This window comes from Carassius auratus, chromosome 49, assembly GCF_003368295.1.
Source record: "Carassius auratus strain Wakin chromosome 49, ASM336829v1, whole genome shotgun sequence".
NCBI classification, from domain to species: Eukaryota; Metazoa; Chordata; class Actinopteri; order Cypriniformes; family Cyprinidae; genus Carassius; species Carassius auratus.
In genome coordinates, this window is record NC_039291.1 from 9321812 (window position 1) to 9465990 (window position 144179).

General features: G+C 36.7%; 2 protein-coding genes and 1 pseudogene across 7 annotated transcripts in view; 2 read left to right on the forward strand and 1 right to left on the reverse strand.

Annotated features, from left to right (window-relative positions):
- Positions 1-22705: 22705 nt before the first annotated feature.
- On the reverse strand, positions 22706-33805 carry LOC113066132 (RNA-binding protein 40-like; annotated as a pseudogene).
- A 16666-nt stretch (positions 33806-50471) lies between these two features.
- LOC113066134 (collagen alpha-1(XI) chain-like) lies at positions 50472-111858 on the forward strand. Of its 5 annotated transcripts, XM_026237805.1 has the most exons (67): positions 50472-50969; positions 54808-54972; positions 56068-56281; positions 58459-58621; positions 65388-65513; positions 67743-67829; positions 68807-68899; positions 70557-70856; positions 71952-72014; positions 72140-72181; positions 72263-72325; positions 72853-72927; positions 73875-73958; positions 74340-74396; positions 75417-75470; positions 75552-75605; positions 75757-75810; positions 75901-75954; positions 76804-76857; positions 76965-77009; positions 77157-77210; positions 77281-77325; positions 77943-77996; positions 79094-79138; positions 80033-80086; positions 80421-80465; positions 80880-80933; positions 81022-81066; positions 82019-82072; positions 82149-82256; positions 82421-82474; positions 84485-84538; positions 85180-85224; positions 85319-85372; positions 85450-85494; positions 86003-86056; positions 86139-86192; positions 86557-86610; positions 86822-86929; positions 88383-88472; positions 90505-90558; positions 92667-92774; positions 92937-93044; positions 94013-94066; positions 94449-94502; positions 94606-94713; positions 97073-97126; positions 97394-97447; positions 97581-97634; positions 98281-98334; positions 99143-99250; positions 99953-100006; positions 100158-100211; positions 100902-100955; positions 103357-103410; positions 104313-104420; positions 105076-105129; positions 105270-105323; positions 105922-106029; positions 106832-106885; positions 107135-107170; positions 107261-107314; positions 107405-107651; positions 108122-108234; positions 108705-108773; positions 110213-110446; positions 110529-111858. In XM_026237805.1, the coding sequence occupies exons 1-67, from the start codon at positions 50849-50851 to the stop codon at positions 110673-110675; spliced, it is 5442 nt and encodes a 1813-aa protein (XP_026093590.1). In that variant the 5' UTR covers positions 50472-50848; the 3' UTR covers positions 110676-111858. The 5 variants fall into 5 exon arrangements, with proteins under 5 accessions (XP_026093590.1, XP_026093592.1, XP_026093593.1 ...); XM_026237807.1 differs by lacking the exons at positions 68807-68899; positions 70557-70856 and adding an exon at positions 68434-68592; XM_026237808.1 differs by lacking the exon at positions 70557-70856.
- A 16172-nt stretch (positions 111859-128030) lies between these two features.
- Positions 128031-144179, forward strand: part of LOC113066135 (noelin-3-like) — an 18322-nt gene continuing 2173 nt past the window's right edge. The window contains exons 1-5 of one of the 2 annotated variants that reach the window (XM_026237811.1): positions 128031-128608; positions 133641-133691; positions 137568-137711; positions 140370-140525; positions 140735-140954. In XM_026237811.1, the coding sequence (XP_026093596.1) occupies positions 128540-128608; positions 133641-133691; positions 137568-137711; positions 140370-140525; positions 140735-140954 (640 nt within the window). In that variant the 5' untranslated portion in view covers positions 128031-128539. The remainder of the gene's footprint in view (positions 128609-133640; positions 133692-137567; positions 137712-140369; positions 140526-140734; positions 140955-144179) is intronic. The other variant, XM_026237812.1, reaches the window with a different exon arrangement.

Consider the following 144179-nt stretch of genomic DNA (forward strand, 5'->3'; position numbering starts at 1 on the left):
CTTTTTGCAAAGATTTTACGTTACACATCAAGTGATTACCCAGCACAATAAAATGTTTTATCAAACAAAATATAATTTGGTCATGGTTCACGAAGCTAAACACATTGTGATTGGCACAAAATATGACTTTTTTTCTGCGGAACCCACATTTAAAATAATCTGGGATGTATTGTTAGTGGATTTTGAGGAAGAGGGCATTTCATACAAACTGTCCACATTGGCACGTATATAATTTGGACCAAAAAAAAAAAAAAATAGTCATATTTTGGAATAGTATTTCGATTTAAAATAATTGTTTTCTATTTAAATATATTTTAAATATTATTTATTCCTGTGATGGTAAAGGTGAAGTTTTAGCATCATTACTCCAGTCTTCACTGTCACATCGTCCTTCAGAAATAATTCTAATAAACTGATTTTGACATTTCAAAACTGTGATGCATTTTCTCTTTTTCTTGAGGCAGATGCCAACATGGACAGGTCATATGGTCATAATGCCTAAAACCTGACTGCTGAGAGCCTGAAATGCTAAAAATTCAAGAGACCAAACAAACATATCTCCCAATCCTATTACCCCTCATCTCAGCACCATGTCCTGTCTTGTCTCTCATTATAAATATGAAGTTGCTAAACAAAAACACCAATATAACAACAAAGAATACAGAACACTGATTTTCTGCTAATTAACAACTGCATATGAATGCTCATGACAAAAAAAGATATGGAGATGTTTCTCAGACTTTGTGCGCCCATCTCCGAACCATTTATCAGAAGGGAGGTGTCTCACAGTAGTTAGTGACTGCACTTGACTGAACAAAGGGAATCCTTCATGCTTTCTCAGCTGTCAAGGACAAACAAAAGACAAGCCGTGGGGAATGAAGAGACAAAAAGCATCTGTTGTTGTCATGCTTGCACGCTCAAACTAGTAGAGGACCGCACGGCACGCAAATCACCACGGCCCCAGTCTGCGAAACACCTGACAGACTTGATTTTCCACTGATTTATTATTTCACGAGTCAGGATTCACAACCAGCCACGGACAGATGCTGTCTTGCTGGGACTGATGCTGATGGATTTTTACATTGTGCTATGCATTTATCTTTCTGATGGGTCATTTAACCATCTAATTGTCTCTTTCAATCTTTGACTATGACTATATTCGAAGGCCAAAGGGTTTGCTGGATTATATCATTCCACTGATCAAGCTTACACGGGGCCACGTACACAGAAAAGATCGCTCTCAGTATTCACAAACTGTGCAGTTAACAAATTAAGAATGTGATCGATTAAACGAGAAACAAATTAAGCATTTAAACCACAAAAAAAAAAAAAACATTTGGGCCGGTCAGCTAACTGTCATGAAATGCAGGCCTGACTTTGCGGCTTTCCATGCTGATGTTGTTAACATGCCAATCAGCTTGCCTAAGAGGGCAGAGAGAACCAATCAATCAAGCTGATTGGTTGTGTCACAAACCGCCCACAATCAGCAGCAAGTCTAGACCTGTTACTGTAATGTAATCGACAAAAGTCTTTAGTTAACATTACCATAAGCCTTGTGTCTTTGTATGGTAAAACAACCCTGCAAAGCGAAGCACGACTAGGGTGGATTTTAACAGCCCATTAGCGGTGAAAGAATCTATATTTGGATACAGGGGCATCATGCACTCATGATTTTTGAGGGGGCACATGTGTGTGTGTGTGTGAGTGAGTGTTTGACACAGCAGCCACAATAGCACTGTATAACTGATATAAGCTTATGATTTTTTATTTTTTTATTAAAAAAATTATTTTCAGGAAATATTTTACTTAAGTACCAGTGTCATGCCATAAAATAGTTTTACTGTAATATGACCGACTTTGTATTTAATGTGAATTTAATAACAATATTGTAAGTTACTAACATTTGTATTTCACAAAGAGCAAAGAACATTTACATTATCAAATAACTTTTTCACTTCAGTCTTGCCAGAGTTCGGGCACTCTCAAAAACTCCCATTTAAATCACTGAAACTGTTTACACTGCAAAATGAATATCTTACATTCGTAAGCTTATCTGCACTTTGTTGTTTATAATTCAGTCAGAAAGCAAGTGAATAAAATGCGTTTCAGAGATGACTCATCTGAACTTTTCTGATTGGCCATTGCATTCACAAACTCAACAGAATCGTGTGTGGTTGGTTATAATGCAGCGCTGAATAAAAGCTGAATATATATATATATATATATATATATATATATATATATATATATATATATGTATTTTTTTTTTTGGAAGCTGCTTTTATAATCCACTTGGCTAAGAAATTGAGGGCGCACGTACCCCCTCACTTTGAATGGGCATGACGCCTTTGCTTGGATATATACTGCTCAGCGGAGTATTCTCACAAAAAAAAAGAAGATTTTATTTTATTTTTTATAGTCCAAGCCAAGTGTTTGCCATTCCAAAAGGGAAGTAAAATGGCCTTTCTCCTTCTCAGGGCCATCCCAGGAGAGAACAGGATTGCTTTGGCCCAAATAGTAGTCTCATGAGAACAGACGGAGCCATCTTCAGACATACGCACACACACACACTTATGCAACACGAAACAATAAATCGGTTTTCATATGCCATACACACACACAACCACTCTATTTGAAATCAGCAATGGAACTATGTAGAAAAGTGCTAACAAAGGTTTACCTGAACATAAATGGAAATATCTCAGCACACCAGCTGTTCCACTGACCATGCCTCTCAGTTTATCTGTTTAGGACTGAGGAGTAAATGGAGCCATATAGACTGCATAAAATATTTAATGAATAAAACATGCCATAGCATGTGTGTTTGTGTTTAGTTCTAGCAGTGTATGAGGTAATTCCTTCACATGTTTCCTGTAGGTGCAATGCAGAGAGAAGATAACAGTATGAAAAAAACACACAAACCTCGAGCCCTGCTGCCTACTGCCTACAAGGTATAATTCTAAGATGGAACCTGACTAGTGATCCTTTTAGATGGCTTACATAGTGACATGAAATTGATCAATTTGGATTTTAAGTCCCTAGTATGATATTTAGTATGCAATCGCTGCATGATTTCAGGGATAGAACAACATGTTATAATATATATGTTGTCAGATTCTATCTTGATTTAAAACGTTAATTGGCCCCATTCAAAATGTGTGCTCGCATGACTGGTAAAAAGCTGCTAAACTAAAAGCTCACTATGTACATCAGAGTGATCTTGACTGTGACGGCAAAGCTGCTAATGAGCTTGTCAGCTTTACACATTCGCGTGCATGAAAACTGTGCTTGCTGGATGAAAGAATGAGAGTTTCTTTTTCTCTAACCCTAACCCTAACCCTAACACCAAAATACAGCTCCCATTGATCTAGCATTTAGCCCACCACTGCTATAAGAAACGTGAACTGTGCCTGTGGCAGCCATCCCATCACCCTGGCTGTGCCTCTTCCCATGAAGCGCCTTTTAAACACATTAATAATTAAGGGGCCTCTTTCATTGACTCAGCAATTGTGCCTTAATTAATATGTGGTTGATAACCATCAGACATCAGCAGCTATTCTGAGCACCGATTTCTCAAAATAAGTGATTTTCTTGGCGTGAATGTATGTGCAGGAATATTAGTAATTAATCTGTTTGGTTGGGGGTGGGGTCATAAATGAGTCATAAAAGTGAATTTTTACATAATGACTGAGTCAGCAAATACTCACTTTTTAATGCAGCATAACAAATATGGAGAATGTGCATATTTCCCCTGAGCTTATGTATATTTACAAGAGAGAAAAAATGTGTGAAACAAAACAGGAATATTTTTAGGAATATACAGTGTCACAATCACTTGAAATGTCAAGATAGTTTCTAAACGGGAGCTAGTGAGAAAGATGAGACTGAAAAATAGTGTCAAACAGTGAGAAAGTATCAGTCACACACACACACACACACACGCACACACACCCGCATGTTTGTTATTGTAAAAAGTGGGGACATCCCATAGGCGTAATGGTTTTTATACTGTACAAACCCAACCCTACACCTGTGCATTTTTACTTTTTCACAAAAAAACTCATTCTGTATGGTTTATTAGCATTTTGAAAAATGGGTACATGGGTTATGTCCTCATAAGTCACCATCTCCTTGTAATACCTATTGTCATTATACATAGTTGTGTCCTGATATGTCAGAAAAACATGTGCACACACATACACACATGCTGATCCATCCAGCTCAGCCAATCCAAGCTACTGATTCTCCGTTTCAACACAAAGGCCAGCCTCCAGAGGCAAAGTTCTTCTAGATGGGCAGTTTGACACATCAATCAAACAGAAACTGTGGCCTCAATGTTCCTGTGATTTTTCCTCCTTAGAGCTCAAGGGAAGAAAAAAACACAGTGCTGTCACATAGCTCAGGATGTTAAAGATTTTTTCCACATTACGATGTTTGCCAGCATCCTTCTGGGCGAAGCTGCAGGATTCGTGTTCATCCACAGGCAAGCATAAAGATGCTGCATTCTGTGAAACGGTTCTAGAGGACAATTTTTGATGTATGGGTATCTTTTAGACGATTCTGCAAAAAAAGACTTACACAGCTCTTAGACAGCTGCAAACAAAAACTAAAAACAGAACATGGAGTTAATTGAGAGACCCTGTACCCACAGCACATGCAATTTCGAAATATATGATGTCATAATGAGAGAAGGGGTCAGTGGGGTCAAATGCATCATGACTATACTTTTTCAGCAGCCATGGTTCTGAAAGGATTTTTTCCATTCATTTTTACCATGGGTATTTTATAAAAAAAAAAAAAAAGTATTTGTGTAAAGAGTTATAAGTCTTAAACCAAATCAACCAAAAACAAGATGGCTCACAGCATTCAATTTTTTTTTTTTTTTTTTTTTCGGAAGCAAATTACATAATAGCCTAATGATAACTACTCATATACTTACTATATGAATACATGTGTATTTATATATACATATAAATATAAACAGTACACACACACAAACTTATATACTTGGTCAGTCCACTTTTAAGCATGATTGCTTTAAATAAATAGGCCATGGCTGTGTGGACAGTGGCAAAACATTTATCCTCCAAAAATACCCATGGCTTAATATGTTTCTGAAGTGATTATGACTTTGCTACTGGCTAATTAGGAACTCTCATTAAAATCTCCTACAACTGCTTGTAATGCATTAAGCCACACTGATTGAATATGAGATCCTTGATGACAGCTCGCAGCAGTCGTAATGCATCTAAAACTAACCTTACCATCAGCATGCAAATTCAGCCGCTGGTGCTCCGCAGTACGAAGCGGAACTGAATGAATGTGCTTTTATGTCTCAGTTACAGTCCAGAGAGCTTGCACTGTAGACCTCTTTGAGGCCAGACTAAATGGTTTGTGCATTGTTTGAATAACTGTATAGCTTAACGCCAATAAGCCTGCATAACAAAATATGCATATACAGTGATGTTCATTCAATGTCTGAGATCACATTAAAAATCTGGGTTTCAAAATAAAATGTAAACCTGAAAATAAACAAAGTAAAAAAAAAAAAAAAAAAAAATATATATATATATATATACATGTATTTTTTTTTTTTATGGACTGCAAATTTTTGTGCAAATTTTCAGGTGCAATAGTTTAAATCATAGATAAGCCCAGAGCATACAGAAGCCTAAGGAAGAGCACAGAGTGAACATAATTAGCATGCTGTTAACTGGTGCATTGCCCTTATGTGGGTGAATAAAGCAATTTCCAGTAGCTGTCCATGACTGAAGCAAGCCAATGAGATGATGCTGGGAGCAGATATGGAGAACATCCCTTCCTTCATGAACGCCATCACCATCTACACCCAGAGAACTGACTCAACAGCAATGCACTTGGGCTTAATGCTACTATAATGCTAGAAACTACAACTGAAACTCAACATGATTGAAACATTTGTCATGAGTCATGATCTTAATCAAGTCAAAAGGTTCCTTCTTCAATGGAATTCTATGGGATTTTTTAAATTGTATTATCCTCAATGTTATAATAATGCATCACCTTAATAATACATGTATATTTAGCAGTGGAGTCTCTTTTAAACTGGTTTGAATCAGACTAATGGATTCTTCACTAATAAGTTAACTCTATGTCAACATTAAGATACAGTATCATGTAAGATTTGAATAAATGAAAAAAAAAGGAATATATGTAAAAGAAAAATGTGTTTTGGGTCATTGTTCTGATCCAATATGAAGTGCTTTCTAATGAGTTTGGTGGCATTTTCTTGAATATTGGTATTTAAGATGATTTTGTACCCTTCTAAATTCATTCTGTTACTGTCATCATACATTAAGTCATCATTAAAATTAAGAGGTCCTTTTCTACAGACAGCCTATGCCATGACACCACCTCCACCAAGCTTTAAAGATGAGGTTGTATGCCTAGGATCATTTGCAGTTCCCTTTCTTCTCCACACTTTTGCTTTCCAATCACTTAGATAAAGGTTAATCTTTGTCTCATCGGTCCATCAACTCCAAAACTCTACTGGCTCACATTTGTGAAGAATATTGCCTTTCTATTTTTGGTGCTGATCAGAGGTTTGCATCTTGCTGTGTAGTTTCTGTAATTCTGTGTCAAACTCCCCTGTGGACTGTAGATTGACAGAGCATCACCCCAGCTTTCCGGAGGTTGTTGTTTTTCCAATAGTTCTAATTGACTTGCTCTTTTCTTTTAGCATCCAAATTGCTTGCTTTTCTTTCAGAGTCGACTTCCTCGTCTTCATCCTGGTTGTGTGTGTCATCATTGAATGCAAGAATGCAGAAGCAATGGATATAACTCATAAGACACATGCTCTTTTAATATCTGAAGAATGAATGCAACAGGACACAGCTGAACACTTAGAAAGACCTGTGAGGCAACTGTTCCAATACTTCTGCTCACATCAGACAGGGAGATCAAACTCTAAAAGTGCTGATCTTCTTAGCTGGTAAAACATCTTTGTGTTGAATCACCCAATAATAAAATGTGACATTCTGTAGTTTTGTCTCATATTCATCTTTTAATCATATTTATAGATTTCTCGACTCCACAGAAAACAGAACAATTTTATCTTTACTGTCCCAATACTTTTGGAGGGCACTGTTGATGTATTGTTGCTGGTAAGTAATCAGTTGTAAAACAAAAAACAAACAAACGGTTACTGTGTAAGCAGAGCAGAGAGAGAGATGTGTGCACACTCCAGAGAGAGAGAGACTCAAAAAAGCAGACGGTTTGTCTGATTCAGCTTGGCTGGAGAATGGGCTCTCTTGCTCCGTGTATCTCATCTACAACAGACTAATTCCAGAGATGTACCTCTTTCTCACCTCAGAAAAAGAGGAGTCAATCTTTCCTGGCCTTCTGTTCATCTCTAAAAAAACATTTATTTGGGTCTCATCAGGGAATCTTGAATCTTGTTATGATGGGGACTGTCGTAAAGATCCAGATCCAGAGCCTTCTAAATGTATTCTAACATCAATTTGTAAGGTCCCAAAGCACAAGACAACTGCTTATGGTTCCATGGTACATTGACAAGGGTTCAATGAGGAGCACTGGAGAGGGACGGAATGTAATCATGTTCAGTTTGTCAAAGAGTACTCTTAGTGTCTCCATATAACTAAATCTGACGATCGGGATGTGTGTTTTGATCCACAAAACAAAAAATGTTTTGGCTTCATAAACAGAAAAGAAGCTCATTCAAATATATGTGTAGCCTATGCTGTCCATATGCTTCTATGAACAGCAAACCTCTGGTTAATAAATAGTCAGTTTAAATGGCTTCAAGTTTCGTAACACGTTTCGTAGTTTGGCAATGTTTCTAAGATGGAAGAATGCAGTTTTTTGTAACAAAGGAAATATGGTTTTCAAAAGACAAGTTGCTGTCTAATATATGTTAACTGCTGGGTTTCTCTTTATAATTATCTTGGACTCACCATGTTTCCTACCCAGCATTTAAAACCACTTCTAAGGATCTATACAAACTTTTGCTTAAGTATTCTGCTTCCAAGATCTGAACATGTCAATCTGTACCCAAATATGCAAAGCTACCTATTTGCATTCAAAAGTCAAAGACCTTAAAAATGATCAAAACTCCAAGACTTTAAAATAACCTGAAACATTTCTCATGAGATTTTTCTAAGGCCAAATGATCTGAGCTATGCCATCCACATTCATTTTATAGTTTTCTATCCTCTGTCAATAAATTACTCATTTGCTTCCAGTTCATCTCATGAATTTTGACACTTAAACGAAACATAAAAGAAATGTTCATTAATTCTCCTGAGCTATAAGAAAGCAACCTCTGAGCAATAAAAACATCCTCCAGTCCAAATCTCAACACCCTTCGAGAGACAGACTGTCAGACTTGAGAAGCTAAAGACCTTTGCACATTAATGTTTCATGGGGGCAAACAGCAGTTTAGGAAACTCCAAAGCATTAACATTTCTTCACACGAGAGTTGAGAAAAGGACGTGCTTGTTTCACCACTGCCCCCAAGTGGTGTTTTCAATGACCAGACCTGCTACAAAAAAGAAAGCACATGAAGGTAATTACCCATTCTGATCAGATATCACAGCCATAAACATGATTTGAACACTAAGATTGTCTATTAATAACTGAAGTTTGACTGAAGGTTATAAATCCTCTGAGGAAAGTTTTAAGTGCTGTGAGTCATGATCCCCATCACCTATATGTCTTCTCTCGCTCAGGTAAAGTATATCTCGAAAGGTGAAAGAACCGAGGTGGTATTAAAGGATCTGCTCACAGTGTTTATCACAGGCAGCGTTTATCTTGTGTCAAGTGCGATAAAGGAAAGCTTGACGACTGAGCGGGAGCTATACTAGCTTAAAAATCACATAGTAGAGAAGCTGGAGCCTGACCTTTTGGTGAGAGTCGCAGATAAGAGTTTGTTTTCACCCCAACATCTGACCCTTCACAGTAAATGTGCTTTGACGGTGTTTAAACAGCTTTTTTTCTGGTGTAAATGTGAGACAATGGGATGCCAATGAATGTGATGGTATTACTCTGTAAGTGAAAGACGACGGAGGTTGACCTGCTACGGTGACATGTGGAATTTAATTGGTAGCTACAACGTTCAGTGTGCTACAGAGCCAAGCCACATACTGGGGTTAAATAATTTAACAGGTGCAATATGTTCAGGCCGGAAAATACTCTAAAATGGCTTCCTTGTCCCCAAGTTGTTAAGATTCATCAGCTGTCAGTGAAACGCTGATCTATCGCTCTTGTTTTATCTGCTGTATCCTCCGGAGTCATTTTGTGCATTTGTTATCCATCGTATTAAAATTCTTTACAAATTTTTATTTGATTTATTTATTTTTAAGATGTTTTGTTTTTTTCCAGACCCATCCCCCAACCCCCGTCAACGTATCAAGGTTGGGTTTCCATGACAACAAAGTGCAAAAGTGGAATGTCATGCTGAATTTCACCTTTCCTGTCTCACCTCATATGGCGTTCTTAACCGACTGCCATACAGATGCCTGATTTCGCCTGATTGGCTGCTAGGAGCTGACCTTGAGAGGGTGGCCCTCCAAGTTTTTTTTAAGCAGCTCCTTAATTCACAATCTGGTCAATCCCCAAATGGTGGTTGCCACAGCTTCACTCAGGTGAAACCAGTACAGCCATGGTGTGAGGTAGTTGGGCAAATTGAAAGGCCATAAAGTCTGCCCTTAGTAATAAACTTGTCATGTAGTTGCATCAAAAGGGTGGTCAGGAGAAAAAAAAATGACAAGAATGGAGTCAGGTGTCAGGTTCAAACTGAGGGAGCTGAGGAGAGTAAATTCCTCCAACTTTACCGGTTATTCATCTGTGACTCAAAAAGTAACCATTGCATGCATTTCTAAAGAGCTGCCGCCATAGTTCACCAAAAGACAACCTCTCCTTGTCACTGTAAAGTGGCAGAAAGGATGACAAATGTCCTCTAGTGGAAAATATGTTGATTCTCTGCTTTCACCGTGAGGCATTTCGTAAAGAAACCTGTCAGTCCTCCAGACAATGCTACTTAGGGCAGTCACAGAGCAAGTAAGTGACAACATAGGGTGAGGCTGTCAGAGCTGACAGCTGTATTATTCACCTTGACTAATGTGTTTGAATAGGAAGAGGATAGGAAGTCAGGGATCAAACTACCCATAATCCAACTCGGCCCCTATAATCCTCATCATCTCAAAAAGTGATGGACAAGTCCATTATGGCACTGCAGAGGCAGGGTCCCTTCTCAGCCTAAATTTGGCAGATGAGCTGGAACACGCAGACTCATGCATAAGAGGGGAAGAGCTGCTCTTGACATGTCTGACATCAATTGTTAGAGGCAAAGGGGGGAAAAAAATCTGATGGTTGTAGAAATCATGAGGACAGGGCAGTATTAAACCATTTTACTTCTGTTGCACTGCAGTTTGAATGTGGGATCATTATATGGGATCTGTCATGAAACTCTAGATGGCACACAGGCTGATGGATCCTTACCATAATCGATGATATTCTTAGCAGTAAACAACTTGTCACAAGCAGATTGGTTCATGCAGCATACGCAGCCAATGAGCTTTCTGCTTTACATTTAAATGGCAGATTAGGAATAGCCTGAGCATTGCAGCATGCTTTCAGAGTTTCTCTGAAACTCTCCACCTTCCCCAGCTCCACCTGTATAGATCTTTTATGGGTTATTTAATTTGCTATTTTTGCAGCAGCAGAAAAAAAGACATATACAGTACAGTATTTGGTAGCTTTTGGCATTATCAATGCCACCGTACCCCCACCCCCTGCAGTTTACTGTATGGCAAAGCTCTTCTACTTTAGTCCTGAAGGGCCAGTGTCCTAGAGACTTTTCACAACCCACCTGTCCTTAATTTGCAAATAATTCTTAACATTTTGATTAGCTTGCTCAGATGTGTTTGGTAAGGGTGAATGCTAAACTCAGCAGAACACTAGTTTTAGATTAATCGTATAAATTCTGAGAAATTGCATTTGATTGCACAATTCTATCCCGAATATCTCAAAACTCTATCACAGGAATAAGTCTTGACCTCTTCTTGAAGACAGCCATTAGTCAAGCATTTTGAGATCACAGACTAAAACACACCATGAGCCTTCTACCACACTCGAATCAAAGCCCTCAGACAAACCACACATAAAACAGACACTTCATCCAAGAGCAGAAACCACAAAGGCCACAGACTTGAGTTCAGCTTAAGATTTCTTCTTCCCAGGAATATACTTCCGTCAGTTAAAATAAAACGAGGGAAATGGATGATGTGTTTTGTGGTCCGGTGGGTTCCCTGCATGCTGTTAGGATTCATTAGGCTGAATAACCCCTTTGGATTAGCTTTGCTTCTGGGTTTTGGCACCAGGCCTGCCACTCTGACAGGTCATTACTGCGTATCAAGCTGGGACCAACTGCGGAGCAAACTGCAGCAGCAAGGCCTTTGAATCACACCCGCTCTCTCTACCCACATCTCACTAGACCACAGTGTTCCAAATGTCCTTTCCCCTGCACTGTGGGGCTCTCGATGGGACGCCAGTTCACTACCTCTCTTCAGATACCACTTTAAGAAGCACAGCTGACAAAAGCATGTGACAAAAAAGAGGAGTCTGAAACTCATTTAGAGACTAATGGCTGATTTCTCTGGACAGAGATTAGGGCTGGGATTGTATGATGCTTTCACTGGACAAGCACATCTGGAAATACTCAGAACTGTATGACCCAAACTTTACACCAGTTGACAACTGACTAAATTATGTCCAAAATTATTTTTTAAACGATATAAAATATTTCAATTTGTGATTTAAAAAAAAATAAAAGATCAAAAGGATTAACAATGCAAATTAATTTTCCCAAACTTATTTGATCATATTTACCAAGGGTGTCCATATTCTGGGGCATGACTGTTATATATACTGTATATAAACACACACACTACCATTCCAAAGTCTTGGATCAGTTAAATTTTTAATGTTTCTTATATGGCAATGGCAATTTCATTAATAGAGCACCATTGAAACCTAAGTTGTCCAATGTGCTTTTACAAAAAAAAAAAAAAATAAATAATAATAATAATAATAATAATAATAATAATAAATAACACTAAACACAGCTTCAGAAATTATTTTACTTTTCAGAGCTGAAAAAATAAATAAATAAATAAAAAACAATGCAAGATTTCACCAAATTTATCTATTTGTTGAATTTCAGATTAATCTAAAACAACACCCAAAAATTTTTAGCCCAACTAAATTTGTATTGGGAGTATTAGTTGAACCTGAAGATCCAAATACAATAATTTCTTTTTTACTCTCATTAAAATTCAGAAGGTTTAGCGACAGCCAGGCCTTTACATCTGACGAGCAGGCCTGGGGAGTGTATATAGAAAGAAAAAAGAAAGGGAGCCAAAATGGATCCCTGAGGAACCCCACATGATCAAAAAGCATCACTAGAAAAATGCTCTCCAATGTAAACTGGAAAACTTCTGTTAGAAAAATAAGATTTAAACCAATTCAGGGCACTTACTTTAATCCCTGCACAGTGCTCCAGCCAGGCAATAAAACATCATGATCCACCGTGTTAAATGCAGCAGTAAAATCTAAGAGCACAAGCACAGCATAATAGCCAGAATCACGTTACTAAAACATAATTTAAAACTTTCAACAGTGCAGTCTCAGTAGAGTGATTTTTTTCAAACCAGATTGAAGAATTTCAAAAATCATGTTACCAGCTAGAAAACCCTGCAACTGCTTTAAGACAATTTTTTCCAGAATCTTTAGTGATAAAAGACAAAATTGAGATAGGTCTAAAATTGGCTAATACTGTGGGGTTTGGTTCAGATTTTAAGCAAGGAGTAGATTATTGCATGTTTTAAAAAATCAGGTACAATACCGGTTTCTAAACAGTGATTTATCATAATAATCAGGAGCTGAGGACCAACTATATCAAAGACTTGTTTAAGAAAATATGGAATAATGATATCAATAGAAGAATCCAAGGGCTTAAGCTGATCAACTAGAAGACGAGTGCCAAAAACGGGTTTAAATTGGCTAAAAACAACAATGCAGACAGGGGAAATAGATGGATCAAAAGAAAAGGGAGTTATCCACAGTCTTAGATCCCTTATCGTATTGTCAAAAAAAAAAAAAAAAAAAAAAAAAAAAAAAAAACACTTCACAATTTTCTGGGAGAAGCAGAAATGCAGAATCAAATCTAAAAGAACTGCAGAAATTAATCAAATGTTCAGCATTTTTTCAAATTAGAAATCTTTTTGTAACAATAAAAATATATTTACTATTAAATTAGCATATCATTGCTGAATAAAAGTAGTTTTATAAGTGTATATTGAAACATTGATTTATATTTTTAATAAATGATTTTTTTTCTTTGTTTTTCTTTGTTTTCATCTAGGAATTATGATACATAACTTGTTTTATATATATATATTCTAAATGAATATATATATATTTTTTGTGTATACACCTGAAAACTTGCAACCTTCACCCTAGCTATATATGTCAATAAACACTGTATTGCAAGATTGCTTTTTAAAAAAAGCTGTACACAGATACATCCCAACAACAGATTCCTATCAGTAAATCATAATACATCCTACAACTCCAGTTTGATATCCACTTCTTGTTGGCGTATCTCATGCAGATAAAATCAGCAACTTCACAGGGTCAGAAGATACAGTGCAAAAAAACAGCACAGTGATAAATAATATAAAAATACCCAGATATAGAGGACTTGTGTGTGGGTTGATATTAACAATTGACAATGTCATAGAGTTGCTTGCTGTGCTGAGGAGAGATGATCAGGATACATAAAGGCAGATGGTATTGATTTGGTCTCTTGTTTAAGTAAAGCTCTGTAATGCAATTCTGAGGGTAACTGACAACCAAGTAAAAGCTATTATTTCTCAATATTGCAAAACAAATTGTAATTAGAGGATGGGGCCACAGACAACTGAGAAACAGCATTGCACAGAGCACTCTGAATCGATCAGCTCTTTTTCACTTGACCCGTTTTAAACGGCTAAGATTAATATGGTTTAGATTATGAACCCTCCCTGCGCTGGGAATTTGATTGGCAGTCTTTGCTGAGAGGGGCTACAGATCTCCAGAAATGAAAAGAGCTTAACCCTAAGACTACTTTCAGGGGCTGTTCACCTCTATAACACATGCCTCTGCTGCACTTGGCCCAGTTAGAAGAGACTTTAATAATAAAACATTGGAGCGTGGGATTTCTGAACAGGTCATTTAGAGTGCACCGGAAAAGTGCTCTCAATCACACAATACCGAAAGATGATTAACGATGACCTGTTTGAACCCGGATAAATCTGTAAGCAACACTCTCTTATTCATGGCTTATTAGCATGTGGCCTGCCAATCAATCTGACACACGGTAAACACGCACCCGGAGCAAAAATAATGAATAAATAATGAAAAGATTAAAAAAATTATTTTGTCAAATAAGATGCTGCACAACAGAACTACTATATATATATTACTACATGGATGAACAAATATATTGGTTGTATGATATTGCTTAATACTATTGTTATTACCTTGAGAAGTACATTTCAGTTCACAATAGTAATATATTTGTCATAATTTCTTCAAATTAAACCAAACCTTTTTTTTTTTTGCCTGAGTTTTTAAGTCTGAGTGTGCAGTTTTCGCAAACGAAACAATAATATGCTTGTGAAGGGAACTCTCTGAAGAGCTCTTGAGAGGAAGTTCATGTCCTACATTTAGACTTTGGTCACACGTTTAAGTGAGTGTAGTAGAGTGGACGAAACTACGCCATTCATCCCAGAGACACAAAGAAAATGCTGACTTATTAGGGACATGCACTAACTAGCTGTTGCAACATTTATTTCTGCTGTGTGTTAGGCTGTTCGATTAATCTATAACTAAGCCCAGTCCTAAAAGTCCTGAAGTCAGGCGTGCAAAAAAAAAATGAAAAAATGGAGATGGTTAAACTCAACTGTTGATACAGATTACTATGCAGAAAGGTCAAAGTCATGGATATACAGGCTCATACCCCTCTGCATCACAGTTTGAATTGTTCTTTATTTAGAGATTATATTTCAAAACCACTGGACTGCGCACATATTTCTTTTGATATTAACTTTGCCATACGAAGGACACGTGAAGGATTACATCAATTTAAGCATTTACTGTTTGGCTTATAGTTGACTACACACATTGCCTCTGAGTTTACTTGCTATATTGATTTCAAAGCCATTGTTCACTGGAGGGAAATCCCAGGATGCCTCCATAATCTGCAGCCAGAATACTTTTTTTACTGAGCATGCAGCTCTGCCAGAAACTGTCTAAATCATTTGGGCCGCAGTTTTGCAGACATACAGTAACAGTTAATTAGAGTGTACAAAAGAGCCAGTACAATTTCATGCATAAGCTGCAAATGGTAGCCTGAGGAATCATTAGCTGAAGGAATTGTTCATTCTCATTAGAGTGGCATTCAGAGGTCAAATGTCAGGCATCTTTTCAGTCCAAAATTGGGAAATTACTGTTAGGAATTTGACACTGTCATTTCAATTAAAACTGTATCCATATTACTTACGTTCCAACTCAGTACGTTCCCTCTGTTCTTCCATAGGATTCCATTGCTCATGTGAAGTATGATTTTCTAATAGTTGCCACACGTAATAGTCTCACACACACTGACATGCTCACACAGACTCACTTTCATTGGTATGCTAGATGCGATCTCTCCAGCATCCTTTTGAGAAACCACCCACCTGCTTAAGGAGAATGATGTGACATTAGGAGATGTGTTCTGTTCAATAATTCCTGTTATTAATAATGAAAGAAACAGACATATCAGTGGATAAGAAATATAGTTTCTGCTCAGTAATGTTATGAGGCTATCATATTGCCAACTCTGCCATCTCGCTGCCTTACCACGTTTTGTAGATTTTTTCTGACATGAAATTAGCTGGGCATGATGCACTGATAATATAAAACATGTCCACCTAAATTAGATGGAATACAACAATTGTGGTCCTCTAATTCGAGGGCCAAACAGCGTTTCAAGACTACTGATATTTAGCGTAACAGCACTGGGACACTTCACTCTGTATCCCTCTGCTTGTCTGTATTCACGGCATTTAAAGCAAGAATATGTGAGTGGAATACCAACTAGGGTTGTGCAAAATTCAGAACATGTATTGGAATTTGAATTGGCCACGCCCCACAGGAAGCAGAATCAGTTGAAATTGATTTTTTTTAAAGGAAGAGGGATTTAAAATTCAAATAAATTCTACAGGTAATTCATTCCAACTTGATTCACGCAATTTTATTTTAGGCATTCTTAATTCATTTCTGCAGAGTGCATTGCTCTGATGCTTACAGTTGACAATCAGTTGCTTAAGTAAATTACTGAACCTCGAAACAGGTATTAAATTTAAGCTATCATGCAGTTCTTCAATGACAAAACCCAATATTCAAAGTTCACCATTGTCCCTGCCAAACAAATGTACAATGGCTTTTGCTTTGGTATTTTGTGTGTAGTATTAAGCCAATGACGAACAACCATTTCACAGCATGCCTCTGGGCAAATGGCCAGATAGATCCCTTTTCAGCTGCAAAAATAGATTCTTGTGCCCCCATTCCATGTCCTTCCTTCACTCCTGCTGTGCGAAAACTCATATGGGATTCTGCTAACAAAAACCTGCACATGATGTCTCAAAGCGCACACAAGTTGACTAAGATTCAGCATTGAAGGCCAGCTTACAGCTGGGTAAGGACCCCACCACAGTCATGTTGGCCTGTTGTGGCATTCAGTGAAGGAGGGGAGATATATTAGTCACAAAGAGTCTCAGAGGGAGCCGTTCTTACACATTCTGATCACTGTCCACCCCAACGGCCCTGAAAAAGCCGAATCCAGGATTTATACATTTCTCTTAGATCGCCATAAATTCCTTACACCAACACAAATATTTCCATCGGGAATAAGCAAGGTTACTGCAGATGAAATAAGTCGAAGGTTCAACTGGGGTTTCAGACAGCACAAAAAAAACTATTAAGTTGAAGACCAGCTCTGGCCTTCATTTTGTCAGCGCTAAGTTAACCTGAGCTACACTTTAAGATGTGATGCTCGGAGGAGGCACGGCAGAGATATCTTTATGCTTTCACAACACAAACACTACACATACAGTACACAATTTTATTTATTTACAACTACTTACTACTTACTAGTCTACTCTGTATGTCTACATCCAAGCAAGGGAGACGCTTAGATTAGATCAGAACTTAGAGGGGCTCAAAAACATCCTAAAAATTATTTCCATTTAGTAATATAAACATAATTTTACTTAAGATGATAATAAAAAAGCTACATATCAGCCTAGATGAAAGGATCTTCAAATACTATAACAGATTTTTCTCAGGGCCTTAAAACAGATGACCCTGAGTGGTAAGAAGCATAGTGGCTCCAAAAAGTATCTGGACACTTTCAAAATGACTTTGTATTATATAACAAATAGGGTTGTAGCGGTATACCGGTGTGACGGTTTATCACATTTTGAACGTGCATGGTTATCATTGAGGACAGATATCTAATTGGCAAAAACTGTGAACGCAAAGTGGCTGCAAAAGGAGGCTATACATCCAACATGTTCGCTATTCGCGAACATCGTCCCTCTGTGCAGATAAAGGTATTTCTCATTTATAAAAAGTTATAATTTCAGGCCATGTGATTTCCAAGAGGCAGAGGGAATCCTGGTGCAGTTGTGAACATGGAATTTACAGTATACGCACAATCTGATGGATGAATAAATAAAAAGTAGATATGATATGTGTCTGTGAATATTAAAGCGCAAAGAAACTGCTATATAAATAATCTGCTTGTTTCTGTGTGTCTCTGAGTAGTGCCGTTTTATCTACAACATGAAGTATGCACAAAGCTAATGGGGTTTTCGGTGTCTACGTAAACATGAACATCACTATAGCTGCTCTGAGAAAACTAAAATAAACATTTCTTAGTTTTATTTGAGAAATGTTTCTGTCGAATACACTTGGGAACTCAAAGGTCCACTACAACCTGTCAAAATAAAAGTTCAATTTAACTTTGAGATTATGAAAGAAATTCATTAGCATTGTATAATGGAATGGAATTCAAAGTTATAATAACAACAACAATAAAAAAAAAAAAAAAAAATTTAAGAAATATTATGTGTGTCCAAGTTTTAACTTCTGTTGTGCTGCAGTTCTTTGCCGAAAATAAAAGTTGTTAAATTTGATAACATTTTAAAACATCAATTAAAATGTTAAGTTTTATGCATTCATTTGATTAATTCAGTTTTTGACAATATATTTATATTACCATAAAACAATCAATGGTAATATGATTTCATAGGTCTCTATTATTCTTAATTTTTTTTATAAATTATTAATAATAGAAAAAGGTGGTAAAGTTTTATGAATTCAATTGATTAAAGGTTTTCGGTTATTAAAATGTGAATAAACCTTTAAAACAAAATACAAAAAAATACAAAATAAAACGCAAAGAATTAAAAAATATATATTATTTTTGATAATAACTTTAATAACTAAAAGATTTGACTGTTTGCCCGATCTAAATTATATTCTGGATCTTTGTTGTCTTCTACAAACTGTAATAAAGCATTTGTTCACTCAAAATATGTGTTCTTATTCTTTTAAGGGACATTGTTACTGTTAAGAATTATTGTTTAATAAATACCATGAAACCAAGATGTTTTCTGAGATGATAATTATACTGAGAAAATTTCATAACATTACAACCCTAATAACAAAATACCAAACCAAGAGAAAATTAATTTCATATCTAATAATTTAATATTTAATAATTAATATAGACAATTTTTTTTTATATAAAACAATATATTGTTGAAAATTTGGGGAAAAAGTGCACGTATTTGGACACCTAGTTGTCAGAATATTCCACTTGGTTTGATACTTAAAAGCAGTGAAATTCCTAAGCGTGACTTACCACTTACAGAACAACATTCTACTTGACATTCAATTTACAAACAGTAGGACTTAAGTGTAATGAAATAAAAATAATTTAGGGTCAAAAGATGCTCATTCACAGTGATCTTCAAACAGAACAGAACACACAAGAAACTTTGTCATAGTATTTTTCTAATATAAGCATTTTCTGACAGTGACAGGCTCATTACTTTAGTCTCTCAGGTTAGATCGAAATGGTGACCTTTGTGACGACTCTTATCAAAGGCATTAAACATTACTTATTCAAATGAATTACTTTACTTCCTCTCAGAAGCTTACTCATTTGGACAACGTCATGAAACTTTTAGGAGTTGCATGCATTAAATATTCACAACGAAGCCATCACTCATTCCATAATGAATAAGCACACCTTAGCATTGACTTGGAGCACGAAGAGAGAAACCAAGTAAGTTTTGTCCTTCACGGGACATCTTAGCGCTCATCATCTGCTTCTGTTCACTACTGTAAACAGAATGTTGTTGGGACACACTCATGGTATAGATAGATAGATAGATAGATAGGTTCAAGCCAGACATTTTGTCTATTTTTAGCACCACAGCTGTCCCATTTTACCCCGCTGACTCTCTAGTGCTTTATGTCACCGCAATGCACCTTTCCTCTCACAGCATACCAGTCCCAGCAGAAGCTTGACGTGACCCTGTCCGCAGGGATGGGCCACAGTCATTTTGGACATTTTGAAGACCATGAGAGCAGACAAGAGTCATCATTCATGATGTTTGTTTGACTCCTGCTGTAACAGTCAGTGTGCTTTAGTCCCAGACAGGACAGCCCCTACCTAGGCTCCTAGATGCCCCGACTGCCCCATGACCTCTCCGGTTGTCAAAGTTATTCACCAACACCAGGGCTGTGTCACAAGGCATCAATCTCCAGCTCTCACCCCTGGTCCTAAAAACAAAAAGAACCCACATTTAGATGAAACAGAGGAAAACTCACAAAAAGCCATGTAAGGGGTACTGTATGTTAAAACAAAGTTATAGGGTAACAATATAATATTACAATTTATTTACATGTTAAACATTCTATGTAAAAACTGTAGATTTGCATTGCTTGTACTTAATGTTACTGATCATGTTTTGTTTAAAAGTCACTTTTTTCAGTCTACAGATCAACAAATCCTCAGTAAAAGAAACTTGGTGGTCTTAGGAGGGACAATTTTAATTTAAACTGTTGAGCCAAACGTTCACAAATAAATAAATAAATAAATGGCTCACCCACAGACCATTTCAGTTTACTTTGTTTCTAACCTAAAATAATGGTTTCTGAGCATTATGTGTGTCTATTTTTACCAGTTCCTCCCATCCATGAAAATTTGCAAACCAGGGCTGCGTTCAGCCCAGACAAAACGTTGCACAATGTTTTTTTAAACAGAGACGGTGATGCGTTGAACACACTGTTCTGATGACGCAAGAGTTGCAACTATGGCAGCTGAGAAGGCCATTCTTTGTGTTCTTTGTGAAGAATTTTCGGAGCCATCTGTTTAGCCTCACATACTGATTTTATTTGTAGTTCATACGGTTTTAATACCCTGTATTTTCTTTCTCATTTTTAGGAAAAACACTTAATTACCATTGTTTATTTCAAATGTCATACACTTGCAATGAAGCTAAAAATATAAACAACTACATCATTATGTTGATATCCTATATTTTTACAATAAAAACGACAAACGTGTCTTCAAATATCCTCAGTTACGACAAACATGTCTTCTAATATCCTCAGTTGTTGCGTGTACCGAATTCCAACGAACAAATTGGTACATTATTTTCCTTGAAGCCATTGTGCGAGTTCACTTTAAATATCGCGTGCTTTATATACATGTTGCTGCTGATTGGACTGCAGTTCTGACACACCCACCAAACAAGAGAAAACACATCTCAAACCCCGTTGAACACCGTTTCCAGGAAACATGACGTTCAACCCGGAAACCATAGCAAAACGTTGCGCACCGTTTTGAACTTGAACATGCCCGATTTTTGGGCAAAAAAAAACAAACTTGTTGACACACTAATTAGCCAATCAGAGTGAGAGGAGAACCTGATAGGCGGGGAATATCATATTGACAGGGTAATCAGCCAATGCATGCAATAATGTTAACATGATAGGCAGGCATATCGCTGTGACAGGTTAATGAGCACTACGTACACTCACTTTCTGAATTTTCAAATGAATTCTAAAAATGTATTGTGCAATATAACTCCTGTTTTTTAACAGATAGATAATAAAGATATACTGTATCTGCGAATGTCAATTCTGTTCAGTAGTACTGACCAGCTTATATATAGCTGAGACTAAACATTGCCTTAGTATACCCCTGTAGTTTTGACCTTCTAAACCACCTTAGAATCAGAATAAAAACAAAAACATATTACTTCATATAGAAATCGCGGCTCTGGACAGATGTTTATGGGTGGGCCCCCCTCCCTTTGGGCATAGGAAGGTTCCCAGTTGTCCTGCCCAAGTGTCGTCCCTGACTGAATTATATTTTCTAAATGCAGTTCTCCTCATTAAAAATGTTCTCCTTGTATTAGAGCTCCGAAGCCCTTCGATACCGACTTTGCATTGCCGTTAGAGATAGAAAAGTACAGCAATGTCCTTTGATGTGTCCTGGTAGGCAATGTTGTGCTGCGGGCTCATGGTAATGAACCCATGCAGCTCCTGCAGGTGAAGATCTACACAGACATTGTCATCAATCACACATGTGCATCGGGCGGAGGGGAGAGGAGGCACTCGACCTGCGGCTCGTACTTCAATGCCACCCGTGAGGAGTTCCCATCTGTGAGATACTCTGCCACTGACTTCGATGATGACAAATGCACCAGCCGCCGTGGAAATATTGAGAATTGCCAAGACATTTATCAGGTATAATTTCAAAAGTGATAAAAGGGCCCTTGTTGGGAATGCCATTGGACACAGATGGAAACTGGATTTTTTTTTTATTATCTAGGCAGAGCAGAGTATCTGAATATCAAATGGGCTTTATATGACCCCCCACAATATTCCATTCACTACTTCAGATTTTTTTCATGTTTTTGAAAGAAGTTTTGATTGCCAAGGCTGCATTTAATTGATCAAATTGATCAAAAATACAGTGAAAATATTAATATTGTGGAATTATATTACAGCTTAAAATAATATTGAATATATTTTGAAATCTAATTTATTCCTGTAATGGCCAAACTGAATTTCCAGCATCATTACTCCAGTCTGCAGTGTCACATATCTTCATAAAGCATTCTAATAAGCTGATTTGGTGCTCAAGAAACATTTGGTATCATAATCAATGTTGAAAAATGATATAGCTGCGTAATATTTTTTGTGGAAACGATACACTACCATTCAAAAGTTTCAGCAAAGACACAATAAACTGATGAAAGGTGACAGTAACAGATTTCCATTTTTTTTTTTAAATGCTGTTCTTTTTTAACTTTCTATTCTTCAAATCATGGTTTCACACACACACACACACACACAAATAAATAAATATGTGTGCGTGTGTGTGTGTAAATTAAAATTAATAATTGAGCAACAAATCAGCATATTTGAATGAATATTTTATTTGCCATCACAGGAATAAATTAGATATTTGACTTTAAATTATAATATTTCCTAATATTGCAATTTACTGTATTTTTAACAAATAAATCTAGCCTAGATGAGCATAGGAGACTTCTATCAAAAACATTGTTTTTCGTATCATGGTACGATGGCTCTTGAGAATCTTAAATTACAGCTAATCTTCAAGTTGAGCCAGCCCTGGTCACAGTCTTTCTTCTGTATTGTTTGTGTTTGTCTGAGCTCTGCTGTATTGACAGCACCATCTGTTGCTGTGCTGCTGGAAGATGAGCTGGCTGACTGATAGCGACTTCTAAATGTATTCTCCTTCACATCAAAGGCACATGTTGTGCGTGCAGAACAATACTGGGACCATTAAACATCAGGATCCAACCTTTTGCAACCTTGACTGCACAAACAAGCCAGATTAATAACAATAATGCATAGAAAAGTATATCAAGAATATTGTTATGAGAGGGTCTTGAAAAAGCCAGCAGTTTTAATGAAGATCCAGATGATCCATATTGCAAGAAACTAATATAATAAAAAACAATATTACATCAATTTAATATTATATCCAACAGAGCTCAACAGCAGCATTCTGCAATAAAATTGGATGGGGGAAATATGTGAATATTAATAAGCTTTATGTGTAAAAAAAAAAACAAAAAAAAAACTGCAAGCTTTAAAACTAAGAGGCTATTTTATCCACTTATAATAATTCATTTAAAAAAAAATTGTAAATTTTTCACCAACCGACTTCAACAGGCACAGCTATAAAACACACTGTTTTTGTTGGAGAGTGAAAGACAAAACATTCTTTCAAGAAATGTAATGGCAAAAACAGCTGAAAAACAAAGGATACCACCACAAGAGTCGTTGAATATATATCCGTAGGTTTCCCTTAATGCCTTCTCTGCTCTTCTCTCGCTGTATCAAATATCAAACCCACTTAAACATCAGCACGTTCGTGAAGAACTCACCTAGGCCTATATTCACCACTCTTGAGAAAAATATAAGTGCGCTTTTCTTTTCATTGGCTTTGATTGTAATTCACGGAGTTGAGGCCCCAGACAAGGGCCTGAGGCATGAGACAGTGGTGCTTACATGTTTCTCTCCTCCTCTGAGGAGATGTCGATATACCGGCCGATGAACTTCAGATCCTGCGGAAAAGATTGAACAGGGTTATGTAGCTGGTTCTTAAGTGAGAATTATGTTCTAGACCAAACACTAAAGCAAATGTTATGCAATCTTTAGAATTTTCTGTTTATAGAATACAAAAATATATATTAAATTTGAAGTGTTACTGTAAAAAAAAAATTAATAAAGTGTACCAGACCAACTAATAGGCTCATATTTAACCATCTTAACAAAACTGTTTAAAGTGTATTGTTCACCGAGAAAATAAATATATAAAACATAATTGTAAAATAATAATAATAATTAATAAAAAATTTACTTATATAATAAAAGTAAAACAATACATTTAACATTACATTTATCCATAAATGAATAAATTAACTCATCCATTAATATTAAAATATTACATTACTAAAAGAAAAAGAAAAATATTATTTCCAAAACAAATAATTTCATCCATAAATTAATTATCCAGTTATCCAGTAATTGTCCAGTCCAACTAAACTATAAAAATAGAAATGTATAAAACATAATAGTAAAAATAAATGATTTAAATATATAAAATATATTAATTAAAATTTAAACTGTCCCAAAAAAATTATCCAGTCCAATTAATACATTAAAAAAATTATGTATAAAAAAATTATAAGAAAAATAAATTATAATAATTTTTAATCATATGTGTGTGTGTGTGTGTGTGTGTGTGTGTGTGTGTATTTATATATGCCAGCCAGTAGTAAAATGTAGTTTCTTTATTTGTGTTGGTAAAGCAGATACTTACTTTTTCTTCAACTTGCTTTGCAATTTTCTTAACATAAAGCCTACAGGTTGGCTCTCCAGGTTCATAATTTTTTAAAGACAGACATTTTCTTCGTCTCTGGTAATGTAAAAGGGTCAATAAAATAATAAATCAATACAACAGACGCACATAGTCATGCGAAAAGTAAATCTGAGAGATAAAGCTGTAAAAATTACGTTAAGAAATTAATGACTGAATTTAACTAAATACATCCGAGCAATCACTCACAATCATCTGAAACATGCCAACAGTCATATGACGACAGCCTGGCGTGCGTCGTATCAAATATTTATTTCCTCTTTAAAGACCAGCTGTATGTTTCTTGTGAACACTCAAAGGCAAATTTTTTAGTAGAGCTGCTCAATTCTATTTGATGTTCGGTGTACTACAAAGAAGAACAGTCTATGCGTGCACAATTTGAGAGTGTTTCACCGTTTCTAGAGAGTCTCCCTCTCTCTAGCTCTCTCCTAGAGATGAACTCAGAGGGAATGTCCTCATCTTCCTCCCTCTCTTCCTCCTTTCTGGGGACTGGAGCGCTTGGATAGATTTTCCCAAACCCTTCCGCAGCTTCCTGAATGGAAACCTCCATCTCTGCCATGTCTTGGAAAAAAGTCGCGTGAACATAATTAGAGTGTGTTTTGAACTGTCACGGAGCTCAATTTCAATTTGTCTGAGACAGGCTGCCTGTTGCAGATTTCAACGATGACAAGTGGAAGGCGGCACCCAAGCCTTGTGTGAACACATATCAAAATGACAAGCTTCGACTATTCAAAACAAACTAGTAAACAGAAGCATATGAATGTTTTCTTGTCGTGCATGAAAGCAAAATCGATATAATCAATAACAAAAGGCACGTAAAAACAGATTAAAATTGAATATTCATGCAAGAGGGGGAAAAAAAACAGGCGAGTGTATTAATCTCTGAGGGTGACACTATCTGTGCATGCTCTGTGGGGTTTTCTTTCAGGTATTTCATAGCACAGTTGGAGATGTCACCTGGCAGTTGGCAGTAAGCCGTAAGCAAAGCGCATATGAGGAATTATGGGAAGAAGCGAGGCTACACAAATCCTCTGGAAACTTGTCTGACAGATCTAGTGCCTAATGTGTGCTAGAGCAAGAAGTGCTGATAAGTTTCCCTCAGAGAGATGGATTCCTTTGATGTTTCTTTTCATTTAAACATATTGTTTATCAGTTAAACGCGAGCACACTGCAAATAACTACCTGCCCTGCGCTTGTTTCTTTTTTCAACAGGTTAGGAAAGCTGTTTGTCTTTGACTTTGGAAGGTTTTCTGTCTCCCTTTTAGGTCATGGACATTCATGGAAAACAAACAGGAAGATATGGGTAAACAAAAGACTGTGGATGTTAATTTGACTGCAGTGGATGACTTTAATGATGCTTCTGCGTAGATAAATAATTGATAAGCCATACCTGCACTCTGTAAAGAATTATCGTTTCTTATAATTTACAGAGAAAAAAAAATATAAATGGACATTTCTATTATTTATTGTGGGAAACTTTATATTTGACATGCGTCTGCATGAACGCGTAGCGTACAGCAAGCTTTAAAAATGCATCCAGTGAAAACAGCGTTAAGCGCTCTGTGTTGTGTCCATTTAAAAGTGTGTTTGATGTGTGTGTGTATTTAACCCTCCACCAATGCCATCTCTTATTGTGTTGCTTGTTAGCCTCTGGTTTGCCTGTGCATGCATGTGTTTTGGAGAAGGCGTGGCTTTGGAGAGTGATTATGCAGTGAGGGTGGGGTCTTACGTTTTTTAAAAAGTTAGCTTGCTAATGCTACCCTCTCTGAAATCGCCTGCCCTACTTTAAGCATGCTAGGTTTTTATGTGTTAAATTAAAGCTACAGTAGGTAACTTTTGTAAAAATATATTTATTACCTGTCATTATGTCCTGACAGTAGAATATGAGACAGATAATCTGTGAAAAAAATCAAGCTCCTCTGGCTCCTCCCAGTGCTCCTATTGCCATTTGCAGGAATACATCGCTCCCGGTAGAAAAACAACCAATCAGAGCTGCAGTCCGTAACTTTTTTATGTGTTCAAAATTTACAAAATGTATATAATAAGCGAGTACACCATGAATCCATTTTCCAAACCGTGTTTTTAGCTTGTCCTGAATCACTAGGGTGCACCTATAATAAGTGTTTATATTCGGACTATTTTAGATTGCTTCGGGGTACCGCGGCGGAGTAACCCAGTACCTTTGTGATTCTTCATAGACATAAACAGAGAGAAGTAGTTCCGGCTACAATGTTCTTGCACAAGAAGCAAGCAGTTCTGTTTATTAACCACTAGAGCGTCAAAAGTTACCGACTGCAGCTTTAATGGTTATTAAATTTTTACAGTATCGTGTGTGTTATCTTGATGCTGTTTAGTATTTGGGTGTCCCTATATATTAGTATTCACCTCAACTTGTGGAAAATCTACTTGTGATGATTTTTTATTGTACACGTGGCTTTGTCATGTCCACCTGTGTTTTTGTTGGTTATAGGTGTATTATAAAGGTACAAAACAGATTAAGTATTATATTTAGATTTTAGATTTAGTATTTTAGTAGGTTGGTATATTAACATTATATCAGTTTATACAGGTTTTAACTGTAAATTTAAGTTCGGTAAAACCTTAAATGTATTTTCCACAGTAAATTCAGGCAAAGATTTTTTACAATGCACCAAAAAGTTTCACATGCGTTTAATTTTGATCGTTCCATCATTCCTAATTCCCGAATAAACTTTCAGGGTTATCCTTGGTTATCCTGATGCAGGGGAGGGTCTCGACGCCTCATGGCGAGAGCAGCTCGGCCTGCTGACAGCCCAATACATTAAATCTTCTCTCCAGCTGAGTCACTATTCTCAGGGCTAATTGCTGTGTTAATTGAGCAGGTCCGCTCAGGATGGATGGCTCAACCCAGGGTGCATTCGGTAATGCAGGCGGATAGATAAATGAATGATGTGGAAGGAGTGGCGGGGGACGTGCAGTCTTACCCTCGGTCACATCTGCAAACTGCTGCTCTTGATTCTGTCTGGGACCCTCGAGGATGGTGGACACCTAAGCCAATATAGGGAACTCAGTCTTTTTCTGTCCAAGCTTCTGAGGATGCTCAAACATGTCTGATGGCTGCAAGGCTGGGCCTGAGGGACTGAGAGATACAACACTGAGCTATCTGCTAATCTGTTTTGTATTACTGAAGGTGGTCTTTTGAAACTATAAGGTGCTGTTTTGTTTTACTTAATTAATGATAGCAGCTGATAGCTGATAGAGTTTACCCGTGGGAATCTGGGTTGGGAATAAACAGGAGGTCTTTTAGTTTGCGTTTCTTTCTCTTGGGAGAAGTCTTTGTTCTCCACGGTCTTTTGCATGCCTGGTTAACAAGGCCCATCAGTCTGATCATCCTTTATGGAACCCAGAGAGAAGAAGTGAGAAGCTATTAAACATGTATGGCTTTTGAACACAAGGTAAAACATGGCAACAAAACAAACAAACTGAACTTTTTGTAGCTTTTGCAGCTGCTGCCATTCTGGAGGCTGACAATCTGTCAATGAGTAAATGTGCCAATAGTGCTTATGCATAGTCAAAAATACTACCACAGTTATTTTTAGATATTGGAAAACAGATTGTGAAGTGACAGACATAAACTTGCTTAATAATCTGTCAGAGGAGAAACGTCCCTGTAAAATGTACTAAAGTGTTTTTTTTTTTGTTTTTTTTTATGTACTCATTAGTATTGGCCAATATAATAGATGTTTGCTAATTTAGTTTTTACACACAAATTTGTTTGTCATTAAAATTATTATTTAAAAAAAAGCAATTTAATAACATGATTAAATGTTATATTTAACAAATCTCAAAATAACTATACATTTTCATACAATGCTTAAACTCACTTGTAGCATTTAAAATTTTAAAAACAAACTTCTTATTGTTAGCATCTTATTTTTAATTTATTTAGGCACATTTGTATATATTTTTATATTGACTATTTAGTGATTACTGGCCATATCATGAAAATAGTATTATTAATGAAATATTTTATATATATTAATAAAAATGCAGTAGAAACAGTGATTTTGTGCAATTTTATTACAGTTTTAATTAACTACTATCTTTGTCCATATATTTAAAAATGAAATGTATTCCTGTGATGACAAAGCTGAATTTTCAAATTTTCACCAGCCATTACTCATTACTCAGTGTCACATGATTTTCCAGAAATCATTATAACATGCAACTCAGGAAAAATTTCTTATCATTATAACTAGTGGTCGACCGATATACCGATAGGTTTTTCTGCTTGGCCGATGTGTTCGAGGAGGGGCTTTTATTTTGACGGCAGAGCCAAAGGCGCACACAGCTAAGCTCATATTATCCCTGTTGTTCTGTCCAATATGGATAGAAGTCTGTCTAATAATCAAATAGAAAGGTTGTTCAAATGAATTAATGTATAGTAATAGAAAGGCAAACATTAATTATTTCACGTTTGCCTCTCAGCATTAAGCAAATACGCATTTATCATTTAAACAAATCTTTTAATGGCTAATGATTATTTAATTTTACAAACTTTGCAAACTTAGCCGGGATCCTGCTGTGAGATCTTGTGAACTGTGCATTTTTTCTGTCTGACGGTCGGTCCGTGTGAATTTAATGCTTTAAACTTTGAATTCGTGATTTCCAACTATGCTGTGCTTTATGCATTTGCACACTGTCATATTCATGTCATTTTCTCTGTGTGCTGTATGTAAAATGAGTGTTACCCTGGCTTTATTTGAAAAATATGATTCCCAAGGCACACAATCTTCCCAGAATTCTGAGGGCCCTGTTAGTTACAGTGGTTACTTCCTTTTTAATTATATTTGTATTAAATATTTAATTGTTAAAAATGCATTGTCATATAAAGTATAAGTATGTTTATTTTGCACATTTTTTTATCAATTGTCAAATTATTTCAAATTTCTTAGATATTAATAAAAAAAAAAAAAATATATATATATATATATATATATATATATATATATATATATATATATTCGCTTTATATATATATATATATATATATATATATATTCGCTTTATATCGGCTATCGGCCCCCCTTGCTTTCCAATATATCGGCATCGGCTGTCAAAAAACACATATTGGTCAACCACTAATTATAACTTTTTAAAGCAGTTTAAACAACTTTCTTGTACACACTGCGCTGAACACCAAGGTTACCTAATAATGCCAATCTACTTAAAGAGCTTGTAGATAAAATATAAAAGGTGGAAAACCAGCAACCTCTCTTTGTCCTCCTCGTCTCAACTTTCATACTCAGATTCTTCTTCACTGTCTGACGTCCTCTCCTCGTGCTCCGGCAGAGGAGGTTTCTCTAGGGGGAAGGGTGGCAGTAGCCCTGGAGCCATCTCAAACTGAAACGGTGCAGAAGGGTAGGTTACACCTTCTCACAGCCGTGTAGCTCATCAGTATTAGCAGAGAACTTATATTGACGGGATTCAGTAAAAAGCAAATCAGGCATGAGGCTGAGTTTGAATTCTGGCGATGCACCAAGATGTGATTCATATTATACATTCGTCATCATGCTGCCCTGGGTTGCTTGAATTGAACTTAAAATAACATAAACATTTGCAAAAGCGCATAATTCCAACCCACCATTGGTGGAGGAACCATCGCTGGTACAAACGGGCAAGGAAGGTTCATCTTATTCATCAAGTGAGGAACCTGTGGAGGAACATGTTCACCTGATGAAGAAATGAGTGTGTGTGTTGTTTCCACACACCTGGTACTGAGTATTTGTTGGACACAAACATTAATTGTGACCCTAGCTCCATATGTAACCCAGATTGCTGTTTGTGAATGTACTTAGGCTCTGTAAGGAAGCTCTGAGCAACAGATTTGATGTTTTTGAACCGCCAGCCTGTTTCTCAGAAATCTAGCGCCACCAAAAGGCAGCCTGGGAAATTATAAAATCTCCCCGGTGTTTAACAAAGCGGTGCTTAAGGGAAAATATTAAATGCATCACTCATCCCTCCCACATGAGCGCAATATTAATACCACCAGAATAATTCCATGCAAATATTGTGGTTTGATGTTTTAGAGACTGGACTAGAATCAGAAAAATCACATTAGTGCCAGTCTGAGAGAGCTGAGAATTCATGTTTTTGCATTTATTTTTACCAGATATGAACTAAAAACCTGAAAATAGGAGATAGATACTGATACAAGTGGTGGTTTACACAATCCCAATGTGAACTGATAAATAAAACAACACTAAAACATAAGGGGAAAAGACTTTGTAGCCTCTACTCTCTTGAACGTACAACTTGGGCACGCTCAGAAGAGTGTGTGTAACGTTTGTCATAATTCCACTTGAAGGAGGAGGGCATAAATATTTCAGCGTTGGATTTGTTTGAAATTTCAACCTGCGGGAGGAAAGAAAAATGAAAAATTGCCTGTCATTAGCCTCAGAGAGGAGACAGGGAAACATTTCCAGAAATGCTACTTGGGACAAAATGCATGCACGGAATGGGGAGGCATAAATATATGTGCGAGGTACAAACATTTGGCTGGGTTTCGTAAATGCCCACGCCTTGCAAAACACACCAGCTACCCTTCAGTAGTTCACTCTACACCACAAAAAGTAGCTAACATTATATACTCCATTATTTTTCAGATCATAATCAGGGTATGTCATTTCTTTAAAACTGCAAAGCAGTATATAACTTGCGCAGAACTTCAGATACATTTATTTTTTAATATTAATTTCTCTACTGAAATTGCCTAAACAAAGACGAAATCCATTGAGTAATAATTAAAAAATCATGTTACACTGTTAATTGTTCATATGGCTTGTTACTTGAAAAATGTCCGCCACTTTTATTTACTCCTCAACACTGAATATTGCTTTAGTAATTAATTTAGGGGAAGTGATATATGAGATATCCACAACGATTTTGCTGGTAATACAACTAAACTAAGCAACAATTTGCTTTTAAAGTTAAAATTTTCATAAAGACTGGTTTAGTGAACCTTTGCTAGTATGACAGCAGTAAGACAGATTTTAGGAAGATTTGAAAAAAAAAAATATAATAATAATAATAATAAAGAAGATTTCAGGGTCTCTGTCATTAGTTGTGAAAGCACATTAATTTATATAAAATATAAATAAAGTAAAAAAAAAAAAATGTCAGTGCATATCATTTACAATTATGTTCAAGGCATTCCATAACTGACTAATAACCTTTTCTTTGCTATTAAAGTGAAATTACTGAACCTAAACATAACAGCCTGATAAAAATGCTTATTTAAAAAAAACGTATCTCAGAGTTAGAGGTTTTTGCATCTGAAATCTTCATATAGACATGTAAAAGGTAGCGTTAGTACTGTAGAATGAAATTTTACACAACATCTGCTTTTTATGCTCTTTATGTTGCATGGACTTCCCTTGCAAGCCAAACGCTTTGAATGTTAAGACTCTTTCAAGTTGAATTTGATTGCGTATTCTATAATCAAAAAGATCTGCACTTCATTCGGAGCATCACAGCACTGAAAAACACACTTATCAGGCGACCCCACTCTGTGCACGAGCGGTTCTGGGGGAATTAAATAAATAAAAATCTGTCACGGCTCCGCTCGTTAAGGTGAGGTGTGGGCTCCTCGTGCAAAATTATATCTTAGCCCACGTCTCTTGATCAAAGGCCACCTGGTGCCACCACATGGCTGTCACCGCAGAACATGTCTCTTTGAGACATGAGCCTGTAATTAGACATGAGACGGACAGCGACAGCCATTCTCCAACTTACCTTCACCATCGTTCTCTGTCCGCTGTGGGCACTTCCTACAGGGTTATCAAGCCCTGAACTACTGGCACCAGGTGTGAGATGTCAACTGAGAGTGTTAGCTTGTCTCAAATCTCCAGTGACATCATAAACACGCATGCGCATAGATAAATAGATGATATAGACGGAGTGGCGGGGGACGTGCAGTCTTACCTTCAGTCTTGATTCTGTCTGGGACCGTCAAGGATGGTGGACACCTTACCCGAAATATGGAACTTAATCTGGAATAGACATATGGAAGACAGCGCATGCAGAGGAAGTCAATGTGCTTATCAAAAAACACATTTGTCTACTAACTAAAAACAGTGTACACTTTTGGATATGATTCTCTGTTTAAAACTACATTTTTGGAATAATTTTTGGACTTCTTTGTATTGCTAAGGCTAATCTCATAGCTTGTATTTGATATATTTCAGATACACAAATAACATTTTCACACTTTAATCTGACAAAATTACAGCTTGATCACACTGTAAAAATACAAAATACAAAAATAAATTAAATTAAATTTTGAATTAGTAAATAAATCCAAGATTACTGGAATAGGTTTTATAAGGTTTTTAGAGTTTTTTATTAATTAATGATTCTATGCCAATTATTTTCCAGTGCAGAAATAACACAATAAAAATATTCCTGTATTCAACTAATATTTAACAATAGCAAGTCTCATATTTTAGCTCAAGCTTTATTAGAGGCAAAATTGTTGTTCAGGATGGAATTCATGTGTATTTTGGTAAACCATGTATATAATCTGTGTGAATATTATAAATGTTTTTTAAATTTATATTAGCTAACATTAACTATATTCTAAATGCAAGTCTATTAACGACACACTTTAAAAGTAGCCCAAATAGATTCTATAAAAGTTTTAATGTGAACTTAATATAACAAAATGAAATATTAAAAACGCAAACTCCACCACTAGAATGTGAACAAGGATTTCTCAGCTGATGAAGTCAAATATTTTACCATTATAATAAAATAACAAATTTATCATTATTTTGCATTACAGTAGAAAAAATATTAACGTTTCGTCATTATTAAAAAAATGACAAACTTTCTAAATGTAGATAACTATCAAAAGTCCCATAAGATTCACCTCGACAGTTATTACACTCATTATTACTATAATAGAGTGTAATTTTTAGTTAATTTTTTTAGTTTTTTACTAAAAGTTAGGTAAAACTAACTGAACTGAATTTAAGCATCTAGTGTTGTTCTGGGTATTGTAACGCACATCATATCTGCACAGGTTAAATAAAACTTACGCGGCAACAAATCTGGCTCTTACACAGAAGAACACTCTGGATTTGCAAAGGAGTAACAGAATGAAGACTGAGTTGGTAAGTAAACAGGTTAAAATGAGCAAACGTACATGCAAGGGTATTCACCCTCTTCCGCACAAAGTTTGTGGGCGCGTCAATCAATGAAATCTGATACCTGATTGGTTGCATGTGAGTTATTCAGCTCACCGATTGGTGCGCAATGCACATCAATCACATGAGGTCCAAATTCAGAAAACTTTTTCTTTGGCCAGGAGATGGCACTGTTGTTAACAAAATTAATCAGAATCAACATCCAGAAACTGTTATATATATATATATATAGCCAATTAAGAGGCCTTTAACATTAAGCAAGTTCATCGACCTCAGGTCAACTTCTATATTAGCTATATGAGCTGTTCAATTTACAATATATTTATATTTACATTCTCTAAAAATTGTAGTAAAAAACTCTTACAGAAACAATCAGATTGAAATAAATAAATGTATTATTTAAAAATAGTAGTAGTAGTAGTAATAGTAAATAGTAATATTATTATTATTATTATTATTATTATTATTATTAACTTACTTGCCCTTTTTTTTTTCTTAGAGTAATGTAGTTGACCAGGCTGAATGGTTAAGTTTTGTGAAAGTGTATTTGTGTCAGTGTTAAGTAAGGTCTTGACTCAACTGGTTTTTCTCTGTAATGCTCAGACTATGTGGAGATCAGACAAATGTGTGTATGGCTGGCATATGACCAAGCCTAATAATGGCCTCCCTTCCTCCTTCACAGTCATACCATACTGCCCTTCTGTGTCCTGAGTCCCATTTATTCAGGGTTTTATTTTTATTTTTTATTTTTTTTAAATTTTCAAAAATGCATATTCAGTGAGCTTGAAAGTGGGCAACAGCGTATGTTTGCTTCGAGTGGACTAGCGGTTGCAGATCTGGATTGGTTATAACCATGGCGCTTTTCAAATACAAATTCCTTGCTTAAATTCAATCCATGGCATATTGTCTATCCTTTTTTTTTTTTTTTTGAGATATGAAAAATAGCTTCTGTGGAACACAATTTCAAACCCGATGACAGCCTTTATGAGTTCACGTTCATACTCTGGGAACAATCACAGAGGACTGACCCCGGTTTATGGGCCAACTTAACTTGGTGATCATCTTCACTATTGTCAGACAGCCTCCAAATTCCAGAGCAAGTGAAGTTTTTTCATTTAGGACAACATGGGCATTCCTTACAAGGGGGAACAATGCCCCCTTTCAGCCAGGTTGGCTCTGAAATTTCACAGGTGAAGGGAGGAGTGCAAGGTATCTAATCCCTGACCGAACAGTCCAAGCCTGGCGAGAGCAGGGAAGGGGGCTCCCTGCCTCTGACCACCCTTACCGACCCTGAAACGTGTCGAATAGGAAAAGCCTGTGCCCAAACAGCATTACCTTGTGAAGCATAAATCAGCTTTCACACTGACTTCTAATGCTCATACAGTACTATGAACTCTAGAAGCATGTCGGTCATTGTTTGATGGTAACTGATATTGATGTCATTTACATTGAAAAATAATACATATAGAATTTAATTGTTATATATAATAAAATATTGCAGTTAAACTATGTAGTTTATTTTCATTGACTATTCATTTTTGCAATGAGCTAGATTAGAGATGTATTAATGCAAACCAATTAACAATGAAGACCTTAAGGGTTAAACGACAATATTGAACTCTACAATGTGGGTGTACCTGAAATGTGATGACCATGGAAATCAGAAAAATGTTTATTAGGGGGTTTCCATGTTTGAACATCCAGGGTTGATTTCTACAAACAGACACTTTGCAATTGGGACAGCAGAGCAAGTTAGAATTTTTTGGCAGTAACAAACATTAATTTGGGTGAAGGTAGGTGGTTGTTGGGGGGGGGGGTGCTAGAGATCAGCGTAACAGGCCTGTCTGCAGTAAAAGCACTTTCTGGATCAACACAAGCAGAGACACCACATTCCTCAAGCTGTAATTTATTTGACAGTTCTAAAACAAGCCTTCTTGATGCTTCTGTATCAGCTACTGTAAGTATGTTTTGTTATTAGTTTAAGTATTTGTTATTGAATGTTCATATGCTGAGTTTTGCGTGTCATGTGTCTGTGTGTGTGTGTGTGTTTGAGAGAGAGAGAGAGGGTCACACAGTGGAGTCAGCTGTCTTAACCCCTTTTGGGCTTGAACTGATGGTAAAACTAAGGACATTATTAACTGTCTTTACATTTATTTTGAAAGATGAAGCTCGCGATTATGGAAAGGAGAATTACATTTCCGACGAGTGCTTGTGGTGTTCGACCAATCACAATGCGCTGGGTCGGTTGGCCAATCAGAGCCGAAGTAGGGACTTTGTAGAAAATGACGCATTTGAGGGAGGCGGGGTATAGAGGACCTACAATAATGTACAGAATTTGAAAAATAATGTGTTTTTTGAACATTAAATCATGTCAACATTCTGTTACTCCAAATACACAAAATAATCATCTTAAAAAATAAAAAATAAAAAAAAGCATCATATGATGCCTTTAATACCAAATGTTCAGAAACAGGCAGAGTCTTATGTGTAAAGGAAAGCAAATAAACAGATTAAACATTTTCACCTTCCTGTTTACTCTCTTTGGGAACGAATGTGTGCTTTTCCCATTTTCAAAAATGTCTAGCAAATACATTTTTGTTTCACAAGACATAAAAGGGAAGCAAATAAATCACTGCTTATTTTTATAGTTATTTTAAGATGCTTATAAACTTTTATATCCTGCACAGTAGTGAAAATCCTCCAAGAACATTCTTAAAGAAGTGAGTAAATAAAAGTGGTCTTGTTTTATACAGAACTTGCTCACTTGAATGTTTTATTATAGCATACTCACAAAAGTTGACAAAATTGTTTTGTAGCAAATATATGCATTTCAGAATCACAATAGTCTTTATTTTTTCTTTTATTTTTTTAAACGGAGAAAAAATACTGAAGACTCATGTCACACTCAAAAGTGTTTTTGTCCGGTGACATTCTCGTCATTTTAACCACCACTCCCAGATCACACCCTCTCTCCTCAATCTCCATCTTTGTCTCACCTCCTCTCTGTCTGTCACTTTGACTTTCTTTTCCACAGGCCTTCAGCACCTGCCAACATGCCATCATTACATAGTGCTTCTACTTTTTGGGATGTTTTGGGCCTCACTTTGGTTGTAATTAAGACAGATGAAACGATGCACCAGTGGAGTGGATTAGAGTTATCACTCCTTTAATTAGTCCCAGGACAAAAGAAAATAAGGTCCATATGATGGTGATAACAGCACCAACCAGATTCCTGAGCAATGTGCCATGCAGATGTGAGCTCAATACAATGAGAGCAAGCTAGTCCGGGTTGCTTTTAACATTCTGTTTTGTCATGCTCTGCTCTGGTTTTGATATTTTATTATGACAAAAGACATTGAGGCTTGTGACAGAATGCAAACCAGACATCTTTTTTGTTTCATTTAGCAAGTCATTATTATTATAATGGTCGTAAAAATGAAGGACATTTAAAAAAAAAAAATTCTTGCAGTTCGCAGGTTAGACTTTCAGACAGAAGACTCCTTTTTCTTGTTTGCATTAACATTTATGAGAATTTCTGGACTTAAACCGTTTTGTCAGTGTGAATGACATCATGGGAAAAATCATGGGGAGCATTAAGTAAAATAAATATTATTTTTTTTATAGTATTTTCTTCTTTTTTTTTTTGTTGAAGGTTTTATACCATCAATCATGGAAGTTATATGTTCTGTGGCATCGTTCCCTTGATCACAGCAGCTTTGAACTGTGCGGTTTTGACTAAGTTTATCTTTGAACTGTTTTGACAGCTCAGCCAGGCTTAAAATGAGCCATGCATCTACATGAAATATCAGATTAAAATCATTTGGGATGTTTAAAATAAAAAATAAAAAGTCTCATGTGTACATTACACAGTGTGTTAAATTGCCGACCTCATTCTTATGATTTACCGTCCTCTTGTGGAAAATATGAGTTTGTTAACAAGTGCTAAAAGCAATGTGAGTCAGGTTGCTCCATGCTTCAGAGAAAAATGGGAGATTCACAAGTCAAACCATGTCTGTTGGGCTGGGAGGAACCCAATGTTTTACTCTAGCCTCACTCTGCAGTTTTCATTTAGTGATTTTATGGTTATACTCAGAATCATGATAGACTAGAAGTAATGTATATAATTTAAATGAATCATTAAGAAAGGCCAAATTAGGTTGAATTTCCACACCAAATAAGGGCCTTATTAGTTTTAGGATTAGACTTGGCTGAATTATTAAAGTAAGAAATAGCATTCAATGCCAAACCCTAACTATAGCTAATTGCTACGTCATTTATTACTCAGCTTAGCGGTGCATAACGTTTCAAGGTGACCACAATGTCCATGCATCCAGAGAACATGCTATTTTAGCTCTTGAGCCACACTAATAAGAGATTTGCCTAGCAGTTTAGCTGTATATTTTCATTTGATCTACGTTCCATGCACCTCGCCCAATGCATAGGACCTACCAGGCAGCTCTATCCAGCAATTATCTTGGCGATGCTGCGCTACACACCGCTGAGCAGCGTGGACCAAATGGCCATGAACACGTTCACCAGATCCACCATTGCAGTCTCCTCCTTCACACTGGCTGTGCCATCAGTGGCTGTGCCATCATTTCTGGGTTTTTTTCTTGAAATATTTTCACTGCTGAGTGGTCAGACAAACCTAAAGTCCTTGATGTGGGCACCTGGGTAGGATTGAAAAATCATGGAAATAGTACATCACAGACAGGTTCTGTTTAAATTTCCAGACATCTGTTAGCACTATTTTGGAAATGTAGGGCATGTAGGATTATGAATCTATGTATTGGAGTGTGATCAGTTCTGTGTTTCTTTTCCCATATTTTTAAAACACATTTTAGTGATATTCTTAAGGTTTAAATTGTTTGCATTTAGGTTAAAGAGCATTCTGAAAGAAAATGGGTTCAAATGAAAGCTACTGAACAGACAATTCAGGCAAACATGGCCGTTAGCATATCTATTGCTATGTTCCTTAACCTAGCTTGTGTTTCATACTACAAGCAGTGACTTATATGTTTTATTTTAGTGAAGTTAAAGCATATATCCATCATAAATGTATACACTGCATTGAGGAACAGCCCTAAGGGATTTTGAAGCATCTGCACAGTGTTAGAGCTTTTCTACTTGTAACTGACAAGCATAGACATGCTGGTGGTTCAAGTATCTGTCTTTTGAAAGATGAGGGTCTGCCTCCTCGCCTTCTAAACTGGCATACTTGTTGTTAAAGCCCTTTAGTGATGAAAATGTCAGAAAGTTATGTTTTCTGGGGCTACTCCCCCTGTATTTGAAGCTGCAAGAACGTTGTGATTACTTCAATAGAGACATTTACTTCCATGAGGGGTGTGTTTGGATGAGGGATGTAAATATATTCATGCTCCATATGCTCCATATTAGGACATAAAATCATGCAAATACATTATTTCATATAAAACAGAGGCCTTATTTTAACTGCTTTTCAGAATCTTTTCTCTGCAGCAGTAATTAAGTACACCATATAGATTGTACTTACCTGTCAGCATGCAATGTATATTTTGTTGAGAAAATGGCTTTCAAAACATATAAAACTGCATATGGGTTGTACCAGCATAAATCCAGTTCCTCTGTGATTAATCATTAAAAAAAAATTCAAACAAAAATGTGTGGCTACGAACAGAAGTGTGCTTTTATAATCTGTCTTGTTAAACACATTTGGGGAAGCTTTAACTTCTGTGCATCAGGTAATATGTGGTATTTTTAGAGTTGGGTACCAGAACACAGATTCCGGTGCCTCATTTCGGTGCCTCTTAAATACCTGAGCGATCGATTGAAATATTTGTCCTGGTTCTCCGAAATGTTCACAAGAAGCATGGGCTTTCCTGGGATTTTTTTACTGGGGCTATAGCATTTAGCTCCATAAACTGCACACAAATTTGCGATCGCCTCAGAGTCAATCCCCTTAAATTTCATATCGTCGCTGTCAGGCAGAATCCTCGTATCTCCAAAACCATAAATGTTGTTTTTTTTAAGCTCCACGAAAATCACTTTAGCTATCTCACCAAACATGATGAGAAAACCAATGCATAGTGGCTAACTAGGTCAACGGCATGCAATCTGTGTGCATTAAATTCATTATCCTCGTCAGAAACAAAACCATGGAAAATATTTGTCAACAATATAGCTACCGTACAATGTTAGACCTAGCAGAAAGAAAAATGTAGCCTCCTCAGAAATGATACAACACGTCACCACTACTATTACTTCGAGATAAAACTGTTATATATATATATATATATATATATATATATATATATATATATATACATATCCATATATATATATATATATATATATATACATATCCATATATATATATATATATATATATATATATATATATATATATATATACATATCCATATATATATATATATATATATACATATCCATATATATATATACATATCCATATATATATATATATATATATATATATATATATATAAGAATACAAAATAAAAATAGTTTTAACCATGTAATTTTAACCATGTAATATATATATACATATCCATATATATATATATATATATATATATATATATATATATATATATATATATATATATATATATATATATATATATATATATATATATATACATATCCATATATATATATATACATATCCATATATATATATATATATATATATATATATATATATATATATATATATATATATATATATATATATATATATATATATATATATATATATAAATATACATTGGATCCCATTTCCTTATTGCATCAAGGAAGAACGAGACATTGTATTTATTCATTTATTTGTTTAATATATTTTGTGTTCCAAAAAAAAAGTAATTCTTACAGGTTTGGAGGGTGAGTTTATGATGACAAAATGACAATTTATTCATTTGATAATAACCTTACAATTATTACTACAGGTTTTCCTTACTTGTGGAGTTTGTTGCAACTGTCCACTTGTCTCTAAATATGGATCCTGCATAAATGTAAGTATGGGGCTGATCACAAATTATAGAAAACTAATATTCATACTAATATTACTGACATAGGCTAAATTCTGCTTATTTTACACTGCACCTGCAGGAACTATACTCTCAGCGGTTAAATGTCTGACTGTGTTTGGCAGTGTACTAAATCAAGCAGTCAGCTGGGGCTGGAAGTGGCCTGCAGCGGGTGAAGCGTGACTGGGACAGGGCAGAGATCAGGCTGCTGGCAGAGGAAGAGAGAGGAGGGGGAGGCAGTGCATGTCTGAAAAGACCCAAGACTAGACCTAACACGGGACTTAGTTTGTCATGGGTGATGGCGCTTAGGTCACTAATGTCAAAGTCCCTCTATGGCTAGTCAGCTTTTTTAAACTGAAAGCCGAGACTTCTGTTCCTACAGCCGCCATATTGAATGTTATGATTTCTTGTGTAAGTTTTTCTATGAGTGATCCGTTTCTGCTAAAGTTCAGTAATGAATCATCACGTTTTAATTCAGTGTTTGCAATAGATTTGTCTTTGCATAAGCTTTTGTAATTAAGGAACTCTTGGCGTACAATGGCGGAAACAGAGGGATAGTAATTTAAGAGACCATGTTTACAGCCACCCAGTGATCAGCGTGTGAGATCTGGTTTTATTTTAGTGTCTTTAAGAGAGGAAAGATGTCATTACATTGTTATCGTCACTCTCCACATCCTAAATGGAGGACATATATTTTATACATATTCTATCTAAAATATTGTGCTGTCTTCAGCTACCAGAGATTTAAGCTTTGTTTTACCACCAAGAATGTATTCAAGACTAACTTCAGGACTTTCCAGTTATTTAGACATGGTTCTGAATTCGCTGTTTTTTCATCATTTAATCAAAGAAGTATGGAGCCCCGCACATGCTATGCAAGATAAAATAAATAAATATTGCACACGTTTTACTAATTCATTCCCTCGATGTGCTAAAACATGCAAAAGATTACTATTTCGTTCTCTCAATTTGCTTAATCTTGGGCACAATTTATAAATCGAGGGAATGAAATAGTAAATCGTGCACACTATTTAGCCTACTATTTTTTTTCCTGAATGCCATGTATGGGGCTCCGTAAAAAAGAACAATTTTCAAGAATATATAATTTTTTTCTGTTTATGGTGTCAAAGTTGGTGTTAAGGTTCTCTAGAAATTTTTTAAAGATTCCTGCTGTTGTACTTTAGGTTCTTCAGATAAGCATATTCGTTTCTGGCTTCTATAAGGACTATAAATGGGTTTCTAAAGAACTAGAGTATAAAAGGTTCTTCAATGGCATTTGGGCTATAAAAGCTGCTTAAACCAACATAACCTGGTTTACTGTTCTTAGCTTTTTAAATGGGTATAACTGGACTCTCAATTTAGTTTTCAGCTGGTTAAGTTGGTATTTAGCTGGGTGGCCAGCAAGACCCCTAGCCTGACCAGCTGAGATGTACCCAAAACTCATCTAAAACCTATTAAGACCAGCAAACTGTTTTAGGCTGTTGTGTGCATATAGGAGTCGTATTGCTTAGTGTATCTCTTTCGTGAGGTTTCTTACGGGAATAACTAACAAGCAACTGCTAAGTTATATCAGCAGGTAGGAACAATGTGCATCAGTGCCTCTGTATCAGAGGCTTGGAAAATATCCCCTGCTGTGTTGGAGTGCTTTGTTGAATCAATCTAAAGTTCCTGATGCATTTGATCAGATGTTTCCTGTATCACTGAGCTGTTGTTTTACCCTCCAGATGCTGCCAAAATATTCAGTCAAGCTGTGTTTATCAAGAATGGAAATATAATTGGCTGTTGGAGCGGTCAGATAGAGGTCAGTTGTTGTGTTATGCATGTGGAGGAGGGTGACAGGCTCCGCCTATGCGTTTTTAATGGTGTTAAAAAATGATGTTTTTATATTATATTTAGTTGCTAAATATAGTATAATTATATTTAGCAAACAGCAGACTTCATGCCACGTTCTCTTCAGATGATTAAATTAAATTCAATTTATGCATTTAGCAGAAACTTTTATCCAAAGCGACTTACATTGCATTCATGCTAATAATTTTTCCTAACATGTGTTCCCTGGGATTCGAACCCCCAACCTTGCTAACACAATACTCTACCACTTGAGCTACTGGAACACAAGTGAGTAGGTTCCACCGGCGGCGCCAGGGGGGGTCTTGGGGGGTCTCAAGACCCTGCCAAAAAATGCCTTGACCCCCCATTTGACCCCCCAGCCTCTTCCTGATTAAAAAATATATATAATCGGGATAAAGATCCAAAAATGTTTCTCTTCAAACTACGCAGAACAATAATAAATAATAATTATTTCGACATTTATTCATACACTGAACCGAGAACCGTTTCTGTCGGACGCGTCCGATTCGAGAACCGATGAGCTGATGATAACTGCGCATGCGTGATTCAGCGCGAAGCAGACTGACACAGAGCGCATCTGAACCGAACTGATTCTTTTGGTGATTGATTCTGAACTGATTCTTTGCTAATGTTATAAGCGCGGGTAAACCAAAGGCTTGAATGAAGGGCAATCATCGCCAATGACGGCATTACATCGAGCGCAAAAGAACCGGTGAACCATTTTTTTTTTCATCTGGTTTATTTGATCGAATTGTCCGAAAGAACCGGTTCACTTGAGCACCTGCTCCTTTGCCCCTTAAGTGCCCTTTTGTCAAAGCAAAATTTCCTCATTTTTTTTTTTTTGTAATAACATAAACTTTTGTGAATGCCTGCCCACGCCCAATCATAATATTAGTACAATTTATTAATAATAATTTAGCCGTAAATAAAATGACCAACATGATGACAGTTCACCTGACAACGACCTCATCCAACCGGGAAGATTCCTCATGCTGCACGCGCATTTTTTAATTGCTAGAGGATATTTTCAACATCGTGGCAGCTGGTAAGTGGTGTTTCATTCTCAGCGAAGTGATTTTGGTGTTTATTTACTTATTATTATTTTACAAGAACGATGTGATGTGAAAACATGCAGATACGTTGTTTATATTGCTGTGTGTAGCCTGTAGTGTAGAAGTAACACTAGCGTGCTGTTTGAGGGAGAAAAGTTTCACAGGCATCGAGGGGTCTGGTCTTTTTTATGTTATTTGAATAAACTTTTATTATATTACAGTACTTATTTATTTTTAACACGTAAAAATAATTATCACAACACTGGTAAGGCTTATTCAGATTTTCTCATTCTCTGAATTATCATTATAAAAATAAAAACAATTCAGAAATGAATTAAAATATAATTATATTTTAAATGTGATGCAAATATTTTTTCTGCAAAAGCAACAGTGTTTACAACAGCAAGACCACTTTAGCCTGTAAACTCAATAATATCTATCTGGAAATAAATGTAAAAATATCAATGTCAATAAAAATGCATAATATACCTGACATGAAAGTGCAGTGTGAAGGATATGAATAACAAATGTAGCCTGTCATTTGTTTACATTGCAAAGGTGTTTTTGTTGTTTAGTAGCAGAAATATGCAGTTATTAGCCATGTCCACTGTATTTTTTGTTGGTTTTCATGAGACCCCCCTTGAAAAGACCAGGACCCCCCCATTGCCCCCCCAATCAAAATTGTCTGGAGCCGCCACTGGTAGGTTCATGCATTTTACAGCATTAGAAAGGATGAAATAATTGGCACAACCATGCAAACTGAACATCATGCCCATTTGCGGCGCTGGAGTTTTTGATTTCTGGCTGCAATTGAGCAAATACTGGATTAGATGCAACATCCAGAAACTGAATAAAGCCTTACTGACTGAAGAAATGAAATCATCAAGATCTTTTATTTTTTTATTTTTTAGGTTTTGTCTGACCAGATTGCTATCTATCTTTCTATCTATCTATCTATCTATCTATCTATCTATCTATCTATCTATCTATCTATCTATCTATCTATCTATCTATCTATCTAGCACTCTGTCTGTCTGTCTACCTATCTACAGTATCTATACAACATGAAGAGTGAGAGTCGTTTTTTCATTCGTACGGGCTGAAGAGAAATGTGGTGATTACATTAATCTGTGAGACTGTGAGACTCTGCCATGCAGTAATAGCCATCCTTGATCTTTATTTTTTTGTGATGACAAAAGGAAGTTGATCAATTTCCAGACCTGGTTAATCCTGTGTCGTAGAACTCAGCTGCACTAAAATAAACTTCTAAATATAATGCATGCTTACAGATGATTAAAGAAGGTGATTTTGTTTTAATATTTCATGTACATTTACAAGGGGAAACAAATCAGTCTAAATTTCAAGTTAAGTTATGGTCTTGGGACGAGTATTTAATAACATTTAAGTAATTTCTTAAACTTCCCAAGAAATATAATGCATTTGCACAACCCCGAGCCAGATGGGTAGACAATGTGTGGTCCCCCTAAATGTTTACCCCCTAAATAAGTGCTCAGTGACAGGCACAGTCGAGAGCCTTCTTCCTTTGTATGTTTGAATTATATACTTGTTTAACTTTATGAGATATATTTCTAAAGTGTGTAAGCAATGGGGAGAAGTTGAGGTTGATGCACTGTGGCCTTATTAAAGTCAGTAATTTTTTGACCTATTCTAGAGAGTGATGCCAAGGCCTTTGCACCCTGACACTAGCAGATCTTATTGATGCCAAGATCATATTTCATGTCCCAAAAGGCCTGACAAATTGATCTTTTTTATAGACTTGTTCATATTGGCTACTTTTAGAGGGTGTGAATACCCTTCTGCAGTGACAGACCACCCATGTGCTTTCTCTCAGACCTCATGCGGTGAGACAATGGGTGCTTCCTGTTCACCTCTCCTTTCCTGTGGTCCATCTGGGATAGTTTGGTTTGACCTCCAACAACTGACTCTCTGACCTTTACAGTTTTTGCTCGCCATACGTCCTTGGTGCTCCTCAGCGATCCAGGAGTGTTGCAGCAGTCGCAGCTATGTAAAACCTGGTGTGGTTCGCCATCGCTGAAACCAAACTGCTTTTTAAATATAGTGGGTTTATGAATCACAGCATATGTTTTTCATGTGGTTTCAGAAGATTGCTAGTGCATAGCTTTTTGTAGACCTGATGCAAAAGTAAGTTGTGTAGAATTCAGAACTGAATTGAGAATTACTTTTTAAAATTTCAATTATGAATTTAAACATCTAAATAGGATGCAGAATGCAGTGGAATGAAACTCAGTGAAATTCATACAAATTTACACACACAACAAACAGAATATATATATATATATATATATATATATATATATATATATATATAAGAAACATAATTGATGATTTTAATAAATGAAATTAGAAGTCTAAGCATGTCTAATATTACAAAAACTTTAAAACATATCAGAGTATAATTGATTGATTTATTACAAATTTAATTATTAGTTTTTTTTTATTGTTAACTACCTGCCATTCCAATTCCAACTGGAGTTTTTATCATAGACAGTAAAAGAAATGGACACAGCGACCCCATTGGAACTCAATTGAGACAAATGAAGCCCAGTTTTAGCGTTTTTTAGCACTTCCGTTTCTGCCGCGCAGACTCAAACGAAGCTTGACGACGTCAGCAACCTGTCTGACAGATGTAAATCTTCTAGTAGCTGTGCGTGCAAACTGCCATCGTTAATCTTACAGAGACGGCGAGCTTGAGCGGGGAGTTCTTTGTCGTGAGTGAGCAGGAGTAAGTATTCTGATTAATTATTTTGTATAGTATTTTAAAATGTAACGCCAGTACGCCATATTAAGTTAATTGCCTGCGAGCTTCTCCACCTGTCTGTACGGTAATGCGACAGAGAGCCGAGTGGTTATGACGCAATCGTTAGCCTATTTTTTACAAAAACTGTTTATACGAGGCCATAATGTAACATAGAAGGTAATGGAGCCCTTTATACATTGTCGTGTATCTTTAGAAATAAATAATGGACAAACAGAGTCTTTAAACGTCTCAGATGTAAAGTTATTCGCTGTCAAAGTGACGCCAAAATGAATGGGAGTCAATGGGAATGCTAACGCAAGTGAAGTTCTGCTAAAAGATGGCAGCCCCCACCCGACTTCAACTTCCGGTCGAGTTCCTTGCCCCTTGGTTTTTATGAGCTTTAGTAATGTGAATTTACTTAAGTTCTACATTACAGAAGTTCTTCAAATAGTGTCTATTCCAAGTCTAGGATCAATTTTTAACCCCACCAGTCCTCAACAGTTCATTCAAAACCGTACTATATACAACCAAAAATGAGGTCCCTTTGTTACCACAACTGAGCATAGGGTTTTATTCTATAAACACTGAGGTAATGGACTTTACTCCTCCTTAGGTCTAGAGTGCTTGCCCAAATAAAATGGCATTGCTAAGTAAGAGTGAATGAACTACTGTGAGATTTGACATCTACGGCCCAGCTCTGAATAACCCTGAGGGCCCTGGGTGTTCCAACGACCCTGAGATTCCAACGACTGCTAAACACGAGGAAAGAGCCATTACCACATGTAATGTAGTGTGTTTGTGATCAAGGATGTAAGAACAGTTTGAAATGTGAGGGTATATTTTTAGAGGTTTGATGCTGCCTAGTTTGTGATCCACTTTGTTAGGTGTTTGACCTCTAGAGCCATGAACAATAAACTAAAGGCATTTGAACATGGTTTAGTTTACACTTAAACCACTTACATTGCTCTATAAAAAGAAGCATACATCAGTAATAGTCAATAATCTAAAATTCTTAAACTTCCAACACAGGCTTTTTAAATGCTTAATGCCATCACAACAAAGATCTGGGCATTTATGAACCTCTGTCCATAGCTATTTTGAATGTATGTAGGCTGATTATGTCTATTTATTCAAATAAAGTTAGCAGCAGTGCCCTGTCTGGCTTCTGCCATGCCCAATGTGGACATTACAGAGGTAGACGCTCTTAAAATGGAAGCGATATTTAACCAGTATTCATTCTGGTATACCCTCCATGGTAGGCCACAGTGAAAATAACCAGCTTACAATTCCAGAATGACAGTCCTGCCACTGTCTAGAAGTTTTTACCTCCGAGACTCTTTTCTGAAATTTAAAATACAGTATTTTGGATTGTTTCTAATGTTTAAGTTCACTCCCCAGGTTGAGGGAATGCGTTTTGTGGGAGTCCTTTGTTGAACACAGAGCACAGGTTGTATGTTGAGTGACTGAGCTCTCGGTGCGCTCTGGCCCTGAGCTGAGACAGAAAGAGCCCTTTATACTCCCTCAGACTCTGTGTGTTTAGACCTTTATGGACAGAAGCAAGTGGCTGGTTACTGTGTGCCTGTGAAAAGTCCTTCCCTTATGATTCCACTTAAGTTCAAATACTCATGCTGAAGAGAAACTAAAACTAGTCATATCTAAATGTCAATGTATTGCATTGTGTGTGTGTGTGTGTGTGTGTGTGTGTGTGTGTGTGTGTGTGTGTGTGCGTGTGTGCGTGTGTGTGTGTGTGTGTGTGTGTGTGTGTGTGTGTGTGTGTGTGTGTGTGTGCGCGTGTGTGTGTGTGTGTGTGTGTGTGTGTGTGTGTGAGTGCGTGCGTGTGTGTGTGTGTGATAATTTTCACTCAGAAATTGCTAGTTTTTCACAACCTTGGATTGTCTTTTTATTATTTAATAGTAGCTCATTTTATTTTGGTACTTTAACTAAAATTGCCTAGTTGCCTATTATTATTACATAATTATAAAAGATTTATTGTGTTTTAGTTTTAATTCATGATAATAGTAGGCTCAGAGGTAACCCAGGCATGCCTCAAAATGAACTGAGACTGAGGACTGAGCCAAGTCAGGTATCAAATTAATGCAAACACAATAAAAAAAAAAAAACTTGCTCAAAGCATGCATAACTCTATCAGCTTATTTGACGTGATTCTGCATTGTAAATGAAAACTTGTTCTGCACACAACTTAACACATGTTCTTGGCATTGAGTATCACTTTGTATGTTTTTATTTATTAATTTATGGATTTATGATAGCAATTATCCACCAATTATTTCACCAATGTTGCACCAGAGTGCTGCATGATAAATATGCATATAAGATGATAAGAGCCATATAACTGTCAGAATGTGTTTTGACCTTTGATCTCTGACAGCATTCATCAGCAGAGCGAAAGGTGAGTGACAATTACTGCAAAAGAATTTAGGAATGCACTGCATCATAATCAGTAAGAGTCAAAATATAATGACTTGCATGCAACTCTAGCCATTCACACACTACAGGCTTTTATAAAACATAAATCTATTTTTTTTAGGAGTTGGTCAATCATTTTGTCACCAAATCAAACCATGTAATCATGATCTCAGGCACTGCTGCATGCAAAGAATGATCTTATCTTAGAATCTGAAGATCTACTGTTCATGTCACAGACAGTTCGAGTGCAGTTCCAACTTGCCCTGAGGTGATGGCAAAATGCTTTTGTATTATGATGTTGATGGTGATGAATAATCTCACTGATTTTGTGTGTATCATCTTACTTATTTTGTATCTTAGCGTGTGCAAACGCCACAGTAATTTTCTTTTATTTATTTATTTATTTATTTATTTATTTTTTCATTTTTTTATTTTTATTCATGGATCCATTTAATAATTCAGTCATTCATTATTCGTAAATAAGAGATGTAATTTGGCTTGCTAACAAAAATTGAGCTAACAAGATTATTTCTGGCATGAATAACGTGTTGGTTACTTGCCATTGTTCTCAAAGCTGATTTTTCGTATAAATTGATTAGCGTTTAAGATTTATTTGCTAGTTCATAAATTACATAACGTTGAGCCATTCCTTTTCAAACAAACATGTCAGTATTAACATCGCAAATTTTAATTTGAAATGATCATGGGATCTTTATTGGTCACATCTGACAGGAAAAATAAAACTGTAAAAGAGATCAAAACTGGGAATCGTGATGACCTGTCAATCGTCTGTCTGTCTGTAGCCCCTCCCACTCAACCCCCACATGCACTCTTGAACAATAAACATCTGCAAAACATAAGGTGTTTTCGTTTGATTCCATTCTTGTTTGTGTTTTTTATGTTTTTTCCCCTGCTTGTTGACATTCATAACCAAGATATTTTGTACTCCTAAGTAGGTTCTACGCAAAATAAAAACAAAACTTATTGATGGAATCATCCCGAAATATTTTTACACGGCGCTCTGGAATACTTGATTCTGATTGGTCAGTGGCTTCAATAAGCGGTCTAATATTTCTGAATAATGGCCGTTATCCTGGGAAAATCTGTATTTTGTAAATCTGATCGCTCACCCAGGAACACATGTTCGGAAATTGGAAAATGTGCTGATTTTTGGTCATTATCAGTGAAAATAATAATAATAATAATAATAATAATAATAATAATAATAATTTATCACACAATAAACACCGACAGAATAATGTAAAACTGACCTATTCGCCATTAGGAAATATTTTGTCGTCTTCACAAAATACAAAACTGTGTGGGTATATAGCTACATTAAAGTTATAATACAATTTTCTCTGTTTTGTTGGTGATGCAAACATGCATAATATGCCCTAATCCGAAATTTAGCAAACATTTGGGATTGCTTGCATGCTCTCTCTCTCTCTCTCTCTCTCTCTCTCTCTCTCTCTCTCTCTCTCTCTCTCTCTCTCTCTCTCTCTCTCTCGCTCTCTCTCTCTTTTATTCCCAGGCTACTCCAGGGAAAATTCTACCGGCATTCAGGGGGTGACGCTCAAGAGGGCGTCCAGGGGAGGCTTTGGAAAACTGATGGGTGGATCCCTAGCAAACTTTCAGGACCCGTGATTTGCTAATCGGGGTGTTTTTTCCCTTGTCATTTTCCTGTAATCCAGGGTCTGAGTCCAGCCCTCTTGGCGGTGAGGCGATCGAGCGCTCCGCGTCTCATTTTGATTAAAGCCCGAGTCCCTTCAGTCTGAAGGCTGGGCGCAAGGAAAGGAGGATCGAAGGGGGCCCGGCAAGACAAAATACCGCTCACCTATGGCTGCTTAGAGCAAATCGGGCACATTTGGGATTGTAGAAGGGACATCATTTTCAAATAAGCAGAGGTCGCCACGGGTTTTGTGCACATTTGTGGGCGCCCGACCATGGAGAGGCCAAGGTGGTCCCTAATGTGGAAAACGAAAAGGTGGCTTTTGGATTCCACGGTTTTCAAATTCATCACAGTTTCAGTCGTCCTGGTTCTGCAGACTCCAAATGTCAGAGCAGGTAAGCAAAGACAGACTTCCGAACTTTTGATGAAGTTGTATAGGGACTGTCAGACAGAGGATGCGCATTTGCGCCTGGGGATTTTTACGCGTTTAATTTAGACAGGTGATCGCAGATCTGTATCCCCTATATGTGTGTGTGCTGCAAGATACAATATTACTAGTGCCCAAATATTTATTTATCATCATAATATTAAAATGAATAAGAGTCTGTGGGTTCGTTAAAAAGAAACCAGCTATTTCCCCCTAAAGAGAGTTAAGTATACATTTATATATACATTTATAACAGATAAAGATAAATACAATAAAAAAAGAAGCCGTTAGTAGCGAAAGTATACACTTATTTACCAACAAGTAGACTTTGCGCACGACTTGGTTGCTCGCCCTCTGTCCGTTTGATTTGCATAAACTTTTATAAAAAAATAAAAACATATAATTGTATTTTGTTTATGCATATTTTCTACTCTAATACACTCTATGGGAGGGTGGACAGGAGGAATGTGACAAGAGAGTGTCATGGAGAGACAATTTAGGATTAACTTGGGGGGGGGGGTCTCATTGTTTGAACCTGTGGTCCGTAAGGTGTGTGTGGACACGGTTAGCAGGGTGGAATTCCTCAGGGTTTTACAGCCATGCGTTACATTTAGGAAAAATGCAATATCTGCTTGAATAGTGTAATTCTAGGGATGCGATGGTGAGCCAAAGTATGTGTATTCAAAGAGAGCTGAATTAAGGAGATTGTCAGTAATTGATACTAATGTATGCTCAAAAGTCTTAAGTGTTCTGGCCACATCTACAAGATTTGAAAAACTTCAAATCTTTAATTTGATATGAATTTGATTAGTAACTGAGACCTGGGAGGTCCAATTAACAATGGGCGTGACTGATCGACTGATCATAAGTGCAACAAGAAATTTGATAATGAATGTAGTTGAGTGGTTTCCTTTGTGTGTGTGTGTGTGTCAAAGCAATAAATAGCATAGATCGCAGTGGGTTACAGTCAGAATCACCCTTTCCCCATTCACCCCTAGCCCAAGCGATAGTTTTTGCAACACTCCGACTCCCATGTCTCCCAGTCCTCATGATGAGTTTCCCAGTGGGAATGTTTCTTTACTAAGTGCCTTCCCATTATTTGATGACTGACCTCTCTGCTCATCCCTATTATTTTGAAGACTTCAAAGGGCCCTGAGCTGTACAGGGGCCCAGCCTGGCCTTATGATAGGTCTCACTCACCCTTACAGAAACACAATTAAATTAGGCATTTGTGTTGTTCAGAAATTACAGATGTAAATAAAATAATATATTGTTGTTCAAATTTTTCCACATTTCCTATAAGGCTGCTTTAATATGACCAAAATGTGTGAGTGATACAGGGTTAATAACCCTCTTTTGGCTATCAAATCTGATAATCTTAAAATGTAATAATTCCATTTGAGTTCTGAAGCTACGCGTTACATCTCTTGCGGTTCGTAGCTTGTGAAGGCATTTCTGTCAGGTGCCCTCTTGAGCTGGCAGTGTACTGACATGTTTTCTCAGCCCCTGGGGCTGAGGGACCTCATATGTGCATTCCTTCAGACAATTCATACACCTATGGTAGACGGTTCCAATCAATTCTCAAGAACATTTAGGCTACATTCATGAGTCAAAACTTTTTTTCATGTGACTGACTTAAACTTATGAACAGTCTTGGAGAAAAAAAGTATGCAGCAGGTCACTGTTTGGTCCCTATCCACTTTCCTTCTGCTTACTTAAGGGGTTCACGCAAGCAAAAGTGTTTGTAGCAACATGTGGTAGACCAATGTAACAAAATGTTTATTTTTGGCTGAACTGTACATACTGGAATATGAGGAGAACTGAACAGTATTCTTGGGAAGCAGATGGTTGAAAGGCTTTATTGTTCTTTGATGTTTCTCTACCGTCGTGAAAGGGGTGGGGGGGAGACATGGGGAAACATTTTTTTTCCAAAAATAAAAAAAAAATTCCATCAGTGAGGTTGCCTCATGGAGAGCCCGTGGCATAATGTGGTCTTGTTCAAGCGGCATGCATGTGTCAAAGAGGGGAGTGTGAGGGGAGAAGGGGGAGAAAGAGAGAGATAGTGGATGAAAGAGAGAGAGAGAGAGAGAGAGAGAGACATTCGGACTGAATTTATTATTAGAGTCTCAAGGAGCAGCAGGTAAAAAGGTCTCCAGCATTTTCCATTCAATATCACCTTTAAAAAAATTATAATATAATTCTGAATGTATTTCACTGGACCCAATGAAATCGCATCCATCAGAAAATCAGTTATTTTAATGGTACATTTGTGTCTTCCTGTTACCATAACGATGAATTTCTTAATAGAATGATTCATAAAAAAATGGGAGAACCGCCTGTAGAAAAATCCCCTCCCACTTTTAGGTGTTCCATATAATGAAATAATGGCTGGTTTGTGATCTTGATGATCTCTCTCCCTCTCAGTTAGTACCTCCTTCCACATTCACACCCGATGTATAATCAACCTTAACCCCAAACACACACACACACACACACACCAGTCTGTCTAATGCAAAGAATGACAGTGAAAATGATCAGCGTGTGTGTTTGCACAGCAGTCTGGTTAAAATCACACCAGATCATCAGCTGCTCTTTCCTAACGATGGCTCATTCTCACTTGGCTTTCCGAAGGATTTAGGAGTATTGACATTTTTCGTTGGCACTTGCATGGCAAAAGGTCAGACTCAGGCAACAGCACCAACTCTGGAATATATGAGGCCTGAGGTTATGCAGAACGTCTCCAGAAGATCCCTTACAACAACTCTCTTCCTCAGCTCTGTCATTGTATTGGTTAAGCTTGAGGTTTTTCTTTTGTCTAGCTTGTATGTTCGGTGTAAAGCTCAGATTGAGTCTCTCAGATATAGTGGGGGATCATTTCAATGAGCACAAAGAACCGGCAGAAGAATGGCTTGTCGGCTTTGCTTTTTAAAGTTTTTAAATGGGGTGGTAAATGTTTTCTCAACAGCGGGAATGCCTTAGCATCTTTATTACAGCTTTTTAGACCTCCCTCAGATCCAATCCAGCCTTTTTAGACACAGCAGCCCTTTATTTTTGGCGGCTGCAATGTTCAGTTTTATGTGGTAGATGCCAAAGTCCACTCAAGTCCCAGAAGACACATATGGCACTGTTGGTAGACTCTGGGTAACACCCAACGGCCAAACATGTGCCATAAATTCACAATGAATCATGAAGAAACTCTTCTCAGTGGTGCTCTCTAAGGTTTTGAGTTCTTCAGTGAAGTTTCAGGGTGATCCGGGGTGAACAGTGTTTGTCTTTCATCTTGCTTCGTTAACCATATGAAACCATTTGTTTAAGTTTACTTAACCCAGCTGCTGCTTAAGTATCTTCCAAAGAGATGAAGAGGGATTCGGGTATTTTACAAGGGTCAAATCTCATAGGAATGAAGACCATTGATTTGAGTTTGGTCATATAGCCAAGTAAAACATATTGTTTTTCTGATACTGGCCTCTTTTTTTGTGGTTGTGGATCATAAAACAATGTTAAATTTGATGCACTCTTGATTTAATAAAATATCATAAATATATAGTACTTAGTACTTGGTGTGACTTATAGTCCGGAAAATACGTAAGTCCTAATAGAGTCTTCAAATGTTGCTTGCATTTTTATTGTTGTATATTAGTTATTATATTTCTAGATGTAAGAAACGTTTATTATTCTGCTGAAGTTTAATAGAAAAAATTAAAAACGTAGAGTTTTTTTAAAAGTATTTTTTTAAGTATTATTATATACAATGAATGCGTTTCTCCTTATTTGTTTAACATTTTTTATTTATATATTTTTTACAGCAGAACCTGTGGATGTCCTTAAAGTATTAGAATTTCCCACTGTCCCAGAAGGAGTACAGAAAACTTCAGGATTCTGCACAAACCGAAGGGCTTCACAGCCGGACACGGCCTACAAAATAGGCAAGAATGCCCAGATCAGTGCCCCAACCAAGCAGCTTTTCCCAGGTAAGCTGAACCCCATGGGCATGTCTCCATATGCTGCCTACGTTTAGCTGCGTTTAAATGTGCCCTTTGTTGTGGTTGCCAAGGCTTTTGACAGCAGATGCCATCCCTGATTGTGCGGGGCCATGTTTCACTCAGACGCTTGTATTGTTAAGCGACAGGAGAACTTGGCTGAAATCTCTTTACAACAGCATGGCTTGTCTGCTGAGTTGAATGAACCGAAATGAACAGAAACCTTTAAAGCGATAGTTCACTCAAAAATGAAAATCCTGTAATTTACACACCCTCATATCATTCCACATTACTTAATTTATTTTGTGCAAAACAAAAGATGTTTTGCATATTGTCAAAGTTGCTCTTTTATGTACAAATGAAAATGTATCAATGAACCAATTAAACCCCAATAAAAATACCCCATGCAAAGTAAGTCCTCTGAGTTTTTACGATAGGTTTGAGATGCTTTATGTAATCGAAATGTGGTTATAATGTTGCAGATGTTTCTTTATATGGTGAAAAACAGATGCATGTTTTTTAATGTATGATAATATCTGTTCAGCCCATAATGCCATTTATCTGGTGTTTATTATCACGTTGCTTGCATAGCTCCTTTTTAGCTGGATATTAAAAGTCTGATCAATTACGTTTGTTTTACACCTGATAAATTGCATAAAATATATATCTAAAAAAATATATATATATATGTCAAATAATATGTCAATGTTTTTTTTGTTATTTTTTTTTCATTTTGAGCCATTAAAGACCTTCAACCAGTTGGCTAAATGGCCAGTTAAACATTGCAAACATTGCATATGCACTAATAAAGCAATCAATTAAAGAACTGCAAGAATTAAATTCATTTATTAAAGCAAGAGAATGCTTTATGGATGACAAATGTTTAATCACTTGCAAATTTATTTTTTATATATATTTTGCCCATTTTTTTAAATTAATAAATTAATTCTTTTATTTTATTTTTATTGGCACTCCTAGTCTTCCATTATGTTTCCAGTTTCAACATTGCAATTGGCTGTTTGGATGGACTTCAAAAACCCAAAGAAGCCTTCAGTGAGCTTGTTTTCTGTCTGTGCTGTTTTCTAGATGGTGTGTTTCCTGAAGACTTTTCCATCCTAACCACCATCAAGCCCAAAGCTGGAATCCAGTCCTTCCTTTTGTCCATCTACAATGAGAAAGGCGTTCAGCAACTAGGCGTGGAGGTGGGCCGCTCACCTGTCTTCTTGTACGAGGACCAGACAGGCAAGCCTGCTCCGGAGGATTACCCCCTGTTCCGCTCCCTCAACCTGGCCGATGGAAAGTAAGTCACAAAGCAGGTTGAAAATACAGCAGCCTTTTTTTAGGTTGTTTAGATCCATCATCAGAGACAAAGACTGAGACTGACTCCAGACAGGGTCAGACAGAGGTCAGTCGTCAGCAGGAAGTCATTTGTTGCCAGGCCCGAGTTTTACACTGTAGTCCTGAGCAATTATATGTGTAGGAAGATAGTTTTGTTTTAGAGTCATTTCGGTTGAAGAGAGTTAATAAGTAGACAAATGAGAATTTCAGGTGGCTATTGAGGCATTAGTTATGTGTGGTTTCTTCTGTGAGGTGAGCCAGAGGAGATCTCACTGTGACTCTGAATTGATAGAGTGAAGCAGACAGGGCCGTAGGCTATCTGACCTCGGCAGTGATCTTTCAGAGTACTGTTATTTTAGAAAGATGGAAAGTTGGATCCATTGGGGCAGATGCATGACCACAGAAATTAACCCTTTGGGTAACATCATCAGGAAGCTCTTACCAACATTAAGATATATTTGTGGAAGTCGTTTTCGTGACGTGTATTTTTGTCTTGTTTGAAAATTTCTCACAACTATGTGACATACAGCCAAGTATGGTGACCCATACTCGGAATTCGTGCTCTGCTTTTTAACCCATCCAAAGTGCACACACACAGCAGTGAACACATACACACACCGTGAACACACACCTGGAGCAGTGGGCAGCCATTTATGCTGCGGCGCCCGGGGAGCAGTTGTGGGTTCCACTTACAATGCCTGCTGGCCCGAGACTCGAACTCTCTAACCATTAGGCCACAACTTCCCCAGTTGTGAGGAATCAGATAAAATGTTAAGATAAAAATCCACATAGTGAAATGAAAAAAGTCAATGTTATGAGTCATGAATCACAATTATGAGATAAAATCACATTAATTTGTCCCGACACCCTTCAGCCTTAATGTGAAATTTTCAAATGCTAAAATTAATTGAAAGCAATGGACGTGCTTTGGCTTATTAGGTTTTAAGAGGCTTTATTGTTGGTATCAGTTCAATGGGGTGTTTTGCTGTAAAAACAGCAATATTTCTGTGAGGGATCATAGTGCTTATTTACGATTATAATGCTGATGAGGATTTTAGCTTAAATGCACCTTAATTGGGTTAATACTTTCATTCTAGTTCCCTCGTGCAGAAAGGGTAAAAGTGGCTTTTTAAAAATCATTTGTATTGCTAAATAGATTATCTTTCACTATTGTAACATAACTTTCATATGCTTTTGTGGTTTATCTTTCTTAGAGACATAGAAATTTAGGATATGGTTATGATTATAGTTGCTCATAATGATGGCAATCTGATCTTGTGTATAGAATCTGAAAAGCATTTGTGTTAAATTGTGTAAAATGTGTTGATCTCTCATATAGTATTATAATCTGAAAATGTTATAATGTGTTGTCGACATAATTTATGTAAAGTGTACATGAAAATATGAATTATACCGCAGTACGTCCTTATGGAAAATGGGTCAATTTTAGTGTGAGAATGTGTCAATTTAGTCCAGGTATTAGTTAAAATTCTAGAATATTCCCATGATGTTTTAATGCTTAAAGGCATCAAGTACAATGTTGTGGTTTTACACCATCATCCATGTTTCAATCATTTAAATAATCGCTCTTAACTATGTAAATTGTATTCTGTTAGCAGCTAAATTATCCAGAAACGTTGGTCTCTAGACACAGTAAAGCTTGTGTTGGTTCAAGTTTGCCAAGTACTTTAAAGACACAAGCCAGAATAAAGGTTTTTCTTTCTAATAAAGTGGATTATGGAAAATTGATCACCCTTGTGGGCGCCATTGATATGCCTTTGAAATCTCGCTGCGGCTTCTTACCGCAAATCCGTCCAACTGTTTCCCTCCCCAGCTCAATGTTTTGACTCCACAGTTGAGCTTCTCTTCCGTACCTTCCTGACACACACTTTCTACAATGTTCATGGTGCCTGTCATGCTGAATAACTCACAGTGGGGATTTGGCCTAGAGTTTAATGAGTTTAATCCAGTGTTAAACAAGGCTAAAGTTTGAAGGCTGGAATGTGGTCCACTCAGGAATGTTATATCGCAAGAATGGAGACAAATTGTTTAAGGTTTTAAAGTAAGGCGCATCTCACGTGTGGTGCCCTTTAACCATTTGCAGGGTTTGTAATCACCTACACTTCCTGTTCATTGCAGGTGGCATCGTGTGGGCATCAGTGTTGAGAAGAAAACCGTTACCATCGTTGTTGACTGCAAGAAGAAGCTGACAAAAACTTTGGGCAGGAGTGACCATGCTGGTATTGACACCAATGGTATAACCGTTTTTGGCACCAGGATCCTGGATGAGGAAGCGTTTGAGGTAATGCACTACACTATCATCTCTCTGAAGTCCTGATGGTGTGAGCTGCTCGATTGTGTTTTTTTTTTTTTTTTTTTGGCATTAGAACAACATCTGTTCATTTGAGAACAGGAGAGCGAACCAGAGCTAAATTTCTAATTAAGCTCCCGGGGTCTCCACATGCTTTGCCATTTAATGACAAATAAAGCTTGGAGCAGAAATAAACAGCCCTCTAAATACAAAAATAAATAATAACAATTGGATTGAGACTAAGATACGGTATTTCCTTTTGTTCATCTAGTGGATTAAATGGCACACAATAAATGAAAATATAATTCACTCCTATCATTTAACTCACGCGTTGTTCCAAATGTTTTTTCTGTGGAACATAAAACAAGTTATTTTGAAGATTGTTGGTAACCAATTTCAGTTGCCGTTGATTTCCATTGTATTTTTTGTCAATATAATGGAAGTCAATGGGAACAGAATCTGTTTAGCTAGCATTCTTTAAAATATCTTCTTTTATGTTCCACAGAACAAATAGAACAGAAAGAAATGAGGGTGGGGAAATGATGACAGAATTTAAATTATTGGGTGGCCTATCCTTTTAAATACCAATTTTTCACTTGTATGACAGCAACAGTGTCATACAAAAAAAGTTAAAACTAGCCTATGTTGGTTGGCTGGCTTTAGGTGGTTTAAGCTTGTCCGGCTGGTCTTCCAGACTGACCAAGCTGATGTTCAGCTTGATTTAGCTGGCTATTCAGCTGCTCTACCAGCCTTACCTGCTAAAGATTTTGTCAAAACCCATCTAAAACCAGACTGCTAAACCAGATTTTGACCAGGAAGGAAGTCCAGCTAAAACCATACATCCATCTTAGGTTGGTTTATAAAAAAAAAAAAAGCAGCAGCAGGGATGGATTTACATTTTGAGTGTCCCAGTCTGCTAAAATCATGCTAAATGTGCTGATTGCCCATTGATTTCACTGTTTAGAATCTAAATTTGTAAACCACTTTCTGACCAAAATGTCAAAAAACTTTGCAATCTCATGAGTTCCTGAGGGTTAAACAACTGTATAGTCCAAATTATAAAATGAAAAATTTTTGAGAGCTTATGGGATGCTATGTAAGCCTTTACATTTTTTGCTACAAGCTAGCTATTTGCTTTAGCGTCCCATTCATTATTATAGTTTATTGAGAAAGATCTCCATGGCAACCTGTCGTAAGCATCTTTTTATGTAACTTTGCGGCATGTAGAGTCATTGTCAACTTTAGCCTAATGCATCTTTGTTGTTAATTTCCATTTAGCAATACATGAACTTCGATGTAAGTTGTTTTAAAGTCTATGAGTGTAAAATGTAACTTCTCCACATAATAAAAATGCAAAACTTCTTTAGATTTTACTAGTTTGGGAGATCATATCCATAATGGCAAAGGTGAATATTTGTTCCTCTTGACATGAGCTTACTCAGGGTAACACAGACAAGCCTTGTGTCACTGTTTACTTTTAAGTGGTCGGGTTTTCCCCTCGCTTCCTGTTATGAAGGCTTCTTTCACCTTGTAATTAAAGCTCCTTGCTCAGCTGAGGCCTTCATTTGACATGGCTAATGCTGTAAAATCAGTAAAACTGCATCATCATTCAAAATACTTAGAGCCTGAATATATTTATTTGATGGTTTAACTGTTTGAAAAGTGTGGATATTTGAATATGGCATAAATCTCTTTTATTTAATGAGTGGAAAGCATCAGGAAAAAAAGTTTAAACTAGTGCTGTCAATCGATTAAAAAAAATTAACTAATTAATCGCACAATTTTTTAAAATTAATCGCAATTAATCGCGATTAATCGTGATTAATTGCAATTAAAAGACTGACACTTTTTGGATATGTAAATGTAAAATGTAAATAATTAATGTAAACTCAAGACAAAGAAACTATTTAAATTCAAAATATGATTGTTTATTGGAATTTTTGTTTAACTTGTAACACAGATTTTCTCATGTAAACAACATACCTGCAATAAATCATCAATATCCTCCAAATTAACTGTTGGCTTGAAAGCCATATTTATTACAGAAATAAAAACACAGGCATGTAAGTACCATTTGAATTTCAAAACAATCAATGCCAATAAAAAACAAAAATGATTTCCATGTTGAATTCTAAGTGGACTGCAAAAAAAATCCAAAGTATAGTCATTGCCAGTGCTTTAAGTGAGCCGGTACGCTCATTTGGACATCTGTTTTAATAGAGGTTTTAATCTTTTACCTGCACTGCCGATTTTCAGAGCGCCCTTCACAATGCAAGCTTCCTAATTCATCCCACCCAGAGCAGAAACTACATTACCCATTCACCCTTAAGTTATACAAGTGAATAGCGCATGTGTCGCTTTTCCCACTGTTAAGTTTCAACAACTCAACGTGGCCGGAGAAGGTGTGTGAAACTCGTTGTGAGTTATACTAAAGTAAAATCTTGAGTATTTATTGTCTGATAAACATTAAAAACTGTCTTCGGAGGTTGAGTCGTCCTGCAGCCCCCGCTGGCTGCTCATTGGCTGCAGCATCTTTTTTCTAAGTTCTAAAAAAATACCGTAGACGGCAAGGCACAAATTTAGATATTCATTTATCTAATTAATCTATAGCCTATGCACAAAGACAATATGATCTTTTTGTCCCCTTTTTGTTTTAAAGCTTGATGAAGAGAGAGAGCGCAAGTTGCTGCAGCTGGAGGAAGACAGTGATGCACGCGCACAGGAGTGATTGACAGTTCGCGGCACTGTGTACAAAAAATACTCCGCTACACAATTATTTCGTTATTTTCATTTAAGCTTATTAACGTTAGCGTTACAGAAAGGTCTGATTTACGCACTGTTACAGTCATTGTTTTTTTTTTTTTTTTTTTTTTTTTTAAATGACATTTTTAATTCATGATTTTAATGTTGCTGTTTCTTGTGGCAGACTAAATGAAGAGTAATGTTTCTTGTGGCAGACTGAAGAGTAATCCGGCAGAGTTTTATACTGAAACTTTCCGTCTAAAAGTCCTTCCTTGGTCTTATCCATATTTCTTTGCACGTTGAACACACATAGGCCACAACTGGAAATAAAAAAAAACTGCAACCGCGTTAATTGCGTTATTTTTTTTTAACGCGTTAAATATTTCAAATTAATCGAATGCGTTAACGCGCTAATTTTGACAGCACTAGTTTAAACACTTACTTTGTTTGTCAGTTGTCTTTGCACTGCACTGTTATGATATCGTTATGATATGCTTAGCAACCTATTTTTTGGACTTTTTATCAAATCAACACATTTAACTTAACTTTAGATTAATAAAGTTAAGCTAAATGTAGGTTTGACTATTTTGGGTGCAAATGTGTAGCTTGCTGTTTCATAGGGTTACGTGTGTGCGTTTGTTCTCTTAAAACTCATAGCTGAGGCTGTGTGGAATGTGCAGGGTCAAAAAGAGTTAAAGCTGTAAATAATAATGTACAATGGGCCGATTGACAGGTGATATTGAAATGCTTTGCTTCTTGCTAAGAAGGAGGGCTTGGATGTGTGTTTACCCATGTAACAGAGAACTTTCTTAGTGGGGGGTTGGCAAAATGTCTGATTACCCCATATTGCTTAATTGCAAGTACTTTTAATAGGGACTTCTTGTTGTTAGTATAGTGATGTAATATTTGATTGACCCTTATTTTTGTGATGCTGTGAATCTGATGTCAACTGATTCAAGATAGATAGATAGATAGATAGAAAGAAAAGCTACACGAGGTATGCCCAGTATTTAGATTTGGCGTGTCATTTGGGTTTTGCATGGTTGGAAACACAGAGTTCTCTGTGTGAGAGTGTGGACGCTATGACTGTATCCACTGTATGGCTACTTCTGAAGTGTATTTTGGGAAATATGGCAGAAATACCTGGTCAGACCTGTAGGAGCGACGTCTCTTACTAGCCCTGAATGAATCAATGCTTTGTAGGGCCTGTAAAGAAGCCTGATTTTTGCAGAGTTTGACAGTATACAATGTGATATTTTCAGGATTTTGACCCACAAAAGGATATAAAATGACATGGCGTTTATTTTTTTCAACCACACTTAGTTCCACAGCTCATTTCTGTCTCATAATGAATAATAACCTTTCTTCAACCACCAGGCCTCCTCCTACCAAATCAACTAAACCTACAAAAATGGTTAGCAAAAGGCATTTTCTTAATGAATCGTTGCATTGGCCGTTGACACACTTTGAATGACAGTTCTGAAACACATCCACATTTTTTTCCTAAGCGTCCAGTTTGCTATCTTAATTACTATAGTGTCTGTGAGGTGAGGAAGTAGCACTGATCACAGGTAATGGTGTTGGGTGTGTTACCTGGTTGCTCGGGTCATGTCTGTACCCTTGGGTACAACAAAGTTCAATGCTTCTTTTGTGTCGAATTTGGTGTTCAGCACCGTTGGCTCTCTAAAATCTTTTTAGTACAAAGCTGAGATGTTTTCAAATGAATCATAGTTCATAAGTGAAAAGCTGTTAAGTGATGCTGTTGGTTAATGTTGATTAAAGATCTTGGTACTATGGATACTCCATAGCATTTTACCTGGGTTACTGCCTCCAATGTATCGGCAAAGGGTTGTTAAATATTGTGTGTGACAATAGAGAGAGAGACCTGCTGTAAATTCCACATAAAACTATTTTATCTCACAATTACACATTTCTTTCTCACAATTCTGAGGAAAATAATTGCAGTGACCTTTTATTATTTGTTAATCCATGGCCGAAACAAGCTTCTGTACAAGTCAGACGTAATTGCCTTTCTGTAAATCAAGCGAGTGGGCTTGAGTTTTCTGAATTATTTGCTTAAGTCTGTATGAATTGATTAGACCAGGATTTCATGCGTATCTTACTTCAAATAAGTTCTGCAGAGTCCATGGAGTTGTTCAAGTTGCTTGGGTGACAAATGAGGTAATATCTGTCACTTTTATTCAGCCGTTGGCTCTCCCTGCCTTTCCTTCTATTTGGTTTTTGGGGCCATTCCTGGCTTTCATGATCTGGTAAATGTATTGTATGTAACAGGGCAACAGGTGATCAGTACACACATGGCTTGGAAGGACATGATTGCAGCAACTGTAATGATATGTTTTTTTAATGATTTTTTGTGCATGATTTGGATGAGATAATAAAGGGTTAGTTCACCTAAACATGATCAAAATAATCATGACTCACCCTCATGTCACTCCAAACCTGTATGATATTTTGGCACACAAACCATTATTTTTTTATTTTTTTTAAACTGAGGCTGTCAAGCTACACAATTATGAACGACTTGTGTACTATGTGTGAAGGACCGGTTACAATATAAGGTTACTGAAGTTTTCCACTGAAACCTGCTATGACTGAATTATTGACAGAGTTGAACCTAAGAACTAGATTTGTCAGAACTAGAAACTGAATTAAAGATTCATTGACTCAAAAGAACAATCAGCATTTATTATGTGAAAAATCTTGAGTAAATTTCAGCCTTTCCTCACATGAAGCCATTAATAAGTCATTCATTCGAACCACTTGTTAATGTGAAGCTTGAAAATGTGAAGCTATTCTCATCCACTTTCATTGTATTGAAAAGAAGGCCAGAATATTCTTCAAAAATTCCCATTTTGTGTACCACGGAATAAAGAAAGTCATATTGGGGGGGTATGTTCTTTAAAAAAATATGTTTTGTATAAAAGTATAAAAGGTGGTATTTTGTAATAAGGAGGTCAGCCATCCTCTATTATGTGGGCACACCTGAGCATTTTGCTGTTTATACAGTTGAGTTAACAGAGAACGGTGTAAAATTACACACACACACACACACACACACACTCAAACACACACACATGCCCCTAACAAGTCCAAGCCTGCTGTTTTATTTTTTTCTTTCTTTTTTTTTTTCCTCTCGGGGTTACTTTGCTGCTAAATCGCACAGTCAGTCTGTCTCCCTCTCTCTCTCTCCCTCTTTCTCTCTCTGTGACAGTGCCAAAGAAAGACCTCAGGTTCCAACACATCCCCCAGATCTACTTGTGGACTGTACTGTAAAAGTCATGCATGTTCCCCGTAACAGACCCGGGTCACTCTGAACCACCCCAGAAAGTTCTGGATCTGCCAGTTACAGCCCATTAAAGACACGTGGCCTAAAAATGCACAAATGTAATCACTTATATCCAAACCTCATACAGTAAATTATGTCTTTTATCATACAGTTGTTGATCATAATGCATAAAGAATGTAATGCATACATTCTATTTTTACTGAGGCAACAATGGCAAGAAACAAACTCCACTCATTTGGAAGAAAGACCATGCCTGTGTTTTTTTATTTATATATATATATAATATGTGTTTAACGTGTTGTTGACCTGAAGATTTTATGCATTGTTGTCTAAGCATTGTTAAGCAGGCAGTATTATATTTGAGAGGAAACTTCCATTGTGCGTTTCTGTTACCAGGTGTTTCATGATGAAACACGTTTTATTTACCTGCGTATAAAGCAGCAATTTCCTGAACCATCTGACCTGCGTTCCTTCTCTGTGAAAGTGGTTGGTGATTTGTTGATTTGTTGCCTTCCCATTATATACATTGCCTGTATTTCCTGCAGTACAAGAGTGGTATTTTTTTTTTTCTTTGACCAACCATGATAAGATGGCTTTTTCATTTTTTTCATGCAGAAAATATATTACATAAATGTGTTTCAGTACCAATAACAGAGGTATGTTTTGGCACTTGTAACTCATGTATCTTCCTGTTATTCCTCCCCTCAGGGTGATATCCAACAACTGCTGATTGTGGCCGACCCTAAAGCAGCTTACGACTACTGTGAACACTACAGCCCAGACTGTGACGTCCCCCACAAGGACACGCTGCAAGCACAGGAGCCCGGGGAGGAGGTTAGTATATAGACCTTTTGCACTGACCAGCAGAGGAAATGGTCTTTCCTGCTAAATCAAGCACACCAAACATTTCTGGAAGTCTGGGTCATTGTTGACACTTTTAACGCTACCAGTCAAGTGATTGGACACACAGACTCTCATACTTTATTGTTGTTTCCAACAGATTTGAAAAATAAACAAGTCATCAAAAATATGAAATAACACTCAAATACAGGACTTATGTAGTGGCTAAGCATGTAACAAATCAAAACTGCATTTTAAATAAAAATCATACTTTGGCGCATTATTATTATTAATATTATTATTATTTTTTTATTATTTAACAAATGAAAGAAACAACACAACCATCAGGAATGGTCATTATGCTGGGAAATATTCTCTCATCCAAAGATAATATAATATAATATAATATAATATAATATAATATAATATAATATAATATAATATAATATAATATAATATAATATAATATAATATAATATAATATAATATAATATAATTTACACTATAGTTCAAACGTTTGGGATTGGTCAGTTTTTTTATGTTTTTGAAGGTCTCTTACGCTCACTAAGGCTGCATTTATTTGCTCAAAAAATACAGTAAAAACTATGTTTGCATTAAGTAAAATAGTGAAATATTATTACTATTAAAACAACTTTTCTGTTTGATTATAATAATTATTTTGAATGTATTTTATTACTGTGATGCAACGCTGAATTTTCAGCATCATTACTCATTACATCATTATTCTGCAGAAGATCCTTTAGGTTCAAGACCCATTTCTTATTATCAGGGTTGAAAACAGTTGTGCTGCATTATACATTTTTGTGGAAACCAATATTTTTCAGGATACTTTGATGATTAGAACGTTCAAAAGAACAGTATTTATTCAAAATAGATTTTTTTTGTAACAATGTTAAAGTCTTTACTGTAACTTTTTAACAATTTAATGCATCCTTGGTGAATAAAAGTATTTATTTATTCCAAAAACATTTACTGACTGAAATTTTGGAACTGTAGCGTACTGTACATAGAAACATATCAACGGGTCAAAGGTCAGCCACACCTTGCCACTTCTGACCTCTGTGATGACTCCTGTAAACACAGGCACCACCTGCAAGTCATTTTAACCCGTTATATCCTGCTGAAACAGGGAGAGGGTCGTTTCCTGTAGGTGAGAAATCAATAACCTTGTTTCTCGCATCTTCGGCGAGCGTGTGTGAGATGCTCTGCTCATAAATCACCCTTGGCCTGGCTGAATTGGGTCCTATTCAATGCTGAGTGATCACCAGCCATGGAAGAGGGCCAGATCATCAGCGCAGTGGCTGTTTTATGAGCTCTTATGCTGTATGAGAATTAACATATACTTGTGTTTGATGGATGAAGCCCTGGAGAGCCAGACTCATTGGCTTTATCATCTTTCCTGCTGTCTAACAGCCGTAATTTGTAGTGAAGGAATAGAGACAGAGAAGCCATTACATAAACTTTAGCAAAAAAAAAAAAAACATAAATCCATTCATTAAAATGTGTCATATTTGATGAATGCCTTTTTTATTAATATTAACCTAATTAACTTAATATTCAAAACTTAACATTTAACATCTATACAATGTATGATGCCAATAATACATTTTGTATGTACATTTTTTTGTGTGTGTATAAAATCCCTCATCCCAGCTCAAGCTCTTACTTGACACATGAAGTTTTATAGCTAATAGGACTGTGAAATGTGTTAGAAATGATAAAATCAAATAGACTGGACTCTTTCTATAGATCTAAGCCTTTAATCAGCCTTTGCTTTAGAAGGTAGATGGGGTTTTAAACACAAATAAATATGAGAAAGAAGAAAAACAAGACATGCAGGGAGTTTTTATAGGGCTTTAAACACCCACCTGTAAATAAAAGAACATGTTATGCATTAACGGAATTAATGCAGTATGTTCTTTATATGCTGAACTCACACAGTAGAGAGTAACACAAACATAATACTTCTCCTTCACTTTAGGTTGTATAGTTGTATCATTGCTCATTGTAACTGGACGCATTAGAAAAATAATGGAAGAAATGCTGTTTATGATAAACCTGTGTCTAATTCATCTGCACTGTATGAAACCAGCTATACAGTAAATCTAACCATCAAAGTATGTAATGCACCCAAGGGTAGATTACATTCTACCTGACGTTTGTATGCTTTGCTAACCTCTCTCATCCTCTCCCTGTGTGCAGTACACAACTGGTGCTGAATATGGTGATTTATATGATTATTATGAGGGAGCGACCCCCACAGCAACAGATGAATATTCTGAGCCGCAGGTAAATGCAGGAAACGAGTGATGTGTTTGTTATGTCAATCATGGGGTGGCCCCGCCCCCTTTCCTTGACCTGTATAAATTACATAGACAAAAGTATGTGGCGTGGGCTTAGTCTGGGCCAGTCAAGTTCTTCCAATCCGTTTTCATAAAGGTGTCCTGTAATGTAGCAAACACATTGGTACGCCCTATACTACTGAAAATGTTTGTTTAAGGAGATTATATGTTTGTATGCTAGATTTTAAACACCTGCTAGTTATCTTAAATAGCCAGACCCATAAATTACTGTAGCAGTTCACATACTTTTGCCCATGTGGTGTATATTTGTCTGTCCATGTTGGTAAACTCAATGTCTAGTATGTCTGTACTGGGTTTAATAATAATAAAGAGATATTTTGTGAACTAAGGAGTCAAATGGCGGCCGTTTTTTTCGAACATGTTTAGATTTAGGACAACCGCTCTTGGAAGCAAGGATAGTGTAGTGTATAGCAAGTCATCCTGAATTTACCTAAGAAAGCCATGTTTAAAAAAATGGGGACTTATTTATATTCTAACACGGATATGTTGATGTGTTGTGTCTTTTTCCCTTCACCATAACCTTTTTCCAGAGAGTGAAACGTAGTGTCTCCAGGAAAACGAAGAGGACGACAAAGTCCGCTAAATCTTATTCCAAACCCTATAAGTACCAGGAGCCGAAACAGGTTACAAAGTTAGCCCCTAAGAAGAAAAGATATGGATATCTACCACCAAGAAAAGCCATTCTAGGGGTAATAGTAAAAGCGTAGCTCATGTCAGAACCCATCAAGATCTCTCTTTCGGTGAGGGTGATCTTTGATGATAGTCTGAGTGTGCGTCCGCCCCCTTTCTCTAGGTGCCGTCCTCGTGGATCCAGACTGTAACGCTTGTGGAACTTCTTGAACTGTGTTAATTCCTCCTTTCTGATCTTCTTCCTCTTTTCTTCTCACTGTGAAACTGCTATAGCCTAACAATGTAGATGGGGAGTACTATACAGACTACGGAACAGTAGATGCTTCCAAAACTCAGTCTCCTGTCGCAACCACTGGACCAAACCAGGTAATCATTTGATTATATACTATGATGGTAGGGCAGCTAAAATGTGGGACAGAAAGGGGAAAAATCCAGGAGCACGTATGACGAGGAAGTATTTGATATGAAATGACAAAAACAAAACAATTCATGGCAATTGTTCTGTTTATTGACTCTGGGACTATCACTGGAAGGGAAATGTTTTATCCAACAACATAAAGCTGATATTCACCATAAAACCGGCAAGTTCTAAATTTAGCCAATCCATTTCCTGTGATGCTTTCGGGTCTGAAACTTTGGACATGTCTTGAATATCAAGTGGATATTTTTTGTGTGTGTGTGTGTGGATTGTCATGCAGTTGGTTTTCAGCTTTCTGTTGTGGATATCAGTGATATTTAAGGCCATTTATGAATGATCATCCATCCTATCTATATTTAAAGCAGTGAATTGATCACACAGCTGAGTCAAAACTATATATGTTTGTATTTTTGGCTGGAGTTTTGGAATTGGTTGTTTAAATGTTGACTGGTTGCCCATTTTCTGGCCCTAACTATCACTGAGATGATAAAACGTTGCATTCCAAACAGTTCCTTCAGTAAGTGACCCAAAGATGAGGATCTCTGATTAAGAAACATAGCACTTGCTGTAGTCTGGTTGAATAGTTCTGGCACCAGTTTGTAGAATTATATTCAACAGAACTGAACTCTTTCACAGCCATTTGGATCTATGTTTATCTTGGATATTACAGACATACAAAGTGTAGGTGTGCTTTTTTTTCTCTCAAATTAAATGTAGTAAGACATTTCTATATGTCTCTTGCGCTAACTACATTTTCAGGACTGCAATAAAAACAAACTAGTATTTTTTTCTGTTTTTATGGTTTTGTACCAAAACGTACTGTAAATCTTGGCTGTTGTAATCAAATGCAGAGTCACTTTGGTTGAATTTGATCTGTTACTGCATTTGATCAACTCATTAATGCATCAGTTTGTGTATTCATAAACGTTGTAGTGTCATTTCGGACTTACATCATTTATTTCTGTCTTCTTTTTTCACCTTTAAACAAAACACGTTTATTGTCGAAAAAAGACAGGAATATCTAAAAGTCTATCATAGACTTCTGGGTGTAATTATTATTAAATATGTTATTAAAATATGTCAATATAATGCTTTTTTAAATAATTAAGTTAACACTTTATCTGTCCCCCAAAATTTGAACACACATTTATAAAATAAAAAAAATAAAAAGAAATAAGAAACGTTTAAGTGTTCTTATTTATATACTACAGCATTTCTATGAAATCAGAACTTTTTATCATTCTTAACTTTTATAAACATACATTATGTGTCTTTATAAATGCACATTGCTGCTTATATCTATCCTTTATAATAATGTAATTTACTTTACCAGATTTAATTTGTGCCTTACATTCTAATCCCACCAATTACTCCAAATCCTTGTATCCAATCCAAATCATCTGATATATTTCCATTGAATGGGACAAAGAAGTGTTGTTGCAACCTTGTTGCTGCCCAAAATTTATGTGCTATTTTTAATAAATATATATAATGCGATTCATTTTGCTTCTGCTTTGCATTAGATACAGTAGTATTTGCTTTAACCGCTTTAACTAACATCCATCTTCCCTCCGTTGCCCGGCCGCATTGCTTGGGTATAATAAGGCTGTGGAAGAGGAAGTTTTCAGTGACTATGTCACTGAAACGGCCCAGGCTGGTCTGGATCTGACCACCGCCCCGGAGGCCGCGCTGCCCAGCGGCACTGCCGACCCCATCGGAGTGGACGAGTATGACTTTGATCTTAAGGAATATGATGTGACTGGGCTTGACAAAAATCAATATGAGTACGGGGTGTACGATGAGTTTGGCAATGTGGCTCCAAACCCTACATCCACTTACGAGGACAGTTTTGGGCCAGGGGTTGCCGCAGAAAAAGACATCGATGAAACCGAAGTGACGTCGGACGTAAGTATTGACACCCCAAACAAGGGTGTCGTCCAGCACTCGGACTGTTGGATATGGGAATCTAGCATGCATTGTTGGCTTTGTAGTCCACTATTTCGCATGGGGTCCATTATTATTATTTTTTTTTTCTGTTTGGTGCATTGGTTTTACTAATCTTTCTCTACTGGATGTGATTAGCATGTTTTGAAACAAACAGACCACTGCACTTCTTCCTCTTGTCCGTATTGGTTTTCTCTCCCTCCCGTCTCTGTACGTTATAGATCACATCGATCATATAGTCATTCACAGATCACTTACATGCACACTCTCATACCAACTGTGGTTTGAACTCTCTGACTGTCAGCACCTTATCTCTCGCATTGCTCCGGGATACAGTAATTACCCCATACCACAGACCCAGCTGTCTGTTCAGACACACCTTTCTCCACCTCCTCCCCCTTAAGAAGCTCATATTTCCCCTCCGTTAAACACTCCAGCTCCTCTATCTTACAGCTCACATGAGCAAAGGTTTGACGGCATCAGATCCTGTCCATTACATTGCCGGTTACACACTTTCCATCTTGTTTATCTCAGAGAGATTAACGTTATTTATGAATTTAGGGTCACACTTTAGTTTGGAGACCAATTTCCACTATTAACTAACTATTAACGATTACTTTGCTGCCTATTAATAGTTAGTAAGGTAGTTGTTAAGTTTATGAATGAGATTGGATTGAGGGATCTAAAATATTGTATGAAGGGATCTAAATAATGCTTTAGAAGTACTAATAAACAGCCAATATGCTAGTAATATGCATGCTAATGAGCAACTAGTTAATAGTGAGACCTGGTCCTTAAAATGAAGTGTTACCAAATTTAGCATCTTTTTTAGCACTTTTTATATTCACATGTATTTTTACACTACATACACTTAGCACTCTGCACTAACATTTACCCTATCTATCTATCTATCTATCTATCTATCTATCTATCTATCTATATATCTATCTATCTATCTATCTATCTATCTATCTATCTATTGTTCTATCTATCGTTCTATAGTTCTATCTATCGTTCTATCATTTGATCTGTCTTATCTCTGCTGTATGTTTGCAGTTGGGTGGCGGTGCAGTTCTGGGTCAGAAGGGAGAAAAAGGAGACCCTGCAGTGGTTGAGCCGGTGAGTGAAAAGCTAATTCTGGGCATCAATCACCTTATGCATTAGTTTGTAAATACAAATGTATTAATTTTGCTGTCATTTGTTCTAGTCAGTTTGTTTTATTCTGGTTTTGTTGTGATTCATAGGGAATGCTGATCGAAGGACCTGCTGGAACACCTGGACCTGCTGTAAATTACATGCATTTTTGCCCTCATCAGTAATTGAGTTGTGCTGTGGTCTGTCTGTTTACTCTATTTATTTTTCTTTAGGGTCTTCCAGGTCCTCCAGGTTTACAAGGCCCCCCTGGTTCAGCCGGAGATCCTGGTGACAGGGTAAAAAGTTGTTCCAATCTCTGACTCCAGGCTATGCCAACCACATGTATTTTCAGAACATTTACCAGGTTTAGTTAAGGTTTAGGTCTTAATCTTCCCTTTGTCATATTTTATTTTACAGAAATTTCATTTGTCACTAGAAAAAATTAACAAATGAGGCATGTCAAATAAAATCTGTGATAAACATAATAACGCAGACTGGTAGCGAAAGTGAAACAGTGGGATAGTTTGTTGTGACTGGACAACAGGGTCAGGGGTATGAAGTGTCATTTAAACAAAAGTAATTGTTACACAGTTATATCCCCCAGTGCTTATAAGCTGGAAAATGAAAACAATCAGTATCTTTAAAATTGACACCTTCACCAAAGGGTAATGGAAGGAGGGGGTCTCTTTATTTCTGTTCAATCCCCCTCCCTTTCTCATTCCTGTTTTGGCATTCTCTTACCTGTTGTGTTGTCAAGTCAAGAAGTGTCAATTTACTGAGTTATCCCTTCTTTCTTTCTCTCTCGTTCTTCCTGTTTCTTCAGGGTCCTCCTGGCCGTGCTGGTCTTCCCGGAGCGGATGGCTTGCCAGGCCCACCTGGTACTATGCTGATGCTGCCAGTAAGACCCCTAAACCCAACAAATATCTTATAAATCTCTCAAGCCTATGCTGCACTGTATAGTACAGTATGAATTGTTATATTTGATGTGAATACAATTATGAAAAATAATGACAGCATACTTCACTTCTTTATAGCATGTTGTTGTTTAGTAGTTACTAAGTAGTTACTAGTAGTACTATCTAAATCCTAAGTAATGGGATAGTTCACCCAAAAATTAAAATTTGATGTTTATTTGTTTACCCCCAGGGCATCCAAGATCTAGGCGACTTTGTTTCTTCAGTAGAACACAAATTATTATTTTTAACTTGGTGTAGTATCTAAGTCATACAATGAATTACAAATGGTAACATAATCTGAGAGTGAAAAAAACATGCACAGACAAATCCAAATTAAACCCTGTGGCTCGTGACGATACATTGATGTGTAAAGACACAAAATGATCGGTCTGTGCAAAAAACTGAAAAGTATTAATATAGTTTCTTTACCTCTGATTCACGCAATGTCCGAACTGCTAGAACTCTTGTGAATGTGCTTCACAGCAGCAAGCACGTGAGGCTTTCATCTTCTTCTTCTTGCATTATGGTGGATCTCAGACTTATTGATTATTAAGTGCATTACCGCCACCTATCTCTCAAATGGATCATTGACACTCCTAACTGAGATTTTAGATAGAGTGTCAATGGTTCACTTGAGAGATAGGTGGCTGAAGTAAAAAAAAATCATAATTTATGTTCTACTGATGAAACAAAGTCACCTACATCTTGGATGTCCTTGGAGTAAGCAGACAAACATCGCATTTTTATTTTTGGGTGAACTATCCCTTTAAGTAGTCAGAATATTGCTTTTTATGTTTGATTGAATCAATATTTATAGAGTGGTGTATTTTAATATGACGTTTTTCTAAATCTAAATGATAATAATAAATACTCTGTTCATGTCTGACAGTTCCGTTTTGGCGGTGATGGGGAAAAGGGTCCAGTGGTGTCGGCTCAGGAGGCCCAGGCTCAGGCCATTCTTTCTCAGGCCAGGGTGAGTATAAGAAATAAAGGGCAAAATGGCCCTCAAGCTTCTCACAGCTGTTTGCTGAGGGGGAGGTGGGGGGTTCTTGACTGTTTGTAGGTCAGAGGGTGGGGAAGGGATTTGCTCCGGCCTTGTTTGCGCTGAAACAAGAGTGAAACGGAGCAGCACAGGCTGCTTTAACTCTTCCCGGAGAGACTAGTTAAAAATACTAGCAAGGTTCACGACCTGCAGGAGGATGACCCGACAGGTGCTACACATTAGTGCTCAGATCTGTCCTTGACAAATGCGGACTCTGCCCCACCTGCTGTGGGAAGAGAGTAGATATCTGCCAATTGTTGTATATGTTTGACGATATTTTGGTGATTTAGATTTTTTGGTTTGTTTTCGCAGCTCGCCATGAGAGGCCCACCAGGTCCAATGGGTCTCACTGGAAGATCCGGCCCAGTGGTGAGTTTCAGTGACCCCCATGACCTCTGCAAAAGAGGCATCCAATCACCATTTAACTTACTGAAATTAATCACTATTAATTAAATACAAAATACCATCACTCTCCCATTCATTATACTGTATATATAAGCTAAAACAAAACAAAAAACATTTTTGTTGTCTAAAGTAAAAAAAAAAAAAAACATTAACTTTAAAAAAGTTCTAAAATGACACTGGACCAGGTAACTAGATCAATTAACTTAACTGTTTGCTCTTACCATACATTTTGAAACACAATGGGCCGGTGAACTCATACATAAAACCTCTTTGGGCAAGTAATAATCCTACTCAGATGCAACAAGACTAATGATAAAAATACCTGAAATAAGCATTTGAAAAGTGCAAACCACAGCCGTTTCAAGTCATACTTATACGTGATTGGTTGTGCTTGAAATGAGGGGTGGGAATTTAAGAGAGACTTTGAAATGAAGAAAAGAACAGAGTTAGTGTGTAATGGCTAGGAATCTTTAAATGTGTCATTTAAAAAGCAGACAAATGAGAATCTTCAAGTTTCCAAATGGTTGCTTATAGTAGGGTGTACTTTTAGAAATAAATGCAAAACTCAACTCTGGAATTATCTTTGAAATTCGTAAGCAAAAAAAAAAAAAAATAGGACAGTCTGTCTAGAATAATAGCAATTTCAAAATCAACAGTTTTTTTTTTTTTAAGTATTCAACTTCATGTGGTGCAATGCTAAAGAAAGAGCACAACTCCCTAATGTAAAGTGCAATAACTAGTTCTTAAAACAAATCCAGCTCATAATTTCAACTACTGTACATTAACTTTAGTATTTTTATTCAAGGCTTACTTTGATTCTCTAGGAGAGTGCGGAACAGGAATTGTGTATGCTGTGAAATATTGCCACCTGCTGTTTCTTTGTATATAGTGTAGGCATTTTGATCTTTCTGAAACTCTTTAAAACATGTTGAGTTGGTCTAGTCTTGGTCTAATACATCTCTCTCTGGTGTCAACCACATTTAGGGTCTTCCAGGCTCTCCTGGACTGAAAGGCGAAAGTGGAGACCATGGTCCTCAGGTAAGACACGTTTCTCACCACCCAAGGTCATCCTACATAATTATCTACTTACTTAAATAATCATATATCTTTTCATCATAGGGTCCGAGGGGTATCCAAGGCCCACCAGGGCAAATGGGAAAACCTGGCAAGAGAGTAAGATAATTCTCTTTATTTTTCACACACACACATATGAGATTATTCATTTTTGCGTTCACTTGAATGAGTCTTCAGTTAGCATTTGAACACATAAATCATAATGGTTTTCAGTAGTCATACTGTATCTTCTCTGATCTTTCTGTGGCAGGGTCGTGCTGGAGCCGATGGGGCCCGTGGAATGCCTGGAGAATCTGGTTCTAAGGTACAAGAGATATTCTGACCCACATAAGCCATATGCGATATAGTATCTATAAATATATTGTTTGAATTTTTTACTTAATTTTCTTCAAAGGGTGACCGAGGCTTTGATGGGCTTCCAGGCCTGCCCGGGGAGAAGGGACACAGGGTATGTATGAATACATTAAAAAAAAAAAAATTCAACTGACAAATGCTGTAAAATAAGAGTAAACGATCAGGCTGTTGAGATGGGGGTTTGAAAAGTTGAAGAGACTCACAACAGTTTTTCAAAGCAATGATTCATAACAATAAGAAAATTACTAAATTATCTCTTAGATGCAACTCCTATAAGATTTTGGAGGTATATGTGATAACTCTGTATGTTGTGTTAACATAAAATGTATAAAAAATATTGAACAATATTTATATAGTTACCTATTAAATAACTACATTTATTTTAAAACTTAAAAATAAAAAACTAATTGATTGCTGCAAACAATTACATTTTATGCTCTCTAGTTAGCATTTGAAATCGTATTTTTTTGTAACTTATATTAAGAACATTAATTATTAACATGAATAACTTGACATATATTACTGATTTTAACTGAGGCATATTGCAAATTATTATTATGACAATGGCATTTTCTATTTTGCAAAATGTTAGATTTCTGATTTATATATATATATATATATATATATATATATATATATATATATATATATATATATATATATATATATATATATATAAAACAAATTTTTCATATTTTTATTTTCAACAACAACAATAATTAAATGCAAACAAGGGTGTCAAACATAAACATTAGCTGACAATTTCTACTTCTACTCTGGAAAATTTACAGTAGGATATTTCCAGCCTTTTCCCCTGTCAACACAGGTAATAATTATAGGATCCAAAATGGCTCCCTAGATCACTTTCAAGCAAAGGGGAAATATTATATATTAAGTTGGATGTAATAAAATATGACACTTCCTGTCTGTCTCTTTCTGGCAGGGTGAGAACGGTCCTCCTGGTCCCCATGGATCTCCCGGAGAGGACGGCCCAAGGGTAAGGCCTTTTCTGAATTGACTGAAAAAGAAAAACAGCCTTCTCATCCTTTCATTGTTTTAGCTATTAGAATAAGCATATTCTCTTCACTTCTACCATCTTTACAGGGAGAAGATGGAGAGATTGGACCAAGAGGACTTGCTGGTGAGAGCGTAAGTGTATTTTTATTTTTTTATGTTTTATTCCAGTTTGCCACCAGAGGGCAGAGTCACTCAACAGCCCATCATGATTCCTATTAATATTCAGAAGAGAATGCTTGGTCTCTTTAATCAGAACATTCTCATTTCTTTTTATCTCAGGGGCCGCGAGGTCTGCTCGGCCCTAGAGGCCCTCCTGGACCTCCTGGACAACCTGTAAGTGATTTTTAATTTAGAATCTGATGCTGATTGCTCGCTTCTAACCTTTTACAATCGATTCCTGCAGGGCATTGCTGGTGTTGATGGTCCACAGGGTCCCAAAGGAAACATGGTAAGAGACATGGATCTCGTAAACCTGGCGTTTTGTAGATTAAAATCAGCATAGCAGATGTTGATAATAGGCTACTTGTTGAGTGAATCTCTGTGGGTTGTACTCATGTTTCAGCCTTAATGTGTTTATACAAGGACTACTGTCAAGTTTAAATGTAATTTCTTACTGCCTCAGCGACATCACCAGTGGACGAATAAAGCTTGTGTAATAAAATAGTTCTGAATTTGGCGTATCAAAACCGAAACATCTTCTGTTTTCGAAAAAACAAATTATGACTAATAAAAACCACAGTTAATTCATCTGTTTGTTAAGTAATGACCCCTCAGATATATTCAACAGCTTTTTCAGAACTAAACTGATATGCCATAAAAAAACAGTAGCTATTTCAAATCAAGTTAATCTTGTACAGCAACTATAAACTTTTTTTCTGTTAACTTTAGCATTCATTTTGTCCATGAGACATACAGTACTTCATTTTGTTAGCATTGTATTAGCATTATATTCACATCAACAATTAAAGAACATATGTCAGCCCACACAGAGATATATAGAACATTACTGGTGATTTGACATATTTAGGGTGCATCTGACATGTTCCATCATTTTGTGTTGAACAGGGACCCCAGGGAGAGCCGGGCCCTCCTGGGCAACAGGGAATCCCAGGAGCACAGGTGAGAACAAACACAGACACACTTTAGACAAGGAATCCCGGTGGTTTTAGTATTGTTTCTCATGTGCAAGATACAGTTTGATTGACATCTACATTTGGTCTTTATATTGAGGTTTCCCATGGTCTTGGAAATTTAAAAGAAATGAATAAAACTCAGATCTTGAGAATATATATATATATATATATATATATATATATATATATATATATATATATATATATATATATATATATATATATATATATATATATATATATATATATATATATATATATTGTTAATTAATAAATTATTTTGTATAGATTATGTATTTATTATTAAATACTCAAATCAATATCTGAAATATATATTACATTAAATCATTCAAATACATAAATACATACTATGTTGGTGTGTGTGTGTGTGTGTGTGTGTGTGTAAGAACAAAAACTAATAAAAATGACAAAACACAAAACATTTTATATGATCAAAAACTATAAAATTATATTGAAGTATCTCAGTTGTTCTAAAATTTCACAAATATATATATATATATATATATATATATATACAACATATGCACTGTTTGATTTTGCTTTACATGCTTACATATTTAATTATTTGATTAACTGAATTCTGTCTCATTATTTAGCCCAATACATTTAACAAGTTTCTCATCCCCACTATAATTTTTCAATCTCAGAGGGCATGGTGAAAGTATCTGAAATATTTCGGTAATCCTCTGCTGGGCTGATAGGAAGTGGGCAGCTGAAAGCATCTCATTCATAACGTCCCACCTGCATCAGAGCAGTGAGCTCAGATTTCCCTGGAGTGAACTCTGGTCAGCACATACACAAATACACTGAATCAGCCACTGTAAACACACACACACATAGTAACAAACGTATGTATGCACACACCGTCAAGCACACTGTACAAACATGATTGACCCTGCCAACACACACACACACACACACACAGGGACAATACAATAAGTCCATTATTGGGTGTAAGTCATCAGTTTGGGCTCTCTCTACCACACACCTGCCCCTCTATCCCCCCTCCCTGCTACCATGGCAACAAAGCTTGATGTTTGCTGTCTATTTTGTGTTGTGCAGGGTCTGCCAGGTCCACAAGGCCCCATTGGACCACCTGGAGAAAAAGTAAGTCTTTCGTGCTTTTCATGCATATCATTCTCTGCAGTTTCCTTCAAACAGATTAAGACCAAAAAGATGGATTATGTAACATATCATGGTGATATAAAATTGTGGGTTTATTTATCATTACACCACCCTGCATCTTGAAAAAAAAATAATAATCTGCTAAGAAAACTCTAGCAAAAAAAGGCCAAAAATGTAGCTAAGATGAAAAAAAAAAATTATTCAGTGCACTCATAAAAAGAAAAAAGCTGATTTTTTTTAATAAAGATTCAGTTTTAATGATAAAAAAGGATTCATAATAAATCATTTAATTCATAATCTGCGGAGGAGTGTAAAAATCATAATCATTTATATATGTGAAAATTAACAAATTGAACAAGTATAAGTAACTTCCTCTGAGGAAACTAGGAATATGTATTTGTGTCAGTTTTTCTGGTAATAAAAGGATAATACAACATTTTGTCACCTTACAAATGGCAGTCAAAAGCAAAAATGCTATGAAATCTTTTTGAGAAATGTATATTTTTTGAGAAAGTGTAACATGCCAGAGCAAAACATGCTTTCATTTTGCAAACAGCACCCTGAAATTAGTAAGAAGCAAGTATTTGACTTCATTCTGCAAACAAGCTGCATGCAGTTTTATCAATCACTTATATTTATGTTTCTTGCTCTTTTGCTCTGGATACATAAATAAATGCAAAATGAGCTTTGGTGAAGGATAGATGTGACTTAGTCTCAAAGCGTCACTGGAGCATGCATTTATTTCTGTAACATTCATTTCATTTTTCATAAGACAGCTAGTTCATGATGCAGTGCGTGTTGTTTCCTGTAGGGCCTCTGGTCTTAGAAATACTTCTTAATCCAATCAAAGTTCTTTTTCTCTGTCTCTTCATACAGGGTCCTCAGGGAAGGTCTGGGTTGCCTGGATTGCCTGGCACAGATGGACCTCCTGTAAGTAACAGTAATACTGATGTATCAAGTGATTCATGTCTGCTAAACCACTGATGATTGAAACATGTTTCACTGCCTGTTGACTAAAAATTGGACAAAGACCATAACTGATTATCTATCTGCTTACACATTTTGCTTGCTGACATAATTGATACTTGCTAAAATAACTGATAGAAGCATTGTAGCAAAGATGCATGTTGAATCTGTAGCTCAATCAACTCAAAACACAATCTTTAGATATTTATAACAAACTATAAAAATGAGAGCTATAGTTAATGTCACTCATGTCTCTCTATCTGTCACTTTGTACTAATTGTCTGTATTTATTCTACAGGGTCATCCTGGTAAAGAGGGTCCTGCTGGAGAGAAAGGAGCTTTGGTTAGGAAATGCAGTTTTAGGGGGCATTTAAGCAGAATGTGTAGTCGATCAGATTTATATTATGTAATATTATTTCTGTATGGATTATTAATGAAAAAAATATTTTATTTTGTGGTTATGCTAATGCCAGGCAGCTAAAAAGTGGTTAAATTGTCAATGCAAATTGCTCTCTGATGCAAATGTGTCTTGCAGAGCATTTGGTCTTGATCTTTTAGATGTCTGACCAAAGCAATATTTGTCCCTGACTATGATTTTCTTCTTTTGACTGTTTAATTCAATTTCATATTTAGAAAACATTGTTTGAAAGTATCTCCTCAGTATTTTAGCTGTAAACCTCTTGCAAGGTTACCTCAGCCACAGATATTCGTTGTTTGCTGTACACATTTTGTAATTCTTCAATGTTGTCATTTTCAGGGCCAGCCCGGTCCCCAGGGTCCCATCGGCTATCCTGGCCCTCGCGGTGTGAAGGTAAGGCATTTTTTTGTGTTTGATAGAGATTTATTGATTTGCACTGAGTTTGCGATCTTTGGTTGATCACATGCTCTCTGTCTTACAGGGTGCTGATGGCGTTCGTGGACTGAAGGGAGGCAAAGGAGAGAAGGTACAAAAAATGTTTTTTAAATGAGGCAAAGGAGAATTTATCCACAGTATCTGCTAGAAGTTAATGCTTGTACTAAGAATCACTGCAATAACACTCACTGGTCACTAAATCTGCATAAAAAGTCCAATAGCCTCTACACATTCTCTCCACTTAAACATCATATCATAAGTGCTGTTTAATCATGCAGAGAAAGTGTCATAACACTTGTTCAAGACACAAATCACTCCATCACCATTCAGTACGTCCAGATTGCAGTTGGCTGTAATTAACAATGTAAAAAAAACTGTTTGAGAATGTAACTCAACTGAGGATGGGATTGATATTCTAGTGCCATCATAACAAGACTGAGTGTCCAGCCATGTCCATATCCAAATAAATAAGGCATTCGTTGGGTTGACAATGCCATCAGGTGGTCACAAAGTTGCAGAATGCTTCATGCACATGTAGGCGAGAGATTCAGACTGATGTTTAGTGACAGAATGAGAATTCAATCATAAATCAACATTATGGATCATAACGGTTAGCATACCTTTAGATGTTTGCTCACTTTTAGCTGTTAGCACACATTAGGCAAGTGCTGTCAGGTGGTCAAAAGTTGCATAAAGCATTATACATGTGTGAAAGATTCAGACTGATGCTTGGTGACAGAGAATGAGAACACTAGATCAACATTGTGTATCATAACAATTAGCATACATTTAGCTGCTAGCTTATTTTTAGCCATTAGCACACATCTAGCTTTTAGCAGAGGTTTAGACAAATTTATTCCATTTACACAACATTGTAATTTCTAGACTGAATGAAATCATTGACAGTGTCGCAGTACAGCATTGTTGTCAGCAGGTGGAGATCTAGTACAATGCTAAAGGATTAAAAAGTGCTGTATTTATATGCAGAAGTTATAGCTTCATCACTCTGTATGCTTTCCCTAATGTTTCATCCTGCTTTTCAGGGCGAGGATGGTTTTCCGGGTTTCAAGGGAGACATGGGTCTCAAAGGCGACAGGGTAAATAAACACTGTCTATCTTAATTTTATCCTGTGAAGGACTGCACTGATTGGTTGGATTTCTGTGCATGTTTAGGGTGAGCTTGGATTGGCTGGACCCAGAGGTGAGGACGGACCAGAGGGCCCGAAGGGTCGCGCAGGTCCCAATGGTGAATCTGGACCCCTGGGGCCTGCTGGAGAAAAGGTTCATTGCTTGTTAATTACGGATTACCATTATTAGTTGATTACCAATGCATGGGGCATCAGGAAGTGATGCAGGGTTTGTGTTTGGAATATTAATATCAGATGAGATGTTTGTTTGTCCATAAATGTTCTTGCACTAATGATCCTTGGCTTGTTTTCCATCAGGGCAAACTTGGTGTTCCGGGATTGCCCGGCTATCCAGGACGTCAAGGGCCAAAGGTATGCACTTATATTGAACATGACACCTGTACCTGCATCACGACTGTTTCACTTATGAGCTAAACAACAACTTGGCTCATTAGCATGAACTAATGCCCTCCTGAGAATGCATTATGCATGCTGCTGCGAGTGAGGCTTTTTTTAAATGAGCAGCTCATGCCAGGATTGTTCCATGTGCTGTTGGGGATGCTGGTCACGCAGGCAGTGAGGAGAAGTCGGAGCACAGATGCCTGTGTCCAACCTCAGCGCCTTTCATCAACAACAGCATCAGCTGTAACAGCAGTACCCAATCTGGCTCAAGCCAGCCCCAAACTAGACCTTAAGTGGCCTTGGAGGTCTGGAGACCTTCTATGACAAATACTGGCGTCAATATAGGCTCTCTGAGTTTTTAGTTTGCTATGTTGCTCGGTAAATTAATATGGAGTGCGCTTCACAGTTATTTATAATTAGTATTTTTTGTGTCCTAAAACATTCTTAAATAAGATAAGTATACATGTGAATTAAAATGGCATAAGATAATAAAACATATTTTCTTAGAATATTACATTTTATTAATGAAAATATATTCTTATGCCGTTGGGAGATTTTTGCTGCATCCAAAAATGTGTACTTTCAGAATTGTGATTAATTTAATGAAGTTCAATTTGAAACTTAATTTCCAACCATTAAAAAGATAGTATAAAGACAGTGTCGAATTCTGTAAATACTATCATTTATTTAATATTTATTTTATTTAAATTTACACTTTTTCCCAGCATTTGTCTCTAAAATTTTCTGCAGACCACTCCTTTTAATATATACTCTATTATTTAAGTACACATATTGGAGGTGTTAGGTTGTCAAAACCTTGTTCTGTTTGTTTGCACACGCCAGTTGACTCGACACAGGCTCCACCAATGGTGTGAGATTTTGTTTGTCTCATGCACTAATTTTGCAGTTCCTTTTGGTGCTGATAGTGTAGCAGAAATTACATATTTCACCTTTAAGGCTTATCTTGAATTTACTTGAATAAGATGGAATAAAGCCCAGTCCTAGCGGAGGTGCTGACTCCGGTGGTAAATTTACAGTCTCGTAAATCCGCTTCTATTTAGCAGCATTAACGAACAACAGACAAGTGATGCGATTACAAGCACTTTGACATGCCATCATCTCTGGAATGGATTCAAACAGCCTGCCAACTCTCAAATTATCATGAAGTGCACTTTTGAAGACCAGCCATCACTGTCTGAGTGGTTACTGGCATCAGAATTGTGGCAATTTTCATAGCGTGTCATTGCTTATTTTTCAATGTCTCACCTTCATAGTTTCATAATATGCTTTGTGGTAAATCAAACCTGATTTCTGCAGGAGCTGACTCTGAGGCCTGGCCTTAAAATGAATGTGTAAAACAATCTATTGATTTTCTTTCTTGAATGCTTATTCCGCTGCCAGGATTGAGGAACGCGGGTAAGCTGTTTTTAATTTACTGCATTGAAAATAAGAGAAAGAGACAGACAAGAGTTGAGAATGAGAGCGTTTAAGACTCATCAGTAGTGAATCTTAATATGTACTCTGTTTGGATGTTTATCTGACTGAGTGGCCATTTGTTTTCGTCCAACGTCTGGACCTCTGTCCTGGGTGGACCCTGTTGTATTTCCACTCTGACAAGCAATCCATTCCTGACGCTCTCCTGCGCTTAGTCTTGTGCAAACAAAACAAGGAAACTGATAATCGAGATCATCCTTGTTTATCTTGGGATATAGGCTATCATATGCTTTCAAAGTCTATCTTTCAACCACTGAATTATTCTGAGAAAAAAGCTTGCCAACAAAAGGGACAAAGCAGTCTCACAGCTATTTGAAACTCTACAGTGGAAGTAGCAAAGCCAAAGATGCTAATGCTAACAGATTGTAATGGCACGTAAATGTCGGAATCAGTTGGAGAGTCGGGACTCTTGGAGTTCATCCCTCATTAATATGCAGGTCCTGCTGCCTTCTCTTCCTCCCTTAAGTCTTTTTCTTTGATTTGCAGGGTTCGACCGGTTTCTCCGGATTCCCAGGAGCCAACGGAGAGAAAGGAGCCAGGGTGAGATGAATTCTTCCAACCTGCTTTGATTGAAGTGCACGGCGCATTATAACAAACATATGAAAAAGCCTGATTGATTCCTTTTATGAAAGGATCTGTATGATGACTTTGTACAAAAAAACACAGACACAGAGCACAAAAAGTGCTATGGCTCTGCATACAGTACATCACACTTCTCAAACCCTCAACTGTGCTGACTAAAGAAAACAACTTGAATATTTCCCTCAAGAGAGAGTCTCACCCATTAACCAAATGGGAATCGCTCTTACTTGCAAACAAACCTTGGGTTTGTCTGTTCATGGGAAAAATCTGCAACTGTGCCCTAACTGTTTATGATTATTCTTAATTAAATATCAGGTTAGGTGCTATTTCCCCAAGTGTTTAGATCCTGCTCATGAGCAGGGAGCATATTGACAGTGTATGTGTATGTGTTTGTGTGCTTCTAATACACTATACCTCATCTGAAACAAATATTGCCATGGGGAAAGGTATCCAATGCTTGTTTTTCCCACTGTGCACACTGCCATCTCATCTTGGCAAAAAGAACGGCAACAACTGCAGTGATTGGATTTGCTTTGTGTAGCTATTGAATTCACCCTCAGTTTCCAAACACACTCATTTTTCTTCATTCTTTTCGAAAGGGAGTGGCAGGGAAATCTGGTCCAAGAGGTCAAAGAGGTCCGACGGTATGTACTGTACTGCTTCAGCACTCCCATTGTTATTTAATTTTGCTGAATTGAATTATGCAAGTCAAAAGTCTTAAAAATCCTGCATTTTTAGGGTCCCCGTGGTGCGCGCGGTGTCAGAGGCCCAACAGGAAAGCCAGGCCCTAAGGTACTGCTTCCTTCAGGCTTTGTTTTTGTTCAGTCACTTGCACATTCCTTATGCTTCTCTCTCTCATTATCCAACAGGGCACATCGGGCAACGACGGTCCACCTGGCCCACCCGGTGAGAGAGTAAGTGTCACCCAGAATGCATTGCAGCAAACACTTTTATCCCATCCTTCTATCTCCAGTGAGATGGTGTACGGTGCTCAAACAGGGTGCTTTAGCAGGAAGCGCCGTGAGGATTAGCTCAGCATGTGGGTGTTCTCCAGATAAGAGGACTTACCACCAAACCTGTGTTTCCGTCTGGAAGCTATTATATATTTATGAAGAGCTCTTGAGCATTAGACCACTGGAAGGCTGTTGTCCAAGGCTCACATCTCTGGAAATCTGATGTTGCACTGTTGATATCTACCAAGAAATCCTGTTCTCGTTTTGCCCTCTATTTTTCAGTGTTTTCCTGTTTATTTATTCTGTTTCTCGGTTTGGAATCTGAAAGGCTTTTAAGCATTTCGGAAGACTGTCGACTGTTCCTACATTTCTGATATTGCCTTTAAACCATCTGCACTGCTTTGTTGTCGTATTTTTAAGTAAAACAACAGACTTCTCAACAAATACATCTATTTTCCTTGTTTTTCAGGGACCTCAAGGCCCCCAGGGTTCCGTTGGTTTCCCGGGACCGAAGGGCCCACCTGTAAATATTTGTTTATCTATACTGTTTTAGATGCTGAAAAATGTGCCATTTACAGTATATTTCACTTTGTTTTGTGTTTTAGGGACCACCAGGAAAGGATGGGCTGCCCGGTCACCCTGGCCAGCGGGGAGAAACTGTAAGTGTTTCTGACCACTCACACTTATAGATCACCCAAATAGCCCAAGCGATAACCTATAGCAGACATTACTGATCAGTTATGGGAAGAGAGCATGTCCAGGGACTGAATGAGCCTCTGAGTTATGTGTAAATCTGAAGGAGTTATGGAGGTTATGTCTGATCTAGGCGGAAGCTTTATTAATAATGGCATGGCCCAGTAGGAGATGCTTGTTTATCACATTTAAGGGCAATAAACTTAGTGTGAAGTATCGCAGCTACATTTTGCCTGGGAAATTGTGCCATATAAAATCTATTTTTACTTGATGGTCCACTAGTGGATGATTTTCAGGCCATATTTAATGTGATTGATTGATGTTTCCTAGGGTTTCCAAGGCAAAACCGGCCCACCAGGACCTGGAGGAGTTGTTGGACCACAGGTAGGTTTTTATGTTTTTGCATTTATAAAATTCAAAGACCTTTAACCTGACCATGTTTTGTTTAAGTGTTATCTAACATTATCACGGTGAATTTATTCTGACACCGTTTCTCAAATGTTTAAGGTGTCTAAATAAATTAGTTGTTATATAGTTCAGATAAGCAAAAGGTTTGCCTGTTAATCTCACAAATGTGTCTGTAATGGCTTAAAAGGGTCCAACAGGAGAAACCGGCCCTAATGGTGAGAGAGGACATCCTGGACCCCCTGGTCCCCCCGGAGAGCAAGGCCTCCCAGGTGCTGGTGGAAAAGAAGGTGCAAAGGTGAATAATGTCCATGTTTACATGTCTTTCAACCAGACAGAATATATGGAGGGCAAATATAAACAGAGATAATTGATTGCCTTGTTAGCAATATTTTAGCTTAAATTCTAACCTTTCTTATTGGGAAACTAAAAAAACAAAGTTCCTAGCAGACAAGTTCAAACAGAACTAAAAATGATTTATGACCCCCAGTTATTAATAATAAAATAAAAAGAGCCAGTTGAAATCAGTTTGTAAGACCAACAACTTGTGTCCGTAGCATCCATACTGAAAATTGCTGAATTACCTTTCTAAATGAAGTGTAAATTGTTAATAGACATGGCTTTTAAAAGCTGAAATGAATTTCTGTGAATGTCCAACCTTCCTGTCTCAGTTTCAATCTCTGCCACTTCTAAACGGAGACACTTTAATCAGCTTGATCGGCCCACTTCAGACATGCTGTCAGACGTGAGTGAACATCCCGGAGGCAGAGTATGCTGACCCCTATCTGAGCGGTCAAAATCAGAGTCTTTCTACAGACATTTTCCTGATTTCGCTCATTAGTTTCCTATTTTTATTAGCGGAATATGACACTTTCAATGGTCCAATCAGAATGCAGAGACACTAAGGTCAAGTGTAGGTTTTTCAAAAGGCTAAAACAGTGTTAAGCTTTCAAGCAATTTTAAAATTCACTCTTGAGCCCCTCGGACAGGCATGTCTGATTGCAGTTTACTCTTCGAAGGCACTTGTTGGGCCCTCAAGAAGACACTTTAGGATTCTTACATAATACTTGTTTTAGGCAGGCTTGATTTTAATTGTGCTGAAAAATGAACACATCAATCAACACATCAGAGCTAAAACTTTGTTAACAACAATTAGCTACCAATAATATGCACTATCATTTAGTAATTTGTGCTGTTTTCACAGTGTTTTATCAAATGCAGACTTGGTAAGCATAAGATCCATTAACATAAAAAAAAAAAAATTATAAGCCAAAGTTTTGAATGGTAGTGTACAAAATGTGGTCTTTCATTCGCAATTAGCGTAATTAACATAAGGTGGACATGTTAAGTTATTGAATGTGTCTAAATGTCCTATTCATAAAATATAAAGATTCCTATTCCAGCTTGATTCCCCCAAAATTGTGAGCTTAAAACTTTGTCTTGGTCCTGCAAATTTTAGCTTCTGTTTGTCAGACCAATGTAATGGACGGATTGTTCGATATCTCTTTGAAAACACGTTTCATTATAAAGAATTTACACACTGCAGTTTTAATCATGCTGTGGAGACAGAAATATTAATTGAATGGACCTGCCAGCGCTAGCGATGGTGGATTTGAAGCTAGCAATAATTCAGGATCATTTCATCAGTTCAGAGCTCATTAGCATCAGCTGAGAATTCATTTAGCGTCATTTTTCTGTTCATTATATTTGAAGCTCAATAAATGATTCAATTGCCAACTGTCTGTCCACAGGGAGATCCAGGTCCTTCGGGCAGTCCAGGAAAAGACGGTCCTCCAGGACTGAGAGGGTTCCCAGGAGAAAGAGGTCTTCCCGGAGTGACAGTAAGATCTTTCTCCCATCACGAATAAATCACTGCAATAAATCCTCCTAATCTTAGAGGTAGACTTGGAGTTAGACAGCAGCCCTGGCTTATTACATCCACAGAATTGGACTTCAATACACTCTATGAAGACTTTAATAAGGTGTATAACCTCCAAAAAAGTTAACTTTGCATTGTTCAATGCAGCTGGGTTGTTGTCTTTTGCATGAATTATCTGGCCAGAGAATGATTTCATTGGAAATGTTGGCAATTCGATTTTGGGACACGATGTTATTTGTTCATTGTTGATGTCTGATCTCAAGGTCAGTGGCAGAGACTGGCTCTCCATGCTCTGCCTGATTGTTTTCTTCTGGGGCGATTTTTTTCTCTCTCTCTCTCTCTTAGGACAGCAACAGTCATTACTGAGACCACCGTGTGTGTCTGCCCTTTAGAGAGGCAATCTCAAGCCCTCACTCACAAAACACAACAGCACCTCCATGAGCCCTGAAACACACACACACAGAGATGCACCTACAAGGATGTTCATGAAGCATACACAACTACTTAGTAATTTCTATTAGTTTCATATTAGTTTAAAAGTGTAGTTTATAGAACCAAAAGTTAATTTACATGGATTCACAAATTTCTTTACCTACACACACACACATGAGAGCTTTCGTCAGTGCTTTGATCTTTACTGTTCCCCAGTTGACATCTGTCTTGCGAGAGAGAAAGAGGCCAGTAAACATAAATCATTTAAAAACCCAGTATGTTATTTTTTTTGGTCTTTTTTTCAATAAAAATAAAAATAAAAAGGGGTCCATACAACTTGTGCACTATTTCAAGTGAGGAACAGACTAAAGTTAGTCATAATCTAGTTGTGTGACAACTCTTGAACCAAATATGGTGTACATGGTACAGGTTGGATATCAGTAACATCAAGCATCTTTGGCATGGCTTCAGAAGATGGAGACTTTTTAATAAAGAAAACTTTTTGACATATGCACTGTGTTTATAGGGCTTTTTTTTACTTTTTGGGACTTGACAGCAAATCTATGTAAAGATTCTTTCAAAATCAAAGTTTTCAGCAACATAAGAGTATTTTCATTTTTTGGTTAGCTATTCCCTTTAAGAAAAAGCTTCAAATACTGTTGGTGAAATCTGAGAGCTGCATGAGATCGGCATATCTGTATATATTTATGAAACTGCTGAATAGAAGTTCACAGGAATTCATTAGAGCATTATCCTTTCATGATTTTGTATTTCCCACAGTGTTCCAGGTAATATTTAAAGCAGTTACATTTATGAGCAAAAATAAGAGCAGAAATAGAGTCATTATGATCCTTGACTCAAAATAATAATTCATCTAAATAGGAGTTTTGCCATTTCAAAAATCACTGACCCTCACGTTGTTTCTTTGTTTTATGTAATATCTAAGGAGATTTTTTCTGATGTTTGCTACTGATGTTTCGCGAGTTTTGTGACTTTCTAAACAAAGACATACAGTGACCAAGCTCCAAAAATCACAAGACCCAATGGGATTTGTGTGCTATATACCAATATTTCTAAAGCCATATGATATCATTGTTTAAAAAACAGTCTGATATTTATGCTATAGTTCTCAAATCTCTTTCACGCTTCCATAGATTCAAACTAAGCATAAGAGATGCCTAAAACTAGGTTTCATGTCAATAATGAAGGCAAACACTATTGGTTTTCAACACATGCAAGTACTGAAGTTCGAAAAAGCACAACTATGAGCACTTTCAGTGTGGATTCTCAAAAGCTTTCAATGTGAAATCCTCCTTATGTTTCGGTCATATTGTGTGGTAGATGTATTATCTCAGTTATGAGCTACAGACAGATTTGTTTCCTCAGGCCAGGTGCACTTAAACCTACAGTATATGTTTATATCTGGCTTGGAGCATCAATAGAAGACATGCTGGATAATGCTCAAGAGAAAATATCTAATGCTGACACTTTGATATGAACCTTCTTGTTAGGGCTATTTACCCATTCATATTTTGTTCTTCTTTCTCTTTTGCTCTCTGCAGGGTCCATCTGGTTTGAAAGGAGCCGAGGGCCCTCAGGGCCCCCCTGGTCCTGTTGTAAGTACTCTGTTTCCATGGTTTCCCATCATTCAGTGTGAGTAGCTTATTCTCCCAAAAGCAACATTCAATATTTAGGAATCTTTGAGAGGGTTGAGGAAGTGGTCAGGAGGATCTAAGGCTCAAAAACACCATTAAGGATTTTAAAAGTGTTCTTTGCTACCGAACACATGCACAAACAAAGAAGAGCACACTGCTGATTCATACTCTCAATAAATGAGAGATACTGAACCAGACAGTTGGATCAGTGTCTCTCAAAATTCCTCGTGCAGTGGCATTAGCTAACACTAGAGGATGTGATGTTGACCACCAGAGTGTCTCGAGATAAATTAACAGCACCCCTTTGTAATTACCTCCTCTTGGCATTTTATACCATAGCTGTTTCATTAGATTTCATGTGACGGTCATGGCGTTGAATGTCCTCAAGAGTTTCTCGAATTAAAACCACATTCTTTTCTTTACCGATTCATTTCTCTTAAGGAAACAAAAAGATAAGTATTGTCACCCTATAATTGCTCTTTTTCAGGCCTTGACAGTGTGCTGCCAGATTAGAATGGATGGATGAAAAGTCATTGAGGAGTCTTAAATTCAGCTGTGTCAGTCCGATAAAGGATACATTTGCATTTGTATGAAGATGCAGGGGTCTACAAATTAAACCACGTTTAGAAAGCGAGATAAGAAGTCTAAGGGCATGTTCGCCCACTAAGAGTAGATTTGTCGCCCAACAGAAAGTTTTTTTTGTTCTTTCCCCTCTTAGCTGTCGCTGTGCCGTACTGATTGTATAATTCTCTCCGCACTCTTGTACGGAAGCTTGTTGCACTGGTTAGTCGCAGTGCATTGCACAGGTTGTTTGAGCAATTTCATCCTAATTTGCTGAAGACCTTCTGTACTGCCCCAGTGCAATGACTTAATTAGCGGTGTTTGCAAAGGCAAAGATCACTTTCAGGTGAATAAACTGTCCCGCATTGTTTGTGCCACAGACAAATGATACTACAAATGTATTGGCTTGTTGAGGTAAGTTGTAAGACTTAACGATTTTTAAACGGGTACTAAATCCCATAGTGTTGCATTTAGAACACGCAGAACACCGTATAAAAAAATGGGTATACAGTATAAGAAAGAACATGTGCAATCACACATTCCATTTTAAGCTTAGGAGCCGAGACATGTGTCCCGGCCATTTAACAGTGGTACAATAATTATGTTGACAAGACATACCGTCTCCGTTCCCTCCTCCAGGGAACCAGGGTTAAATACGTAACCTTTACAAAGAGCTAGCTTTCTAAGTTTCTATGGAGTTATTTATGCAGTCGACAGAAGAAACAGTCTGGAAATTGTCTGAAATGTCTTGATTTTTGGGGTTAGAGCAGAATCATTCATAAGCAAAAGCTCCACATGTTGATTTTTAGCACTAACAATACATCCTTAAAAAGATGTGGTTTGGTGATCGTTTTGGAGAAACCAGTTGAATCCTTTATACATGACTAATACATGAGGTACGCTAGATTTTTAGAAGCATGTTAAAGCTGCAGTCGGTAAATTTTGACGCTCTAGTGGTTAATAAACAGAACTGCTTGCGTCTTGCGGAAGAACATTGTAGCCGGAACTACTTCTCTCTGTTTATGTCTATGAAGAATTACAAAGGTACTGGGTTACTCCGCCGCGGTACCCCTGAAGCAATCTAAAATAGTCCGTATATAAACACTTATTATAGGTGCACCCTAGTGATTCAGGACAAGCCAAAAACACGGTTTGGAAAATGGATTCATGGTGTACTCGCTTATTATATACATTTTTCTACATTTTGAACGCAAACAAAGTTACGGACCGCAGCTCTGATTGGTTGTTTCTTAACGGGAGCGATGTATTTCTGCAAATGGCAATAGGACACTGGGAGGAGCCAGAGGAGCTTGATTTTTTTCACAGATTATCTGTCTCATATTCTACTGTCAGGACATAATGACAGGTTTAACAAATATGTAAAAAATATATTTTCACAAAAGTTACCTCCTGCAGTTTTAATGTAGTATATGCTTCAGTAAATCAGACTTGTATAGCATGTATGGAGTATCTAAATGTCAAATATGTTAAATCACTCTTTGTCACAGGGTTCGCCTGGTGAGAGAGGAGCAGCAGGACCTGCTGGCCCCATTGGGTTGTCTGGACGTACTGGACCTCAGGGACCCCCGGGACCTGCTGGAGAGAAGGGTTCACCGGTAATTATACTGATTAGATACAATGATAATCAGTTTGTGTTTCTCGTATTACATAAGACATTTATGAGTGACGGTGAATAGTTTAAGGTTTCTTACAGCATAGTAACCACATAGCCTCCACCTTAGCGCTATTTATATCTTTTATCACATGTCTTTGTTCAGGGAGAGAGAGGTCCTCCAGGTCCAGCCGGTCGGGATGGAGTACAAGGTCCAGTTGGTCTGCCAGGGCCAGCAGGACCTCAGGGTCCACCTGGAGAAGATGGTGACAAGGTTAATAGCAATTTTGATTCATGTTAATACATTTAGACAGTAGAGAGGGGACACATTACATTACCAAAACTAGATGATACATTAATACAATGCTTCTCTTGATGTGTCAGTTAACACAGAACATTCAAAGCCACCACTGCAGGACTGTAATGGATTGCACTTTATCTTAACTTTCATACTGATTAAATAGAAGTTTTCCATCGTCACTTCTAAACCTTTATTGCACCGCGAAAAATCAAGTCAAGTAAAATCAGTCAAATGAAATAGCTTTCAGAAAATGTATCTATCTTATCCTACTAGCAAACAGTTTTTACAAAAAAAAAATTCCTTTTAAAAAACTATTTGCCAGTGAGGTATGAAAGAAAAATACATTTAGTTCAAGAAATGTCTTGTGTTGTGTCTCGAGTATTTATTTTATTATTCTATTTTTTTTGTTTGTTTTAAAGATTCTACTAGAACACAAGAAAATCATTTCTCTCCTATCACTCTAGTATATCTCACATCTCTTCCCAGAATTCCTCGCCCTCACTTTTTGGACAGCGATCATTCTTCATCGTCACAAACACACACACTGCACAGCCGTCTGAAACGCATGCCTATCTCTCAGTCGCTCTCCCCTGCCGCCAATCCATCATCATCAGCAGCAAAGGCGGACTATAACCAAATTAGCGCAGGGTACCATAAACGTTGTCTCTCCATAGGTATCCTCTAACAAGCTTCATGGGTTTACGTGCCAAGAATATGTTGTAGAAATGCTTTATCTGTTTTTTTTTTTCAGAGGAAATGTTTATGATTCATTTACAGTACAACTTCATGCAGATCTAACGGCATATCTTTAACTGCACAGTAAACGGTTTACTTCAACATGGAGATTCTTTCAGTTATATTCACCAGTCTTTGATTTATGCATTTTATAGTTTTAAAAAGGTAAAATGGATTTTGCCTGACTGACTTTAAAACTCTTGCAGGGAGAGGTGGGCGAACCAGGCCAGAAGGGAAGCAAAGCTGACAAAGGTGAACAGGTGAGTAAATTAGATGACACTCATGACATTGATTCTTCTAATGAAAAAAAAAAGACATTCAGTATAATTATTTTGTGTTGTCCTTGCTGGTTGCATGCAACAACAAACATACAGCACAAGCAGTAGTCTGATTCACAAATTAATGAGTTCTACAAACCAGTTCTTTTAATTAATTGGTCTAAAAGAATCATAAATCAGTCCAGTCAGTCCATGCTATGTCTAACTCGAAATTACCTAGCTAAAAGGAATTATTCCAGCAAAAGTGCTAGAAGTGTCAGCAGTTGAATGTTTGAGAATACAAAATGGTTGAATTCTAGTGCATTCCCATCTCTTAGTACAGCTCTGTTGTTCTGATCACCTTCTTCATTGCATTGTCCACTAGGGTCCACCAGGTCCACCCGGTCTTCAGGGACCTATGGGAGCTCCTGGACCTGCTGTACGTCTTGACTACACATCCAGAATCATCTCATCAATTATTTCTGTCATTTTGAATTGCATAAAATGCATTGCAAATCTGATTTACAGTATGACTATTTCAGGGAGCTGATGGTGAACCGGGTCCTCGTGGACAGCAGGGTATGTTTGGACAGAAGGGAGATGAAGGATCCCGTGGCTTTCCTGGACCTCCTGGTCCCATTGGTCTGCAGGTGAGTGCAAATGACGGCCAAAATATGAGCTTACATTTTTATTTTGTGTAGAACTGAGTTCCCAGTCCCATGGTAACTCAGACTAATGCTGCACAAATAACATTAACTGGTGGCCCTGGGCTGTAGGTGCTCTGGGAGATGTTTGAGATGTGAATTGATTTCCTTTTGATTCCCCCTCTGCTGGAATCGTCCTGTGAATAAGTACAGACTCAGAACAGACATGCACGAGCAGGGTCCATTGCATTAACAATTTCAGTTTGGGTTTGCTGGTGGTATAATAGCTGCAGTTTTTATTATTATATTTATGCAATCAGATATATTCAAACATATGTATTTATTTTCTATTATTGACTTTAAAATCTAACATTAGATAATCTGACTTTATTCATACCAATTAGGCAATAAAAAAGATTGCATATTATGTTAGATAGCCTCGTGGGCAGTGCGCTAACATACAGCACGCTTCGAGCATCCTAAACTTTTATCTTTACTGATCCCACCCCCCCCTCTCTCTCTCACTTTCCTGTCAACGTACTGTCACAATAAAGGCTATAAAATGCAAAAAAAAAAAAAAGTCTTTAAAATATTGCATGTTACTCCACAGCTAAACCATTTTTGCCTCATATGCAGTTTTGCATATATTTTGTGTTAAACTCATATATACAGTAACATTCTGAAAAATTATTTCATTTAAATACAGTAATATTATTATAATTTAAAATAAATGTATTCTCTTTTAATATATTTTAAAATATAATATATTTCTGTGATAGCAAAGCTGAATTTAAACTATTTTATTATAATTATTAAATTATTTTAAAAAAAAAATAGTTTTTTAATTGGTTTATTTTAGTGTTAGCAAATATAGTTTAGTTGCCATGTTGTGTACCATACAAATCGACGTTCATAAAAAGTCTGACTAGTAAACACTGTATTTGTAGAAGACTTATATTAATCATCTTATCTCTCTTTTAATTTGATCATATTATGATTGGAAGCCTCAAGGTTCTGCCATTCCTCTATCCATCAATTAGCGGATTCCTCTGAAGGCGAGTCATCACTGTAATGGAGTAGCATCGACTGCTCCTGTAGTCCTCGAATGCCACCAAATCTCGGAGCCATCTGATTCAATTGAGTTTTAATTGGGCGTAATGCACTTCCATTTGGATTTTATTAATTGCATTTAGTGACCCGGTCCAATAGACATTAGAGCAGTGCACACACACCCTTAAGGGCTTTAACGGGTATTTATGTTAATGGTCTTTGAATAATGGCTTCTGCCTGATGAGATCTCTTACCAGAGCGAGAATCAGTCAGTGAGAATGTGTTGGTCTGCCAAGTCTGCAGGGCATGTGGGTATTGGGCGAGTAAATATCAGACAAAATTAGACTTTAGATGTCCTCACTCCTGACATGTCACAGCTAACGAAGAAACACCTTTGAATGAGCAGCCCCTGAAGTCAAAGCAATTAGGGAGTAAATGTCATGGATCAAACATGCATGATCCCGGGGTCACATGTCTAGCTTGTTTATTCTTCTGCACAGATTTGTTTTACCCGAGGTCTCTGATGATTAAGTGTTTTGCAATTCCTTAAAACACAAATACTTCCCTGCTTACCTTCACTGATGGATGTTTCACCTTTTCCAGTGGGTAAAACATTTAATTAGCCATTAATTAAGCTGAAAAACGCCATAAATTTTTCAGCTAGCCCCTTAGCAGAGAGCAGCATCAAATACAATGTTGCTGCACACTGCTGCCCGTCTAAATTCTTTTTGGTGGCCCATTTATTACCTATAAGTCCTAGGGAGTAATAGTGGTTTGATGGGGGACGTGTCCTTCCCCAAATGTTCAAATGAAACTTGTGATGACTTTCTGTGCTGGATAAAATACCTTTCATATTCTTCTTAATGTTAAATGTCCTCTATGTTTTTCACCTCTCGCTATTTGCCACCTTTGAAAAGGTGACAAACAATATAGTGTTCACATTGAACATGAGCTAAAAATCTAACAAAGGATATTAACTGCTTTCTTAGATTTCAAGATGACAGTGAAACTCAATAAACACTCCCGCATTCCGCCTCTGCCTCTTCCATTTGCCATATGGTCCTTTTGGCTTCCTCTGCCAATTCTGAAATGAAGCATTATTGCTGTCCTCCGGTAACTGCATCTGAGCCTGATTATTCTTCTCTTTTCATCAGAGGGCCCATTTTGGCCCATTTTTGCCTCACAGCAACAGTGTGACTTTGCAGATTTGTTTGCACAGTTGCTGATGTCAGTGTAGTATAGTATATAAAAATATGGACATTTATATTATTATAAATGCACATAAATACAAGAATATTCATTTGTTTTTTCACAGGGTCTTCCTGGACCACCTGGTGAGAAAGGAGAAAATGGAGACGTTGGCGCTATGGTAAGATGTTTTAACCAATTATTAACTATAGTTGTACGTTTTTATTTATTTATTTTCAACTGCCTTTGACACAACTTATAATTTAAATATGAAATAAATGAATACAGGGGAAAAAAAATTGCTAATCAAGCTTTTAAGGGTTCGGTTTATTCCTGTGTTATTTGTTTTTTTATTTTATTTTGCCTTAATTTAATTTTATTTTATTAATTGTTCTAACCTACATCTATTAGTAAAGTCTCATTTGTCTCTCTTCTTCTTTCATCGCAGGGTCCCCCTGGCCCACCTGGTCCCAGAGGTCCTCAAGGTCCTTCTGGTGCTGATGTAAGACTATCACTCAACATCGAACATTTTTTTCCCATCTACAAATCCATTTAATTACACCACTTTAACTAAATGGCTTTAGCGTTAATGGTTTTCACGTATGCCTCTTCACAAATCGACTTTTTTATTGAAGGGTCCACAAGGTCCTCCTGGTGGAATAGGAGGAATGGGATCTGTGGGTGAGAAGGTAAGAATAGTCCCAGCTCCAGTGTTTATTCCCAGAAATATGGTGTCTATGGTCCTGTTTCAAATCTCTGTTAAAGACTTCATTCATTTATTATTTGTGTCAAACCTTGCCTGAATTAGTACAACAAAACGATTAATACCTACATTAACACAGTTCTGAAAATACCCCTCCATTTCACTGCTGTTTGGCAGGCCCACAGGCCATCAATATTTAATGCTGTGGCTGGCTATGGAGATGAATTTAGAATATGTAACAGGTCACCATGATGTTACATCCATTAGAAGCCAAATGTTATGTCCACTACAGCCCAGACCATATAAGCTACGAAACAACCAGGAAATAGCATGCAGCTTTATTTAGCGAACACTACATATGATTTATTCCATTAGCGTCTACTTGACATCTCTGATCTTCAATCATAAGGGAAATCAACAAAATGGCAGTGCCAATAATTGTCTAAAGTTGAAGAAACTAGAATTACCTTTTCAAATGGAAGTTTAACTTTAACTTCAGTATGATTAATTTGCACTTTACCTAGTAGAAAGCTGTAAATTCTGTCTTTTCGAGTTGAATGGAATATTGTTAATATTTTACAATACAATTATATGGTGTTGTGCAATACCTTAACTTGTAATATCCTTAACAGGGTGAGCAAGGAGAAGCTGGAAACCCCGGACCTCCTGGTGAGCCTGGACCTGGGGTAAGTAAAGTTTTCACAAGAGACCTGTGTGGTGGTGCGCGTAATCACTTCCTGTAAGCTTCTCGGGCTCTATTGATTATCTCAAATTAAGCGGCCACACTAAGTCGCTAAATTGCAGGAATGATTCCAATAAAGGTCTTTCCTCTCATCATATAATGAATTGCTTAATACAGTGACATTTGAAATACAATATTGTTCACACTGTTGATAGGTTACTTCATATCATGAAAAATCTAATTTCCCTTGAACTTTTAGAATAAAGGTGTGATGTAAAAAAAAAAAAAAATATATATATATATATATATATATATATATATATATATATATATATATATATATATATATATATATATATATATATATATATATATATACTGTTACTCAAAATGCCCTTTTATGGAAAGTAAACTTGAAAAAAAGCAGTTTCATTTCTTAAATTTTTGACACCAGAAATACATAAACCTGTGACTTGTCCATTAACACATTAGCAATGCCTGGTTGGTGTTCAGAAACCTTTGTGCCACAAAAACCTTGAGTAACATTACAAGTGGATATCAGAGGAAAAATCAGTTGACTAAAGCTAAAAAGTCAACTTTTTGTTATTTATGGAATATCTAAATTTGTAGACTGAAATTCAGCCTGTCAAAATTCTAACCTGTCAATACTGACATAATTGGCTGATTAACTTTTGAATTGCTATATCAAAATGTAGAGCATGGCTGCACTCATTGTTCTCAGGGTGCTTTTGCTCATGGAGTGCCTCAGGGCTCTTTATTCGGCCCTTTCATCTTTATTATATATGCTGCAGGGCCCAAAAGGTGAGAGAGGAGAGAAAGGTGAAGCTGGTCCACCTGGTGCTGCTGGACCTGCAGGTCCCAAAGGACCCCCTGGAGATGATGGACCCAAGGGTAATCCTGTAAGTATAGCTGGCATGAGATCTTGTTCATGTATAAGGCATGAAATGTTAGAAGCCGCTACAACAGTGAGGTGAGCCTTACTGAAAAAAAAAAACTATTTTAGATGGATTATGCTTATTAAATAAGAGAAATGAGAACTGAAGTGAAGTGACATGACGTGTTGTCAAGTATGGTAATGCATGCTCAGAATTTGTGCTCTACATTTCACCCATCCAAGTGCACACACACAGTAGTGAACACACACACACACCCAGAGCAGTGGGCAGCCATTTTTGCTGCAGTGCCCGAGGAGCATTTGGGGGTTTGGTGCCTTATTCTAGGGTCTCACCTCAGTCGTGGTATTGAGAGTGGAAGAGAGCACTGTACATTCACTCCCTCCACCAACATTTTCTGCCAGACCTGAGACTCGAATCTGACATCTTCAGGTTACAAGTCTCACTCTTTAACCATTAGGTCACAACTGACCCAAATATGAGACTTCCTCCTCTAATTAGAAATTATTAAAGCATTATATGTGTCCAAGATGAATAAAAGATTGTAATTCATTTGAAATGTTACTGTGACTTCAACTGATAAATTTAGTTTTGTAGGTCCTAATAACTGTTAAGGAAATTAAGTACATACGTACAGTAAAATAATTTAGTGTTTAAGTTATTCACACATCACTCTGTTAAACCCGTGTTTTCAATCTGCTAATATAGGGCCCTGTTGGTTTTCCTGGAGACCCAGGTCCACCCGGTGAGCCAGGTGTTGCTGTAAGTGCCAAAATCCATCACTAAAAGCCCTGTAAATTATTATTATTTGTATTTTTTTTTTTTTTTTTTATGGTCTGATATGACTCTTTGCAGTGTAAAAAGTCATAGTCAAACTAATTTGCCTCTGAAATGTTGTCTATTATATTATCAGGGAACAGATGGAGGCCCAGGAGAAAAAGGAGAGGATGGAGAGTCTGGTCAACCTGTAAGTATTAACAATACTTAGGTGGAATACCTTTGACTATATTTTACTAAAAATTAAATTTTTAATTATTTGTTTGTCTTCCAATACAATTTCCTGATGCATGCTTTAAATTGCAGAGCACTGTTTTCACATCTAGCATAAGTATATATAAAGTACAGATAGATAAATAAACTGTTGTTTGATATATGGAAGTCAAACTTAATTGCCTAAGCCTAATAAACTGCAGTCCTTATTAACATTTATTACAGTAATTTGGATATTCCAGTGTGAGGAAATTGTTTAATTTACCGTTAAATTCAATGTATCTGAATCTGCAGGTTTACAAATGTGAGTGTCTCACAGAGACCCATTTATAAGCTACACTTCTATGAAAATTTAATGAGGGGAGGTTTGTTTTGTGCAAAAAAATTTCACAGAAATGCTTACAGCTTCCCTTCTCTGATTAGAAGTTTATCATTTTAGAATCAAATCAATCACACAGCTGAATAATTTTGTCAAATTGTATCCATCCAACATTAGCATGCTTTTGAAACCCCAGTGTCTCTTAATTGTGTTCAGTGAATTCCACAAAATTATAAAAGACAGTTTAGTTATGAAAAGATTAGTTTTACACCTAAAGTCTATTATCTATAATGGGCTTGGTTCAGTTGTGTTGTTTTTGTTTCAGTTTCTTCCTTCACTCTGTTATAGGGACCACCTGGTCCTTCTGGAGAAGCTGGCCCACCTGGACCTCCTGGCAAAAGAGTATGTATAGTCTTCATCACTATTATATTTTAAGCAGCATCCATTTAGTATATTGATCAGGTATTTTTGACATGGAAAACAAGCCTTCTTAATGATCAATATTTTGTATTTTCCAAGAAATAGACAAAATACTCTTTCTCATTCAGAATGGAACAAATAAACTTATACTAATATTGATTTATCGATTGAAGATCCTGACCTCTGCAAAACAGTCACATTTTTGTTTAAAGACATCAGCACAGATGATCGCTGGTTTTCACCCAGGGTCATACAATTCAACAGCAAACCGATAAAAAAGAAAGTCCTTCAAAGGATGGTGAATAGTGCATAGTAAATTATCAGACTGAAATCGAAAACAGCGTTTAAATGGCATCAGAGCCAGAACTCATTTCCTCCACTGCAGTCTGACATCTCTCTCAGGATGAAAGAAGAAAATCAGTCCAGACGTTATATTGATCCCAGGCCTGTTTGAGTGACAGCGATGAGGGGACGGCGGTGTAAAGGATGTCACTGAGGAAGAGGAAATATAACTGTCACATTTGGGACAGGAATTCAAAATCCTCTCCCACTGCAACATCAAGAGACATTTGTTCTGCCAAATGATACCCCATTGCCTCTCAGACAATAGTTGTTTCTCCAGTCACCAAATTAGTACATAGTTTTTGCGGAAGGAAAAAAAGTTAACTTTTTTAAATTTAGATTGTATTAAGGTGTTTTTCACAGCACACTATCAAACCAGCAAGTGATATATCAGTAGTTCCCTTTGTCTTGTGATATCAATTTTGCTGCATTTACACTGAACTTGCATTCGACCCTTTGTGATCTTGATGCATAAACTCATATAATTGTATTTTACATTTATTTAGCACGTTTTAATGTGGAAAGCACTAAAATATTTATCTTTAAGCTCTTATCCTTAGTTTTATTTGAAGTGAACCTATTTTATGTAACTGGCAGTGGTTGATTGACAGGTTAGGGTTAGGGTTAGGGTTAGGGTTAAAACTGGTCAAATCAGTTTTAACCAGATCAGCAAGAACAGATGTTAGTACCAAGTATAAATAACTGCTGTACCCCCATAGTAGTACTTTGGAGTCTCCAGGGGTCACAGATCCTCTTGTGAATACTATATGGCAAACAGCCCTGGTTGTATTTTAGTAGCCAGCCCTAGCAACACTGTGCTATCCCATTATTCCTCTGTAAAGCTTTATGGCATCTCTTTGCACACACACATCCATTATTCATGCAAAATGTAGAGAAAACACCACTCGCTTTCCCAGTTTGCTTGATGGAGCTCTCCCTGGAAAAATGATATACTCTATCAGCATACACGGATAGTAATGGCTGATGGACTGTGGCTAGAGAAACTGCCATTTCATCATCAAAGGTGTTTTAATCCTGCAAGAGGAAGACGCTCACAGGAAGACTCATCTTGTAGAGTTAAGTCTCCTGCATCAATAATTCCGGCTAGAGCTTATTTTGGATCAAACACAGAGACGTTCTGCTTTCTCAGCATTTTGCCGACCGTGGTTGGAAATAAATATGGAGATTCCTTTGCTTATTCTCTCTCTTTTGTTTCTTGCCCTCTGTTCAGTCTTGGACCCAAGAGACAGTCCCTAGACTATTAACTATCTTGAGAATTATTGAATTTGGTGAATCTTCCAGCTGTCATTAGTTGATTTTTTTTCCTGGTCTTCATTCAATTAAAATCCCACAGGGGAGTCGAGGGGAAATTGTTAAGCAGGTTTTATCTCAGCAACTATGTGCAGTATAAGGTCAAAACTCCAATTAAACAAATGTATATTTTCTCTAGCAGTTGTTTTATATGCTAGTTTCAAACATCGAGTTCAAAACAGAGTTCTTTTTTAATCATCCAACTAAAATTTGAATATTTTTCCAACCCAGTTAGATAAACACCATTAAACCATGCTGACATTAAACATGGTTCAAATATATATATATATATATATATATATATATATATATATATATATAAGAAGTAGATTTTAACTTGAAAGTTGTTGCCAGGGCAAGGGCATTTGTCATAGATGTCAGGCTGGAGCAAGCTGTCACTGTTTAATAATTTTTTTTTTCATTAAAAAATATTTTTAAGCATATTTTTAATGAATATAATGGAATAGGTGTTCACTTTTTTTGTAGCCAATTGCACAAGGAAATATTCACTAAAAATGTGAAAATGTGACGACTAGCCCCTGTCACGTTTACTGATAACAGAACGAATGAGTACATGTTAACACAAAAGACATTCAAGTGGATCCATTTGCCCATTAATAGCCATCAAGCAAGATCTCTGAAGTGCTACCGTGATGACCTTTTTCACATTTGTTTTATAGCCCAACCGAGAAAAAAATCTCAAGTAAAATGTCCTTTTCTCTATCCACAGGGACCCCCGGGGTCTCCTGGAGCTGAAGGCAGACAAGGAGAGAAGGGCGCTAAGGTAACGCATCATTCCAAATCAATTCAACCTCCACTGCCATAATTAATGCACAGCGAGCCATGGGAGAAAAGCACATCTCTGACAGAGTGACAGAGTGACTCACTGTTAATAAGTGTGGAAAGACGGTCACTGTGGGACTGCAGCGTGTAGGCTGTGTTTTAGCTCTAGTTCATCAGCTTAACCCTTATAACCTTTTTTTTTTTTGTTTCTCACCTTTAATTAGTCATTTATATTAAACAGTATAATTCTATAAATATATAATCATTTCTAAAAGTACACTACCCTTCCGAAGGCTGCATTTATTTATTTTATCCAAAATGCTGTAAAAACAGGAATATGGTGAAATAGTATTATAATGACATTATAATGACTGCTTTCTATTTTAATATATTGCAAAATGTCTTGAATTCCGGTGATGGCAAAGCTGAAGTTTAGCATCATTACTTCAGTCCACAGTGTCACATGATCCTTCAGAAATCATTCTCATATGCTGATTTGATTCTCAAGATTGATTTTTATTTTTATTTTATTTTTTATCATTGTTGTAAACAGTTCTACAGCTTTATAGTTTTGTGGAAACCATGATACGTTTTGTTTTCTGGAGTGATAAATATAGATAGTTATATAATAAATCATGTTTTGATAAATAGAATACATTTTGATAAATAGAAAAAATTGCATTTGATAAATAGAAAGTTAAATAGAAAAGAACAGCATTTATCTGGAATATAATTTGTTTTTAAACATATTATTATTATTATTATTTTGTATAACAGTGTCACTTTTGATCTGTTTAATTCATCGCTGAATAGAAAAATTAAATTATTTGAAAAACTTTTGAATGGTAGTGTGTACCTTATATTATTTATTTAAAATGAAAATGTATTCTCTGTTTTCGTTAGGGTGAGGCAGGAGCTGAGGGTCCACCAGGTAAAACTGGACCAGTTGGCCCTCAAGGCCCTCCTGGAAAGCCTGGTCCTGAAGGTCTACGAGGAATCCCTGGTCCTGTGGTGGGTTCCCATGTCACTCATCAACTAACTACACATCTTAATACATACACATATACACAGTGGCCCTTAATAGTAATATATATATATATATATATATATATATATATATATATATATATATATATAATTGAAACCAAGTGGCATTCTCTATGATGTTTAACCCTTTTCTCTAAACTTTCTCAAGCTCATGAATATTGATTATGTTACATGGCATTTTCCCGGTAATTCGAACTGATTACTACTCACCACTGCCAGTGCAAGTGGCTTTTGGTCTTAAAGTTGTCAGTGTACAAGTTCAGCTGTGATTCATTTTGTTGCACTGCGGACAAGCAACGCAACGGAGTTCATGCATTTTTAAGTGTGGCTTAAGTACTCAAATAATTTGTGTGGCCACTGAATGGCCTAAATGCACACACAAACACAAGAACAGAATTATATGTTACACTTCACAGAATAATAAATAGCCTCTCTTTGAGTTTACAATCTGTAACTTGCTCTTGTACAATCTGTATCTGTTCCTTGACTATTTGAAAACATTTTTTGTAGTATCTGAGCTATAAATCATTGTCCAGCCCACAGTAAATCAATGACAAACCATAAACAAAAAGAAAAAAAGGTGCAGTAATGGCTGTTGTAATTGGATGGATTTTCACAGGGTGAACAAGGACTTCCTGGTGCTCCTGGACAAGACGGCCCACCTGGACCAATGGTAAGAAGAGAGACCCCATTGTCCTTGCTCGTTCTTTCTGTCTGCCTTTCACCCTCTCTCTCTTTGCTGTGTGTGTGTTCGTGTACATGTGGGTATATGTGTGCAAATTGAATTCTAACTGTTGGTTCTTTGATATTAAGGGACCTCCTGGTCTCCCCGGCCTGAAAGGAGACCCCGGCTCTAAGGGTGAGAAGGTGAGTGACATTCGATTTCTTTTCCTGCCATTTTTATTAATGTGGTGTCTTACATTTCAGAGAGGCTCAAGGTCAAAGATAAAGACTAGATTTGGTCACTCCAGGAAGCCAGAGGAAAAGTTTCACAGCCAGGGGAAAAGTTTAAAGTCTATTATTGTCTTTTAGTGTCACAAGTCGGGCAAAATATTTTATTTCTTCATATTTTACCATGCAAATGTATTTATTTAAAGTAAATAATATTTAATATATGTTTTTTGTATATGTCTGTAAATATTTTTTTTAAGTATTTTGTTTGTTTGTTTTGTTTTCTTCATATTCAGCCATGAAAATATATTTATTCATATAATGTAAATAATAAATCAAAGTTTTCGTTTATTTTTCACATTGCTAATTTAATTAAATTGTTATTTTTTTTGTCTTTGTTTTATTTTTTCGTACTAAGCCATACAAATGTATTTATAATGTATATAGTCTTTGACTGTTGGGATCGGGCTTTGTGCTCATAAAACCATTGTTGTCTGTACATATTGCATAAAAGTTGACCATCAGCTGATCTTCTGATCTGTAACATCCAACATCATATGCATTTTTCTTCTAGGGTCACCCTGGTCTCATTGGTCTCATCGGACCCCCCGGTGAGCAGGGAGAGAAGGGAGATCGGGGTTTGCCTGGTCCTCAGGGCTCTGCTGGCGGCAAGGGTGATACTGTGAGTCACTAATGATTTATCTGTCCTTTCCACCCCACCAAACAACAAATGTTGTACCTCCATCAGCGCACCTATCAGGACTTCTCCTCCTGTAATGCTTGTAAATTAAAGTAACGACCCAATGAGACAACAACGTCTGCACTTATTGCATCTGTGTACATCATCATAATCGTGTTATGGATGAAGCTGTCATGAAAGGTTCTCAGAGCCAGCGGTAATTCTATTACACCAGACGTTCCCATCAAACACCAGTGCGGTTACGTTTTTTTTTTCCACAGTCGAACTGTGAAATGTTTGTTTTTCTATGCCTCGTTGAAGAACCATACAACACCTGCCTAATGCACAACCTTGAATGAATAAACAATTAGAAATTGCATTGGACTCATCTGGCACTTTTTCAATGTTTTAAAGCAATGCAACTTTAAAAAAAATTATGATTAAGCGTAATGAAACTATAATCTTATGTGTGTTTGGAAATAAAATTGAAAACGTTTGCCACAAGACGGATTTGCGATCTGTTACTGCATCTGTTACTGCAACAGAGCCTTCATTTCTCCCCAAAGAATTAACTCAAAAGTCCTTGACTTTAATGAAATGTAATGATCAGTGTGTAATACACACCAGAACATTATCATTAACAAGAGTCATTTTCATCTCTGCGACAAAAGAATTGTAGTTTTAAAGACAATCACTTCACAGTTGTTAAAAGTTAGCCAACATCTTACAAGCTTGTTTTATAGATCCATTTACAAATCAATAATATGAAGTTCTAGTTTCTAACCTTCTGCTCTTTAAACTGCAGGGTATCAGTGGTGCTTCTGGTCCGATTGGCCCAGCTGGTCCTCCTGGATTGCCTGTGAGTCTTTGCTTTGTTTGCCGGCATCTTGCGTTTAATGTTGTACTACATTTATACTGTATTTCTGATCAATAAATGCAGCCTTGGTGAGCACAAGAAACTACAAACTTTTGGATGTTAGTCATTCAGTTTTCTCTACAAATTCAAAATTGCAATTTTAACTATATTTGGCAAGCTCAACTCTTAATACATGTACATTTTGCAAGCCAGTGTTCATAAAATGCATTTCCATTTTTTTTTTTTATTTAGGGTCCACAAGGACCAAAGGGATCCAAGGGTTCATCTGTAAGTACCACTTTATCACTAATCAATTCGGTGGGCTTGTTATAATGACGTTAGAAATGGACTCATGGTTTTTAAATCGTCTTCTTGCAGGGTCCTGCTGGTCAAAAAGGAGACACCGGGTCGGCCGGACCTCCTGGTCCTCCTGTAAATTAACTTCTGCTTTCTTCAAGGAGAATTTAATTATATAAACTGCAAGAGGCTCATGGAGCGCACACTCATTCTCTCATTCCATAGGGTCCTCCTGGTGAAATCATTCAGCCTCTACCTATCCAGAGGCCCAAGAAATCCCGTCGCTCCATCGACATGCAAGCGGACGAGGCCGACACCATCCTGGACTACGGAGAGGGCATGGAAGACATCTTCGGCTCCTTGAATAACCTCAAACAGGACATCGAGCGAATGAAGTACCCCATGGGCACGCAAAGCAACCCCACACGAAGTTGTAAAGACCTACAGCTCGCTCACCCAGAATTCTCAGATGGTAAGCAAATGAGGTGGGGGGGGGGTAAAGGAGACACTGTTCAACAGATAAATCTGATAAACATGCAGCGTTTGCTGGTTTCCAAGCTGCTCAGGAGGTATTGGCTGTGCTTCCGAAATTCTAAACCTGTCACTCAGGAGGATTTGAATAACGGCAGCAGCAGTCGACGGCTGATTGGGAAGATGTTTAGCATTCTGCGGACTCCAGCGAGCGCTAACCTCTCCCTCCCAAATCATGGCTTACAAAATGCCAGCTCTTACACTGACCTTTCAGAGCTGCTTTTACCGCACTCGCATAAGCCTGCTATTTTATTTACACAATGCATCGCCACTGCTGATGCCTGTGAAGTGTGTGTGTTTAGATGTGGAAATGAATAGCCAGGATATCTTTGTATGTGTTCTAAATGATTTCCGACTGCACCCTTTGGTCGTTCTAGACAATGATGTCTGATGAGGTTTTTTTTCTCTCAGGTGAATACTACATCGATCCCAACCAGGGATGCCCCGGGGACTCCTTCAAAGTGTACTGCAACTTCACAGCAGGAGGCGAGACCTGCATCTTTCCTGATAAAAAGTCAAATGGAGTGAGTGGCATTCTGGAAGAACTAGCCAATAACAGCCGGACAAGATAACAACATCTTAACTCTGTCACATACAATGAGTTTTCACTTAAAGACCACAGGAGAGCCTTTTTTTGTATGATTGTTACTTATTGGAGATGTAGATCCTTACGCATTGTTCCCCTTATAAAGCAAAAATTATAAACAGCACTTCTACTTTTTTAGAATTACTTGAAATGTTTTGTCTTTCCAAAAGCTTATACTGTAATGTTTATCTGTGCATTCAGATCCAAAAGATCAGGGAAAAAGGTTCAAATTAGATCAAATTTCATGCATTCCAATAACTGGAACAGATTTTGTATTAAAAAAAATAATCGGGTTTAATTTTATTACATTTTCTTCTAAAGAGAATATACTGTTCATTAAAATCTATATGCACAGCTGGTCTTTTGCTGTCATGTTTTTTTCACATTTTTCTTCCTCTCATCTTTAAGGTGAGGATATCTTCATGGCCCAAAGAGGTTCCTGGCTCCTGGTTCAGTGAATTTAAGCGTGGCAAAATAGTAAGTGCACTTTCTCGCTCTTCTTTCATCTCCTACTTTATGAAAAACACCATTTTGTCCTTCGAAACTAAAAGGACCTGAGTGGTCTGCTTAGTATTTTTTCTTTACTCAACCATTGGATAGACACCAGTAAGAGCTGGGCTTTTAAAAACTGCTGTCGCTGTAGCCCTGGGTCCATCAACAAGCAGAGCACACCCACCCACAAACACAAGAACACATACACACTGCATTCATGTTTGATGTAGTTGAGAGTTATGGAGGTGCCGCTGCACTTCTGTGAAACATGCCGGTTTTATGATTCTGGTGTCTGTTCCTACTGTTTTCTACTTTGTCAGAAGCAATGTTTTTCTATTATTCAGAGTTCCAACTTTACCCGTTTTAAATCAATGTATTGGAGCCTATGAAACCTGTGACTTGCTTTAAAATGAATACTTTAAAGCAATCTTTTATATTTAATGCTGTCAAATGATTAATCGCATCCAAAATAAATGTTTTTGTTCGCATAATATATGTATGTGTACTGTGGATATTTATTATTTATATATAAATACACACATGCAGCATATATTTTTTTTAAATATATACATGTATATACATTTATATATGTATTTTCTTATATTTTATATTATATATAAATATATTTAATATATAAACATAACATATTTTTCTTAAATATATACATGCATGTGTTTGTATTTATATATACATGATAAATATACATAGTATACACACATATATTATGTAAACAAAAACTTTTATTTTGGATGCAATTAATCATTTGAAAGCAATAATATTATATTATATTATATTATATTATATTATATTATATTATATTATATTATATTATATTATATTATATTATATTATATTATATTATAAAATTAACAAATATGTATTCAAAAATAAGATGATATTATTGAGGTCCCCAAACATAAGAATAATAATAATAATGAGTTAATTGTTTGGCTTTATGTGATGTTTTAAACATTATTGTAAAATGTCCAGCTATTATTGCAGATATTATTATTATTATTATTATTATTATTATTATTATTATTATTATTATTATTATTATTATTATTATTATTATTATACAATTAACAAATATAAATTAATAAAATAAGAGGATATTACTGAGATCCCCAAACATAATAATAATAAGTTTATAGTTTGGCTTTGTGTAATGTTTTTAACATTGCTGTTGTAAAATGTGTTATTGCGGATATTATTATTACTATGTTATATATATATATATATATATATATATATATATATATATATATATATATATATATATATATATATATATATACAAAAACATTTGGTGTGCCAAGTGAAAATGCTGCTGAACAAACTCTTAAAATGTTGAATCCTGAAAACCTTTCCATCTAACCTTTCTAAATCTTTCTAACCTTTATATTTTTGTTTTCACCCTCAAGCTTTCATACGTGGACGCAGAAGGCAACTCTATAAACATGGTCCAAATGACGTTTCTCAAACTACTGACAGCCTCCGCCAGGCAGAACTTGACCTACAGCTGCCACCAGTCGGTCGCCTGGCACGATGCCACTACGGACAGCTACGACAGGGCACTACGCTTCCTCGGCTCCAATGACGAGGAGATCTCATATGACAACAACCCCTTCATCAAGGCCCTTTCAGACGGCTGTGCGGTGAGTCTTCAGTCTTAGATTTAAATATGCATAATTTAAATATGCAGTGCACGTTTCTGACTGTGCTTTTCTCATCTTATAGGTGAGGAAGGGCTACGGGAAGACGGTACTGGAGATCAACACTCCCAAGATCGATCAGGTTCCGATCATTGATGTGATGATACCTGACTTTGGGGATCCCAACCAGAAATTTGGATTTGAAGTTGGTCCAGTCTGCTTCCTTGGCTAAAAAACACAGACAAAGAAAAAAATACCTATAACTTGGCAGGGCAGGACGGGTTAGCGCACGAGTCAAGACTTTTTTTCTTGATCTCATCAAACCATCAAGCCCCTGTTCATGCCACATGCAAGTTTTGAATAAAAAAAAAATGGGGTAGCGAACACGTCTTACCATGTATTACCCAGGAAAATACTTGTTGCCCTTGTAGGGCAAGGATCACATGACATGAAACCTGTTATGGAACGAAAAGGTGAAGGACAACGTCAAGCCAAGGCAAGCGGTGAACCTGGGAGGTCCACGAGATGGAGAAGGAGAGGACCTCTCATTCGGAGTTTATCGGTGCAGCGCAAAAAAAAAGAAAATAAATTAAAAGAAAAAAGACGACAACAGTGGTGCTTGTTCAAAATACAAAAAAAGAGGTGCTATGAGAAAGAGGATGTATTTTAATAAAACTGTAATTATTATTTTGTACATTATTGGTGTTTCTGAATCCACTTTCAAAACTTGCATGTGTACAATTGCATCTGAGTCTCAATTTCCAAATCTCTCATGAACATTTATAAGTTATAGAACTGAGTAAATAAAGAATTAAATAATGATATTGTGTGGATGATATTGTGTACTTATTATTAAGCAAATAAAATACAGCATTCAAACAGTTCCCTATTATTAATTGTAATGTAAGTCCTTTACTGTATATATTGAGCATCCCGAAGTCGCTTGCAGTTCGGCCCATTGAACACAACAAGAGGAAGATTCAACAGCACATGCAACACAACTCATGTTGTCTCCTGTGCTAGATTTAAGTAATCTTGCCATTCATTCACATTAATTACATTTTTGTTTGTTTTTAGGATTTTTCTTTATTTTTTTCTTTAGTTGTAGATCCGTCATATACCTCAAATCTTGATAATAACCATACTGATGTGAGTATGGTGTGCCCTGTATATACCTTGGTTATACAGTTACGTTTATATATTTTGGGTGGGGATTTTTTATTTAATTTAAATATTTTTAACGGGGGAAAAAAACATCTGTTTGGCCTCTTTTTTTTGTTCAAAACCTTCTGTGAATGCAATGCTAAGGCCTTTTTAGGTGACCCATTTTTGTAACTAAAATGAGAAATTGTTTTAAATGTGCTTTTTATGATTCATTTCATTATTAAAAACTGGATTCTCAACCAACCATGAAACCGAGGTGTGGATTGTTTGTTTGCCTCCTTAGGTCAGACCGTGTGTTCAGTATGTGCATTTGTGTGATTTTATCCATTATGGTAAACAAAAAAAATTACTTTTAAATGACATCTGACCGATACCTTCAGTTTCAAAGGTATCATCATTTTAGTGCCAATAAGTGAGCTGTAATATTCCAAAACTGCTATGGTTAAAATAAATGTTTGCTAGCTTATGCATAACACGTTGTTTAATTACTTCCTTGTATCATTTATCATGCATTACAGCTCATTAGCAGGTCATCTGGGATGCCTGAACAGGATGAGAACAGCGTGTTTACTTTAGAAAAACTTTAATACTCGTTTCATACAGGTCCCTCTGGCTCCTTTCCTAATCGAGTGCTGGAAGCTACACAATCTGATGGGACCTACACATGGAGTCTCATTAGGCACTGCATTTAATATGAAATCCCCATCTCCATTTCAGCCTCTATAATAAGAATAAGCCTCTCTCTATCCGCTGTTTGATGTCTCTGTATCATCACCGGTTAGATCAGGAGTGAATTCTATGCATTATTATTGGACAGCTCTATTCAAGCTTTCAAAGGAACGCCAATTTGATATTTTTCTTTAGGCAAAGACTTTGAGTTTGCCATTTCACCATGAGCCTTTGTGGCAGGCATTCTCTGCTTAGCATTTAAAAAGAAAAATTCAAAGGATCTTTGAAAAGATCTCTCTGGATGGACTCCATCTGAGCAGCGTCTTAGTCTCTTCAATAACTTTTCCGCATGACAGGGCTATAGTGTGACATTTGATAACCGTGACTTAAAAATACAATTTAGTGGGAGAGGCATTTTAATTGAACAACTTCACACTCAAAACTTCTCTGGGAGGTTTGTTGCCTAATCAAAGTCTGGTAACCTCTTTATAGTCAAGATAAAAGTGAAATGGTTTTCTCACAATATATGCTTAGTCAGCTTCACAAACATAAAGCGGAGAATGCTTAAAAGAACATGTGCCTGCGGGAGTGTGTTTTTGTTCTTATACAGTGTGAGTGCCAAAGAAAATATCCATGTTTATAAAGCTTATAAAATCAGTTCATGCTTTCTTAGTAGAGCTTGCAGGAACTGTTCCTCCTCGATATTATTGTTGCTGGTGGTTAGACGTCGTACATCCTAAGCACACAGCCAAGACAAACAATGGAAAGCCTTTTTTCCCCCAAAGTAAATGCATGGATAAAGATACTGTATCTATACTATTTGGGGAGAAAACCTGAAATGAATGATTCATTTTTGAGTGCGAATGAGCCTCTTTCTGATTCAGTGTTTCGGATTTAGGACGTTAACAGATCTCTGACCTGGTCATGTCAAACATTGTTATTAAGCGAATTTTGGCTAGACTAAGACTTTATGTCAATTGATTAGACAGACAATGATTGACAGTGACACCCTCCTGTGATTCAACAGTAAGCTACTGTCAGATTGACACATCTATCATCCAATCATGAGAAGATGTGACTATAAGCCCCACCCCCATCAACTGCATTGCTCTACTGGGTACATGGACACTTGAAAGATGTAGTTTGTCTAATTTGTTCCCCAAAAATATACCAAAGCAGAGGTGTTTGCCTGTGTTTTGTCTCCTTACTTCATCAGTAATTACCTGAGCTGTCCAACAATGATAACATTCAATTAATTCTCTGCATGGGTTGTCTTTTGCAGCATTATTGTGGAATGTAGGGAAAAAAAACACCCACACATCTCTCATCAGGGGCCGTATGGGACCTGTCTGTCTCTTCTCCGTCTCCTCAAAGGCAGATCAACGAAGATCAAACAGGCTGGCCAATAGCATTAACTTTGAATATTCAAGCCGCATGGGTACAGAGAGACGCCACGTAACTGCCAGCCCATAATTCCCCCAAAAGGAACACTAAGCCTCAAATCATAAAACAGCCAGCCATTTAAAAAATAAAAAGCAGGAGAGTTTCCGTTGCTGTCAGTCAAGGCAATCCTCAAAGAGAAACGCTGAAAGAAGAGCAGCAGATATTCTGAATTGCTAAACCTAAAAGGTAGCCGTGCATTAAAAAGACACTAAAACAAACTTAACGAGAAATTCAGCGTAATTGGGATGTTTCATAACTACTGCAGTGAGGATATGAAGTTGTATGCAAGTAATTAAGTCTGGCTATTAGAAAAATGCACAAGCGGAGAGGGGTTGTAAAAGCAACACTGATTATGATGGGAAGTACAGCAGGTGGTGTATGGATTTGCTGGCATTTACAGAAATGAGCATTTAACGCAGGTGGGCAGATGTAATTGTACACATAACTTTCAGGACTTAATGGCCACCAACATCTCATCGCTGGGGGAGATATACTGTAAGCTCACTGCATATAATGGTGGTTGAGCTTTATTACTGGCAAAAACATCTTTTCACGCCTGACACTGAAATATAAATGCCTTTATCCTTGAGGATGTCAGAATTCACAGGCAATTTCACGAACAGTCCAAGCATGATTTCAAACCAGTGCAGAATGAACACTAGACTATTACTATTGTAAAAGTGACCGGGGCTAGTTGTCACACTAAACTGTAACCATCATGGTTCTGAATCAAATGTCCAACAAAAGCTTGTTTTTTCTCGTTCAAATTCCGATATCATGTAAATTTTGAAACAGATGTTCGGTAAAAACTTTAATACCAGATCAATATCTACTACTAGTTTCTTACCCAGCAAATTTAGAAACTTACATTTTAAACACAGTGTTGCCATTTACTTGGTATTGTTCTACCAAAAAAAAAAAATTGTTTTAAACAAAAGCCTCAGCAGAGGCTGTGCAGCACTGTGATACAGTGTTTCAAATCCATAGTTAAGTAAATGATTCAATGACTCATTTATAAAGACACTGGCCGTTTCTCAATTCCAAGAATGCAAATAAACTGACTTGTGTTCTCATGTAGTCCAGTCTTGCCAGGCTACCTTAGATGAGCAAACTCGGACACGAGGACACAGAACGCATCTTATTTAAAAAAAAGTGTGTGTGTGTGTGTGTGTGTGTGTGTGCGTGTGTGTGTGTGTGTGTATATATATATATATATATATAATAAATACCCGTTGTGCTGAAAGCTTTATCATATATTTGTCGGGATCGATCTGAAAACCAATGCTAAAAAAAAAAAAAAAAATGGCCGCATTGTGATGAGTCTGCTGTAACATTCAGATACATGGCAAATGGTTTGCTGTATATTGATCATTTGATCTGAGGCTGTTAAGGGTCAGGGCAGCTAAGTCTCTGAGACTGTGAGTGTGCGTGGGAGGAGACCAGCCAATGGTTTTCCTTTAATAAAGGAAGACTTGCTAATCTCCTTCACCTGCCCCGTGTTCTCATGTGGACAACGAATGAGTTTAATGGGTGGAAAAGTGTTCATTATGGCAGAGGCATCAACTAATGAGCCGTTACTGCTCACAAGTGTCATTAAGATCCAAAGACAGCATCTGATCTTTGAACTACACTGTAATCACAGCTTGTGTGAACATCTTAGAGTGTCTGATAGCAGTGGTGTATGTGTTTGGCTACGCACCTATTATTTTTGAGGAAATATCAGTCCTGGTTCACATGGTGCTTTGTGGACATTTTTAAAACCTTTGTAAAGCCATTTTTAAATACCTACATTTTAAAACAAATAATAAATAAATAAATAAAAATTGCATTTGAAATGTAAAGAGGATTGTGAAGTAAAATATCTACCTTACAGGATATACCTTGAATGCAAGCAAGTCAATATGGATAAAAGCTCTAAAATGCATAATAAATGTAAATATGATAATTATCTCTAAATTAACTGATTAACTCACGTAAATTAAACCAATCGATTATTAAATCATGAGAAAATTCCCATTCTAAACAGTGACACGGGGCAGTGCAGTCACCTGTCAATGACATTCGTTTCCCTTTGTTACACATTTACTGACGTAGAAACCACATGACAACAGTAGAGGTAGAAGAAAACAAAGGTAGAAGACAACAAATCCCGTCATTCCATGCTCCTTCATAGCGTCATCAAACCACACGATTGTTATTGTTTTGGTAGTGCGCCCTCTAGAGGCAGGTCCTATAACCTGTACCTTTAAATGGGAACCAATTATAACTGAGTCAAAATATAATGTGTATGTAAAATGATATTTGAATAACACAGCTCTGGAGAATGTCCTTTCTCTTTTTATTTTATTTAAAAAAAATTAGGGGGAGGGGGTGGGGGGCTTTTATGCACCATACGTACATGTTATTATGCACATATTTGCTTGGTCTCATGGCAAGTATTAACTATTTATTAAAACAATAATAATAATTTTGAAATTGCATAGATTAAATAAATAAATCTTTTTTTTTTAAGTTGCATTCATACTCACTTTAATCAAGGCATCTTCCTTTCTTTCAAAGTGGTCTTTTTTAAAGTTGATGTCTGCACTTTCTTATATCAACTACCTTCAGTACTCAAGGATACCAAGTTTGAAATATAAGGAAGACACTGACACTGACGTGAATCTGGCAGAAAGTGAGCCCTCTTCACTTGTTTGTCTTTCATAGCGCACACGGACTTCAAGGGTATAGCTGAGACAAGAGGCGAGGTGATCAGACAAAGAAGAAAAGCGATGCTGAACAGGGCCCGAGGCACTCTGCGAGGTCTCCCTCTCTTAGAGACCTGAGAGACTGTCAACACGGAGCCCCACTGGGCTGCCTTACAAAGCTTCCCATCTACGCTCTTCAAAGACACCCCAGCATTTGAATAAGTTCAATCAGGTCCTGCTGCCACGGACTGTAACGTGATGCAGCCGAGTGTCGAGGCGAATTACGCTCAAACCTCCAGGCGCATCCAGCTCAGTGCTAGTGGCTCTCAGAAGATGGTCAGCGGCACCAGCGGGACAGGCTGAGTGCTGGGAGTGCAAAGGACAGGTGAGAATTGTGTTCTCCAAGTGAGGAGGCGTATCACCTCACAACTATGATCAAAGTACAAATCAAAAGACGGGGGACTGAGAGCCCATGTAGGAGAATACTGAATGCAAAGTGGCTCTCATCATAGAATATTCTGTGAAAAGATGTTTTATGGATGTATGTCCTCTTGGGCTGACTTCTATTTGAGTCAAGCTTTACAAAAATTCACTCACAAAGTGATGTGTGGATATATATATATATATATATATATATATATATATATATATATATATATATATATATATATATATATATATATATATATGGTAACACTTTAGTATAGTGTCCAATTCACACTAATAACTAGTTTCTTATTAGCATGTCTATTATTAACATATTGGCTGTTTATTAGTGCTTATAAAGTACATATAATGCATGACATCCATAATCCTACCCAATACCCTAAACTTAACAACTACCTTATAAACTATTAATAAGAAGCAAATAAGGAGTTAATTGTGGCAAAAGTCATAGTTAATGGTTAGTTAATAGTGAGAATTGTACCCTAAAATAAAGTGTGACCATATATATATATATATATATATATATATATATATATATATATATATATATATATATATATATACTTTTATTTATTTATTTATTTTTAGATGTTCCAGGAAACTTATGATGGTTTTGATCCTATTTGGGAGAAAATAACCCCATATTGTAGGTTGGTTTGAAGCCAGTAGAGGAAAAATTTACTTCTGGGCCTCAGCCAGAAGTCAATATATAATATTAAAGTTACATTAAACCAATTTCAATGGTCTAAAGATGAATCAGTGGCTAGTTTTAGATTGCCTGACTGATGAAGTTAAGACTCAAATTAAACAACGGCACAAAAAGATCTAACGTGATGTGCAGTAGAAATAAAGTGTTATTGTGTCGTCTCAGAGCTGTTAAGCCAGAACCTAGCAGTTATTTGACACTGTGAGAGGGATCTGTGCTCCACAGATCGGTATAAATCTTCTGCCGAGCCTGCTGCTTTCCAAGTGCTGTTAGTATGGATTGGTTGAATTATTGATGACCATGAAAGTCTGTGTTTAGATGGCTTAGTAATTACGGTTATCTGTATAAGGAATTAAACATGGCTCTGCTCAGTCTCATTAGCTAAAATTGTTCTTTGGAATTGGAATTTGATTACTTCACAGTAAACACAAACAGGTCTGAGATGACATGAAACAGCATTGGCAACATGTTTTCCTTCCATTTTATGGAACTTAAGAATGTTCCCCCGAAAAAGGCACAAGGCTTTGTACCCTCATATCATTGCATGTAACCTAGATGATGTCAATTGAAAAGCTGATACTAATTTCACTTCAATTAAATGTTTCAAAGAGAAACTTTTTTTCTTTTGAAAGATATACTGATGAAACGTGAAATTTCAAAATAAAATGATATAATTTCAAGAAAGAATACAATAGTGTCCTCAAACTCATTTCCAGGATTTTTTATGGGTTTGTGTTTGAATGACTCCCTCGGCCTCTATTTAAAAGTACCTCTGTGTCTAAACTGCAAGTGAGAAATGTGACAACAAGATTGCTCCCATTTTGATCAGCAAGGTTGTCTACGTCACAATGCTTGCAGCTTGATTATGATGGTAACAATATACAGTAGGCTGTGTACCAATTTGTATACTTTTTGTATACTGTATACAGTACAGTATGCACTTTGCTGGTGGTCCGAAAGTATACACTTTTGAGCATAAAGGCCCATACATAATTCTTTTTTTCTGTCCCACTTTAACACTATACCCACACTGCAAGCGAACGACAAAACCCAAAAATATACCCTCTGTCCCAATTTCCATACTTTTCATACTAATTTAACCACATTTTCTGAAGTGTGACAGTAGTTCAAGCTCGTAGTAATGTAGCTACTTTTTCAGCGTCAGTGCAGTGTGATCGAAGGCTCTACTTCTTTCAAACACAATCAAAACACACTCACCTAAATGGTCTTCTTACTTTCTTCATATGATGCATGCAAGATGTTATTCATTCTAGTGCACCGGTTCATTCTCTCACTTTCTTTCATACAGTACTGTATGTAAGGAAAGTCTGTATCAATTCTCCTTAACTGTCCTCTGATACAAAAGTCTGATACATTCTATTGAATCAGTTTGTTGACAGATAAATTTTCTCAGTCGCCAAGGGACAATCATTACAGTGTAATTGCTCAATACGAGCCTCAGAAAGCAGCACTAATAAATGGATCAGATATCCACCAACAGACACTCACACAGAAACTGACTCAATAAAACATTTATCACTGCTTTTTAAATTTTTTAACAACCCACAACCCCAAGATTCCATTCATATTTCCAATAAAGTAATAAACCGACTTGTGTATAATGACTCTTCGGCTGTGGAATGAACCTGATTTGTTTGGCTCTATCTGCCATATGCTCATTTGTTTGGAAGCTTTCTTTGTCTATCCGCAGCAAGTTGGAAACTGTGGAATCAAAAGTGACTATAGTGTCTGGCGTGGCTTTGTGTCGATGACAGCTCCTGTGGCTCCAACACTCAGACCACTTGCATATTGTTAGTCAATTAGACCTTGTTATTTCCCATATGAGGAGCATATTTTTGTATTTTGACGGGAGCTGACAAGGAACGTAAAAGGATTATATGGATTTTATGTAACTCCCCAGGCTACAGTCACTCCGCTTAGCATTTTTCATTAAGTTGAAGTTGCCTCAGGTCTGATATGAATTAGCGTCTTACATCCTGTGATGTTGTAGCACAAAAACTCAACAATTTGAGAACCTAAGAACCTTTGTATTTACAATAAGAGGCCAATGTTAGAAAAAAATGTAACCATACACTTTATAATTATTTATGATACTATCTTGAAGACCAATTATGTAATGTTTTTGGTAAAACAGTTTTATAGCTAGCCTTTATTATAAATTACATGCTTCTGGCAGGAAATTAAAGACAAGGTGACTTTGCTATTTGCAATTAGCAATAAGCAACATGTAAAACATTTAATACATAAATTAATAATAATAATAATCTAAATGCTATCCTAAACCTAAATCATGCAAGCTTCATGGTGAGAAAATGTACCTTCAACCATGTCACTAATAATATATATATATATATATATATATATATATATATATATATATATATATGAAGAGTTCAGATGCAAAAACCTCTAAATGCCATCTGAAATTTTCATCTAAAATTTGGATTTTTATCAGGCTCCTATATTTATGTTCAGTTATTTCACTTTAATAGCCTGGAAAAGGATCTGCACATTGCCATTAAAGTAAAATGGCTCAACCTAAGCATAGGAGCTTGATAAAAATACTAATTTTAGATGAAAATTTCAGATGGCATTTAGAGGCTTTTGCATCTGAACCCTTCATATATATATATATATATACAGTATATATGCTGTTATGTGGAGGGTAGGGATGAACTCAAACGCAGACAGGAATCACTACACGGAGGGTTTATTACAGACAAAAAGGGGAAAACAAAACCCACGAGGGGGAAAACAACGACTAGGGCAAAGAATAAACAATTTAACAAGACTGAGCTGACACGATAAACAAAGACTCTTAACACAAGAACACTAACTACAGATAAACAATCACAGGTAACACAACGTCTTCTTCAAAGTGCAACAAAGAGTAACAATATATCACAAGGAAACAATGAACCGCACAGGACAGTGAACACAAGGGGATATAAATAGGAAGACTAATGAAGACACAACAGGTGGCACGGGTAAGGCAATCACGACCAAACTAGGATAACAAGGGGGCGGGGCAAGGGAACGAGACAACACAAGCACATGGCCCAATGACCATGTGCACACAAAACACAGGTCTGTCATGATCCTGCCTCAAGACTAGAAGAAAATCAAGGACACGAGGGCAGAATCATGACATATGCTCTTGCTAAAAACTATAGAACTATATTTTGTTTAAGTTAAATATTTCTGACTGAGTAAAAAAGGGTTTCTCATGGGGATAAAACCAACACAGTCTAATAAAACATGCTTCACCGATAAGGGATTTTAACAGAAAGAACATATTGGTCGAGCTTTTTCTAAATTTAAAACTTGTGTTATCATGGAATGGCCTATTCGTCATCAGGTATAAACAATCTGGTCCCATTGGTTTAAAAATTATCCTAATTTTTAGCACAAAATAACAAAATGTTAAACACTAACAAATACCCCCTATTTTCATCTTGCTAAAAAAAAACATAATTTAAATTGCATCATCAGGCATCTTGCTCAAAAACACATAAAATAATATAAATAATATAAATTTCCCCATCAGGCATCTAGCTCAAAAACAACAACAACAACAAAAAGAATCATAAAAAATTATCACCAGGTCCTTGAATATGCATGTACAGTCCAACTTTTCCAACCTTGTCGCATGTATCGTCTGCACACGTCTAAAATTAACTTCACTAATTAATGTGTCCACCAGACACTCACAGCTGCTTATTAAGTCCTAGTTAAAGAAAATGGAAAATATTTTTTTTTTTTACATGAATTGAATTTGAAAAGAAAAGAGTTTTACACAAGATGTATATAGGGAAGGTTCTTAATGTTCTGTTAATATACAATTGTAGATCTGAATAGTTTTTTTGTGTGTGTGTGTGTGTGTGTATGCATGTGATGCAGTAGCGGCCAGTCTGCTAAATTGTGGCCTATTACTGGAGAATGATTCAGTCAGCTAAATAATGTTCCTTGTTTGTTCTGCATTAGATACCTCCTGCAAAAACCTAGAGTGATCATACTTTTTTATATAGTTTAGAGAGATTATTATATTTAAGTAAAGTGATGTTAGCACAAGCTAATGCTAATGGTTAACTGCCATTTATACACTCTTAAAAATAAAGGTTTCAAAATTATTCTTATTTTCCAGTGATGCTAGAAAAGAAGCATTTTTGGTACCCCAAAGAACTTTTAAATAAACAGATCTTATGAGAATCATTTTAATAATCTAAAGGATATATAACCTTTAGAAGCTTTTTTCTAATAAAAATGTAAATGGATATTAAAATGTGCTTGATGGAACCATCAATGCCATTAAAGAACCTTTACTGTAGTGTGGTAATGGGAGAAACCTATTGCTTCACTAAATTATTTATATTCTGGTAATAACTACTAAAATTTCCAAATGTTTTGAAACCGTTATAATGAATTCTTGTTCACTGAAATCATGTGACCATTAGTTTGAACCAACGAAGGTTCCAAAGTTTCACAAAGCAGTGTTTCAAAAGTGAACATCCTTCAGCTAAATAATAATAATAATAATAAAATAATAATAATAATATTAAGAAATACTTTTAATTTAATGGACTCAAAAGAAATATGTAACTCATAAACATCATTTACAATACACTATAAAATCTGTCGCCTCAAATGATTTTTTTTTCCTTTTTTTCCTTAAATTTATATTATTTTCCAGATATATTTAACTCTGTATTGGATGGCCTGTACAGCAGTCTGGAAACCTTTCTGTCAGTATATTAACTTAAATTGCAATCAATTCTAACCTATGTTTTTCGGAGTCCAGTAGTGTCCAGCCCTACAGTCAGAATTCATTTGTTCAAACTTAAGTCCTCATAGACAGACTGATGATCCAGTATACGATTAGACTCCAAGCCTGCACAAAAACATTGAGTCAGGTGGGATTTATGCAATGAGGGACATTTGCTGCATGACTCAGTAAGTTCTTAACTCTAGAAAACTTTCCTTTAGTTCAAATTCTTGCCTGTATTTTATGTAAGATCAAAGATGACCTCTGTAGATCCATTACAGAAAGTCAGACTCTGAGCCCAGAGGGAGGGCGAATGAAAGAATATATTTTTCAAAATAAGCCCTGCTAAAAATCAGTGATTGTGTGAGAAGAACTTTGATTCCACTGGGGGCGAGAGTAGAGGTGGGAGAAGAAGAAAAAACAGGAAGGAGGAAATTGGGAACAAAGGGATTTGCCGAATCCCCTGTGCAAGCATCAAGCAGCACCTCAACAACAGAAACAGGATGCTTCGGTCTGATGGGCCGTGAGACAGAGCACTGCTTCAGCCAGTTTCCTTTGAGCGGGAAACTATGAAGCAGATGCACAGGAGAGCCTGTAGAATTCAACACAAGGGTGTGAAGAAGATCAACCATGTCTTCCTCATCCCTGCAGGCAGACAGTGATGTCAGGAGGCATTGCGCCATGCTGGGGGTTTAAACGAAAGTACCCCTGAGAGCAATTTCTCCCTGATGCACTCCGTCTGCACTTTGTTTAAACTAATCAGCACAGGATAATGATGGGGATGATTGAGATGTGCATCATGGGACGGGCTGACCAAACTCTGTGCTGCAATAAATGGACATTATTTATTTTCTGCAGAGGTTAGAGAGAGGAAAGAGAAAAGGAGAGACAGTGGAATCAGTTTAACTGCTCGTTGACTGCATCATAATTTGCTCACTACTACTATGCACTACAGTTATGTACTCCGCTAGAAGAATTATGTCAGTAATGGGACAAACACATCACAAAATAAAACTGCAATCTTGATACCACATGAGTTAAACAGTCTTTTAACCAGTTTCAAATTCAAGTTTCAAATGACAAGCACTTTGTTTGTTAACTATTAAGGACAATAATACTAAAAAAGAAAAATAAATAGAAAAATCTGTATATGTAAGTATTTTTATATGTAATTATTTACATATTTAAATCAAACTAATTGCAGATGAATATGTTTATACATACGCACACACTTTGCTTTCAGCAAAAATACAGTGAAAACATTATTAGTGTTTGATTAAGTAATTAATTAATTAATGTGATGCCAACAAAAAAATCATACCACAAAAATATAATTATTAATTTGGCTTAATTTAGTTTGTTGTACAAATGTTTAGATATTGTAACAAGCAAGGATTTACTATTCCAAATATCACACACTGAATATACAGTATTAATAAACTAAAAATTATTATGAGAGGGAGAGTAGCTGCTTTTGTTTTCTGCATTTCTTAGGGTTTGTATCATTGTTTTAAATCAGTGTGTGCTCCTGGAGATAGCTGCGACCACACAAGATTATATCTCAATGCAATGCCACTACACACGCTTTCAAATACTGCACTCTATTAATATCTGTAATACTGAGACCACCCATCCCATTTCTCTCTCTTCCAGTAATATTTTCCAGATATTAAAGTGATAAACCTAAATTAAACCTGCATGACTGGAGATTTAAAAAAAAAAATCAATACCAAAATCAACTATTAACAAACTTGCATTAAAATCCATAATAAATTTAGAAGTGCTGGTGCAAAATTTTACATTTCAGGCAATCAATTCTGTCTGGACAGACTGCTTCCCTGTACTCTGTTACTGGAGAGCAGCTCAGGCAGGGAAAACTGATTTTGCTGTATTGGGTTCCTCCTCTAACTCGCAGCGGAAATTAGAGCAGTACCTCTACACTACTGTGGTTTAATAAAGCTTAGTTTATTAATTTTCAAAAGCCACTAGTGCTTAATATTATTATTTATTTTTTCAGACTAATATATACGTAATTATTATTCATACTCAATGGAAACATGAATCTCAAAAGTTTTTTCAATGGTCTCAATAGTCTATGCATTAATTTCTTAACAGTGTATGTATTAATTTCTCAATAGTGTAGTGTTTCCAGCAGCCAGCATACTGCTAAATTGTGGCCTGTTACTGGAGAATGACTCAGCCAAGGATTTGAAACTTTACATTTACATGCAGGTAAAAAAAAAAAAAAAAATGATACCTGTGAAAAGTGTTAATCAGCAATTGTTACTTTCAAATATTTCTACATGATTTAACCCCGACAGAATTGATTTGCTGGTGCAAATTAATGTATTAAGGTTGATTGTGATATTAAGTATCTGACTTGCATAAGAAACATTTTTGTTTTTAGATGTTACAATTTTTAAAGTTATCCTTTTTTAGTGTAATAGCTAAACATGAAATGAATAGCTCAGCCAAAAATGAAAATGTACTGAAAATTTACACAACACCAGTCCATCCAAAATGTAGTTGATGCTTCTTCATCAGAAAAGATATGGACAAATGATGCATTACATCAATTGCTCACCAATAGATCATCTGCCGTGAATGGGTGCCGTCAGAATGAGATTCCAAACAGCTGATAAAAACATCACAGTAATCCACACCAATCCAGTCCATTAATGAACATGTCATGATGTGAAAAGCTGCATGGTTTTAAGCAAATTCATCATTACGGCTGTTTTTTTTTTTTTTTTTTTATTTATTTTTTTACTATTGCTCTATTCATATATATTTTTCCAGTCCTTCAAATTGCTTTTTCCAGTGAATCAGGCTTCCTCTTCTGAATCAGGAGAGAAATAGGCACAAATCAAACACTGTTTACAAGACAAAACAGACCAAAACAGTTCTAAACAAATATGTTGGTGGATTTCGATGCAAGAGGACAACATGTGATAGACCTTTTCACTTTTCGTGATGTTTTTATCAGCTTTTTGGGCTCTCGTTCTGACAGCACCCATTCACTGCAGAGGATCCATTGGTGAGAAAGTTGTGTAATGCAAAATTTCTCCATACCTATTTTGATACATCTACATCTTAGATGGTCTGAATTTCAGCAAATTTTATTTTTTGGGTGAATTATTCCTTAAATGAATCAGACACAAGATTCATTCTGACTTTGGACTGGAGAACTGAACAGATCATTGTGATGACCCGCCGAAAAAAAAAAACTGTGCCTTTCAGCTGTTTAGTGAAACAAAATACTCAGAAACTCACAAATTTTAAAGCCAGCAGGTGTTGCTGAGCAACTGAACTCTTGAGTAAAGCAAAAATGAATAAGAGCGAGAGCAAAGAAACTATGCCAAGTCACATGGAAAGGAGAATTGGGTGAGTGAGAGAAGATCAAGGAGGGCAAGTGAGATTAATGCAATCGTGAGGTGGTGTGGGAAGCTCAGGTGCTCGGCAGCTCATTAACACTAGACCACAACACGCTCATCTACTCTCAAAAAAACACCACAAGCATGTATTCAGACCAGGAGCACTCAAACTTGTTACAGCGTCCCAGTCTTATTAGTATGTAAAAGTACAGAGTGAGCAGAATGAGCTGAACAGATGACGAGCAGAAGTAGAATTTGTGAGGAACAACACCGTCTCCTGATCATTAGCAATAGTAAACAGTTTTGTAGAGTCCTTTGTTAGATTCATGAATAATGCAAGTGAAATATGAAAGGGCAAATTACAATAACATAAACATGCAGAGAAAGATTCAACAAAAGCTCATTTTCAAACACTTGACTTTGTTGTCTCACAGAAGGCTGTATGTGCAAATAAACGCGAGATGAGAATTTCTCCAAATTACCGTCCTCAAACAAGATGCTCTGCGAGTGATGAACTCAAATTGTTTGCCGAGCATAATTTGCCCAGCAATGAGGATTTGCTGTGTGTGAACAAAATCATCCAACAGCCATTCCCATGTACGGCAGAAAACTTTCACAACTTTGATTTCTATTATTTCGTTAAATAGAGTAACAATAACTTTTCATAGGGGAATACAGCCCGGGATATGAGCCTTATGAGATCACCATTCTTCATATAGAAACTTTCATTCCTTTGCTGCATTGGTATTCATTAATATTAGCTTGAATTAGATTCTGTTGTCCTACCCAAGCTGCTAACTCTCATGGAAAGCTTTTACTTGCTCCACATGAGACCAGAGCAGGGTCTAATTATGCTGTTGGCTGTATAATTACTGATGTGCCTAACATTTGCGAAAAGTGATTGAAATGCAGGTGGTTAAAAACTGCATTCATCCAACAAAAAGAAATTAATGGTTATTTATAACAATGGATGACCAGGTCTTTAAAGAATACCCACTGTGTCATACTGAAATATTATCTTGGCAGTAGGTGTGTTGAGTACCCACCTTTGCCTGAATGAATCTCACGTAGACTTCCCCCACGGAAATCAGTTCAACTTATGAGGGTGGTTTTGGAAGATGCTCGACATCCGTTTTGCATAAATCATTAACACTTTAGGATGCTGTATGTCAGTATATTCTGTCTCTGTCAGAACTGCATAGTATTATCAGCATAAAAATTTAAGTAAAAAGTTAAATTGAAAAAGTAACTGTGTATCTGCACTGTACAAAATGACAGTGAATTTAACGGTAAAAGACTGTAAAAATGCTACAGTAAAAACCTGTTAAATGGTTAACGGTAAATTCCCCTACTATAATATAAAAAACTGTATTGGACATTACAGGAAGTGAAAAACATTTTATAATTTACAGTGAATAACCGTGAATAAACATTTCCAGAATCCCTGCATTACATTTCAGTGTTTTTTTTTTCTCATCACCACCTGAATTTGGTGGTTATCAGTGTATTACAAAGGTACAAAACATACTTCAGTAGGTTGGTATATTAACACTAAATCAGTTAAAGAAATTACAGTATTTAACTGTAAATTTAAGTTAAAACCTTTAAAACATAGAATTTTGCTACCGTATTCTTATGGTAAAATTTCGGCAACTACAGCTGCCAGTTTTTTACCGTATATTTTACATAATTTTGTTTTTACAGTGTGTACCTCTTTATTTTTACGTGTTTATTTTAACATTGTTATATAACAACCTTCAACTACTAAAATTTGTTTTGCACTTTCAAATATATTAATATTCACTAAAATAATGCAGGTGGTAAACTGAAGGCCATGTGATTAAAGTTCACAGGATGGAGACAAGTGAAATATTTTACAGTCAATGGACCCAAAGGAGGCAAGCCTTCGCTGTAACTTTACCTGCGGGTGTCGCTGTTGGACAGTGTTACTATATAAAAACAAATAGTGCCTTTTAAACTTTTAATATCATATTTAGTCATATTTGCGCTGTTTAATTTTTACATCCAACTTTTTGATGAGACACTTCCCTTGCATCCTCGGAGTAAAAGCACCACTGTATGTAGTATATTACCGAGTTTGACAGTGAATTCCACTCAAAGTCGCAAAAATTGTACAGTTAACAGGTAGCATTTTGCGTGCAAATTACTAGTGTAAAAATAGCGCCTTTGGAGGCTCTTCATGCATAAAGCGTTTTCCATCCCATTGCGCTACATTTATTTTGTTTTTTCTAAGTAAACGTGCTGAACAGACATATTTGACCGCTGTGCTCGAGTCTCGCGTCTTTTACAGCAACCCCAGGCCCCGGACAAAAAGTATTCGTCTCACTCTTATCTTTGCTTCTGCTGCCATAAGGCACACATTCCCATATGCAATTCCAGGTGGAACTTTTGCCGTGTACCTTTGCTCCATACACCAGAGGCGACCGTGGCAACATGACCATTTCTGCTCACATAACCAAAGTGTTGCGTACATTTGGAAATATGGCGTGTTGACTCCACAGTAAACCGCGTGCACTCAGCAACCTTGCTCAACAAGTTAACGTTTGGAATAATCAAATGATGTCATATCCGTTGTGAAGGTCTCCGTGGTAGTGTCGGGTGGTCACTAGCTGCTGAATCCTCATGAGCGTGCGGTCGGAACTTTGGACAGTGCGCGCTCAGTATTGGCTGCACGAGGGAGCTGGCGCGGAGGAGCAGCACGGTAATGAATGTGGATCTATCCGCCCTGTTCTGTTCGGGCATCATCTGCCACGCCGAGGACGCGATATTAACGCCAGAAAAGTGCGATAGAGTCGTGACAGCATGATCCTTCTGTTCGGTGCGTTAAATCCCCTGCTTTTCCTCATCGTCTTCGGACTGTATCCATCCATGGTAAGTTGATGTGATGAGTTGCAAGCTTAAAGATTTCAGTATAACGCATTTCTTGATTTTGTTTCTGTGGGTATATCTGAAACAGACTGTATATGCTTTAGTGGGAAATAAATGATTTATTATTTAAAATCACAGCAAGTTGCCTACTGCAGCCTCAAAGATGTTATTTGGTCTAGAATTATTTAACATTTCATAGGGTCATCTAACACTGGAGTCCTCAGTATTATGCATCATATGAAATATGTACGTGTTGTAGGAAAATAAATCTATTGCATCTAAGTTCCACAGATAATAAACTTTGGTTTATTCAAGCATGAAGCACCATTTGTCTTTCCAGATGTTTTGCAGTTTTGCTAGGAATGCATTGGTGAGTTATAAACAGATAAAGTGACATGCAGCAGATATTTATTAAGCATTGAAAATGTGAATTTTGTCTATTTTTTTTTTTTCTTTTTTTTTACATTGTTGGCAGTATGGATGCATACTTATGATATGATTTCACCAGCCAGTGAATATAATGGTGTAATGATAAATTCTGGTCCACTGCCCAGCACAGTAAATAAGCAGAATAACCTGTCACTGTAAAAATGATAAAGGAAGCAACATAAAGCAATATTATTAATTAAATATAATGTTTAAAATAATTAATCAAATGGGCTCCACAAAAGTGAATAATCAAAATGAGAAACTGCATAGAACGAACAATAGAATAAAAATTATGTTGTTGCAAAACAACTTCCAGTTTAATGAATAGTATTAAACATTTATTAATTAGATAAATTAACTAAGATATTTTTTATGATGCTGTATCAGATGAAAAGCAAATTGTTACCTTTGTTGGAAAGTCCCATGCTTGTCTAATGACAGCATCACATGAATACTCATTGCATACTGTAAACGTGACATAAATATTAATGGAGTACCTACAATGTAACTCACAGATGAAACCAGACAAGGTAACAGCACTGATCATTTTAAATCCAAACAAATGCACAAACCAACAAGTGATGACAAAAGCGACAACAGCATAAATAAAACTGCCAAAAGGTTAGACAATGCAACCATAATTATTCACGCCCCAGTGCACCCTGGGAAGGGTACGGATGGTACTGAAAGGAAATGCATTTAAATTTAAAATGGTTTATTTGCATTATATTGGATTGACTCATATTCATTATGAGTTGATTATAACCTTAACAACTAAAAAGGTTAACCTAAATTTTGGCATTAAAATATTAATAAAATAAAAAGTATTATATAATAATAAATTATAAAATATAAATACAATATGTAACAATAATAATATGTTATATTTAGTTTGCAAATAGCATTTTCATGAAAACAACTTTATCTCTTTTCATTAAGTGTTTTTAAATAATACTGCAAGACGTTTTCATTTAAAGATACTTCTGCTGAAAAAAAAAAATCACTGTGGCAAGATGTAACAAGTGCTAAAATGAGTGAGGGGATGTGCTTCATCTGTTTAGTCATAGGTGGACAGGAGCTGTCCACACTGCTGTAGTGCTGAAGTGGACTAATCGCATACAGACATAAGCCTGCATGGACTAGACAGTGAATTGCTTTTAGTCTGAACCATTTGTTTAACCATGAAACAACTAAGCTAGTAGTTCTGTGCCGGCTGTTTGACCTCCTCATGTAAAGTCTACAAAAAGTTGACAGAAGGTCCATAAATAAACACATGCAAAAAAAATAGCAAATACCCCATAGACCCCAAGCAAGAGGGTATTTGAGTTGTTTGACTATATATGAAACTGAATGAACGCTAGTGTAATGGGCTTCTAATTACATTGTTGTTGCTTGTGGGATGAGTGATTCATGATGATTAATTTGACATGCTGAAATGTGCTTTTTATGGTGACAAATTGCATTACACACCTACGGGATACAGCATTCCAGTGTCAGTGCAGGGATCCATAATAATACAAACCTTCACCTCATTTAGCATTCAGAGTTTAGTTTTATAGCATGACAGTTTTTGCGTGAGTTTCAATGGAAAAGTCAATTCAGTCATGTATTGATCCATCGTCATGACGTTTTTTAATGTGGTGTTGTGAATGTGGTGTTGTGAATCAGGGTTATTGTAGTTCACAAAATACTAAAATTATTATCATTTTCATTACTTGAAATAAAGTAAATAAAATAAAATAAAGTAAAATATACAAAAACATATTTTATTTCAGCCAGTTGCCAAGGATCCATCTGGTCAATTTCATTTAGTTTAACTTGATCTACTAAAATAACTAAAACTAAAACTGACATAGTAATTCATTAAAACTATAATGACTTATTTAAAAAAGAATAACAAAAATGACAAAAACACAACAAAATGGCAAAAAAATTAATAAATAAATAATAATCATAAATAAAACAAAAAACAAATGTAAATTATTAATGCATTATTCAATGATACTAAAATAACACTGTTGTGAATATCTTTCATGATCTGAACCAGAATACATCAAAATATTGATGTAGCCTATATGTGACATTCATAAAAGATTTCCAGAGCATAGCTGGCTTTATGAAATCTCAAGAGATATTTTTGCTGACTATCTTCTTTTCTAATCCGAACACTGCAAACAAAAACGAATGAATGAAAGTCACCGCATACCTTACACATGTATTTTCATTTGCCTTTGCAGCACCGATAACCATTGTACACACGCATATGATGAATGAAATAAACCATCATACCCTTACAATAAATAATAAATCTGCTACGCACGAACACTGCCACACCCTCACTTTGTATTCTACAGATTCCTCGCTGAGACTTTATAAAGATGGCTGATAATGAATTAAATCCTTTGGTTTATCTTTCTATGCCTCGATAGCTTTCAGAACTGTACTCAGATATTGAGATATAGTCTAGAGGTCAGAGCACAAGAACGCAAGCGTGAGCAAGCCACAGAAAGGGAGAAAGAAAAAATAATTTCAGTTTCTCTAAGCAGCAGGGTAAGCCTTTTAATTTTCAAACAGGTGTCGTTGATATCAGCACTTGATACAAAGCACGGCAGAGACAAATACTAGCGAGAACAAAAGATCAGAGGACTGTTTTCTCTGCTTTGCATTTATCACAGTAGAAATATCATGAACCCATGTATTTAGTGTGAGCAACACACCCACAAATGTACAACTTTACATATTTTTTTCTTAAAACTTTTTTAAATCAACTATTTGAATTTAGTCATAAAAGTAACTGTTACATTATGATTTCCACCATCAGGACAGAAATGGGAGTCCATTTAAAAGACATGATCATCAGTACCTGTATGGTCAGTGTATATTCCTCCATGCTCCATAGTGATATATTTTAACTCTCCCTTTCTGTCTGGATGGCGTGCATAGTTTGTTTTTATCTTGACTTAAATGGAAGGTGACATAGTCTGTGTGACTGTAAAAGAATCCATCAGTTCATAACTGAAGTGCTTTGTTGAGATACTGCTGATGTTGAAATGTCCTGTACATGTATATCTGCCTTACACTGCATTTATCATAAATTACTCTATTTCGAAAAACATTGCAATTCAAAATAGAAGCAATTTTACGTTAAGACAGGCTGTCAGTCTGTGCAGTAATGCTGGGTATTTTTTCAGTCACTCTTAATGCAAGTTATGTAATTTCACCGGTTGGTGGTAACACGGGAGTGCCTTTCACTCAACCAATTTGTTCAAAACGGATTCATCCAGAAACATAACCCTTATAAGCAAGTTACTATTTACAAAAATAAATTCATTCAAAACACCTATTTATTCAGGAAAGAAGCAAGACTGCCTTTATGAGTGAGTCACTTGATTATACACTTAACGATTCATTCAAAAAACACCAGTTCATTTAGGAATGGAACTAGTGGCCATCTTTATGAGCAAGTCAACTGATTCACTCAAATGATTTGTTTAAAACACCAGTTCATTCAGGATCGATAGTATTGTGTTATTTTACTTTATATTATGCTATTTACTCAATATGGTATTATCTTACTTAAATTGCCCCTATTATGCCTTTTCGGCTATTATCTTTTATGCAGTGTGTCATGTAGCTGTATTTGAACATAAACTATCTGCAAAGTTGTGAAGCAGACAGTGCACTATAAATTAAGTTATTGTGTGTCAAAAAAAAAGAAGAGTCGACTCTCAATCGCCTAAATGAGTCATCAGAAAATCAAATCTTATTCTGTTACGGCTCTACTTCACGAAGTAATACATTTGCATAATGTCTGCACACATTCTATATCGCCAACTTGCCTGCCCACAAACAGTAACATTTCCATGTAGTTAACATGTTGAGAAGATGCTGTATCCTACGCTGTGAGAGTAAATTTGTTTTTTCACATCTCATAATTACCACAAACTTGTCATCACTTGACACTTAGCACTGAAACGTCCTGCTCCAGTCGTGGTTGCGAATCAGTCTCTTGTCAATCAGCCAGTTTAACCATTTCATCATCAGACTCCAGCTTAATTCACCACCAGAGGCCATCATCCATCACACAGACTCTCACACCACACAATATACCCTGGACTACATTTCCCAGCCGCCATTTCAATAATCACACCATACACCTGAGACCAATTATACACAGCTACAATCAATCAGACATGCTTTAATAGTATTGGACTTCCTCTCTCATACTGCCAACTTGTTCTGCGTTTCTCCCTCTCCCAGTGTTAGCTGTGATATGGAGCCAGTCGATTTACCTAGTTTAGTCTTTCCTTGCCTGTTTTCCCATGTATTGATCTTTGCCTTTGCGTTTTTTGATTACCCTGCCATCTTGCCATTTGGACTCTGTTTGCCCCTGCCTGGACTATTATCTGTGCCTGGATTATCTCTTTCTGTCTAGCCCTCTGGATATTGTTAGCTGATCAGAGACCCTTGCTTACCCTTAGATTATTCTTGTGTCTTGTCCATACCATACCTGTTTGCTACTGTTTCGACCCTGTCTGCGTTTCAAACATGTCAAGGAATAAAAGCTTGGATCCGCACGTCTCACGTCTCTTACACTTCGTTACAGAATACTCAGCCACACAAGGATCCAGCAGATTTCCAGTGGAACATTTGTCAGGTATGGACACAACAAGAATATTGTTTGCCCTTAAGCAAGGCACACAAGTTTTAGCCATCACTGACTATTCTGATTTAACGGACATTATTCTGATTGAGATTTTCTTTGATGGCTTAAAAACCCCTTTGGTCTAAGATTAGATGTGAGGGTCCACGTTCATCACTCTGTCAGTTTTTTGACTATGCTTTGTTGTGTGTTGGCTCTTCATTTATTTTGGGTGTCGCAGGTGAGGACCGTAACACCGCACTCACTCATGTAATGGCAGCGGCACTAGAGCAAGAGCACAAAATGGTAGCAACAGCAGAGCCCGATTACAAAATGGCAGCCACACTGAAACCTCACGAGTCAGGTCAAGCCACCGCTGATCTTCAGAAGTCAAGTCACTGCTGACCTTCACAAGTCAGGTCAAGTCGCAACTGATCTTCCTGAAGCCAATCACGATTGAGCTCCATGAGTCAAGGCAAGCCACAGCTGCTGGTCTAGAGTCTCATCACGCCTCTGGTGATCTTCCAGAGCCCCATCAGGTCTCAGCTGATCGTCCAGAACCTCGTGTCATCTCAGCCATTCTGCCAGAGCCTCACCACTTCACAGCTGATCTGCCAGAGCCTCACCACTTCACAGCTGATCTGCCAGAGCCTCGTCATGTCACGGCTGAGTCCTTCCTCATCCTGTCTGTTGCACCCAGATATTCAAGGTCAGTCCTTCGGTATCCCAGTCTGGTGTCCAGTGTGAGGGATACACCGCTGGTATCGGCACGCATGCTGCAGAACCTCCTGAAGCGGCAGGGCTTGCTTCAGCTTCTTGCGTTGTGGTGGTGCCCAGCAATGAACTTTTAGCTGGTAATGTAGCGGGCGAAGGAATTGTTTCTGAGCTTTCCCTTTTCCTGGACGGGACTGCTGTAGAACTTCAAAAGGTGGCAGCATTTGCTTCTGAACCTCCAGAGGTGTCAATGGTATCGACCTGTGAACTCTTGTTCTGTCCTGCCACGGCTATGGAGGCCATCTACAAACTCTCGTTCTGTCCTGTCATGGCTATGGAGGCCGTTTATGAACTCTGTGTTCCCTGCCTCGGTCCCTGAGACTATGCATGCACTGCCAGTGTTGTCTGTCTTTCTGCTTTCTCTAGGCCCCAGTCTCTTCCATGGGTCCCAGTCCCATCTTCTCCGCCCTGGTGGGCTCCAGTTCCGTCTGTTCTGCCCTGGTGGGAAAACACTCTATGTCCTCTGTGGTGTTGGTCATCAGCTACGCTCTGCTGGCCTGTTGCTCTGGCCTAGTGGTCTTCTGCTTTGTCTGCTCCTCGGTGGTAGTCGCATGCTCTGTCTGCTACGCCGTGGTGGTTCCCTGCTCTGCCCTGGAGGGCTGCTGCTCTGTCTGTTCTGCCGTGGAGGGCTTCTGCTCCATCTGCTCTACTGTGGTGGTCTGTTGCTCCATTTGCTCAGCCGTGGTGGTCTTATGTCCTGCTCTTGTGGTCTTCTGCTCCGCCAGGTTGGATCTTCTGACCTGTTTTGCTGGTCCTGCATCATTCCCAGGGTCTTACATTTTTACATGGACCTGGCCCTTCGTCCCTCCCCCTATTCCGCCTCCACTCCACCGCCCTCCTGGATTGTGTAATGTGTAGAGTGTCTTGAAGTCACTCCTTGGGCAGGGGCTCTGTCACAAATACGGTCTATGAACTGAGACCAAATACACATACCGCTACAATCAGACATGCTTTAATAGCATTGGACTTCCTCTTTCATACTGATGTCTTGTTATGCGTTTCTCCCTCTCCCAGTGTTAGCTGTGATATGGAGCCAGTCTATTTTCCTAGTTTAGACTAGTCTTTCCTTGCCTGTTTTCCCGTGTGTCGATCTCTGCATGTGTTTTTGGATTTCCCTGCTGTCTTGCCATTTGGACTCCATTTTCCCCTGCCTGGACTATTATCTGTGCCTGAATTATCTCTTTCTGTCTAGCCCTCTGGATATTGTTCACTGATCTGAGACCCTTGCGTGCCCTTGGAATACTGTATTCTTGTGTCTTGCCCATACCATACCTGTTTGCTACTGTTTCGACCCTGTCTATGTTTAGACCATGTCAAGGAAAAAAAGCTTGCATATGGATCCGCACGTCTCTGTCACTCCATTATACCAGGGCTGTCAACACAAGATGTGATGGTCTTTATGAGTGAGTCATCATTCATTTAATTGATTCATTCAAAACTCTAATTCATTCAGTAATGAAACTATTGGCTGCCTTTATGAAGAAGTCACCATCCACTCGTTTAAAACAGATTAATTCAGAATCAAAACAAGTGACCATCTTTATGAATGAGTAACTTATTCGTTTACCAAATTCTTTAAAAGCACATATTGTTGTATAACAGCAATGTAAAACTTACAACACAAAAAAAAAAAAATCTTATGGAGAAGAATTTTTTTTTTTAAGAAAATGAAAATATGTGGCAGCGGTAGGATAAAAAAATAAGAAGCAGAGGCGGTCAAGGGTGGTGACAGTAAAATCAGTGTGTGCACATGCATTGAGGACATTGGATGCCTCTGTCCTCAGCTTATCTTTATCTCCTCTCAAGTGAATCCACAAAACCTCCCCATCTTTTCTCCATCCTGTCTTTTCATTATCCCAATTCTTTCTTCCTGTATAGTTTTTGTTTATTTTTTAAGCCCTGCTTGTATTTGTGGATCCATTGAGTGCACAGTTACAAGTCTCGCATATCAACTCTCAGACTCGACTGTGCAAATTATACATCAAAGCTGGTAAATTGGATCCGTTACAGTGCAAGTGGATTACAGCGAAAGAACAATGGCATTATTGTGACTGACAGGTACACGCCCACTTTATGATGTCACAGGCAGTCGGGTCCAGTATTAGACAGATTTCCAATAGATAAAAGCGGGTTTATGATGTGGTCTCCTTGGCTTTTCAGTCCACCTAAGCAATTTATTTCATTCACCCCCTGAGAAACTGCTGTCTGGAGGAAATGGCATGCCTGCTTGACTGTTATAGTCCACAAAAACTCTTTAATAGTTAGCAAGGCCTCCGTATGCTTCATGTACTGTAAATGACAATCATGGGTTTTAGCATTCGTGCCGTAGCCTTGTTGTTGGAGGTGATCTAAAGGCTGCACAAGAAGAAGAATTTACAACAACATTCCTTTGAATTCACCCAGTGGATAAAATCTGTCATATTTACCTGCCTACAGCACAATACAATAAGTGAGTTCAATGATAAGTAAAAGGGACAGTTCATCGCAAAATAAAAAAATTCAGTCAGTTTCTCAACTTCATGTCAGTCCAAACCAGTTTGACTTTTTTCTGCCGTATCTTTCAAGCTTCAAAAAGGGCACAAAAGCACCATAAAATGCAATCCATATGACTTGTGTGAAATATTTAGTCTTTTGAAGTTATGATAGCTTTGTGCATCCAATAGATGGAAATCTGCCCTAGTTTTCTTTGCCATTTTCATGAAAAGTAGCACTGTCCAATTCATAAACAAATAATTTTTTGATTTGGATCCTTTAATGAAACACCAGTTTTATTATGAATCGGACAGACATGTACATACGTGTAAAGTCCTGCCTGTTTTTTGCCCAGAGCTATTGAACGACTTAGGAAAACTTTGGAATAAGGCAATTAAGGAACATGGACCTCTCCAAAGTACTTTTAAGGTGCTTTTGTATGCTTTTTGAGGTATTAATTGTAACTTTGTAACTGCATGGAACCGAAGTACTTTTAAGGTGACTGCATGGAACCGTCTTCTCTTTTGAGCGGAAGAAAGTCATACCGTCAAAGTCATGTGTCACACTGTTTTGAAAAGACATCAGGATGAATGAATGATGACAGAATTGTAATTTTTTTGGATGTATGTGTATGTGTCTCTCCAGACAATTGGTCCCAAGGAAGGATGGCAGGTGTATAGTTCGGCACAGGATGCCGACGGACGCTGTATTTGCACTGTGGTCGCACCAGAACAAAACCTCTGCTCCAGGGATGCCAAGAGCAGACAGCTCCGACAGCTGCTTGAGAAGGTCTCATGAAGAAACACACACATTTTAGCACACTTCTTTATTTTTCTGATGTATATATATGTGTGTGTGTGTGTGTGTACTTTAATGCTGTATATGTAACACTGCCATATTTACAGTACATATTACCTTTCAACAGTTTGGGGTCAATACTTTTATTTAGCAATAAATAAAATGCATTAAATTGACCAAGTGAAGTAAATACTTTTACATTAAAATACAAATAAATTAAAATAAATGCTGTTCTTTTGAACTTTCTATTCATCCAAAAATCATAAAAAAATAAATAATAAATAAAAAGTTTATTACGGTTTCCACAAATAGTAAGCAGCACTACTGTTTCCAACATTCCAACATAAAAATAAATCTTTCTTGAGAAGAAAATCAACATTACATTGATTTCTGAAGGATCATGTGACATTAAAGACTGGAGTAATGATGCTGAAAATTCAGCTTTGACAAGAATAAATTACAATTTAAAACATATTATAACTGAAAGTTCTTTCAAATTTTATTTTTTCAAAGTTGTACTGTTTAACTTTATTTTTGATCAAATAAATACAGCCTTGCTGAGCAAAATATTATTCTTACCTACCAAAAACTCTTACAGACCCCAAACCTTTGAACAGTAGTGCATATATATTTACTAAGAATCAAACTTACAACTCTAAAGTTATTTTTTCCAACTTAATACTTAAGATATTTAATGTCATTAGAATGTTTCTGTCTTAATGTTCTCATACTCATTAAAGGGTGAAAAACGAACCAAATGGAACGATCTTTTGGAAACTTAATGGCCTAACAAGACAGCACTTTAAAATCATGATATTCACATTCTTTCTCAGTTTTATATCGCTAGCACATGCACTGGGAAAAAAAAAAATATTCAAAACATTGCAAACCTAATAATAAAAGTTTTTTTTTCTCTCTGCATTTCTTCTCACTTACGGTTTTTTCAAACAACACACACACACACACACACACACACACACACACACAGGCATCATTTGGCTAGTATACATTGTGTGGACAACTAATGTACTGTTTTGCCTCAGGGGCTCACACAGTTCAGGAGCTACTGTAGCCTGCCACTAGTACTGACATAAACAAACTGTCAGGATTAGAGATCTGTTTTGTTTTGCCCCAGTTTTTGTTCCCGTGTGTCCTTATTTGTTCACGTCCCTGTCCTCATTTAGCTTGATTATGTTCCATTGATTGCTCTGTGTTTAAAAGTCCTAGTCTGTTCAGTTTGAGTTGGTCAGGTCTACTCGTTGTCTACGTGTGTTGGCTCAAGCGCCTATTGTGGATTATCTCGTGTTTTTCCTTGATTAAAGACAGTTCTGATTTACTCGCACTTCTTCAATAGCTTGACCTGACACAAACACACACACACACACACACACACACACACACACACACACACACACACACACACACACACACACTTGTCCTTTTGCTCTTTCTTTCTCTCAGTCTTTCAATCACACATTAAATATTCTTCTCCCCCATCGATTTTATCCTTTTTTATCCATCTCATTCCCACTTAGGAACATTAAACACACACACAAGGAAAAAAGAAAAAGCGCTGATGGATGCTTCAGCTGTGTTCACAAGAGGCTGATTTTATGCAGGTCATTAATACCTGATTTTATGATAAATGATACATGCCTCAATCCAGCGGGAGCCTGACTGCCGTTAATATTGATATGTACATTTATTAACGCCTCCATTTTCCCTATTGCCTGAAAAGAAAGTCAGGGCCTACAGAGGACGCCTCTCATTCATGATTCATGGATTTCCGCATTTCTCGCGTCCCAGTCAAGGTAGCAAATCAGAACGTTTGACAGGGGACAAACACAGTGAGATGGAGCCACTGTTTACGTTTTTGTTGTTGTTGTTTTTAAATCAGTCCCTTTTTAAAGATTCATTAATTGTAGTCAGTTTATCCATAACTTATGCAAAGAAACGTATCTTTGGAACGTGCTTCCCATTACGTCTTACAGAGACCTGCCGAGGTTCAATGGATAGATCACACAATAATAAATTCATCTACTCACCCTTATGAAGCCCAAGTAATGTGAAAAATGGCGACCAGTTGTTGAAACTGTCTGTGGATTATCATTTACTTGTGTTAAAAAGTAAAAAATATCATGGATTATTTTACATCTACAATGCAGTTCAAATGTTCGAAGTCAGTAAGATTTTATTTATTTATTTTATTTTTATTTTATTTTTATTTTTTTGGAAAAGAGGTGTCTTATGCTCAACAAGGTTGCATTTATTTAATACAGTAAAAACAATACAATTGTAAAATATTAACACAATTTAAAATAACTTTTCTATTTGAATATATTTTAAAATGTAATTTATTCCTGTGATGGCAAAGCTGAATTTACAGCAGCCATTTCTGCAGTCTTCATAGTCACATGATCCTTCAGAAATTGTTCTTAATATGCTGATTTACTCCTCAATTAATATTATTTTTATATTATTATTATCAATGTTGAATACAGTTATGCTGTTTTTTATTATGATTTTATTTATTACTATTATATGTTTGTATGTATTTATTTACTTACTTTTTATTTATTTATTTATTTTACTACAACCCTCTGCCCCCTAGTTTTATCTAACTTGCTAACTTGTGGTCTTGTGACGCAGGTGCAGAATATGTCTCAATCAATTGAAGTCCTGAATCTGCGTACACAGCGCGATTTCCAGTATGTCATGAAAATGGAAAATCAAATGAAAGGGTTGCGGACCAAGTTCCGGCAAATTGAAGAGGACAGGAAAACTACAATGGCTAGAAACTTTCAGGTACATTTTTATTAGGTTACAGAAGACCTGCTGCTGGAAATGCAAACATCAGCATTAGCCATTAATGTATGTGTTATGTCAAAAGGTGAAATGTATGTATAATAGAATTTTACTATTACTACATCATGAAATGCGTTTGACGACTTAACACTGTTTATTGGGACCAACGTGCAAAGTGTAACAACATCTGTGTGGGTGTGTGTCCACAGGAGCTGAAAGATCGGATGGATGAACTCCAGCCATTGATTCCTGTGTTAGAGCAGTACAAAACAGATGCTAAGCTGATCTCACAGTTCAAAGAGGAAATCAGGAATCTGTCTGCCGTGCTGACGGGCATCCAGGAGGAGCTGGGAGCTTATGACTATGAGCAGCTCTATCAGAGAGTCCTCAGCTTGGACAGCCGTCTTCGAAACTGCATGAGTAAACTCAGTAAGTTAGTATAAACCACAGCATGCATAGTGAAAGCGTTTTTGTGTCATTTTAAAGGGACCATATTCTACTACAGTGGAAAATGTTCAAAATATGTAATTGACCTCTGCTATGATTAACGGAATTTTTAAGTTAATGACCAAGTGGCATATACATCTAGCTCATATGAAAGCAGCTTGATGGAGATGGAAGTGAAACAATATACATAATTTTACTGTAGTTGGACTGTCTTAAAGTGATGTCTCAGTTAAAAAATTGGTAACACTTTAGAATACTGTTTCTTACTTACTACATAACTTATAAGGAATTATTGAAGAACTAACAGGTGATTATTCATTAACACTTAACTCACTACTGTTAACTACTAAGGAAGATGTGTTAATTTATCACTATGTAATATAATTTTATGATTATGTTAAGTAACAGTTAGCTAATCAATAACTAATGTATTCTGTCATACCTCCTGAAGAACTACTATTAATTATCAACTAGTTAGGGTTCAAGAAAAATAACTATGAAGTAACTACTAATGAACAGTTTTACACAATTACATTGAATTGTGACCCTTTCATATAAATGATATTAGCAATAATAGTAGTAGTATGAAAATGCAATATTAATCAATGCAATACATTTTATAGAGGTTTTGCCTATGTAGTAAATTGTTTTGTGAGTGTGTTTTGTAAGAAATCACCTTCCAGTAGGAACCCCACTCCAGTGCCTTGTGATAACTTACCTTAGTTTTTATATTTTATATACAGTACTGTATGTGTGCCTCCTCAGCATATGCGACATTATATATATATATACACACCAGGAAAAGTGAAAATACAGGTACCCAATTTGTAATTAATAAAGAATTATCAGATAATTCCTGAAGAATTACTTAGAATCTGAAACAGTATTCTAAAGTGAAAACATAGGCAACCCATTATTAATTAATAATTAATTATCAAATAATTCTGCAGGACTTATTTTGAACCTGAAACATTAAACCTATTCTAAAGTGGAAATGTTGGGAACCCATTAGTAATTAATAAATAATTATTAGATAATTCCTCAATAATTACTTAGAATCTGGAACAGTATTCTAAAGTGAAAACATAGGGAACCCATTAGTAATTAATTATTAATGATCAAATAATTCTGAATGACTTATTTTGAACCTGAAACATTTTGCAATATTTTGCTGTGCGATTTTCTCCTATCCAATGAGTGGCATTACAACCATAGATACACAAAAGCACAGCATAAAATTACAAACCACATCCATTTTATTTGTTTGCTGTACTCCATATCTTTAGAATCCAGATGTTTGCAAGGAACATATCCAAATTCAGCCCTTTATCAATCGATCTTCATCTTCATTCTCAGCAACAGCGAACGTCACAGTCAAAGCCCGCGCTCGTTATGATATGATTTGAATGTGAAAATAGCGCCAGTGCGCCACCCTCGAGAAACGTTACGACACGGTTTACGGCACTGATATCGAACTCTCATTGGTTCTCACCTAATTCGTCACAGATTGCGACATGCCGTGTTTCAGTTGATAGACATTTGAAATCAGTACCGCGCCAATGCGCCTTCACGGAGAGAAGACAGATTCATAATTTCACGGATTAATAAATTAAATTCTGCTCTGTACCTTATAAAAACTATTACCTCCAGAGAGGACTGCGACTGGAACTCATTATCATTTGAACTACTTTTGGTACCACTTTTGATCTTTTCGCAAAAAATAAATGATTAGTGTTACATTTGTTTGTCTGTTATTTGTTTATTTATAACAGTAACGTTATGTAGTTTTAAGAAATGGTTATTGGTAGGTTTAGGAGTAGGTGTAGAATTAACGTTAGTGGCTCAAAATAACGTTTAAATATTATATTTTTACTAAAATTGTCTTTTATTATGTTTTATTCTTTTAACATTCTGTATAAATTGGGTAGGTTTAGGTTCGGGTGGGGTTACGCATTTTTCTATGGATAACTGACTGGTCAGAGAAAACGTTCTATCTGTACTTATTTTAGGTTGTTTTTATGTAAATTTAGTTACATATCGAACCTGTAATTACGTCCAGATAATACGTAAACAACACTGTAAATACGTAAAGGCACATACGTATTGGACAGTTTTAATTTACGTCTAAATATGTACGTTTTGATTGTGAGATCAGGCAGAATTATTAGATAATTCCTCAAGAATTACTTCGAATCTGAAACAGTATTCTAAAGTGAAAACACAGGGAAACGATTAGTAATTAATAAAGAATTATCAAATAATTCCTGAAGAATTAATTAGAATCTGAAACAGTATTCTAAAGTGAAAACATAGGGAACCCATTATTAATTAATAATTAATTATCAAATAATTCCTGAATAATTACTTAGAATCTGAAACAGTATTCTAAAGTGAAAACATAGGGAACCCATTAGTAATTAATAATTAATTATCAGATAATTTTGCAGGACTTAATAAACTACATCATTTTGACTAAGAACAACCTATAAAAGTAATCATAAACTTTGTTCATCTGTTTATTTCAGATGAGAACATTTCTTAATACAGCATATTTTATTCCATTTTAACATGTATACTGCCCACATTTTAACTAATTTAACAAACATTTCATAATCAAAAGTTAAACATTTAGAAGCAAACAAAATCCATATTTCATTTCCATTATAGGCTAATAATTGGGCTGTAACAAAGTTGCTACTGTAGTAGTTCTTTGTACTTGTCCTTTTACTCAAGTAATTTTGAAAATTAACAGGCCTACTTATAATTTTACTGGAGTAATATTTTATTGGGGTATCTGTACTTTTACTCAAGTACTTGATTTGTGGGACACAGCCTGATTATTATAGTGTTTTTTTGCGTATAACTGTTCAGAAGTAGTTATTTCATAGTTATTTTTCTTGAACCCTAACTAGTTGATAATTAATAGTAGTTCTTCAGGAGGTATCACTCAATATATTTGTTACTGATTAGCTAACTGTTACTTAACACAATCATAAAATTATATTACATACTGATTAGTTAACACATCTTTCTTAGTAGTTAACAGTAGTGAGTTAAGTGTTAATGAATAATTACCTGTTAGTTCTTCAGTAATTCCTAATTAGTTATGTAGTAAGTAAGAAACAGTATTCTAAAGTGTTACCAAAAAATTTAATATTCTGCCTATATTTAGTTAGTTGATTGCAATTTAATAACGATGTGTTTTTA

Bases quoted from the DNA above. Each gene is read 5' to 3' on its own strand.
- LOC113066134 (XM_026237805.1), top strand. From the start codon at position 50,849: ATGGAGAGGCCAAGGTGGTCCCTAATGTGGAAAACGAAAAGGTGGCTT. The intron at 77,997-79,093 runs GTGAGAACAAAC...TGTGTTGTGCAG, and splicing joins AGGGAATCCCAGGAGCACAG to GGTCTGCCAGGTCCACAAGG. The intron at 94,503-94,605 runs GTACGTCTTGAC...TGACTATTTCAG, and splicing joins TGGGAGCTCCTGGACCTGCT to GGAGCTGATGGTGAACCGGG.